At 42.3% G+C, this 144,179-nt stretch overlaps 5 protein-coding genes across 15 annotated transcripts; 2 read left to right on the plus strand and 3 right to left on the minus strand.

Annotated features, from left to right (window-relative positions):
- Positions 1 to 30,085: 30,085 nt before the first annotated feature.
- On the minus strand, positions 30,086 to 38,913 carry LOC306829664 (progesterone receptor-like). Of its 2 annotated transcripts, XM_079352781.1 has the most exons (10): positions 38,235 to 38,913; positions 37,723 to 38,093; positions 36,672 to 36,808; positions 36,336 to 36,452; positions 35,857 to 35,997; positions 35,542 to 35,748; positions 34,801 to 34,945; positions 33,371 to 33,501; positions 33,064 to 33,215; positions 30,086 to 31,288 (listed from the first exon to the last, which is right to left on the minus strand). In XM_079352781.1, exons 1-10 carry the CDS (start codon positions 38,670 to 38,672, stop codon positions 31,124 to 31,126), a joined length of 2,004 nt encoding a protein of 667 aa, XP_079208907.1. In that variant the 5' UTR covers positions 38,673 to 38,913; the 3' UTR covers positions 30,086 to 31,123. The 2 variants fall into 2 exon arrangements, with proteins under 2 accessions (XP_079208907.1, XP_079208906.1); XM_079352780.1 differs by having other exon boundaries at positions 37,723 to 38,913.
- A 741-nt stretch (positions 38,914 to 39,654) lies between these two features.
- LOC306829666 (moesin-like) lies at positions 39,655 to 48,613 on the minus strand. Of its 2 annotated transcripts, XM_079352783.1 has the most exons (15): positions 48,434 to 48,613; positions 47,707 to 47,754; positions 47,435 to 47,518; positions 47,251 to 47,346; positions 46,952 to 47,074; positions 46,265 to 46,416; positions 46,077 to 46,160; positions 45,842 to 45,988; positions 44,394 to 44,490; positions 43,557 to 43,720; positions 43,286 to 43,416; positions 42,947 to 43,107; positions 42,410 to 42,502; positions 41,618 to 41,851; positions 39,655 to 40,223 (listed from the first exon to the last, which is right to left on the minus strand). In XM_079352783.1, exons 1-15 carry the CDS (start codon positions 48,515 to 48,517, stop codon positions 40,059 to 40,061), a joined length of 1,863 nt encoding a protein of 620 aa, XP_079208909.1. In that variant the 5' UTR covers positions 48,518 to 48,613; the 3' UTR covers positions 39,655 to 40,058. The 2 variants fall into 2 exon arrangements, with proteins under 2 accessions (XP_079208909.1, XP_079208910.1); XM_079352784.1 differs by lacking the exon at positions 47,707 to 47,754.
- Positions 48,614 to 49,602: 989 nt separating this feature from the next.
- Positions 49,603 to 59,172, plus strand: zc4h2 (zinc finger, C4H2 domain containing). The gene is made up of 5 exons (XM_079352791.1): positions 49,603 to 49,832; positions 50,477 to 50,648; positions 50,866 to 51,038; positions 55,656 to 55,818; positions 58,436 to 59,172. The coding sequence occupies exons 1-5, from the start codon at positions 49,780 to 49,782 to the stop codon at positions 58,547 to 58,549; spliced, it is 675 nt and encodes a 224-aa protein (XP_079208917.1). The 5' UTR covers positions 49,603 to 49,779; the 3' UTR covers positions 58,550 to 59,172.
- Positions 59,173 to 61,852: 2,680 nt separating this feature from the next.
- Positions 61,853 to 67,962, plus strand: asb12a (ankyrin repeat and SOCS box-containing 12a). Its single transcript, XM_079352789.1, has 4 exons — positions 61,853 to 62,007; positions 62,421 to 62,744; positions 64,948 to 65,476; positions 65,565 to 67,962. The coding sequence occupies exons 2-4, from the start codon at positions 62,460 to 62,462 to the stop codon at positions 65,708 to 65,710; spliced, it is 960 nt and encodes a 319-aa protein (XP_079208915.1). The 5' UTR covers positions 61,853 to 62,007; positions 62,421 to 62,459; the 3' UTR covers positions 65,711 to 67,962.
- A 1,610-nt stretch (positions 67,963 to 69,572) lies between these two features.
- On the minus strand, positions 69,573 to 110,502 carry LOC306829660 (rho guanine nucleotide exchange factor 9). Of its 9 annotated transcripts, XM_079352771.1 has the most exons (15): positions 108,837 to 110,432; positions 107,300 to 107,650; positions 106,355 to 106,481; positions 106,151 to 106,257; positions 85,769 to 85,948; positions 85,035 to 85,124; positions 83,740 to 83,940; positions 81,740 to 81,919; positions 81,401 to 81,633; positions 80,211 to 80,340; positions 78,790 to 78,921; positions 75,526 to 75,769; positions 73,601 to 73,669; positions 72,508 to 72,575; positions 71,500 to 71,589 (listed from the first exon to the last, which is right to left on the minus strand). In XM_079352771.1, the coding sequence occupies exons 1-15, from the start codon at positions 110,412 to 110,414 to the stop codon at positions 71,584 to 71,586; spliced, it is 3,696 nt and encodes a 1,231-aa protein (XP_079208897.1). In that variant the 5' UTR covers positions 110,415 to 110,432; the 3' UTR covers positions 71,500 to 71,583. The 9 variants fall into 9 exon arrangements, with proteins under 9 accessions (XP_079208895.1, XP_079208899.1, XP_079208896.1 ...); XM_079352769.1 differs by lacking the exon at positions 72,508 to 72,575 and having other exon boundaries at positions 69,573 to 71,589; positions 108,837 to 110,502; XM_079352772.1 differs by lacking the exon at positions 72,508 to 72,575 and having other exon boundaries at positions 71,457 to 71,589; positions 73,578 to 73,669.
- Positions 110,503 to 144,179: the final 33,677 nt, after the last annotated feature.

The following is a 144,179-nucleotide window of genomic DNA, read 5'->3' on the forward strand; positions in this document are numbered from 1 at the left end:
AGACCAGGAAAGGACTTAACTCACAGTACTGATGCCCACATGGTCTCTTTAATGTAATTGATTTCCATCCATTTACCTGTCAGCATTTCATCGTCCTCCCTCTTAGAATCCACTTCATTTGCATATTTAAACACCGGTACATTTTTAAACTGCAGCTAAAACACCCTGGTGAGTTTTCACTTGATGTGAGCATGTGTAATTCCCCACATTGTGTTTTTTTTTTTTTTATTGTGTAACATGGTGGCTTGCATGTCTTTATAGATGAAACAAGTCACCTGGGACAGCAACAGCTGCCAGCAGTTTGTGGTGGCTTGGGAACAATTTAACTTACATTCATTTTTATCCATGACCATGAATACTAATCATGCAGCACTTTCAAAGAAGATTTTTTTTTTCTCACCAGCTTAGTTTTCCTAACAGCGTTTAATGTGGAAAAGTAAAGTAAATCACTGGAGATTATAATAAAGTCACTTTTGAGGCACGTACAAGCAGAGCGAACTTGAATTTTTATTAGTGAAAGGATAATGAACTTTTCCTTAGACTCACAAAAAATGGCACAATATAAATTCATAGCGTGTGGAAGCCTCAGTAATTACTTTCAACCTGCTGTAAACTAAATGCGCACAGTGTGTTTTAAGGTAAGGAAGCATAGATGACTGCCTTTCTTTTTAGCTGAGTAATTCATTTCCCATTGCACTGTTAGCATCAGATGATCACCAACCAGTTTTTGCATCAGCATAGTTTACTCATCTTTTTTGTTTGCTCCACCACTGCCTGCAAGGGGAGTCATTTTCAGTTCTGACGGGTGCCACGAGGGCAGCAGGGCTTGTAAAGAAGCCATGAGTGGAAAATAATGTTGTCAGTGGGAGATGTAAAGTGATAGCTAACCAGATGAGGGAAATAACTCAGAAACACTGGTACGAATCCTTTTACAGTGTAAGTTGGCACCACTTCTTAGTTTCCTCTCACGTTATTTCACACACTCCACTCCCACACAAAATCTGCTGCATGTGCACACACTCCCCTTGATCTGTCGAAGCAAGCAAGTTCAAAACTCCGAAACTTCTCGACTGTGACCGAGCATCCGGAGTGGAGGCCGTCAATAAAGCTCTTAAGCGATTTGGTGTGCTATCACCTAATGTTTTTTCTTCTTCTTCTTCATCTGGCTCGTGCAGGAGACTCGTAACTCACACCAGAATCAATATGACATGCTATGGGACATGTTCCTTCTCATGTAATGTACACATACATATTTAATGAGTTAATGCATCACTCCACAGTCATAAATAATGCAAGCTCGCTAATGCTTTTCATCAAATGCTGCTCATCGAATATCAAGCAGATTTTTGGTCAATCTCAAAGCGACACAGGAAACCTGAGCCTGCGCAGAGAAACAGAAACTGGGAGAAGGAAAACCTTGAAAGTAGAGTTCATTTGTCAAGCAGTAACATATGGATTGCTCATGAAAGGGCTAATTAATGGGATTCAAATTCCAATCAATGGGGGGGAACTATATCTAAACAACGTTCCTCTTTTATCCCTCTGAGGGGCAGGAAATGGAAATTCCACCAAAGCATCTTGGCCCTCTTGGGTTGGGCTTCATTTTTATTTTACATTACACACACACTCTCCCTCTCTCTCTCTCTCTCTCACACACACACACACACACACACACACACACACTCACATGCAGCCGTCAGCCACATATTGATGGCATTGTTATGACCAGAACATGCCTGATCAGGCCTGGGCCATGGCAAAGATCCAGGCCTGACCAAGTCATCAATCATACAGAGAGTGCGAGAACCAGAGAGACTTACACACATGAAAAAGAAGCACACACACACACACACACACACACACACACACACACACACACACGCTCACGGGAGGAATAGCTGGGGCGGCTGGCGGCTGGGTCACAGGTGTGGAAGAAAGTGGGAATTATTCCCCTTCTTTCTTGCCTTCCCTCGCTGCTCCCCTTTAAAGAGAAACAGCTCTCTCGCTCTCTCTCTCTCTCTGCCTCCCGTACGCCCATGTCTTTGAAAACATCCTATTTCCATCCACTTTTCCCTTCACCCAATTTAAAATCACACTTCATTCGCCCCCTCAGCATTGCCACCCTTCTCCTCCTCCATCTCTGAGTCTCAATTAGGCCATGCCTCGAATCTCAGGCATTATCTCTGCCGGCCATTTATATAACATGACTCCAAAACGCATTTGCACAATTTTCCAATTACAGTATTATGCCTCGAAGCTTTGGTTCCTTCTGTCTCTCTCATTTCCCCCCTTTCACTCAAACTGCTCTTGATGTTTAACACTACAAAAGAGTTGCCCAAACGCAGACACGCGTCTGTACTTTAAAGTAATGTCTTCGCTTTTTTTAATGCATTGTTAGTGTTTACCAAACTTTATTTTCAACCTGTTTTCAAGCAACATCAATGACTCGTGTCCTAGCCTTGGCTGACTGACAGGTAGGTGAAGGACTAAGAAACCCCCCGGGGGGGGGGGGGGGGGGGTTGTTCTTACAATTCAATAAACTCAAAGGCATTGTGTCAAAGTCATTTCCATTTTTAAGGAAATACTCTCTAGCAGTACTGCGTGTACAACTTCAAATTCACAAGAACATGTGAAATAATTTGATGAAATCTTGAGAATATTAAACAAGAATCTCAGAGAGTCAAAAAAATACCAGAAACAGTTTGTACGCAGTCCTGAAAGTTTAAAAAATGCTAAATTCAACCATTTACCATGTTTTCAAGGTTAGGAATATGTTTTAAGTTGAAAGAAACTTTGCATAAGTTCAACCAGGCACACTGACCATCTTGCACTCATTAATTATTTATATCTTCCGTCTTATTCCTCAGCTAACTGTTGGCACTTTCAGTTAAACCAATCACATTCTGCCACGACCCCCATCAGCCAATCATCTCATGGCTGTCAAAGTTTAAACTGTCTCTCTCGGCAGCGATCAGATGGCATTTGAGTCAAACAGATGCAAACCCCCCCCCCCCCATCAGTCACCTCTATTTCTCGGCACATTCAGCGCCCAAGGGTCCCTTTACTGTGCTCATCAGAAGTTCTGCCCCAGATAACATCCATGCACATCTTCATCAATGCTCTGCAACCCTGACCCCACACAAATAACAAGGTATCAATTCCCTATTAAAATAAAGATGTCATGGGCTCTGACCCATGATACCTCGACTTGTGTAGCATTAAATCAATCAAATGGTTTGAACGCTTTAAAAAATGTAATAATGTCAGTTGTTTTAACTCCACAATCTTTTATGTGTACCTAAATATTTTGATATTTAAAGAATAATTTCATTTAATTTTATTGTCTCTGGTATGAAATACCTACATAATTCCTATAAATGTACTTAAAACACATTTAACAGTAAATGTTAATGTTGTTTATTGAATGTAAACATCATCATCAAACCCTGACCTTGTGTTTCCACAGCCATCCTGTACATTGATGGCAGGCTTTGCATTGAGCTTTTCACATCTCTTGTTCCACAGACATTTCAGTCACTAATGAGACAGTACTGTAACTGAAGCCGCCTGGTTTGAGTTAAAAGTCCTGCCTACACGGTAATGGAAAGCCAACAGTAGGATGGGGAACAAAACAAAAAAGTACAGTGATGGTTAAAGAAAATGTGTTATCATGGTATCTTCAAGGTGGTTTGAAAGTACTTGAAGTTCCTTCTTCAATTACACATTCAAAACCTGCCAAAATAAAGGGATAAAAACTGTAAGTATTTCTTCCTAAAGTTAGGAGACATTACTTCTGTATCTTCTAACAATCTGTATTATCTAACAATTAATTTAAAAACAGAAAAATACTTAACAAAATACCAAGCACAGTAAATAAAACTGATCAAACAAACATGTTTACATTGTGAAAACAAAGTGGGCAGTACATTATGGACAATATTGACTTAGCCAAAACCTGAGTCTTAAAATACAAATGACCTATTGAATGGAGATTATTGAACTGAAACTATAGAATATTTAAGAAGCACTTAAGAGTATTCAATTACAACCCGAGAATATTGTTTTCAGAAACTGAGAATATTGAATGAAAATACAATAATTTGTAGATACACAAGAAAATGATGTAGTCATATAATTCAGTCTTGTAAAGACTAAAGCGTCAAGATTAGTACAAAGTTAAAATACAGAAATTACAAAGTTGGATACGAGGGCAGCGATCGGACAAAGATGTAAACAACCAGAAAAACAAATACCATTAATGTTCACAAACCTTAAAGGTAAAGTGCTAACAAATCAACTGTCCCAGTATAATAGGAGTAGTGTTAGTGCTGTTCCCAGTGTTAGACTGTAAGTAGTGCACAGTCATATGATCTGTCTTATCTCTAAAGCCCCAGCACTCGTCAGTACATCGGATTTTCACAGCAGTTTAAATCTCGCAGCTCCTGTCATTAGGCAGACCTTAATGCTGTTTGGTATCTGTGAGCGAGCTCTGTCCGTTATGATTACAAAGAGTTGCACGTCGGGCCTCGTCGGGGTGGCCACTGAAAGCTGACTGGCCTATTGTATCAGTTCCTGGAAACCCAAGCGAATAGAAGCGTTAGTGACCACCCATCTGCAAACGAACTGACCTAAATACTGAGCAACATCTGTGGGGGCAGAGATGGAGGATGCTGACGGATAGACTCTGTGTGTAGGAGTGTGTGCGCATGCCCGTGTGTGTGTCTCTCTCTCTGCCAGTCTGTTTGACAATGACAGCGTCAGAATAATAACATCTCTCACTCAGCGCGGCGGCGAAGGACCTCTCAATGTCACTCTCCTTGAAGAGAGCAAAACAGACCTTTTATATCTGTGCTTTTCAGCTTAACTGACTTACTCAGAGCAAATACACAGCTGAGAAATTAAAACTGAGAAGAGCAGTCAGGATGCATCATGAGCCGGCGCAGACATGCCTTTGTGTTCCCCGTGCTGCTGTGGCTGCACAGCGGTTGACAGGACGCATTAGAGAATCCCTCAGTGAAGGGTGAATGACCTAAACATGTGACCTAAGTGCTGCCCTACTTTTAGAGGGTGCCACATGAGATCAAGATTTCACTCAGCTGTAGTTTATCACTGGCTCCGGACCAGCTTGCTTTTGCGTTTTAGGGACAAACTACATTACACAACTCGTTTTTTTCTTTTTTCTTTTTTTTGCGGCAATCTAAGCAGCTTTGGGGAAACATAGTTACTGGGGCAACTTGTTTTTCCCACACGCAAGCTGACATCACTGAGACATCAGTGGAAACGCGGGGGGTGACTGAATATTCATGAAGGGCAGGGACCCATTTCAGACCAATGAACACTCTCTCACTCTCTCCCTCATACAGACACACACACATAAACACACATAGAAGCAGTCACAAAATCATACACACACACACACACACACACACATGAAGAGCAAGGACTTGTTCCATACCAGCAGGCACATACTCATCTCACGCCTCACTGCACTCATTCATATCAAAAGCGCATGCTCATTACATACAACAGCAGAACACACACACACTCACACACTCACACACACACACACGCGCGCACACACACGCAGACACACACAGATACAAACACACACATACACGCCTCATCCAACTCATCCAACTTGACTTCTCTCATAAAGATATTATAAACATTTGAACAATATCTCTTAGCAGCAGCTGCTTTTGAATCCATTAGCTCAATAAGTGCGTTTCCTGTTTCATTATAAAACAACTGCTTAAAAAGGGCTCAAGGCGAAATCGGCCATACGCAAAAAAAAAGCAATGAAAAGAGACAGCTCTGCTTCAAGCAGATGGTTCCAAGCTGCAGCTAACAGCTGGATTCATGTTTCCCTGTTCATGCTGACATTGTTTGACATCGTGATTATTAAACAGGCCCATTTCAGTGCTGCTCCTCCTCTGTGTTATCCTGATATTGGTATGCAGAGGCAGTGGCTGAAGGAAGAGGTGGAGGAGAAGGAGGAGTGGACGGTGCGATGAGAGGATAGACTCGGATGTGATGAGTGGCTGAGGGCAGTCAGTCAGTCTGGACGTTTGGCACAGGGACAGCGGATTCCATTTCCATGCCAATCTGCCTTGTCTCTTTCTGAATCAGACTTGACCTTCACAGGCTGATGACTCCAGAGGCCTGGGACCAGGACACACGTTCTGCCTTAAACCAGAAACACTCACTCTAAGATATGTAACAGCATGAAGCGTGCACAATGAGAAAAAACATTCCCGTCTGTTCACTTGCAACTCTATTTGCACTCACACACTCACAGCCATAAGTATGCACACACAGAAAAGCTTAAACCATCAGAAAAAAAATCTCTCCCTTGATTTACTGTAAAGGAGTGATACAAAGGATTGAAACGAGACCAGATCGTCTTCAGAGAGCCAACCCTCAGAGCAGATGGCTCTGTTTTTCATCCTCCCTCTCATGAGAGCTCATTTTCTGCGCTCTGTTCAGCTATTTCACTGTTTTTCACCATTTGAGTTTGTTTCTATAAAACACCAACAGAATCCAGTTCAACAAAACAAATAGCAAACACAACAAATGACTCTCCAGAGGTTCTTTTGTCTTCCTCCTGAAGGTTTTAAACCCCCCCCCCCCCCTTCCTCTCCTGCTGTTACAACTACAACCGCCGGAGATCCAGGTACCCAGCACCCGTCCTGTCTGCCCCACAATCCCCCCTGTGTTCAAAGCCAGGCTAAAATAGACCTTTACAAGTCGCCTAATGAAAGTGACTCCGGGCCCTCTGGTTAATTGACCACCTTTAATGAATGTCAAACTGTGGTGGTCATTAGACTGGGGGTTGCTACGGGTCACTGCTGGAGTGCAACAGAAAGAAAGAAAGGGAGAAAATGAGGGAGAATGAGAGAAAGCAGGTAGGCAGTAAAAAACCCCCACAAATGATTTCCCTTGTCCTGTGTTGCTATGTTTGTGTGCGAACAGTATTTTTCGCAGCATGCATGCATTATGTGCACAGCCTAAGGGCAGCACCTGTCTTGCTAACCATCCCTGACAAAACACAGGGAGCAGCGGCCATATGGGTGGAAATTCTCTCATATCTAATATTTAGCGTCCAGATCTGTCCTTCATCTCTTTGCCGACCTCGTTTGGTTCTCTGCCTTTTCTAGCAGCTGTCCTTTTTCTTGATGAACAAATCTAATAAAGCAATGCAAAATAGAAAAAATATCTCGCTTTTTGCATAAGACCGCTGGGCTGTCTGTCATTTTCTATTCCTTTCTTATGATTTAGGAACCTGGGGTGGTAAAGGACCACTATCATATAGTCTGTCATCGCTGATAGGGGAGATATTTCTGCTTTCATGTGCTGTAGATGATCATGATGCCGCTTTAAAGGCGTGCATTTACTGCTGATGAACTCATTTGAAAATCATATTGCAAACAAACACAATGTCCTTGTCCGTTATTTTCCTCTACTGTCCTCTTCAAGGGTACGCGCAGATATACCCGTACATGTGCAGGCATGTGTGCGCACACAGTTTAAGCCCCCCCCCCTGTGTTATTGGATTGAAATGGAGCCCACCACACATTTCCTTGGAGTATTGATTTAATCAACTGCGTATCATGTTGAGACCCGTATCATCTGATGCAACACACACCACCACCGGCAAAAAGAAGCGATCCATCACCATTTAGCGGGACAGGCCCTTGTAGTCTAAACACGGAACCATTACGCATGGTTTAACATGGACACTTTGACCTCTGAGGGGTGACAAGGTCAATGACATCATTAGAGAGGAGTCAGTCTGTGTGCTGGAGCGGGACTAATTGCTATCAGACCTCAATCACAACTAATAAGTGCTTAGATTTGTTTCGATACTCACATTATCCACTTCTAATATCCTGATAGATTTGTTGTCGTTTCCGTGCCAACACAGAGAGAAGCTGGTCTGCACCTCTTTTGGGCCTGTTGCTACGGTAGGTAGCTCAGCAGATCCCTTTATCCCAAGGCTCTGTTAGTCCATTCAAAGGTAGCTAAGCTTACAAAATAGCTCGAGGGTGATTTCCCACACACAGATAAAGCCCAGACTTGGAAATCACTTTCAAAGCAGGCCCTCCTCTTAAGGTGCTTTGAAGCCCAGGAGAAGAGCTTGAAAAAAAGCCTCGCATGAGAACAAAAATTCTCCTGAGTCTTACAGAAATATTAAACTTTCTTATCCCTCTCTTAGCCTGTAGTCGGGCACGATGCTGAGGGTCAAGTCTGTGGTCCAGGTATTGTCACACCAACCTGGGATCGCCCTGCAGGCGCCACACACAGCCTCACCCTTCACAGCTTTGTCAGCGACCTCACTGGACCATGAACACAGACAGACCACTCTGGAATGTCGGTATCGACCTCGGTGCTCAAATGGACAAGCGCAGAGATGAGCGAACACACACACACACACACACACATACACACACACGTATGTGAGGAGAAGTAATCTGATCCAATGACACAGGAGCTCCCTCAGTGTGCGTCTAACTGCCTTATCTCCCTCTGGCCGCGCTCCTCTTTCCTCTCAACATTCTTTTAGGTATTTGGTGGAGACCTTTTCTCTTTGTCTGCCCTTTTCAAAGACCTGCTTTATGCTGGGAGCCCTCCAGCCGTCGTGCTGCAATCTCCTCTCTCCCTCTTTCTCTCTGCCCACACATCTCCTGAACTTGCTTTCTCGCTTTCTCTTTCTCACTCTCCCCTCTCTCCTGCTCTCTAATTTCTCTCCACTATCCCTGCCCTGAATTTAAGATACAGTGCCACCTGTAGTGTTTCCCCGAGGTGAGTGTGAATAAAGGTGGTGGGGTTCATGCAGTTCCTGGTCTGTGACATTCAGACAGAAGTAGACTAAGGTTAGACTAATGGGACCTGTGGTCTGGACTTTGTAACTGAACATCAGCAGCCTCCTTTGAAGAGACAGGTGGAGTGGCTCTGGATATATATGGGGGAGGATTGCAATCAATGTGTATCTGTGAAGGGCCATCCAGCATCTTCAAAAACCAGCAGTCTCTAATCTGTCATGGGATAACTGACTAATGATCACACTTGAGAAAGCAATTGCACCCTGCTACCTACACAGATGCTCTTTCCTGTGGTGATCTATGAATATTTTTTTTTTCCCGCTTTCCTATATGAATACAATCAACACAATACCTGTGCAGCTTTTGGAGAGCTTTCGGACTAATCAGCTCTGACAAGTGGAACAAAACAATTTAATACAGGGCTGATTTCACATCTGAGCGGCTCGTCATTTACATAAGCTTTTCACAGTCTGCTCACTGAGCTGCGACAGGCATGTGGTGCGCCTGGAGAGACCGGAAGGCTGCTCCAAATATTCTACCCCCTCTCTATCTGACCTCACCAAGGAGAAGGCTACACATGCGCCAGTACATGCAAAGACTCATTAGGGTACACATGTGTGCAGATCCTTGCCCACAGTCACCCTGTCTTCCATCACACAAACACAGAAGCGTGCATGCACATACACACTTTTAGTGTCCTGTGGTTGGTAGGGAGAGGAAGCAGCAGTGCGTCGCAGTGCTGACTTAATGTCTTTTAACAGTTTGGCTCCAGGACCAGGGGTTGGTCAGAGTAAAGCTAAAGCCAAAACTGCGCCTGATCATCTGTGACGGCAAGAAAAACCCCGGGCAGTGTGTGTGTGTGTGTGTGCACGTGTGTTTGCAAGTGAATGTGTATGTCCTCTCTATCTCTATCTCTCCTCTCCTCTCATTTTCTCTCTTTCAGTCTGCCCGTGTCTGCATGTGTGCGCATGAAGTGTGCAGATGTATGTGTGTGTGTGTGTGTGTGTGTGTGTGTGGGATGCTTCGCTGGTGGAGGCTACAGGGGACAGAAACAGCAGTGGACTGAATTACCCAGGACAAAGCCATCGACAGAAGCATTAAAGTGACAATAGAATATTTACAGCACACAGAGCTGATTCACTCTGCCGCCTAATATGCAGCACATCAATATCCTGAAGAATGCTAGTAGCACACTGCTGTGCATCACAGTGGAAATTAGCCTGGCGTACAGTTTCGCAGACACACATTGTCGCACACACACACACACACACAGAAGAAAGTACTAACTGGTGTTGACTTGAAGGCAAACCGGGAGGGATTGGGAGCAGAGCAGAGTAAAGCAGGGAAATAACTGCTTCTCTGCCTGAGTAAGTTTCCTCTCAGCACTGAGGAGAATAGATTGCTGTGTCTCCTCACACAGCTTTACCTCTCAGGTGGCCTACAGGACACCAAGTCACCTTGTCGTTTAATATCAGACACGCCAGAACAGCTGTACCTTAGGAATGTTTATGCTGCTGGGGATGGGTGGCATAATTACACACGGCCCGGTGTGTATATGCGTGCGTGCTCGGGTGTGTTTGGATATGATTGGAAGTTCATAGTTTAAGGGCCTCAGGTTATCCCAGTCCCCCAGAGTGCCTCGGCAAAATCTGCCCCAGATCACACAAACATGTCATTCAGTTTGCTAACTTTTCTCACCGACCACTAACCGCCGGTCCGTTCCTCAGTACTCACAGCCACTTAGATCACGCTCACATGCACAACAGGCCTCTCTTCGCCTGTCTCAGTTTCACAGTCCAGAGCTGCCAAAATAGCCAACATATGTTAGGAAAATGAATGTGCTGCATAGAGGTCAAACAGCTATGCAGCGCACTGCTCCGTGCTCATTTCGTTAAGTACAGACCATCACATACTTAGCTTGATTATTACCAAACTCTCTCTACAGTTTCTCTCTGCTGGTTTTTGAATATTTTATATCGTTCATAATTTACCAGTGCAGGAAAATTAAGGGCACTTAGAACGGTTGTAATTTGAGAGAAGAAATGAGTCGGCCAAGTGCTGCATGTTGACAGTGATGTATTTACGCTGCACTGATTAGAAAAGTACAAATCACTGTGTTACATGCATTGGAGTAGAAATAGAGAATGATATATTGCACGTTGGCATACAACACAGAGCAGTGAAGTGTTGAAATACATGAAACTTTAATCCAGGAGGGCAGCCTTTATTAAATGAGCCCTTTTTTTTTTGCAGAGTTTGGCATTAAACATACCGTGTAAGAAGATAGGGGAACGATCTGCAGTCTTCCTGCGGCCTATACAAAAACAGGCAAGAATTTGCATAATCTGCAAAAGTGCCGGTATAAACCAAAACAAATGAGCCACACAAACTCTTGAACCCATGTGCCTTATTGCACAAAGAAATGAGTCAAACATCATACAGGAGGCCGTCCAACACCAACAGTTGGTGATTTGTCTTTAGTGGGCTTTACTGTGTCTTTGGTATGGCACCGTGGCATCAAGGGTCACTCCTCAGAGATTTCAGGGGGATGTACTGGTGGATTTTCCATTTGTTGAAAAATGGCCTGACAGCCGCTTTCTTGCATGTGAATAAAGACCGCCAAAGCTGGAATAGCGTGACACCGTAAAATCTGACTTTGCACCAGAGGACATTGTTCATTTCCCATTGGTGTCTTTTGACTTTGTGCACCATCTCTCCAACAGAACCTGATTATTTTGTGTATGGAACAGAACCAAATCTCAACCATTAAGGCCACAATCAGAAACAGTCATATGGATCTATTGTGTGACCGGTCTCTCTGACAAACAATGTTGGTGGGAACACAAGATCAGAAAAGACTCAGTAGATCTGTTTGGTCCTCCCTGTTGTAAGTCTTCATGGTAAATACCACACAAATTTGTATAATCCACACCAATAAAAATGAATGTCGTAAACTACAAACACAACACAAAAAAACACAATGTGGTAATGTTAACATATGTTACAAGTTTACTTCAATTGTTTATCTAATTATTATATTGAATACCTCAATGTTCTTTTAAATTCTGGAAACTTTGTTGTCACGGGGTGCAATTACAACAAAACACCCCCCCCCCCACCACACACACACACACACACACACACACACGCATACACAAACTTTACTTAGTTTCAGTTTCAGGCAAGAAAATGAAACACATGAGACCACTAAGGAGTATGATTTATGGAGGTATATTTGTGAGAACAAAACATGGATTAAATAGTGTAAATTAGGCAGAGCCGTCGAGTTTTGTGTTACAGTAACAGATGTTTGGGACACGAGTTTGACAAGCATGCAATAAACTTTTCAGACTTGTCTCTTGTCGGCTCAAACTGAAAAAAAGATTGCATATGCCACCAAGACAAATTAAGACCAGTTGTGTTAATAATTCACTGCAAATGGTGCTTGACAAGATTTGGTATGAAAAGCAAAAAAAGTTTAAAAATACTGCAACTTTCTTAACTTGTACTTTTTATCTGTTTTGTGTTCACGTTTATCATACAAATAAGAACGTTTCGCAGGGTTTATTCACTACCACTCTGAGGAGGTAAACCAGTCTCACTGGGAGATGTTTAACCTTCGCCTCGGTGCAGAATCAGAGCAGAAGCAGAACCCGAGCAGCAGAGCGGAGGTGTGGATGTTGACCAACAACAGGCGACACATGAAAGAGTCCAGCCTGTCTGCTGTCCTTCATTAGGACTTGTTCGGGATGCAGCTGGATGTACTTACCTTTAATAGTGCTGATAATTAGCCCTGCCATTCTACGTTCTCTCTACGTAAACACTCTGCCACTCACACACACTGAACCACACACGCTCTCACACACACACACACACACACAAACACCACAGGGTTTATTACTTGGAAGGGAATCATTATCAGGGATAATTTGAAAGCAATTTTGAGGCTCACCTATTACCTCTGTTTTGGTTCCTCCTGGTCATTAGCAGAGCTGTCAGGAAGATTGAATATTACACATTTAGAGGGGGGTCCCTGACTCCAGGTGTCAAGAGAGGTTAGGTAGAGCAAACGCAATGACAGACAATCACACGAAGAGCCATGGCCTGTCCCCTGAACTGCACCTTCATTTGTGATTCTTGTTGAAAAATGAGTTTGGTTTGCAATTTTGCTCGTTTGTGTATTTATCACCTGGGGGGGGGGGGGGGGGGGGGATCCTGGCTGAGATAATTCTGGGCTCTGATCGGCTAAACTAGTAGTGCCAGAGGTAAAGGAAGAAGTAAATCACGTTTCACTACAGCTTTCCTTTTTTTTTTTTTTGCCCTGAAAGATTAATCACTGTTTCAGGAGTTGTGTTGTAGAATATCAATAAAGGGCCCAATTATGAATTTGAGGTGCGGCCATTGTCTGTGGAAGACTTCCTCTTTGCCGGATTAATTATGAGTCTGCCACTTACCTGCTGATTTTATTAAACCTTTTCATGTCTCGACTTCTATCTTTTCTTGCATTAATATGCAGATCAAAAAAGAGACAGATTTTCTCCGGCAAACAGCGAGGTCATGCTTCAAATTAGCATATTACTAATCTACATAAAATTGCTCAAAGGACACAGTCTTGTTAGAGTCGCAGCTCTGGGTGCAGTTTCACGTCGACTCAACTGTGACAAGGCTGAGTGGGCTTGTTATTCTAAATGTAACATTATTAACTTTACACTGGTACATCCCATGCTGCATGCCCGCATATATTTCATGTAAATGACGCTGTGTTCATGGTGATTTAAAACTCTTTGTATTGGTTATCAGGCCCTTTTAAACTTCACTCACTCAACTGTTTCAGCTTAAAGTATTAAAGAGGGAAATTGAAAAACAGAGAGGGCTGTCTCAGCTCATGTGTGGAGGCTTATGGAGACACAGTATAGTGAAACAGGCAAGACCAGGCCTATGAATAATCTGCCCGAGTGTTGTTGATATTTACAAACTGAATGCAAATGCCATCGTCTCAATAGATCATCTTTTCCCCCTCGTGACCGCTGCTTGGGTCTGTTTTGTATTCTCTCAGCACTTTAAGGTAAAGCCGGAGAAAATTAAATCATGAAATCATTACTGGAAAAGGTCAGGACATAAATATTTCATAATCTCATATTTTCTGTGTGTGATTGAGTTTATGCACGGGGACGTTAAGGCTGTGAGAATACAGAATGATCATGCTACTGTATCTTTATCCTAGCTTAGCAGGTTGACACTGTGATGGCGGGAAAAAGGCCGGCAAATTTTGTGCTGAATGTCCAAATTCAGACCAGAGTTTGGACAATGACGGAGGAAAAAATGGAGCCGCAGCACTTCTTTTTGTAGTCCTTTTTCCAGCTGTCTTGCATAAATTAATCCTTTTTTCACCACTTCAGGCAGATCAATAAGGTCCTATACCTGCTAGTCCAACTCATAAAACGCTCGGATAACCAAAGTCTCCACAGCGTGTCCCGGGGTGCTGAGGCCCACAAGTCTGTGCACTGCGCTCCCCACACCCTTCCCTTTCTTAATGATCAGGATTAGAAAGGCTGGGGCCTCTACTGTAGGAGGAAGCAGCTGCTTCCATGCTCATTATAACCTCACAAGTCCATAGAGTGGTAACAGCTGGAACACACGTTTCAGAGGGAGAAAGTTGGGATACTACGAAGATCTCATGTGGCCATGTGCATTCCACATTGAGCGGTGAGCTGCAGCGCTGAGGCATCGCATGACTAACAGATGACAAAAAGAACAGGCGTGAAGTGATGGATGCATTAACGCAATCATGCAATTGTTTAGATGTTTTTTCTTTTTATTTCATCTTATCAAGAGATTCTAGCTGGTTGGAAATGTAGAAGAACTTTCCATTACTTTGGTGTCAGCTAATAATCACGAGACAAATACAGGATCATCTTACTTTATGTGTAGAAGAAGAGATGGATGGGCAGTGAAATAACAACAGGGTGTCACTTAATTCAGCGCTTTAATCAGGAGCTCTGGTGTAGTGATGACATGTCATATCTTCTTCAGACTATTTCTGCTGCTTCTGATGATGGCAAGATGAGGTGGCATAATGAAACGAATGGTGGAGTGCACTGATAAGGCTGCCACAGTCCAGACTGGAATATTACTTTAATGACTTGATCATCCTTTGCATTTATAATGGCCTGGAGCTTGTCTGCATTGGGTTGATAAAATGGTTACAGTGTGTGACAGTGACAGGCCATTTGGCTATATGAAGTCACACTGCTCTACCTGCCCTGAAACAGACAAGAACTGCAAATGCAAAACCCCTGCTGCGACCAAGCGGAGCACGAAGACATTTAGCAGAAACATTTAGAATTTGAAAGGCTAGAGCTGCCTCACTTGACACCTCCTAAATATGTAGAAAGTTTGCTCCCATTTAAGTTTTCCGAGAGCATCCGTTTTCTTACTACCTGCATCACCCTCCCCCCCTGCTGTGAGAATGAGAAAAATCCCCGCTGGCTTGCAAGGCCAAGGCTGTGGCTGAGGCGAGACGGACTCTTTAAATTACCTGACGCCTCGCCTTCTATAATTCTCCACTAATTGTCTGGAAGGCTCCGCATTCAGGTGTGGAATAATACTGACCGTGTGGCGTATTGAAATTCCACTGCTCTGCTCCCTGGGGTCACATTCACAATATCCAGCTCCACAGAGCTGTGAATTTGGAGTTTAGCCTTCTGCATGAGGTAATGAAGAGCCGCACTCATTCAGAAGAGTTCCTCCTCCTCTGTGATGAGGCAGTGGCACCTTTGGGCCTATTATCGCAGCACTGCTATGACAGGTACAGACACTTCACACCAAGACACCCTGAACTTTCATTACAGAGCCCCTCTAAGGAAGCACAGGAATCATAACAAGGACTTTTATGTTGCTACATCCATCCTATCATGGCTGGGATAGAGCTCCATTAATGGGATGAGACAGTGAGAGAGAGAGAAACAGAGAGAGAGAGAGAGAGAGAGAGAGAGAGAGAGAGAGAGAGAGAGAAAGGAAGAGAAAGGGAGAGAGAAGAGAATAGAGTTAGTAAAACAAATGAACTCAAGCAACAAAAGGAGAAGGTAATTGAAAATAGGCACGACAATAAGAAAGTGGGAGTAAAAGAAAAGATTTTGCATAATAAAGTGGAACATTACAAAAGCTCAACAGCAGGCCTAAAGCAACTCTATAGCAAGCCTCCTTTCCATTGTCACCGTGCTATTGAATGTATGGGCACCATGTGGATATTCATACATCCTGGACCACTAACCCCCCTGTGCTGACTAATGAAGTTGACACAGAGCTTTCAACTATTCATGACTTGAGGCCTGAATTAGTAGTCGGGCTGATGTATGCAGGCAAACTGTTTTTCTTGAAGAAATCTGTCCCTCTCTGTGGGAATCCTCTGACTAGGCGTGCCTTTGATTTCAGAAATGCGGTCTCTGTTTCCTACATCAGTCCCTCGCAGTTAACTGCAACTCCTTGGGGTGGACGCTCGGTGCAGCTGTGGGCATGTGACAGAGAGCGATGGAAAGACAGGGGAAGAGGGAGCGAAGAGGCTAAGCTAAAGCTCATTACGCTCCTTGCTTACAGGCGTTGTGTGGATATTCTATTAGCCATATCTAAAGTGTAATTGTACTATTGAGGGGGGGAGGACACAATGCTGTCGGGATGCCAAGCTTTCTCTCAGCGACTAGCGAAGTGTGGTAATCTCACACACCATCTCATTACAGTTTAAACCCCCAGCAGCTGCTCGCATTAGACTTTTATTACATGCTGCAGCTCACAGCTGTGCTGGCATGGCCCCGGACAGGATGGTGAGAGACGGGAACAAAGACAACCAGACACAGGGATTCCAGCACAACATTTGGCTCCCATCAGAAAAGTGGAAATATTGAAGCAGAGGGTTGTAATGACCCTAACAGCCTCTCAGTGTGATAACTCCGCAGCCCCCTCTGCTCCAGACCCTAAACCAAGGCCAAGGACAGTCGCACAGATGGACCATGTCAAACCCAGTCAGATTGGGATTCGATCAAAACTGCCAGAGCAGTGGTCATGCAAAAGCTTCACGCCGGGACAGCTTTCACAAGCATTTGTCTCGTTCAGAAATCCGCATGTGGCGGTGCTACTCTGTTATCTCAACAGTCACATCTGCTTTAAGAGGCTGTGAGTGTGTGCGTATGTCTGGATCTCTTTGCGTGTGTACAGACCATTAGTTTAGCAACTTGAATACAGATACAGCATGTATATGTCTTACAAACAGAGCTGTAGTCATTATGTTAGCAGTCAGAGGGTAAAGCCGAAGCTCACACTGAAAAACATTTTTTTATTTTTTATGATGACTTTTTTTTTTGTATTTAAGTAGCAGAATATAAAAATACATTAGGTAAAAACCAAATACTGATGCTGGGTTTAAATACATGAATCTGTTCATGATTCATTAAAAATCTGCATCTCCAGGTTCTGTGATGGTACAGATGTTAAGTTCCTGATTTTAGTCAGGTTGTATGAAAACATTAGTGTAACACAGTGCGCATCATTTTGTTAGCTTTTTAACAGTGTCCCAAATTACCTTATAAATACTGTCCCAATATATCAAACCATGTTTGATCATTTGGGACACAAAGAAAAGTCTCTTTCAAGCACCCAAAATGTATAATCTTATAATAACATGAAGCTAAAACACCCCTCTACCCTCTCTACCATTGTTTTTTTTTAATGTTCCTTACTTCTCTACCTCCCAGCACTGTCCCTGACTTCATTCTCTGTTGTCCCTGTCTGTATTGGGATTAAACCCTGGACCCTCCCTCTCTTAGGCAACAATCCTAACCACTATGCTGCCTGCTAATGCTTTTGTTTTTAGGGGACTTGTTTGTTTCACTTCAGAACATTAGGTTAATTTCAAATCATCTCTAATGAGAGAAACCCAGAGCAGTCCATTTTACCACTGGTTGGGCTTAACTAAGATTCAACCTCATGAATGGGACACAACCTAGCCACTACGCCACCGTGCAGCATGTCAGAAAATGCTTTTCAGAGGGTTTGTTCTTTTCATTTCATGACTTGTTGGAAGTTTCATTATTATCTCTAAGAAACCAAGATTCAATCACTAAACCTCTTGGTTGGGAGGCATCAGAATTAGACACTATGCCGCTAATGCTCTTTTAGTGGGTTTGTACTTTCACACCTTTTATTCACTAATGAGGAAAAGCTACCCCCTACCCTCTTCAACCTCATGTCCCAATACACCTGAATTCACCCCAGCAGTCTTTGTGGGAAACCATTTTTGTATTAAAAAAGACACAAATCTGACAAATAGGATATAATCCAGAAAAAAAATGACAGGGTCATACTGATTGAGCTACTTCGAGGTATTACAAATAAGAGGACCAGAAATGTTCAAAGGAAGCCAGACCATTTTTTTTTTTAAAGATGCTGTCAGTTTTTCGAGTGGATTATGGATATTTTGGTTCTGTCTTTCCAGTTTAGAAGTATGACTTTTTTTGGCACAGTAGTTAGTGATGTTAACAAGAAGGGTTTGAGGTGTTTTGAGAGTGATAGTGTAATGATGGGGCATTGGGGGCTCCTGTCCTATCTGTGTAGTTTGTCCCACCTGTCCTGTCTGTGTGGTCTCGTCCTGTCTGTCCTGTGTGTCTGGTTCGTCTTGTCTCTCAGATCACAAAATTCTTGTTTGGCTTGCTTGACAAATGTCTTCATGTTTTACATGTATTCACTCTTTTTAAATATGCAAAAGCAACAAACAAAGACACAAATCTGAAAATAATGAAGTTTTTCACTGTTTGCTCGTGTTGTATGAACACTTCATATTCAAAGAGGAAGAAAATGAGGTTTTCATTGAGGACTAAAAAAAGGGAACCTTGCAAGATGAATCACGTTATGCTGTCCTTCAATAACAGATTAATAACATATTTTATTTCCCTCATTTAATAGATACTGAAAATGAACATAAACGTCTCATTGATAAAGATTCTGCATTTTCTGAATTTCTCTGAAGCATTAAATAAAAAGACAAAAGTAACCGATGACAGATGGGGTAGCAGACGCGAGTGGATGCAGATGTGATTTTTTTTGTATTCATGTATTGTGTCTTGTGCTTAGTGGGCTGTTGTATGTTTGTATACACTCGTACCGTGGGATATATCCTGGAGGGGGAATGTGGGAGGTTTATGTTTATGTATGTGTTGGCTGATGTTTATGTCATGTACGTTTGGATGAGGTTCACTGTGCACTGTGCTGTTAGATGATGGTGGGTTAACAAAACGTTTGGCTTGTTGTTGGTTAATGTGTTTAAATATTCCCGTGAGGGATGAGTTATGTAAATGATCAGACATGAAAATGAATCATTCATTCAGTCATTGCAACGGCTACAAACATTTGGCTGGTTTATATTGTTTATAGGTGCAGTTTTAGTCTACAGAAGGAATTAAAAAAACAATAACTGCACACGCTCTTGGGAAACCTAGGACAAAAAAAGTGATAATTCAATATTTCAGAAATGATGGTGTGTGATGTCTGCTGTCTATCTGTATATTTATTTTACGTATTAAGAGATTACTGACACCTCCCAGTACTTCAGGCTTGTGTGTATCTGTAGAGAGTAAAAAAATAATCCTGGTTTACCAGAAAATAACAGCCTCCCTGATAAAGAGCAGAATACTAAGACACCATTCAGTCTTGATAATTGGCCTGAGTAGCATGGAATGGTTAATATCCTGGAAGGAGTTCAAATTATTTATCCCCCCCTTGAGTATATATGCAGCAGGCAAGAGAAACAAATTAACTTACACAATACAACATAATGAAATCCAATACAGCAGCACCAAATTTAAAGCATAAAAAACAAACACTCAATTAACTGCAGACAGTGGACAGTCACACAAGCTCCCAAACGCTAATATTATTTCTGCAACGCGATCAGATTAAACTGCCGTGTTGTACAGGTGTTCCCATTATTGTGTCCATTGCTGGTATTCATCAACTTTCTCTCTACATGTCAGTCTGTGCAGGCGCAGTGTGTGTGTGCACACCCGCCTGTGTGTCTCACCTTGACTTCAGTGTGAATGCACCGTGCTTGCAGAGGACACTGGGACACAAAGCCCAGCTGGGGAGGGAGATGAAGCACAGCTGGGGATAATTAAACCCAGCACTGTCTCCATGAAGGGGCCGGGCAGCCTGGCCGCCCTGGAGTCCCCCAGACAGAGCAGCTTGGATCTGGACTGACTGCACCACAGTCTCCCTTCCCTGTGTTCCCAGATCAGACGAAGTGGCATGAGTCTGACAGAGACTCAGCCGTTGAAATGTGTCTGGATTAAAACCCAAGTACACAGCTTGTCTTTGTTGTTATTTCCCTAAATGGACAATATAATGTGATGCCACTCATATGCTCTCGTTTGTGCATAGCAATGATCAACAGAGCATGAGTGGAGGAATCTGAGAACACAATTGGCCAGAGAACTGATAACACGGAGGTTAACTGTATCAGACCTGGCCAACTTTATCAGCCCTATATTTGCCTTGGCTCTCTATGAAGCATGGAAGCCAGCCATATCACAGCCAGGGCTTGCCCGCGTCAAGCTGTGGCTGGGGTTTGTCTAATTTGAGGAATGCTTTTTCCTGTTTTTCGTCCACAAGGCTGATTAATTTACAATGGCAGTGCTCTCTGTCTGTGCAGTGCTGGGTCTGTATTATTGGATATGAAAAAGTTTACTTTGGATGTTGTGTTAGAAAAGTGAAACCCTCTGCAGAACACCTAAATATCTTTTTAAAAACCTCTGCGGCATGCCAATTTAAACAGCTTTAGATTGAATGACTTGGCCTGTCCCATATTTTTAAAAGCTTGTCGTTGCTGCGATGATAAAACAGCCCTTTCCAAGAACCATCAAACTCCTTGCTGTTGCCAAAGCTGCAGAGGTGAATGACCTAGCACACAAAAATTGTAACATGATTAATCAGGAAAGGCTTGGGGGGGGGGGGGGCGGGGGGGCTGTGCTATCACTGCTGTTTTCACTTCTCACTGTTTGTTAGAAAAAGTCAGACGGCTGAATGGAACGTTTGATTACAGAGTCATTGAGTTGGTTCATTAATGATGCTGTTAATAGCATCCTCCATCTTTTCGGAAACACTATGTTGTTGCACGAGCAGTCAATACGGCAGACATTTCAGCGCCTTTATTAAGTTACACTTTACTGGTCTGTAAAATTTGACTGCAGACATTTTATTTGCCACTTCTTGATAGCTTTGCTTGAATTACTGGAGGTGTGGAGAAAGTAGGGGCATCTATCTAAACATGAGCTTATCTTGCAACTCACTTGGTTGTAAATAACACTCCCCCTCTCTCCCCTCCTCACACACTATTTACCTTCTTCACTACAACCTTCACCTGTGTGCTAGTTTGTCACTTTTGCCCATCGAATGAATGGAGCAAGGCCAGCCGGAGATCATTAGCCACGGTTAGGTCAGTTATTTTTCTGATCAGAGGCTCAATAGCTGGCCTATGCAATACGTCTTCATTACGGGAATCATTTTAATGTATTCCCCTGTAGTGGAAAGGCCGATCACATCAGTCATAAGTGAGCAGCTACAGGATTTTTGATTAAATCCCAAGGTGCAGACTACGATGAAATGAGCTTCATTGGCAGCGATATTACCGTTTATTGCCTTGGCTTTTCACAAGAAGTGGTGCTTTAACAAAGCAAAGCTCCTTTTCCATCAACTCAATTTGCGTGTTAAGCAACAGATTCTCAGGAAGCTGACACACAAACAGACACACGGTCACGTGTACCGTACACAGCATGATCAGTCAGACATGAGTCGCAAAATAGACAGTGGATGCATTATCAGGCAGATTAGGAGCAGAACTGATAAACCCTGCAAGCAAAGCATCTCACAAACAAGTCATCTGTTTGTTCATTTGGCCTTCATATTTACTCCAGTTCCTGTAACCAACAGAGAATGACACTCATTTCATATCAGGTAACTATAGAGATTAGCAAACATGCTCTCCCGCTTCAGTTGCAAACGCAGCACTGATTACAGCATCCCCCCCCCCCGTTCTGCACAAACAGGGTGCAAAACAAACATTTTAATTCCAGCGCATCTTCATGTCTTTGAAAACATCATTAAACCGAGGCTTAATAAACACAGCTAACAATGATGGATGGCTGAAAGACTCCATAGTCCTCCTCCTGCCTAGATGGAGATAAGTTGTTCCTGCAATGCTTCATGCATTGTGACGTCTCCTCCGGGTTGTTGCAGCGAGGAAACCCACTCCACCCCTCGAATCCATCAGGCTTTAGTGGGGGGCTCTACACAGCTTGTTAGAGTAACACGTATGACCATGTAGGAGCCCTAATGAGCGGTGAGCTAGCCGGGAGAACCGTGTCTGGACGACAGAGAACATAAATCTCCTGTCCTGCTCTGCGCCCCGGGGACCGCACCAACACTAAAAATTGTGTGCGCTTTTATGAATCCACAGAATGTGTGTGTGTGTTTGAGTGTGTAGGATGAGCGTGCATGCAAACACACAGACAATGCAGATGACTATAGCAGTATCCTCGCGGGAGTCTCATCTTGCATAGTTGAAAGAAGCAGGTTGTTTGAATTATGATCTAACAATAGTGTTCCACTCCTGCGCTATAAATGAATCCAATACCGGCATATCTATCATTACCATAGCACTTACACTCAGCTTGCTTCTTTTTATTTGGAATGAGTTTCGGAAATCAATCTACACATACTCTGCAAAAACTGTCCTGCAGCTAATAATAAGGTTATAGTATTTTTTCTTCTTTTAAATCCCTTGCACATAAATTGACGTGCGTAGGATTGATCACATTTAGAGCGTCTTGCTTCCTTCCTGCTTCCGGAGCGAACTCTGTCAGCTATGTTTATCTCCTGCACCTCCTTGATATAGAGTAACATGCAGACTGGTCGACTTTTTCCTCAGACACTTTCCTCCCCCTTACAAGGCAACTGCCTGTAGTGTGAAGTATGTAATGAAGGAGTGAAACTCCATTTAAGTATTGATTTGTGGGGGAAGTTTACCCCTTCTACTGAGGGATATGAGCTGGAGAGCAGCTTTAAATAAAACGGTGTGCTCATGTCTGGGTGTCTGCATTAGAGAAGTACAGAGAGAGGGAGAGTCAGAGGGAGGTATAGACAGTGTGCATGCATGTGGGCCACAGGAATTTGTAACAGAGTGTGTGTGCGTGAGAGAGAGACACTGTATGTGTGAGTTATACAGCCCAAGGGAGCTGCTATGGTCATATTTTAATAACTCACAGTATGTTGGATTATGTACTGTGGGCTTGTAATATCACACCGTCAGGGCAAAGCCCTAACAGATCCTCTGCTAGCTGGCCCTAAGCGGAAAAAAAACACATATCAGGGGACTCGCCAAAACATTGTTTTCAGTTCTGCAGCACTTGTGAAAATGTGAGCTCCCACATGATTCCAGTTCAAAGGTACGCTTTTGCCGTTTTGTCTGCCTCAGCACGCAGCGCGCTCTCTCTCCCGGCTGCAATGAACAGAGCTCCAGGTTTAATAGGTCTTAAGTAGCGAACCCCCTTTGCTGCCTTTGAAGAGCAAACACTCTCTTGCTCTCTTCCTCTTACACTCACACACACACACACACACATATATATATATATATCGACACACATTGCTGTGTGAGCAATAAAAACTAAGGAACAGTGACTAGTTCTCTCTCTGACACATCAAAAGGAGAGCTAAGGGGAGTAATGTGTGGAATGATGTGTGTGTGTGTAGACCAAGGCCGGGATGCCATTCATGGTTGCAGTGTTGTGGTTTTAACTGCCGGAGGAGGCTTTGAGGCTGTGGCTGGCAACTTTTATACTGTAGTTTTAACACATACTGTAGCCCGCTGCAATCTCCAGTGATCTTGGTGTATTAAAAAAGATTTGCTCGAGTGTCTTTTTTTCCCCACCTGGACAAAGTGCAGAATATATGGCTATATGACTGTCATGTGCTTGGTAGAATAGCAGCAATAATAGCTTATATCACGTAGCAATAAACCATAACAAACATTAATCATAAACTAAATGGAAAAAAAAAACAGAAAGAGAAAGTTAACTGGGTGCACACAAACACACCATGGGTGCATCAGTGTGGGTTTGTGCTTTGCATGTAAGCACATATGCATGTTCACGTGTCTGACTGTGAGCTATCGTATAACTCAGGCACTGAAGGAGAAGGAGAAAGTTACAATTAGCCTCCCGCCGAAAGCGTAGCCTCATCCTACAAGGCATGTTTACGCTTTAGTCATGCAGTAATTACATATGTCGTCTTTTGTTTTCTACTCCCCATAAAGAGGGGAACATAATGAGGGAAAAAGCAAATTAGACCGAGAAAAAAAATAAGATACTACACTGTGCTCTTTTTGTCTTCAAGCTCATTTAGGCCTCCGAGGACATCTATGGGGTTTGATATGGAGGGAGAGGAGGGGAAGAGCGGATTGTAAACAGGGACTCTGATTCTCCAGATGGGAAACTTCTGCTAAACCGTAATGAGAATGCATAATGACGCAAACAAGCTTGATGGAGCTAGACATGCAGCGCCTCCATTCAGAAATCTAAAACCTCTCGCAACTTTTTTTTTTTCCCTCCTTGTCTTGTTTTATTCACTATGATATCCATTCCGAGTCATAAGTGGAAGTGAAATGTCTTCATTAAATGTTTAAAGGAACATGTTTCATTTCTCTTTCCTTTTTCCCTTCTTTCCCCAGCCGTTGGCCAATAGGGAGAGAGGATGAAAAGCCAAGGAAAAATGATAGAAAAACAACGAATAGGAGTGACTGCTCCTAATGGGACTCTTTTCAGCAGCTGCATTAACAAGCCTGTTTGATTTGCTTCTCTTAAGTGAAGTTGTCAGCCCATGTGTCCAGCATGCTATGTTTAGAATGTCTAAAAGAGTTGTGTTTTCTGGCATGGGTTGGTAATAAATGCTAAAGGGGTGACCTTACGTCTCCTTCCTCCATGTTGCTCTACGGTCACTCTCAAAACAGAGCCAGAAATCCTTCTGAGCCCAGGTCAAGAATCCATCAGTGGGGTTTTTGCAATAACACTCGTTTCCGAGCACACTCTGTGAGAACCATGCCTAAGGGAACGAGGCCTTCATCTGGTCTCAGTGAACCCCTCTCTTAATATCATAAAGCAGCATATTACGCTCCATTGAATTCACAGAGTCGTAAAATAAGGTTAAAACACTTGTACCTCTCTGAGTGTGGTTCTTTACATATGCAAATGTGAAAACGCTGGATTGTCTGCTTTAATTTCCATAATGTGAATCATGAATGTGCCTTAGATGTGCTTGGATGGTTTTCCAGCTGTGCTTGCGAAGAAAATCCATATTTGGCACTGTCAAAAAGAAATTAAGATTACAGTTCTGTTAAAAAGAGCCAGATTACACACACACACACACACACACACACACACACACGCACACACACAAAAATCGACACATGTATATGCATAAAAACACAGCGTTTACATAGATCAGTGTATTGTGAAAGAGGCCCATGATTGTGAATTACTTGAGCATGACTGTTAGAAGAAAATGCCTTGTCCCTGGAAATGGGGCATAGCAGTCGATACGGTTCTACAGACTGGGTTATACACTCCACTCTGACGGCAACAGACACTCTTTGACTGACTGAAATAATAGAGGGGGGGGGGGGGGGGTTCTTTTGCAGAGTCTGCATTATTGGATTTGGATTGTAACATAGTAGTATCAAGTTAGGCTGAGAGGGCCTGTGAATATCACGTTGGAATCACAATAGACAAGGGCCGATTGTTTTTGCACAGCACTTCCATTAATAATTCAATCATTTGACCCGTGACATGATTTCCCGTAAAACAATCTGATCCACTGAGGGTTGATAGAGATATTTGAAATCTATGAGTTTGTGCAGTATGTGCGCAAGTGCGTGTGTGTGTGTGTGTGTGTGTATCTGTTTCGACCTTCCCTGCATGACACAGAATCGACGCCCGAGGCTACAACTATAAGATTTAGAGAAGAGAGACGAGATATCAGAAAGTGTGTGCTGCAGCATTTCCTGAACTTCAGATGTGCCCGCCCCAAGGGTGCTCCAATAAGCACACAAATGGAAGGACTTACACAGACGATACACTTAAAACCGAGCCGCACTCTGGGAGGATAAGCAGAGAATCTCCACAATGTATGCAGAGTACATTAAATATAACAACAGTGTGTGAGTGAGTGTACACAAAGTGCAGTAATATCAAAATACATTGTTTTAGGGATCAGTACTGACAGGCAAAAACAGCTCAGGCCGGCTCCACACATGCAGACGATTGAATGGAGGGCAGGAATGAACACACATTTGCACGAAAACACACAACGTAACAACGCTGCGTTCACGTGCACGCGCAGAGAAAGCAGGGGTGCCATCTATCAGGCTGCAGACGGGGAGCCTTGGAAGGGGAAATCTGTCCTGTGATGGCTGTAAATGAGGGCTGTGGCGGCGCTGTCACATTGCGTTTGGCTGGGACACAGGAGCTACGAGGGGCGGAGGGCATGGACACTGTGCACTGATATAATGAACTCGGGAGATGGCTGGAGCATAGGCAGCCACTGTGATTCTGTCACAGCTCGTGGTGCTCCATTTCTGCAGGAAAAAAAAGAAAGGAGAAAAAAAAGGGAGAGAATGGAGGAAGGAGAGAAAGTAAATTGAGTGCAGAGAAGAAGAGAGCGAGGAAGAGGCAAAGGCAATGATCAAGACAGAAAAACAGAAGGAGAATGAGAGGCAGAGAAAGGCTGGGAATGCATAAGCAGCCCTGCAGAGAAAAAACAAGGTGCTAATCGCAGTTGGATCGGTGAGGCTATACCAGTATTATACCAGAAGAATATTTACTCTAATTAGAGGCGGCTAATGTGTCTCCAGGTATAAAGGCTGTCAGCACTTTCCTGAGAATAATTAGAAGCACAGAGCATGCATTGTCCAGGAGAGCGCTGCACAGCTCCCTTTGTACATCATTAACAGTTCACTGACAACAAAAGCCGAGTTAATAGAATGTAATGTGGTCTCCTCACCCATCCGTTTGTTCAAATGGTCATTAGGGTAATGCAGAATAATTCTTTCCTTCTGTGCTTCAACCCAAAAAACTCAGTGACTCCTCCTCCTCCCGTGTGCCCGTCTAAATTCTCTTTTTCATAAGTCCTGCCTCCATTTCCCTGTCTTTCCCCGGGACGAAGAAACCTCTCTCTCCAGCCTCCATATCAAGATGATAAACATGATTTCATGGCGCGTTACAATCATCAGTCTTCATAAAACAAACCAAATCCTCTATAAAAGAATTAATTCTGCGTCCGAGAGACAGAGCCAAATGTATAGATTTACAATTCCACACTTGAGTTCCCCACCGTGTTTTAATGCATCATAAACACTTGGTGTTTTTTGGTCTCTGTTCCAATAAAAACAGAGAGCGCGGGGGTGTAATATCTGGAGCTGGGGGAAATTAAAGCTGAAGTTCCTCTCCTCCTCAGTGCACTCCCAGCTCTCTCTCTCTCTCTCTCACTCACACACACACACACACACACACACACACGGTTAATCAGCAGCCCAGAGAGAAATCTAAGACCACATCTACACCCAGTGGAGGGAACCTGATACAACCACATCTTCCCCCCCCTCCTCACATTCCCCTCTTTCTCTTAATCATCAACACACACATGCTCCTGCTGATAAATTGGATGCAAGGTTCAGTATGATTAACTAAAGTTAATGAAGACTGAAAGTGATCTCAAACACGGTAACCATAGAAAGGAAGTATTTGCAAAACCATGAAGGCTGCATTAGAAAACCTGGTGAACATTCTCTTTTTCCCATTTGTGCCTCTGCAGCTATTTCCAAAAGTCCTTCCAGACTGCGGCGACAAACATAACCCTTCTGACTGGAGGAAAAATAAATCATACTTTCAAGTGAAGACAAATGCCTTATCCGTTGGGAGTAGCCTCAGGCTATAGTCATAATGGCCTCTCTCTCTTTATTTCAGCCTTCCTCGCTCCCTTTTCTCCATTTCTTCCTTTTTTGTCTCAAGGCAGGGAGTTTCCCTGAACTAGTTTTAAACATCCACCCAAACCAAGCTTACGCAGCAAAAAAAAACTAGTTCAGAAACGAGTTGGCCTGTCTTGTTTTAAGACTTATTTCATGGTGAGCTCCAGGAGGATAAGGAGGGCTCTTACACCCCGTGGAAAAAAAACTGCTGCCACACGGCAATTTCGAGCATCCTCCACTATCAAAACACAATTACACTCCATGCATGGCACAGGGTCGTTACTCATGTCTGATCTTGTGTCGTAGCTATAAAACCGTGGATTTCCTAACGCTGCAGTCACTGTGTGTGTTTGGAAGGACTCAGGCTTGGCTCAGGCGCGGAGCAGGCCAGCTGCAGAAGTCTGTCTCCTGTCCTCGCTCCCCTCCTCTGCTCTCAGTGATATCAGGTTGCCACTCCTCCTCCTTCAGCCCATTACACAGGCCTCTTTATGCTGTGCTAAAAGCTGCTCATGTTCAAACACTCCTGGGAAAAGCTCCTTAAAACACGTCAGGATGAGAGGCCCTGTCTGGTAAAATATTAATAGGAAGTTAATTGGTTGTTAATGGACTGGTGCTTGGGTAAGAATCGCCCTCCATTAGATAGGCCATCGAAACAACCCATTCAGGGGTGTCTTCTTACCACCTCCACGACCTAATTGTTTCCCGGTCACTGTAGCCATGAGTTGCAGTACCTGGTGTAAAAGACATTATTGATGGAGTTTTATGAAGGTCTAGCAGGAAGAAGTCTCTGTGTGAGCTTGGTATTGTGGGGTTTTTGGTTACTCCAGCAACACGTTTGAACAATCTATTTTCTCTTTTGTGTCATCCTCTGCCATTTAAAGAAAACTGCCATGTCGATACTCATCCCTCCCGTTAATCTGAACCATATCGCCACATAAGGAAACGCTTTAAACTTTTGTTGTTTTGCGGCCGAGTGTGTTTGTGCTTTCCGTGGTTCTTCTTACCCAACAGGAAAAATCCCTCTTCTGCTAGAGTAGGCATGTAATATTGATGCAGAGCAGACTCAGAGAAACACAGAAATCAAATGGAATCCAAACTAAGTTCAAATGCCGACAACAACACATACATTTTTGATCACTGCAAACCTACAAGACGCCATTCCTTTTTGGGGAAGCCACAAGGGCATGTGTAGCTGAGAATATATTTAGAAATAAGTGATATTTCAGCATGTCTTTCAATCCCGACCTCGTTCAGCTCCAATTCATTTATGAGAGGGACAAATACTTGTTGAAAGAGGTGGCTCAGGAAATGGTGCTTAAAATGGTGGTGGAGGTTACCCAGACAGACTGCTTTTTACAGTCCAGGCTTTTAAATGCAGATTGTAAAAATAAACCACGTCTGAAAGATATGTCATTTCTTTTTCGGCCTGTCGACATTAAAGAAAATATTGTTGCACAAAACACATTTAGCCTGAAATCTGTGCTCTTCTACAAATAAACCTTTAAATACAATTCAAGTTTGGCAATGGCAGTTTCTGAGGATAGCTACCAGTTACTTTGCATCATGAGTTACCTCATGATGCGAAGCTTTTACTTCGTTTATGACTTTTTGACATTTAACCCTAAATACAGCTCTCTTTTCTTTGTTTTTGCTTCCCTTTGAATGCTTCGACTTCCTTCGATTCATGACTGTGATAATTAGACGGGAACCTTTTTCAAACACTGACTAAATCCATGTCCAATTACATTACAAAGCAAATGTGAATGGATCCAGCAGACGCTGTCCTACGAACACCACCACCCTGTTGCTGAGTTTCAGATTACTGATGCAGAACCGAAAGCCGCCACTAGGTGGTAATGAAACACAGGTAGCGATTTGTAATGTTAGATGAGCAGCCATGGCTGTTGGAAATAAATCAGCCAGGCCTCCTGCTTTGGCTGTGTGATATGTTCTGGTTTCCTGCTGAGATCTATTACCTGGCTGGGTGGGTAATGCAGTGGCAGAAAAGACTTCAGTCCATCTGCTGTTTTCTAAAGCATGTCCGTCCACTCGACTGCATTGCAGACTGAAATGAATGGAAAAAGACAAAACAGGGACATGACTTTGTCTTCATTAGCATGCACCTAAACGACACCAAACTATTTGTGCGTGCTGTGACGCAACACTGTGAATGCCTTTCACTCGGCCAACATTATCATCGCAGAGATACACACTCATGCGTCACTTTAATCACATGTTAAGCTGACAACATTGACACAACTTGGCAAAACTTGGCTGAACCTTCAGCACCGAGCACATTTGTCAGAAAGCCACAATATAACACATGGTGATACACAACAGCGCACTTTCAAAGAACACTTTAAGAAACAGTAGAAAAAGGTACATAGTATGAAATGTTAGCTCAGGAAACGTACTTTTGAATACGATTTAACACTCAGAAACAAGCAAAGTAAAAAAAAAATTAAAATCATCCCCACGTTGGATTTTTTTCTTCTTTTATCCAAATAGTTTCTTCAGGGTTTTGCGTGCCCTCTTGTCATCACGATATTAACAAACATACAATTTAAATTTGCTTCTGAAGCCACTCGCCGTTTAAAATGTGTTGTTTTTTTTTTTTTGGTTGATGGTTCAAACTACAAACCGAGTGTTATTTTTTGAATGGACTACAGCAGCGTTCACAAATCACTTTAGTCACCTGCAGGCAAGACAACGTCATAGCATGCATGCCATAACCGTATATTAACTGTCAATCAACAACTTTGCTCATCTCAGGTGCACACATTTAAATTCACTGTGGAGAAAAGTAGTCCAAACGTCAAACTACTGCACACGGATGAGCTGTGATGTGATCGGGTGAACTCTGCAAACGTGTTTTTCTCACTGTGTTCCTTCTGTGAAATGAAGAGGTCTACATGCCAGCGCTGGATGGCTCATGTGGAGGAATGCATGCACTTAAGTGTTTTTAATCAGAAGCATTGATGTGCGTGATACAGGTTACAGGTATTACGAAGAACAGATAAGATGCTATTATAATACGGACTGGAAGAATGAGCTATGTGCCCTGCTTAGAATTTCCCCTCGTAGAGCCCTACTTTACCCTGTAGGTAAAACAAAGTGGCTTTTACTTCATTCAACCCATAAAAAGAATTAAGCCTTTGCAGCCATTTTAGCTTAACAGGAAACGGCCAAAGAATCGGGCAAAAGAGCTCAAGTGACAAGAAAGGACAATCACCAAAACTCCTCTCTAGGCTGTATTGTGGAAAAGGATGGGCCTGACCATGCCCGAGAGGATCTTGGGCACGTGAACGCTCACAATCTCAGAGATCATCTCAGGGAAGTTGACGCGTGTCTGCAGGGACTGGGCTTGGATGAACAGATCATACGTGAACTGGTGTAACTTCCTCACAATCTGAGAAGAAAGAGAGAGAGAGAGAGGCAGAGGTCACGCAGAGGTTACAGGTAACAAAGATGACACGCTTAACTGTGTACCGCATCGAAAAAGAGAACAAAGCCTGGAGATAAAAGCAAAGTAACAAATGACATTGAGGCCCGTCTCTTGACACAAGCTTTAAGGGGTGATTTAAAATGATGACACTCATTGTGGCGCTCTAAGCTCCCCAGACAGGATAAAGCCGAAGGGGTCTGAACGACAAAGTCTTGATCAACTCAGGTTTTCTGCCTCGCAGGCCTTGCACACCAATTCCATGCTGCCCTCAAACTCATAAAGTATTTGAAGATCTGAGATGTGAGGGGGAATCAAAGCCAGGCCTTTAGGGTTAAATCCATGGTGCAAGACTCGAGGGGGAATCAGCTGCAGCGATGCCTTCTTCGGGAGGAAACTTTCAAGCTCCACTGGTAACGCCTCAAACACACTCAGGAGTTTTTTTTTTGGACACCTAATTGATTTTTAAAATCAATACAAATTCAAGTTCTACTTGTTTTCAGAAGTAAAAGCAGCTAAACTACCCCCTCTAGTGGTCACATGAATACAGAGAATTATGATTAAAAAAAATAAGTCAAATGTTAAATGTTCTGTTACAGGTAACAGCATCTGACACCTTTAAAAATCTTGATGAGAAAACTCCTGAAGAAAAGGTTCACAGCAGGCATGTCGGTTTGAAATGAAAAGACACTCTCAAAAGGAACTTTGGTTCAGGTTTTGACGAGTTCATTCGTCTCAGCTAAAAGCAAGAGGCTGATTAAATAGGACTGAGCCCATGGATGACATTATACTCTGACTGTAAGCCTTTCATTTGGCATTGCCATGATGTGTACTTTGAAGCTTCTGCTTTAAAACAAAGTTTATGTTTGAGAAGGCAGCTGTTCAAATGATTTGAAGAAAACACTGAAAAATAACATACATTAAGATAAAACATGTGATTAAAGAATTAACTTCAAATAGTAAACATGAACACCTGCATGACTCGAATTGTATTTCTTCTTTAGTTTTGGACACATAAAGCTCTCATGGTATTAGATTTAACACTTAATCACAGTTAAGAACACAATCTTTCAAATGAGGCGTTTTCGAACCTCGCCGTTCTGGGGACATTTTGGAGAGGAACTATCCACCAGGGAGTTCTCTAAGAAGAACTACACATGTTTTAGGAGTTCTAGGGACTCCAAGGCTAGGGGTCCATAAATCTCCACAGAGGGAAAGTCAAACAAAAAGAAGGAGGGATTGTTTTATTCATGTCTGTGGAAGGGGCAAGGACAAAATTAAGTTAGACTGGACACGCAGTCTGCAGATAATGATGCCGACGGAGAATTGGGGGCTTTCTTCAACTCCCTGTGAGCCTTAAATAAATGTTCATGACGCAGGACAGCACGGGAGGATGACTCTATCATTTCTTTTCTCCCTACATACAACGTGCTTAAACTCAGCTGCTGTGTGGGGGTTAAATCCTGGTTATAATTCATGATTATGCTCCGTCTGTGACCTTACTTAAGCAGATTCTAAATGTCAAAACGTAAAGCCTTAATTAAAGGAGTTCATCAAGCAAATTCTGATTACGTCTACTTGTTGAGTGAGTCAACACTTTTGTATGGTAAACACAACGTTTGGTTCCGAGGGAAGTGAACTGGGATCTCTATTATTTGCCGCTCTAGTAGCTTCTGTGACACTTACACATTTCTATAATAAATTGCATGTTTTTATACGGGAGGCAGAACGGTGTCTATTACCGACTGGAGGTAATCCAGCAGCTGCGTGAGCTGAAACAGTCTCTGTGTACGGGTGGTCTCTCCTCTGTGACTAGCCAAGCGGTCCAGCTCCTTGATGTAGGAGGTCCGCAGTTCATCAAAACAACGCTGGCTCTTCAGGCCCTCCACTGGCACTGTGACCACAAAGCCAGAACACAACAATCATTTTTACAACACTTTATCCATCCCATCAATTCTCTGAGGTATGGCCGCACTCTATTGTAGTCATATTTTACTTTCTGAGTTGACATTCAGCCTATTATTTCAAACATGGTCCCAGCTGACTCACGGATGCTGAAGAGGACCAGGGCCTTCATGCAGAGGAACTCTTCCTGGGTGACCTTCAGCATGCAGAACCTCTGGGAGAGCAGCTTCATCCGCACACAGTGTTCATACATACTGGACACTTGCATCCGCTGGCTGTGAGGGGAAAAAGAAACAGCACGAGGTGCCACGAAAGGAGAGGCAGGAAGCCAAGAGAAGGTCAGGACAAGAGATTCACAGACAGATGGAAGACAATTAAATGGAAGCAGAAACGAGGGTGAAGGAAAGAGAGGAAAAAGCAGTTGAGGTGAGGAAATATGAGTATAATGGAAAAAGAGATCGACAGAGAGGCAAAGAAAAATGAGGGTCAGGAACAAGGGCAGGCGTCTCTATTACTATGCAGGTCAGAGCGAGCCCAACAGAATGACAGAGGTCTAATGCAGAGCGAATGAGAGTTTTGCTAATGTTGCTCAAAACGCCGAGTGAGAGCTTCTCTGAGAGAGCCTGAGGCTGGCTTTAGCATTCTGAGTAACACCCGCCTTCAACACGGAAAACTATTTACTGATAAGAGGCTGTGAAACTGTTATTTATGTTCATCATGTACCATGATTTACTTTTCAAAGTCTGCGTTTTTCAAAGTACAAAGTAAAGACAAAAGACCACAGCTGGAACTGTCACTACGCGTTTGACGGAGGCTGGACGAGGTTCACGTGTGGCTTCAAACTTGTAAGAGCGAAGAAGAAGAAATACAATAAAATAGACAACTCAATGTTGAAGCAGTTCTGATGAAGATTTCCTAATGATGAATCAGAATAAATCATCTGATGTCGATCCCTCTGCACGGAAGGAGAAGGAATACAAAGGAAATGTTAAGAACAGAACAGACTTGTTTTCCGTCTCGCCTCAAAAAGCAGACGACATTCATTGTGTGATTCGGAAATTTTTCTCTGAAGCTCATGTTCCCCTGTGTCCTTCCTTCTAATCACGGTGACAGATAAAGTCTCACGATAGTTCAACAAAACCAAATGTCACGATGATTATTACAGATACGAAGGCCCAAAAATACTCTCTTTGTCTGATGAAGAGACGGTGCCACACTCGACAAACTTCTTTAAACTTCATGTGACCCAAACTTGGTTTTTTAAGAACTCTACAGAAATATGCCTTAGGCATTTTTTAAACAGAAGTGTCAAACATTTGCAGGCTCAATCTTCTTTACTTAGCGATGTGTCACTTTCCTTTGTCATATTGACAGTTAATGAGGACTGGACGTTACAAAAATGAGGCAATTTGAAGACTTTGAGGATTAGTTATTAGAAATAGTAATGAGCTACTCCCACTTTTATGATAGATAAAAGATTGATATCGATTAGTGTTTAAAATAATCAGCAGAATAATAAGTCATGAGAAATAGTTAGTTGCAGTTTGAAAAAAGGAGTATTTGTAGCGACTTACTCGTTGAAGACCAGGTCTGGAGCGAAGTAGAGCATGGAGCTGTTGGTCAGTGTGTAAGACCTCCAGCCTAGAGCGAACACCATCACCCCCATCCATGACAACTGAATCAGTGACATCTGGTCATCCACGTGAAGGTCACGGAAACCTCGAAACAAACATTTTTTTTATCAAGCATCACCTCATGCATCCGACACTATGAACACAAAAAGGCTGATCAAATGTTGAGTAAATAGATGTGGAGAGAGTTCAAGCTGATAACAACATGAAACACTGCTGGCCATTTTCAGCCAGAGCAAGGGCTTAAATATGAACACACCCCCCTCTAGTGGTTAATATTTGCACTGACTACTTTTTATAGGCATAGTACAGTATTCGCTGCTCCAATGGGAAGTGTCCCTGGCATACAATTCTTGCAAGTGCTTTTTTCCCCCCTGTGGGCAAAAAACAATGCGGGTCCAATGCGAGCTGCTTAATATAAATTGTAATGGTTTTATAACTCATCTAAATCACTGTGAACTTTGGATTGGCGCAAATGATTTGCCTTCAATGGCGTCATTCACTCTCCTGCTCTACATTAGTTGCTGTCTATGAGATTTGGCCTGACAGGAAGTGCAAACAGTAGTGGAAACACTGCAATTTATCTGAAACCGAAATTATAGATCGGACAAAGCCCCGGCAAAATCCCCCGACATGTAGGTGGGATTAGTTTTCAGACTAAGACCTTGGCCCTGACTAGTTTACCTGGTATTGCCTTGGCCCAGCGCACCACGGTAACCAGCTGTCTTTCCCCCAGCTCGTTGAGGCTGGTGAGCAAGGACGCAGCGCTGTCTGGCAGGGCATGGTCATGTCCTGCATTCACCACAGCTGGCTCTATGGCCTGCAAGATACTCAGCAGGGAAAGACAGGAGCGCAAAGTGGGAGGGATGCTTAGAGCGAAAGACTGGGATGCTGTGCAGAAGAAACGAGACAGAATGGGAAGAGAAGCATAAAAGGAAAATAATATCACATATTTTACGACAAACTGGGTATTTGATCAAAAGTGACAGTAATCCTCACATTGAGCCCTGGCAGCTACACTACCAGGCTCCATGGTGACGTCTTTTCTTCCGCCCCGTTCTCGTTCTCCATGCCCCCAAGAAGTCTGAGCCTGTTCCTCCTCTCCGTTTCTGCTCTGTCCGACTCCCTTTAGCCTGCGACCTAGAATCCATCGCAGACAATACAGACAAATACAAGACCGGCAATAGGGTAACAGGAAGATAAGAAGGTTCCATTTTAAGTTGTTATGTCTGATCATTATACAAGTGACAGCTGGAACAAACTACGATAAAAATGTGTAAATGCGGCTCCTCAAAAATGCCCTTTTGGCCTTTACTAAAATGCTTTTGTCAAACTGTATTTAAGCTGGAACATCTAAATTGTACGTTCTGATCCAATGCATGTGCAGTATCTGACCACCTGACCCCATTTTCCAAAAACACTCTCAACACCCTTTCCTTTTCCATTCTCTCCTTCAGCTCTCTTCTTTAGTTCCTCACCTTTGAGGCTCATCCCTGACATGAAACATCTCTTCAAGCGGCATGAGGCGCAGTTCTTCCGGCGCAGTTTGTCAATGGTGCAGTCGTTCCGGCTGGCACACAGGTGGTTCTGCTTACCTGGTGGAATACAAAAGTCCTGGGGGATGAAGGAGCGTGTTGAACAATGCCTGAGCTTGCACTTCTCGCTACTGCATGTGGGAGTTTGCTGTTAACAAATAAGTTACCCTCATGAAGTCAGGTCACTGTGCTCTGTTTGCATGAGCCAGCATGTGGGTGTGAGAAATTAAATAAGCAGATCAGAAAATGTGTGTTTGTGTGTGTGTGTGTAATACCCACCTGCAGCAGCCCTCTTGAAAAACACTTTGCAGCTGCCACAGGTAACTGCACCATAGTGACAACCTGAGGCATCATCGCCGCACACCTGGCACACTCTTCTGTCGGACAGGTACACACCTGGAAACAAATCCTCATGCCTGCACAAGCACACAAGCACACACGGAAGACACGACTGAGCTGTTTTCAGGACTCACGTGAGGGCACAGCTTGAACATTTTTCAAAAACTGTTTTATATTAGAAAGCTAAAATTAAATTAGAACTACAGTAAGCCAATTTATCCAATTAAACTATTAAAAGAAACCCATCAATGCTTTCATTCATTTCATTTCAAGTCATGCTAAACAGAAATCTGTGATAAAGACCTCTGGACTTAGTATTTCAGGATATTTTCTTCAGCTTCACAAAGTGGAAACATGTTTTTCTTTCAGTCCAAGCACAGGGCAACAGGTGCTGTATCTCTGGGTTTTAAAGCGTCACTGATATTTGTGGAGTTAGTCACAGACACAAATAAGGACAGTGCTTGGAAAGTTAGGGATAAGGTGAACTTTGATTCGGTAAAGCTGCACATAGAAACACATCATGGTCAAGGCCAAGGAGAGCACGTGGTAGGTGCTACAAGAGCAGGGAGCTGAGAATAGTATCAGAGTAAAACCGTAGTACTGAAATAAAAGCAAAAAAAAACCCAATAACAATGTTAAGTACATTTGATTGATTTCTGATGTCTTGGAGCAAATCCAATAAACCTCTGCATGCCCTCTACAAAGATATCTGGTAAGAGATGAAGAAACGCCTCTATACAGCATTATGATGGATTTAATAAAGCATCAAATTCATGACACTTTATCCAGTAACAAAAATCTTACAATGCACAAACAATTGCACAGCTTGGCACATTGGACCACTGAGGCATGGCCACTGGACACTCTGCGGTTCTCTTTTTATTTCTGAATAAAGCCGTGTGGTAGTTCAGAATGTGTTTCTCTTTTTGTGTTAGGACTTCCCTCCCGACAAGCAAGTGCGAACAAATCTTAGGAAAGAGCTTACATTTACCTGAAAGTGCGATCTGTGCAATTCATCCAGACTGCAGGCTCTGTTTTCACCCCGGAAAAGTTGGCATGTCCTTGAGGGATCGCACTTTGGTAACTTTCCACTTGACCGTACCCTTGTGCTGGTACTGCTAGTGTGCCACCTTTACCACCCTGCTCAGCCTTGTTGTACCAAACACAGTGGCATTCATGCCTGGATCCAAAAGAGACCTGCCCACCATTACAGTATTTACACAGCGAATTATGTCCATCAGATTCGCCCCTCTCTGGCTCGGATCGACCGCTATATGCGCACCACATACCCGGGGTCTCTCTGTAGTGGTCCGGATTGGTAGAGTATGCAGGGTAGGATTCCAAAGGTAAGGGAGCCTCCACCTGAGATGGCGCGGACAGCTCATTCAGTGGGTGTATAAAATAGTTTGATTCCTTGCAAACATATCTTGATATAAACGGTCCACGCGTCATGGTGTGCGCGCTGCCCACTTCGCCGGACCCGAGCAGCTCCATGCAGCTCACCTGCTGTATGCCATCCTCGTCCTCTCTTAGGTTTGTTTCATCCAACATGATCCCGTTGCCTTCTAGGTTCATGTTTGGAGCCGCCCCTAACTCCTGGACTCCTCGGGAACTATTTTTCACTGCGGGCTCGAAGTCTGCGAAGGCGCTGCTTGAGCACTGATTCGTGTTGTTGAGAGGTGAAGAGACGCTATCCAAACCCAGTGACACAGACACAGCCTTACACAGCTCAGTACTCGGGCACGCACTGCCGGGGTCCGCATTATCAAACAGATCCCGCTCATTCATAATGAAATAGTTTCCTCTGAAGGAGACAAGCGCAAGAAGGAAAGACAGTATAGTACAGTCGGTACAGTAAAAACGGCGCGCTGGCTGCACGGAGAGCAAATGCAACAATACTTTCGAGGCAAGAAAACACCTACCCTGCGAGACTCCGGTCATATGTCTCCGCGGAGAGGAAACTAAGAGCCCTCTACGTAGGCTGCTACACGGAAGGGACGTCCCGTCGATTTGTTATGTGGGTGAAGGGGCTGTGAACTTTTGATAAAGTAACAGCTCTTTTTTTTTCCACATCAGAGCAACAGTTTGACTGTCTACACTTGATAAGTTCTGTTGGTCAGCCGAAAGAAGGAATTTGAACTCTGACGCGTTGGACGCGTAACATTTGGAAAAAAAAAAAAAAAAGAAATCCTAATTATTAACTTACGGTCTGAAATGAAAACCAACCCAGCGCCGCGCCTTCCGTTATTTCAGTGCAAAACTAACCGGGAGTCTCGCGAGAACAGTCAGGATTTAACAGCGATTAGATAATAAAGCGATACTGTAAAACAAACACTATAAACAATACATATAAAACCACAATATTTACGCTATTTGTGTAAAACAAACACAAAGAAGGCCACAGCTTCCAAGCAACACTTAGTGATAGCAGTCAGGTGCTTTTAGAATAGTTTAATTTAGTTATGTTTGACAAATTCAATATCATGAATGTCACATTTTGTTTTGGTTTCTGGCTAAGGCCGAGATACATACCACTAAGTCTGATGTTTTCCCCACAGGGACTGTTGGAAACAGTCTTAAAGACAAATTATTACAAATAAAATGCAACCTCTTTCTTTATAGGGTTAGCAAATTCATGCTCTATAAGTCAAACTTTATTTTTGTCTGTTTATTTCAAGACTGCACAACAAAAGAATTGTGAATATTTGAAACATCATTAAAACAAATCTAACTCAAAACATTAATACAAGAAAAGTGTTAATTTCCGGGCAGTCTTGGTTGCTGCTGTTAGTGGAAACCCTGCTTTTGGACATTTTTCCTGATAAAGTGATGCTAATTCACATATTTATGCACACATAACACTCTGCAGCAGGTTCTGTGTGTTCATTTAAGTGAACAGACGATTGACCATTTAGCTTGTCATTACTTTTGTAAATCAATAACAAAAGTAGTCTCATCAGTTTGCATTTTAAGATTGCAGATGTTACTGAGGAGCTTTCATAAATTATAGGACCTGTGATATTTCTCCACAACATGGAAGCAAACAATAAATGATTTTTTTTCCCCTCCAAATTGAATAGATAAAGTTTTATTTTAAGGGCAGTTGTCATTTCTGCATTGACAGGTTTCCAAATAAATGGCACTAAAATTAAAATCTTGGAATTAAAGGCATCAAAGCCCAGTTACAAAATCATCTGCTTTCATATTAAACCTGTTACACCGAGTTAATATTCTACCTATGAAGAAATCTTCACCTACAACTTTGAAATCTTTCAATGATCTATCCATATCCTGCTTTCTGTGCGAGTGGAAACGCAGCAGATTGTCTCACATGGACTCAAATTCATCAATGCGTTGTTTGGTGTTGCCCTGACGAATCAGACGTAGGGTCTTGTACTTGTCACGGCCTGCCTTCACATTCTCAGCGTGGATCAGGTCATTGAGGGTCCTTTTGGTCTCGTCTATAGCTCCAGCCAGCTCACTGCTCAGGAACTGAAACAGAACACAAACACGCTGTGAATGAAATCCTCTTTCCTGAGACTCTTTGGGAGACTATTCAGTAGCGCTGACCCTCTCCCCTCACCCCTGTGCACCCCTCAATCCCAATCTTAGGACTCTCTATTGTCCATCATTACCAAGTCCATCACTCTATCTGCCAACATCATATCTTGTTTTGGTTTTGGACGGAGACAACATTTATATAATTTGTTATAAGCCTGGATGTTCTGCATAAAATTTGTGATCAGTATGAAATCAGCAAAATGATAATGTACCTGCAAAAATGTTAATTAAGTAGAGTGCACTTATTCTGGGTAAAACACTGTGTGTTTTTTTGTATGGCAATTAGGCTGCTATCTTTATGACAGAGTCAAAACCTCTACTGTAAGAACACACTGAAAACAATGCACCAAAATTATTTCACAATCCCTAACAACTCTACAGCACAAACATTTTTCAAACACAGAGATGCAACAGAGGATTGGCATCTACCGAGACTGAATGTGCCAAACTGAGACACGTCATTCAAGCACACACTCGGTGACACCTCATCCCTCTTATTGAGCCGTTTTTTCTATTATAAAACTGTTCATTTGTGGAAAAAAGTCAACAGAGTCTCTGTAAGGCTTTACTCAGGCACAGTGGTGCTCGGAGTTAAATGCTAATGTCATAATTTCCACATTCACCTTCTTAATTTAGCATTTAGCATAATTTTGCATTCTGAAATGTAAAGGTTAGAACTATAAAGTACAGATGAGCATGATGGACTTTCTATTTGTAGCATTTCATTTACAAACTAAAGTATTGGGCAAATTACCTTTTCCCCTGGTGGTGGTGCTCGATGGAATATACTGAAGGCAATTGAATTTATCGTCTCGATAAACAATCCATCTCAAAATTCTCAAACATTTTTACTCAAACCCACCAATGTTTGCAACATGGCTTCAGACGGAAGTCATGTAGATCGATCGTCTTTAGATGATGGACATTTCCTCACAGTCCAGAAACATATTTTGAAAAAGGAAAAAAACAGAGAAACGGCCTAATTCTCAGCTATAAATGTAGTTGACTCCTGAGAAAGAAGATAGATGCTTAATCAGTCTTGTTGGAGCTATTGACTAGGAACCATTTCGGTAACTCCAGACTAAGGTAATGACGTACTGGTCTTGGTGTTCAGCTGGGGTTGTGCCACATTTCTAGAGCCCATTATTTACTGAACTTGGAACCTCTAAGTAAGGAAACTGAAGTTATTTTTTGATTCATTTGCACTCTTTAAATCTCCATGAAAAGCCATGGACTGTTAATCTTTCCATGAACCTGACCTCTGATCTGAGAGCCAGTAAGAGAACAGCAAATTGTGAAATTCAATCATTGTCACTTAACCTTACCTTCAGGTTATTTTGCAGTCTCTGGTTCTTCGCAGCCTCTGTTATCCTTTTCTCCTCACTGCGATCGCGGACCGTCCCTGGAGAGGTCAGCTCGGCGCTCGCCTCTGCGCTGCTCTCATCCGTCTCATCGTGCTCGTGCGTATGAGGGTGCGCTGAATCCTGGATGTGGACACCCATGAGTTTAGTCTTCAGCACATCTTTGGTTCGCCTCAAATCAGCTTCTACCACGATCGCCTGTCAAAACACAACTTACTGTGAAGCACTGCTTTGGGATGTTTATAGTGCAAGTAGCCTTTGTTTTCATCACGTGTCACAAGTCAATCTTTAACCCTGTGCTTTGACATAATGAACCGGAGAACAAAGTCACAGAATAGGCGCTCCAAATAACCAGGAATCCAAACTTATTGGATATGTCTTTGTCATTGCACATAAATAAATAGGCTACACAACAAAACCCAGACACATGATGATGCCAAAATGCAAGTTGAGATAAGTATTCCTAATTTAATGCAAAGATTCACAACAATAACCATACATAAAAGTTGCACGTATATATATTGTATTGCTTTAGCCAGCTATGTATCAAAGACTGGTTGAAACAGTGACTTGCTGCAAGTTAAAACGCAGATGCATTTATACAATCATATTTTTAAGCTCTACTTTTATATTTATTTGTGTTTGACGCCTTTCTTCTATTTTCCCAGATCTAACGCTTAGTCGTGTCAGACAGTGCTCTATGCTCATGTTTGATTCATCCTGTATCTCTCTCATGGTTCTCTCATTAATTCTCACCCTTTTCTGCCATCTCTTCGCCTCGTCGTCCTTTTTCTTCCTGGCGTCTTCCAGCAGGGAGATCTTAGAGGTAAGCTCTGCCAGCTCAGTGGCCTATACACACGCGCAACAATGGGAAGAGAGTTAAGAGTGCTCCTCATCTGAGGTCATTGTGCTCCGACTGTGGGTGCACATGTGTGTAAGCCCGAGTACATATGTGTTTAAGGGTGCACAGGTGTTTTTTTCAAATGCTGCATCATGGCTCAGGTTAATAACCATCCTAATCAATCTGTCTGAAATGTTAATGACTTAAATATACTATCATGCTGAATTTGTGAATCCCTCAATGACATCAATACCTCCCCAGCCGTGTGTCTAACATAGAGGTTGGCTTGATAAATATATGTTAATATACTGTAATAAGTCCTTCATCATCATCATATAAACTGGTCTCAGAACAAAGATGACTTCACAGTTTTTTAAGGTATGAGCAAAATCTATGTTCTAATTTAATCTGATTTCATTTGAAATGAAACGTGTTTTGCGTAAGTACTGTACCAGGCTCTCCTGGCTCCTGATTTGGGATTCAGACTGGTATAGCAGGGCTGCTTTGGCTTCCATTGCACCTCTGCGTTCCTTGTCCAGGCGCTCAGCCTCCTCTTGAGCAATTTTCCTCTCTTTCTCTAACTCAAGAGCTCTGCGAGTCTGCTCCTCCAGCTCTGAAACACACATGCATGTGTGAAAAAAACACACAACCGGACATGTCCACGTAGCATACTGTAAGCTTTGCAGAGATTCTAAGAGCACAAATATTGCATGAAGTATTTAAATGTTCTGAAACTGAAAAAAAAAAAAATCTGAAGTTTAGAAACATTTGTATTCAGAAAGTTGCCAGACCATCTTGAGCTCTTTTTGTCTGCTCTTCAATCTGTCTCAATCTCTCCATCAGCTCCATGGTCTCACGAGCAATCTTCTCTGTTTCCTTCTCAGCATTTTCTCGCTTTTTTTTCTCACTCTCGAGCAGAGCCCTGACAGGAGAATTGTGCATAAATACACATCAGAAAAAACTTTATCTCCTGACAGTTCTTTCTTAAAGGAGTTAAAAACACATTGTAAACTGTAAAATAATAATTTAAAAAAAGCCTTCATTATTTTCCTTTATTCTTACCTCTCCTTCTGCCTCTTATTCTTCTCCTCTCTGGCTTGAGCCTTCATCTGCTGCACCTCGATGGTGTCGGGTTTGCGTCTACGCATGTACAGGTCATGATTCCCCATACACAGGGAGAGGATGCGTTTGTTGATGCGAAGACGAGGTACGTAAAAAACAAAGTCCTATAACACAAAAAAACCTAGTCATTGATTACCCAAGGGTTAATTCAGGACAAATCATTAGCATCTCATAACTGTCTCCCAGTTGAGTCTGGGTTTATAAGATCTGAAAAGACAGTTTTGTTTGGGAGAATTTCATAAATTTGTTCTAAGCTCTTGGACGCTCTCCTCTGTGCATGCATTCAGAAGCCAAATTGAAGTGTGAGGCTAAATTCATGTTTGTGTATGAGATCAAGTAGCAGCTGCTCTCATTACACCACTTGCTGTAATTTATGCTTTTTTCAAAGTTGGTAACTACTCCAGTAACAACACAACAGGATTCTCGTTCACCTTCTGTTTCAAACTCACAGTGAATAATTATAAGAAGATCCTGCAAGGATCTTGAATGTAGCAGTAAGAATTCTGTCATCAAAGTTGCTAAGAAGTACTCACACATTGGACCCAAGGAGCAGCTATTTAATCCCATCCACAAACAACCATAAACTGAGTTAAACTTTGATAAGCTCCCAGTTACAACATACCATCAAGCCTCACAAAAGGCTTCCAGTTTGTCTGGCTTATGGGTGTGAAGTATAAATAGCACATTTTCAATAAACTAAACTCCTTCATAACATTTCTGGCTGCAGTAACGACAAGATGTGGATTTAATGTATAGATATGGGTTTTTTTTACATACCGGAGCTTTCCTGTCGATCGGTTTGATAAGGAACTTCTTATCATTGAAGGAAATATTTCTGATCTCACTCCAGGGGAAACCAATCTTTGGGGTCATCCTGAAAGTATTGGCATGGTGCACCATTGAGGTCAATAATAGAGTTACAGTGTCATAGGATGTTAACTTCTACACATAAAAAGAGGAACAGTACAAAGAGAGCAAATCACAAAGGTGTTTTTGAGCTAAACGCTAATGTTCATCTACAAACAGTGACAATGCTAACATGCAGACACACATGTTCACTGTGATCATAGTTTAATTGTTAGGAAGGTGGCTGAGTGGAATTTAAATAGATTTAGGTTTTGGGTTATAAACCAAAGTCCAAAGTACTGAAATAATTATCCTGATTACAGCATGAAAGGAAAAACGTGTTTTTGCTTATTGTTTCTTGCTTTAGATGTTCATGTTTATTGGTCATATGTAAAATCACAACTAGTTCTCAATAGGGTGATAAAAGCTCATTACAAAAGTAGAGTTTTGGAAATGACAGCCCGCTCTTCACATACTCTAGACCTGCTTGATACTTTCAGAATATGCAATGTGGGATAACATTGTTCCCTGTTGGTAATATTGCAATAAATAAATCACAATAAATTGTGCGAGTTAGTTATAACTAAATGTCCCATCTGTTGTTCGTGATGTTTTACTCAATGCCAGTACATGTCCCTACTATTAAAAAAACATAATCTCAAAAAAAAATGTTTTCATAAATTGGAACCATTTAATCCTTGTGTTTCTGATGGCTAGCTTCAACGTCACATGACCACGTCAAAGAAATGTGAAAGCATGGCCATTATAACATGCCTCTATTCAATATGAACAAATACACACATGGGAAGGGACTAAACACTACTAGTTTACAAGAAATAGTTTCTTCTTATTTACTGAGATGAGTTAAGACTTTTGGTATGTGTTTATTACTGTTTCACAACAATAATAAACTCATTGCAGGACTCATTAAGACAGAAGATTTTACATATTGCATACTCAGAGATTTTGATTTTTTGAATGAAGTAAAAACAGAAGTGGTTTGTTTGTTTCATTGGTATTATTATGATTATTTTATAAGGGTCTACTTTTGGTCTTCGGTCTCCCTGTATGAATAATGGTGTCTTGTTAGCCTGTTTTGGGCTGGGAATTGATGATTTAAAGAATGTTAGGCCATTTCATATTATATCACCCTTTCTGCTAGATGAAACATAATAATATCCCTAAATCCACTGAGGACTGGATGTCTGCATAAAGTCCTTTGGTACTTCAGTCTGGACCAAAGTAGCCAACCAACAGACCGGCAAGCAAACTTTGCCATAGAACCATGCTTCTAAGGAGCCGAACATCAGGAGTTAACAGCAATAAGCATACATGAATTCACAATAGGGCTGTAATATATTTTTGAAACAGTGACCTACTTGTCCTTTTTGTCATAGATGTTGAGCCCCAGCGCGTCCACACCCAGCCACAGCTCTGATCCTTTCTTATTCTTGATGTTGAAGTAGTTGACCCCATACATTTCCAGATCCTGGGCTATCTTCAGGTACTCCACCATGGCATCTTCTCTATGATATACAACCATTTTCATTAAGTACAGTACACCTCATAGCAAAATAAAGTGAAGGCTAACATTTTGCAATAAGATTGTAGTACCTTAGAAGTCCCTTATGCTCTTGATGCCACACCTGGATTCTTTCCTCCCACTGATTCTTATTCAGCTTGTGCTGCTCCAAAACCCTGGTGTTATCAGAGAAGAAGAGAGACGCCAGTTAGAATTCAGCCGACTGAACATGGAATTAAGTTTAACTTTCGTTAACACTAGTATCCCTAGGACTGAGTACCTTTGAGGCAGCAGCTTTTCTCTTGCAAGGTATCCCTGAACGTGATAGTCTTTCCTGTAGTCTCCATGTTTGACCTGAACCGCATACGAGGCCAAGAGCACTGCAGTCTCAGGCGGGCAGTAAATGTCATCATTTAAGATGCTCTCCTTAACCTAAGAAACGGGGGGGACATCCTGTAAATCTGCTTTCACACATTCATCGATAATGATTTATGCTGCAGTCTGTGTGAAGGTATCATAACAAATGTTTGTGGTGTAAATGGGAATAAAAAAGGCTGTGTGTGCACCTGGATCCACTTTCTGTGTAAATACTCCCTTATGTAAAAGCCACAAGGGGTTAACAGGACCTGTGTGAGTCATAGTGGAACCCCCACTGTTCATTGAGGCAGGATCAGCATCTTGATTCCTCATTTATTATTGCATCTGCAGGGTACCTTGCACTTGTGAGACCTTTTGATATCTACCTTGTCTAGAGTCTAACACATGTTTCAATGATTCTTCTTGTTGATTAAAATATTATCTGAGGATATAAAGATAGTCATACATTCCTTTGATGGCAGATAACAGACATGCAATCCAAATTGTTATTAGGGAAGCCAATCATTACCATCCATGCCAGGAATGTTAATTTACCACCACAGTCCCCTTAAGACACTTGATTTCCCTTGTAAGTGCACTCATTACCAACCTGCAGAAAAAAGAGGCGCTGTGTTGCCTCCTGTATCAGCTCATCTGCGACATCCTCGGGGTAAAACTTTGCCCTGAACTTAATCAGCAACGGGTTGTCCCTCTTTACGTCTTGAGCTGTCACCTGGGTTTGGCGTCCCATTGAGAGGAATGAAGACATAGGTACTAATTAGCCTCGATGGGGTGACACAATACGACCAAAGCCATAACCATGAGGACATCTTCTTTCTAATTCATCTGTTAGAAAATTTAAAGTTAACTCAAACAGGAATGGTTATTGTTCACAAATGTTCTCCTCACCCGCTTATTTAGCTTGAGCCACGTGGAGAAGCCTTTGCTATCCTGATACTGGAGCCCAAAGAACCAGGTTTCCCTCAGCCCGATCGTCTTCACTATCTAAACATTAAAAAAAACAAAAAAACAAAAAAACAGGATCACACACTTGTCTGTCCAAGCCCCAGTTTGATAGTAATGTACAGGGTACCTGGTCAAACAGCTGTTTGCCAGTTGTGCTGGGCAGGATGGCAAACTCCAGCTCAGCATCCATGGTCGTAACGCGGACATTTATCTGTCAGAGAAAAGACTGAGATTTAGGAAGAAAAAGTCCCGGCCCGTCGTTCATGAGTGTCACTGGTGAAGCATCAAGAGACATGCAACTGGGTGAAAAAAAGCTGAAATAATTGAGTTTGTTCTCTGAAACAATGCTAAATTTCTTGGTTCTTTGACAGCAAAATGACCAAAAAGAGTGTTCCTTACATTCTTCTGTTCAACCAGGAGCATCCAATCACAAGAGGTTGGTGGGGACTACAATCAAAAAATGAAGCCCAAGGTATATTTTAGACTTAATTTATAACATGGGGTTCATTCCACGATGCATGTAAGTGTTAACAACTGAGTTAACAATAAGACCCCATATAGTGGTAATTTTACATACACATTAAACAATACACACACACATCCACAGCTGCTGTATAGCCTGACTTGTACAGTAATAAAAAAAAATGGCAGAACAGAGGAGAAATGTTTTGCTCCATTCCTCATCAAAATTCTAAGAGCAACAAAAAGCAAGACAGACCTTGATGAGAAGACATAATAATAATAGTAGCAGTTATGATAATATTTACAGTAATGCTAGTTGTGTGCTTAAAAAAAGCTTTGCTGAAGAGATGTTTTCGATCAATGTTAAAGAAAACTAGACTGATAAACTTTACTTTGCTACAGTGTTGTTTTTTTTCTAGATAATCTAACAACACACATTACATCCGGAAACACAAACACATTAAAACCATCTGGCATTTAGGTTGGATAATTTGTTATGTTTTACTCTCAAAGTACAAGTTTGCATGAGACGCCTACTCTTGCTGTCTCTAAGAAGTATAGAGCAGGTACACAGAATCTAATCAAACCACTATCGTTGAAAGAGAAATACAAAAAAGACACAGCTATAATGAAGACATTAAACAAAATGAAAGGAGCTACTTACAGTAGACATTTGTATTTTTTTAATCTCTTGTCGTAACACTTCTTCAGAGAGGTGCTTGTAGTAGCCTTTTTGCTGTGGAGTCATATGAAACTGCTTGCAATACCTACAAGGATTATGCTGAATGAGAATGGACCATTGTATTATTCCCAAGTACTTCTCTCTGGTTAATCCAATGGCAGACCGAGGACCAAGAGATTTAAAGAGGCAAGCTTGGTCTTCTCTGAACTTTTTCTTTTTTTGTTGTTGTTGCTTTATTATTTCACACTCATTTAGGATCAAGGCTTTTGTCTCACAAACCACATTATGCAGTGACACAGGTCAACATTAATCGAGCAGCACTTGATGTTCTAGTCACAGTGAAGGAGCAAAGAGCATTGTGGTAAACTAATAATCCTTCCAGTTAATGTTTTAAGCACATGTTGTTATACAGTCATTTTTGGTTTGATGTAGTGCTGTGTTTGGTTTGTTGGCCTGTACCTGCTCACATGTTCATGGTGGGCTAACAGAGCTATGAGGCTATTTGAAGTATAGCATTATTTAATTTATAGCTTAATCAGGCACTCTGCCATATGAGCCCATAATAAAATATAAACCTTGCTTCACACTAGGCCACTCCTTTACCTAAGTAGGCTGATAGACATTTTAATAGCAGTGACTTAACAAATTGTCATTATGCATATAAAGTCATGCATATGGTCCATTACAAACGTTTAAAAGAAAACAATTTAAACTTAATTTTCAAAACTTCAACCTTGTGTCTGATGTTGTCAGGGTCCACAATGACTAGTCGTTTTCACTCTGTAGGATATAGTGTTAACTGCAGGGCCTTTGATTAAATGTTCTTCTTTGGGTATTTCACCTGAAGTGATTTGTGACTTATTTCACATCACCTGATGCCTCGCAGTTCAAGGTCCTTGAAAACCACATGTTTCTGGTTATTATTTAGTTTTTGTTTTTACCCCCCTCTCCTTTCACTACTCAGAGGTCTGTAGTGAAGGCTGTCTCCCTTTGGTGCAACAGAACTGTTTGTGTCGAGCGAAGCAGTCAGCATGCTGTGAAAAAGGGCTGGTTTCAACTTTAATAGGAAGTGGATTTTTTTTTGTTTTGCAGATTAATCCCAGGCTGTGTGCGTGTGTGTGTGTGTGTGTGTGTGCGGCGGCAGACTGCTCGTGGTACCATAAACTCTTCACACGTAGCCACGGGTTCATATTGCGCGCGCGTGCACGTGTGCGCGCTCACATCTGCTATTGTGTGTGTGTTGTTTTTTTTTATCAACAAGGAGACCACCGGGGGCCTTTGGGAGAACTGAGAACCGGCCAGCTGAACGAAAAACGGATTGCTTAACCATGGCGGAGGAACAAGAAATAATGTGCAAATTAGAAAACATCTTGGAAATACGGTAAGAGTGAGCTGTGGTGATAACTGAGTGGCGGTCAGATGTTTGACACACGCTGAGAAAGCTTGCTAGCTAAGGTTAGGATGAGCCTATTGGCTTCGCTTTTGTTACTGAGCTAGCTAAAATTAGCCTGGTCTGCTGCCAGTCCTTTCTCTAAAGGTTGTTTCGGCTGTTCGCGCCTCGGTTTGATAAAGCGAGCACACGGAACAAGACGTGGATACACACATAGTAAAGTAAAGCTACATGTTGTGATCGCTCGTGCAACAATTTTCCAGATGTGTATCAACACGATGCCAGATGTGCTGTCTGTAATTCTGCTGGTAAGCTAGCTACTTTGCTAGCGAGCTTGTCTGGTCTGTTTCATCGCGAAAGGGTTGTTTATGTTCTTGTGACTTCCCTGCTGTGAAGCTCAATAAAAGTGATTTATCTGTGATTCCTTTAATGAGTGTGTGTTCACGGCTGGAGAAAACACTGGCCCCACTGCTAAACGTGATTATAAAAACGCAAATGAAGTTTTTACTTTGATTCTGGTTCAAAACACTGCAACACAGATGGAAATTATGTTTTTGATGTTGTTTCTGTGCGAAAACTTTTGTCATCATGGCAAGAATAAATCTGACTGTGTGTGTGTGTGTGTGTGGCTGCAGGAACAAGACTATCCAGATGCAGAAAATCAAGTCTCGTCTTAAGGTGGAGTTTGAGGCTCTGGAGTCCGAGGAGAAGCATCTGAAAGAGTACAAACAAGAGATGGATCTGCTTCTGCAAGAGAAAATGGCACACGTGGAGGAGCTGCGGCTCATCCACGCTGATATCAATGTGGTGAGTGAGTACGACGTTCAGCGACAAGCACCGGGAAATGTTCCTGAATCTCACACAGACCAACAACAACGAAACACAGATATAAAAAAGTAGTTTCAGTGCCTGTGTTACTTTTCAGAATAAAGATGTTGGCACCTCAAGTTGAGCGAAGTTGGCACCTCAAGTTGAGCGTTTACATGTTTATCATGTTTTGAAGTCCCTCATCGTTTTCCCTCAGATGGAGAGCACCATCAAGCAGTCGGAGAATGACCTGAACAAGCTGCTAGAAACAACCCGCCGCCTGCACGATGAGTACAAACCTCTGAAGGAGCATGTTGATGCCCTCCGGATGACACTCGGTCTACACAGACTCCCCAACCTGAACGAAGAAGAGGAGAAGCTCTCCCTGGAGTCAGTACACGCACACACACACACACACACACACACACACATACACACATACACATACACACACAAACACATACAAATGCATGCAAGACACTGCAAGTTTTAGTCCGTAACTCTTTAGTTATTGTCATTTGTAGGGAACAACACATTTAACTTGTTAGCTTGGTGTTTTTTTACAGCCTGTTTTTTTTTTAAATTTTTTACACAGACTCATGATCAGAAATTATCTTATGAAAGATGATTTTTAGAATTCAAAAAATTGGGGAGCACGATGTTCAATACAAAGTACCGTTTATGTCATATTTGTACACACATGATTATGAATTAGAGCTGAAACGATTCCTCGAATAATTAGATGACAAAAATTCATCGAGGAATTTTTGCTGCCTCGAGGCTTCGTTGAGGTTTTTTTTTTGCGTCATCAAAACTATGCTATGAGTTAAAACACGTTTAATGTAGCTGCAACTATCTGCTCCTCTCTCTGCTGCACGCTCAGTCTGACACACACTTACGCGCTAACGCACACACATACACACACGCGAGCGCGGCGCGCCCCTTTTAACTTTTAGTCAGCACACAGTTGATCCGTGATCCATACGACCGAGTCGGGAACACGTGATCCGGTCAAACGGTCGGCTTTTCTCCGTTCACTCTCTCAGTGTTTGCAGCTAACATAACGATAGCAACGTCCTCTCACAGTCTCTGTCATAGACGTGTCTATGGTCTCTGATGTCTCAGTCTGTGAGCGAGCAGACAGAGATACGCACACTTATTATATTAAATGTCTCATGTTGTTAAAGCTAAATCAAGACAGAACTTGTTTGGTGGAACAGTAATTTATTATCCTCTGATTGATTTTAGTTTTTATTCTGCAATGTTAATGCGGGGGGGGGGGGCAAGCAAATATATATTTAAAGTTTCTCAATTTCCTGATTTGATAAAATGATTAATTCCGTGATTGATTCAACAGAACATAATGCTTTCTCGATTAACTGTACAGTAACATCAATGTAGGCGACACAAAAACACTATTTGTTATTTCAGCCATTAAAACATTTTTGGCCTTTATTTTTCATCTACCTGCCGCCTTGACCAGTGAATCAAAAAGTTGTCAGTAATGAGGTGAATGTCAGCAGCTGTAGAGCAGAGGTGGTGGGTTGTAACAAGCAGGCGTTACCATGGTAGCTGTAGGGACGACCCGAGACGAGTTAAACCTCAATTAAGCAAAAGTATGATTTATTCGATTACTCGATTAATCGATCGGGATATTCGATAGAGTACTCCATTACGAAAACATTCGATAGCTGCAGCTCTATTATGAATCGCTGCGGAAGAACACCGATTTTCAAACATGCATGGGAGAGGAAAATGGAGCAGGAAACTCACAACGGGAAGAAGTGACATCAGCTTGCAGACTCAGTGGTAATATGCAGCAGTCACTATAAAGGTGCATTCGTGCAAGAGCGTGCCTCACAGAATGATGGCACCAGGTGACCTTTTCTCCGACATGGAACTAGAGAGCAGAATGTCACGCATGGTGTCCTATATTTGTACAGGAATTAAAATCCAGAATCCATCGGGGGGGGGAGAAATTGCGTTCTCTGCAGAGATCAAAGTTATGCACGCTTGTAAGGACGTATGAGCTGAGTGGACGAGTCCGTGTATTGTTAGGTCACAACTTCTGTGGTCAAGGATTGACCAATGGCAAAGAGTGGAGCCTCTTGTTCTGCTACATGTAATCAGTTATATAACATCTGATGGGAGAAAAACAAATGTTGCATCGTCACAAGATCCATTTATCCCTGTCTGACTTCAAGCAATGAAAGCAATCAAATAGGTTTTTTTATGTTTTTTTTTATGAAACCATGTTGATCCCTTTTTTATTTTGCCAGGGGTGCATCATGATTAGTTTCACAGCCATGACTAAGGAGGTCTAGAGTTGTCGTTTTTCAGTTCGTGAGAACGGAAAGACGTGAGAGGTGAAATTGGTTCACCGGGCCGTCTCTATGAGAAGAAACCATTTAGGATTTTAGCTTTATTTAGATGTTGTGATTGGTGGCGAGAAAAAAACCCCCAAAACAAACAGAAGACGCATTCATCTTGTTTTTTTTGTTTTGGAGGTTGCCGGGATTAGTGAGGGAACTCTTTGACTCCTCTATGAAAGGGCAAAGAGAAGACATCTAGAGATGGTTTGAAAATCAAAGCCCTCGTGACCGTTTGATTTGGCGTCATTGTCTGAGCAGGAGAATGTGTCATGTTGACGTTCAGCCTTTAGCGAAACATGTTAGCAGTGTTACTACTTAGTGCTATATTTAACGTTCCCTTTGTGATCAGGGAAAGCACTCATTATGGCAGTTTTTTATTTATTTTATTGGCTGGTTAAGGAGCATAAGCGAAGGCTTCTAAAGGTCACATGACTGACAGTTGGAGGTCACGAGTTGCCGCGTCAACAGCTGATTAGTGGAGAGGTTTTTTGGAACAGTAACTCAAAGCAGATTTTGTAGATGTCAAGGACAAGTGGCACTTCCCTGCCCTTCATCGCCGTGGTGTCTGAGCCGTTTCAGTTTTAATGAGAAGTTCAGAAAACCTAGCAGGGCGAGTCAGACACAAAGTGAAGGTAAGATAGCCACACTTCGACCGGACCCTTTTTTTTTTTTTTTTTTTTTGCCTCGGAATGCTGAGCAGGTTTTTTAAATGAGTAAAATGCGTCGTCTTTGTATTATCTCGAGTATACTCAAGCAGAGAGATGTTTTTAATTCTCTATTGACGCGTCGAGAAAAAAAAAGAAGATTCCTGTCTGCTGTGTTAGGATGACAACAAAAGCAGATCCCTGCAGACTGAATGCAGACCTTTTCCCTACGAGAAGTCAGAATAAACAAACGTAAAATGGATTTTGTAATGACAGTGAACGGACCATTTGAAGGCCTTAGAAATACAGCAGTGCTAATGGTTCTGGCATTAAAGACTAAAATTGAATTGGATTCCAAATGACAGTGTTCTCTCTCTTAATCAATACTTAAAGGCTGATTGACATTTGCCACATAAATGCAGCAGCGGTCGAGTATATCCTCTGAAAATAACTCTCTGAGTCATGAGTGTCTACAAGCTCTGACTTCAGAACAATGTGTCAACGGCCCCCCGAGCCCTTGACTTGTTTATTTATGAGCCGGGGTGTTAAATGAAGCCATGGGGAACATTCATGTTTTCATGCGTATATGATGACAGTTGGCCTTTAGAGAGTTTGGAAACTCTAAATGAGTTTCCAGACTCCCTCACTTAAAGGTAGATCAGTCAAGACTTGGTATCCCTGCTCTTCTTCTTCTTTTTTTTTTTTTTTTTTTTAACTCGAGGGATGTTACCGAAAAGAATGTAATGGAAAACTTTGGTGGTCTGGCGATTGATGTCGTGAAAATTGAATTTTTCTTTGCATAAATATCTGGAGTTGTGAGGAAGTGGGCCACTGCTGCTCTGCAGGCTGACATTCTTGTTGGCAGGATGGCTCGTCCATTTGGCCGTGCGCTGTGTGGAAGCTCAGATGATGAGTTCATTTCTGGCCAGATGGTTGCTGTCTCCCCTTTCCTTCTCAGTAGCATGATCCTTGGTGTTCCCTGAGCTACTCAAAACGGTTGAGGCTGATCACTTTTGTTCTTCGCTAGTTTTTTCTTAAATGACGGAACTCATCACGGAGGGAGAGATCTGAGAAGATGCCGAAGTCATGAATGTGCTGGAGATGATCAAACTATCCCTGCACACCCCTGCCGCCAGCAAAGTAATTCTAGGGTAATTTTATCCGGCGATCTTGTGCTCGCTGCGGTTGTTTTACGCCGTGTAATGGAGCAACCGTACAGAACATTAAACCACACCTCACAGGCCCGTGGGTCGCTGAGTTTCTTTTTAAGATGCTTTGCAAGACTGACGTATCGGCATACCAACGAGCCTTCAGCTGTGAAGTAATAGAATCAGTCTGATTCTGATTTTCGAACAGGAAATGAAAATGAAACTGAGCTCTTGTCTTCAAAGGGAAACATTCATGTTCAATCTAAGTCCAGTGAGCCTTTCTAAACTAAACCAACACAATGTGTGTTCATGTCATCAGTAGCCTTTGTATCTGCTGGGTTGTTTTTTTTTTTCGATAGCGGTAACGAGAATTACTGAATCATTGAATTGGTTTTGTCAATCCTCGATCACAAACGTATCAAGAGAGAGAAACCAGAGAGCGTAAAGAAATTGGATCACTTTTTCTACTTTTGAAAATAGGCCAGTGAGGCATAAAGTCCAAGGCCAAATTTCTTTCCCAGCCCTCCACTGCCCACACACACACACACACACACACACACACACACACACACATATGCATGCATGCAGGCAAACACTCTCGCTCTGACTGTACTCCTGCTCAGAGTTTCACATAAAAATAAAAATAAAAAAATGTGTTAGATCGACTACAATGTCCTTCAATTGGAGTCTGCTTTGTATTTGGTTTAGTCGCTCCATGTCTCCTGATTCTGAGTGGAGATAATCTCAAATGTGATGTGATTCATGAGTTCTCAATAAGAATCACAGCCAGCCAGGTTTCACTCTTCTTCTTTTTTTTTTTTTTGTTGTTGTTGCTTTGAACAGCTACTTTGAGAAACAGAAAGCGGAGTGGCAGAAGGAGCCACATGAGCCTGCCATTCCAGAATCCCTTGCTGCCGCCGCCGCCGCAGCGCAACAGCTTCAGGTTTCCAGGAAGCAGGATGCACGCCAGACCGCCACATTCAGACAACAACCCCCACCGATGAAGGTACTGCTCCCAATCACCTGAAATCACTGCCGGGATGTTAAAAGGGATCTTTAAAAAATAAAATAAAAAAGTCAATGGGTTGTAAGATCGAACAGAAGAGCAGCCATTTTCAATCAAGGTGAAAGTTACAGTCAATGAGGCAGTGATCTGAGTTTAGCTGTGTCATCTATTAAAACGTGTACCGTAAATTCCGGACTATAAGCCGCTACTTTTTTCCCACACTTCGAGCACTGCGGCTTCTACTCCGGTGCGGCTAATGCATGGATTTTTTATGGGGGACAATGAGCTTCTGCCGCAAAAACATTTGACTTCGTCACGTCGGATCTTAATATCAGTCATTTTGCGCTTCATGCACGCACCCTCATGATGGAAAACACACGGAGAAATACATATGATGTAGCTTTCAAGTTAAAGGCGATCGACCTGGCTGTCAAAGAAGCTAACAGAGCTGCTGCACGTTAAGATGACACTGACAGCGACAACAGAGACTGAGGAAGTGAGTAATGAAGTCATTCTGAGGCAGTGAATGGATGGACTTTTTCTTGTGAAATATATTACGGTCATCTTTTTCATCAGCCGTGTTACAGACACCGTCGGCTAGGCTTCGTATTGTAACGTTCATGTTGTAAAGTCAGTAGTTGATAATGTGTTCATAATTGCGATTATGTGGAGAGTCAGTGAATGCACCAGCGAGAACGTGTTGAGTGGCTGTATGAGAGAACGCTGGGGGAGAGAGTTGGATTGTTACGGCAAGTTATGTGTTGCTCTCTGCTGTAAACGGCGTGGTCACGGCCGACAGTGATCGGGTTATTAAAAGTTATTATTTGAACGCTCTCGTCGTCCTTTAACGTCCGTACGGACGCTACAGTATTTGCGGATGTTACCGGTAGCCTACGTCTGTGTAAATAGCTCTTGTTATAGCGTGGACACCTGCGGCTTATAATCAAGTGCGGCTTATATATGTACAAATACATTTATTTACTTATTTTTAGCCGGTGTGGCTTATATCCAGGTGCGCTCAATAGTACGGAATTTACGGTATATAGAAGGGGTGTGACGACACTCAGCGTACGAGACGAGAGGATTTTTTAAAATATATATATAACTTTGTTGACAAACTGTGACTGGACAAAAAGTCTTTTATTCAATTGTAAGTCCCAAAATGGGAAACCATGCAGGATCAATTTTGATTTTTTTTTTTTTTTTTTTTTACTGGTAACCATCTTAAATCATAGGCGTGTTCTGTCCGTCACTCACCGGGCGCCCAAAATGTTGCGACGGATCTCAAATCTACAAATCTCCCCGTCAGGAGTGTGTCACCGTTGTTTCGCCTCGGCTCAGACTTTGTGGGTTTTTTTTGTTTGGTTTTCTTGGAGCGGATACTTTTGGACTCTTGAGCTTGCGATGACTCATCCTGTGTATTTTAAAAGTTCTTTGATAGAAAATGAGTCTCCATGCATTTGAATAATGCACAAAACACAAATCTTGCTGTGAATTACGAGTTGTCTGTAAATCTTCAGAAACCTTTATTTTTATTTGTTTTTTTTCTTCTTATGAGTTTAGAACAGGTAACACATACACCCTGGTTATTTAAGGGATGTGTGTGTGTGTGTTTGCACTGGCTGTACATGCAGCGCGTGTGAGTCAGAACAAACAAACGGGGAGCGTTGGTTTCAGGACTGCAGCTTCAGTTTTTTTTTTTTTTTGGAGCCAACACACCGCTCTGTGATGGAATTTGTGTTGCTAACTCTACAGCTGCAGCATTTAACAGGCTCTGACATGACTGACGTTTCCTTTCTGACTGATGTTTAACGCGGCCACCAGCTGATACCGGCGTGACAAATAGAGACACGATGAGAAGAAACGGGGCAGAAAGACGAGGCAGCGCTTGAATCAAAGTCGCCGTGCACTGAAATATCAACACCTTACCAGCCGTCTCTGTGTAAAGCCTGCGATAAAACTAACGTGGGATAATATTTTAGCAGACTGAATCATCGTCCTGTTGTACAGCAGACCTCCGTGGCTCATACACACTCTAATTAAACGCTGTATTCTTTTCACTGTCGCTCTGCACAGAGATTGAGCAGCAGTTCATTTGCTTCATACGGAGATGACACATCTCATGTCGATTCTGTTTACCTGCGTCCCTCACCGTGTGGGATGATAAACATTAGTAAATCTTTATCTGAATAGTGCTAATTCATAACGGCTGTGACCTCGAGACACTTCACAAACAGAGCAGGTCTAGACCTTACTCTTGGTTAGGAAGACGCAACAGTAATCCACCATGACACTGAGCAATTGTCACACTCGCTGTCACAAACCTTTTTAAAAATGCCCGGGGCATCTTCTCTGGTCGTTTCCACTTTAATCAGACTTTAATCAGACTGCTGCGCTGCGTCTAAAGAAGGAAATCGCCAGTTTTCACCTCGACCACAAATATTGTCCTGTCTTCTGAAACACCCATACATGTATTCTTATTACATCACCTTAAATTCAGTCAATAGAAACGTAGCTTCCTACACTCGGGTGCAACCTGACAAAGCCGCTCGCTAATGTCTACAACATTGCCAGAACATAGAAATAGTGATTGCTGAATGTCTCCCCTTCTCTCCAGGCGTGCCTGTCCTGCCACCAGCAGATTCATCGTAATGCTCCCATCTGCCCGTTGTGCAAGGCCAAGAGCCGCTCTCGCAACCCAAAGAAGCCCAAGAGGAAGCCAGATGAGTAGATCCCAGCCTTCCCTCAGCCTGCGTTTGATATAAAGGGACCTGCTCAGATACGCTGATCTCAGATCAGCCGCGTCCATCAGAATAAACGGCTGAAGTAACAGAGAATTGCTTCAGGATCATTTCCACAGTTAGTCCCCGCTGTAACAAACTGTCTTGGTACCTTTTTGCATAAACTGTCGAGCTGATCAAGTGTCTGGTGTTGTTGTTCTGTTGTTTTTATCAGTGCTTTGAACGTGTTTCTATGTCATTGTATGACGCCTGTAGTAGCTAACTAGCCTCTTGACTTTGTAACTGTGCAAAAAGGACATTGATGAAGATGTCCAGTCATTTTTACCCATGATGTTTTTGTTCATTCCCTTTCATATTGTACTGTAATGTGTATATCTTTTATGCAATGCATGCGTGTTTCTGTGGCTGTTGTGTATTTTTTGTGCCAATATTAAAAAAGACAGGTTGAACAGAAAAGTCCATGAAAAAAAGGTTGTTTTAATGTTTACAGTATTCACGTTACCACAAACTGGAAAGAACCCCCCCCCCCCCCCCCCCCCACTTATTTGCCCTGAATAGTGTCGTTCTGTGTAACTTTAATACAGTGTTAAGAAAATAAATGGCTGTTTTATTATGACCTTGTTAGTGTCTCCTTTTTACCTTCAAAACAAAAGCTAGACATCCCTTTATGTTTTTAAGGAGAGTGAACATAAACAGCCGACTCAGAGGAAGTCAGGACACCGGCATCAGTGTATGGATTATCATTTATTGGGTAAATGGTTAGGATGAACCTGTTTCTTCTAAATAAAGAGGCAGGAATATGTTTGACTTCCCCCCAACATTTTCCCTTTCATTGTATTAATAATGTGCCTGTCATGTCTGCAGCTATCTGTCTGAAAAAGGACAGCGAGGGCTTGCTAAATGAGTTCCTGTAGCGTTTTTGTCAGGATAACCCCTCATTTCATCTGTTGCCAGGGCAACTCCACGTTCCGTAGTCGTTGCTAAGGCAACCCCAGGTTGCTGTGACCTGCATATCTACACCAAGTAGTTCCTCCCAAATCCAGTGAGGGGCATCGCAGGGCTTTGGGAGATCTTGCACAAACTCCCCATTGTGCACATTCCTGTAAATAGTCTATTTCATCAGCCGGCTTCACTTGTCTATAGGAGTTATAAAGCTGTCCTCAGATTTACTCTCTCCACAGCTCAAAAGTGTGTTTAGTCTGCCCTTCAGTGTATCAAACTGCAGTTGTGTCTTCTTCCTTCTGATAAAACTTTTCAAGGCCAGAGAAGCCCATGTCTCCTGCTCACACACAGCCGGATGTCAGAGCAACTCCTCTGCCGTCTAGTACCAACAGAAACACCGCGAATGAGTGGAGACAAAAAAAAAAACCCAACAGAAAACAGCCTTTTCTACAATAACGACAAACACATGGCATCACTGAGTCACTTCAGATGGACTTGATGACCTGTCTCAGTTCTCCCTTCAATATTTTGAGCCTTAGCATTGACACTGATGTGAAGAGGAGCGGGCCGGTCTGTGTAGTAGAGAGTCCTCTCTCTCTCTTAACTCGTCCCCGGCTTCAACTTGTCTCTCACTTGCCAAGGGGACAAAATGTGCTTCTGTTTACTCCGGACAACTGGAAAAAACTTATTTACAGAGGCTTATGGCTTCCTTCCTCCTCCATATTGTACGACAATAACACCAAGAAAGGGCATTTAAAAAAAATACAACCGAAATATCATAGCTAAATTTTAATTTAAATAAGTAACGTGACATTTCATCCGAGCAGCACGACAGTTATCTCTTTTCTTTTACTAATAAACAAACATAACGATTTTGAAGAATCCTACAAACTAAAGGGCTTTGTCAAAAATGGCTTTCCCTTTCACACAAGTGTTTTTGCACGCCCTCTTCTTTTCGTGTCCTGAACAATTGCACTTCCTGACATCTGCGTATCATTACCGCCATCTGGTGGTCGACAGGGGCACGTGGATGTCTACGTATGATTTGTTTGCGTGTTTGTGTGTAATTCAACGACTAAATTACTGTTTTCAAACATCACACGAATACCAAAGAAACATCTGTGAAAAGCTAGTAACCCTGACTGACTTTCTCACAAAAATCTCCGACACTAAAGATGTGCAATAATGAGCAAACTAAAATGGTCATTACAGAAAAATGCTTTCTTCTTCGTCATTTTTTTCTCCCTTAAGGCAGAAATGTGCCTAATATATTGTTGTCAATTGTCATCATTTCAGGTAACATATTAGAGTTAAGTGTACTTTTTATAATGTAATAATTATTATAATGAAACAGCACATGCAACATTTAAGAGGCGATGTCATTTGGGGATCATTTCCTTATTCATTACCTCAGCAATCAGAACACTAAAGGTTTTATATTTTTACTGACCTTTTAACTCTTTACTTCCGCAGATCTCTTTTGACCTTTTATTAAAATTATCATTTCATTGTCTGTTTGTTTAACATTGGTATTTTTTTTGGATCCTATTTTTATATTTAAAGCTCTTTTGTATCATTTGTTGTCTGAACATCACTGTGTTTTTATTTAGGATGTTTTGTGGATGGGCTTGCTCCGGACCAGATGCAAGAGGGTCTAATAACGTTGTATGAAATGAATTCAGTTCAGTCAGGGTGTTAACATTTAGAGCAAATCTCAAGTCTTCATCGTCCATGTCCGTGTGCTGAAATAAGTTAATCAATAATGTCTTCATGTAGCTTATTTGTACAATGCCAGGAATCTGGACTTATGTGCCATCTGCTGAGAGAATGTGATGTGTCACAGCCGGGCATGCCTTCTAAACACGGGACAGTATAAAGACATTGGTAGGTTTGGCAGAGAAACAGCTGACTGGCTGCTCCTCTGAAACGTCTGACAGTCACACAGCTGACACTAAAATGGCGGCCTCAGTGTGAATCAGGGAAGCAGGTTCAGAACAGGGAACTAACAGAACACTTCAGCCAATCTCTTCAGCCCTCCAGTATAATGTGGGCTGTTGTGTTTCCAATTCTTGAGGCGATTTATAACGTCCCATGTCGCAGAGAGACACGGATGGCTCCATTTCTTGTTTGTTTTTATTCCTGAGACAGCGGCAGTCACATTGACCAATCAGCGCCTGAGTGTCACACTCCTATCACCTTTCTAATAATAGACCTGTGCTTGGACCCTCCAAGAATGGAAGTTTAGCCAGGCCCATATGTGGCCTAAAATTAGCCCCCCCTACCCCCCACAAGGTAGCCTTTGCCCAATGTCTGTGAACACACACACACACACACACACACACACACACACACAATCCATACTAGTCATTTAGTCCACTAGGAAGCGTCACACACTTTTTGGAGGACCTTTCTTTCCTTCATTACTTCACATGACTCATTCTGGGCTTTAAAATTGTTCCCTTCTTCTCATGTCTCTGGATTAAACATCAGCAAGCAATTAGAGGCGGTAAGTATCTTGTTGCAGTTAGTTCCAGTTGGCTGATTTGGACTCAGACCATTTCACTTTGATTCTGTTTAGTAAATTCTGTGGCTCATTAGTGGGAGAGATTTTTTATTTTTATAAAGAGCGTTAAATAAAAACTGATTCCATGCATGTCATCAAAGTCATTGGCATTATTACATTAGCCTAGTAAGGGTGTATTGTTTGGTTTTGTGTTCCTACAATAGATATGTCATGTCAACAAAGTACATTGTCTTATGGTAGCCATGTGTAGTCATGATAAGTATCATTCAAGAATTTGTTTTTGCTGTGTTGATACAGAAACCATCCCGAGTAAAAAAGAACCTAAAATGCCAAGAAAATGTCAGCGGTGCTTTGGCTGCATTATCATCTTTCTCTGCTCTTTTTGGCCTTTGCAGATGGAATTGCTTTGACTTACACCAGTCTTGGTTAACATTATGGTTCTGGGCCAAGCTGTCAACATGAGTTTGATGGACATTTCAAAGATCTTCTCCCTGCTGCAGCCTAAGGAGGAGGATGAGGACAGTGAACAGTGCCAGGCTTTGAACAATGCCGTGAGCAGCGATGACGTGACTCTGCTCTCTGAGCTGCTCTCTCAGGAGAGTTACAGGAGGTCTATCAACGCTCGAAGTGGGTGGGGGGTCCCGGTAACCCCCTTGCGCACTGCTGCAGCTCTGGGACACCTGAGGTGCTTAGAGTTGCTGTTGGAGCATGGTGCAGAGGTGAGTTATAGACAGCTTTATTAGATTACAGTGAAGTGTGCTGAGGTGGATCTTTAGTGCAGGTGTAGAGGGGACAGGAGGGCTGCTGAAGCTGCCTGTGGGTAATTTAATAACCATAGATACAAACTTTATTTAGCCAACAAACATGACTTAAGAACCAGAAAGAGGTCATTCCATCTTTCTTTGATATATTAGGTGTTCGCTGAAATGAGTAAATGTTTTGTACATAAAGGATACCAAGGAAACACACATTTACCAAAAGTGAGACACTAAGATAGTAAACTCCTGTGAAGGACTTTCAGTTTCTGTTGATTTTGGCGCCCCCTGTATGTTACCTCTTTGCTAAATGTTGATACTGCTGCATGTAACCGGTAGATTTCTGCGTAGTGCAAATGGATGCAGTGACACCGGGCTTGAATAAACAGAATCAACATGAAACATATGTCTCCACAGAACAAAGCATACCTGGCTAAAGGGACGTAGAGACAACACTGAGTTTCAACTTGTCAGTCTGCTCCAGATCCTCCTGCACAGATTAAATAAGTACATTAGTACATTCATGTGTGTGCACGTAAACTAGCTTCAATTGCTGTGCACTGCAAGCTAGGCTCCTTAGCAAATAAAATAACAATATATTCAGGATATTTAAATTAAATCAGTATACCAACAGCTAACAAAAGACTGTAAAACATTCTGAGGAACATAAATGTACACAAAATAACACAAGGAGGGAGGTTGATAAAAACTTAGGCAAAACAATGGACACCCACCTCTCCCAAAGGCAACTATACAAAAGTACAGAGGGGAAGTGGGCAAAAGAACATAATACATCATAATAACCAAAGAAGAAGAAAACAAAAGACTACAAAGGGCTGTGGACTACATAATAAGACTTAAACCATTTCCAGGTAATTTTGTGTCCTTATAAAAACACCAGCATATTTGACCCTGTTACATGTAAGCAATGTTTTCTGAAAGGAAACCTCCACCTGCTTTCTCTTACCACTGAATGTGTTCTTTATTTTGAACCTTTGATGTGCAGAGTGTGAACAAGCAGTAACTCTGACACAAACCCACCGCAGCGTTTCTAGGCATTGAAAAAAAGAAAGAAAAAAAGAGTGGTATAGAAATGATCAATCTTGTCTCGGATGCTCTCAGCCTACTTTAATATTTCATGAAGAGACATCAGCATTCATTTCCGTCTTTTTCGTTTCACAACCGGCTAAATTCTTCCCACAGGAGCTTTAACATGAGCTATGAGGGGAGATAATGTGTGTGATGCTCACACGTATTCAAGAAACATTTACCTCAACAAAGAGAGTCAAAGAGAAGAAAACATGTATCTTTAATAATAAGTTAAAGACAATGAATGAACTCATTTCATGTAATTAAGAGTCCATTGTTCCCACCTCGTTAAACACTATTCTACCCCCTAACGACGATAAAAACGACTTATTTAAAGACCGCCTTTAATCACAAACTCCTTAAGCTTTTATTTTTAACCTCACATTCTTATCTTGTGAGATTTTTCGATAAGACTTGAAATCCTTCTTGTGTTCCACGTCTCAAACATACACGACGCTCCTAAATTATAATGTCTTTCTCTTAATTACTAAAAATGTTGAGGACCAACAGGGAGACTTTTTTTTTTTTCGAAACAGTATTTCTCCTTTGAAATACCCGACATCTAAAAATGTAAGCGTTGACGACCTTATATTCAGTAGATTCAAAGTAACCAGCTTCATTTATCACTCTAACAGCTCTTTTCTCCAGTTGCATTATGGGATCAATGTTATTTCGTGACACAGTATGTCACTGCATAATAAGCAGGCAATATAACATAACAGGCATTTCTTGTTTTCACCATCTTTAACAGTATTAACGCTCCTCCGATCTATACTTTTGAGTCATGGATAGAAGGACGTCTGCATTCTCCTTCACTATGTTTTCATTCTCATATCCTCAAAACTCGGCTTCCATCATTTCAGGCAAGCAGCTTTGATCAGCCGCAGGTACACTTCTATCTGGGAAGAGCCAAACATGTACAAACTGATAATACCAGGCATGGAAGTAATGAAGCATTTAGTTTTTCCGGGTAATTTCATCTGGAGTTTTATGTTTTTGTTTCATCAAACACACATCCTGGCAGGGATGTGTGTTGTTTCCGTTACGTCACGCCGATGTTCTGTTGTGGTTTATCCAGATTGACAGCCTGGATGTGAAGGCCCAGACTCCTCTGTTCACAGCTGTCAGTGGGAAACATTTCGACTGTGTGGTGGCCCTGCTGAAGGCCGGAGCCGATCCCAACGGCAGCCAGTACAACAACTGCTCCCCGGTGTTGACAGCAACCCGTGAGGGAGACCTGGACATTCTCCGAGAGCTGCTGCGGTTTGGAGCTGAGGTGGATGTCAGATCCAAAGTTCCTGAGTGGGCCTCTAATGCTACAGCCTGCAGGGGGCCTCTTTATATAACAGCTGTTTATGGACACCTGGGCTGTTTTAAACTGCTCCTGCTCCATGGGGCCAATCCCAACTACAACTGCACAGATGAGAAGATGCTGGCCAGGATTAAGCAGCCAAAGACGGTTCTGGAAGTGTGTCTGCGGTATGGCTGCGGGGTGGAGTACATCCAGCTTCTCATAGACTTCGGGGCAGATGTGTATCTGCCCACACTGATCATTGACAAGACTACAAAGCAAAATGAAGCTTTGGCACTGCTGCTCAAAGAGAGAGGTGAGACTCTATAGCTGGTTTAATTTGCATTACACTGACTAAAAAGTCCCATGATTATTCATTTGATATTTTTCTGTTCCTGCTCCAGTTTGTCCAAAAACACTGATGTCGCAGACTCGGCTAGCGATACGAAGAGACCTCCCCTTCACCAAAAAGGAGCCTGCCATTGACAGTCTGGATATTCCAGTTATCCTGAGGAACTATCTGAAGCATGACACCTCTGAACTCATATAAGGCTCAAGATAGGATCAGAAAGTAGGGCCGGCTATTTAATATTATTTTTTTTTAACTTCACTGCTGTACACTGAGGAAGAGGAGGACGAGGTAATGGACAATAATACAACCAATCAAACTCGACTGTGAGACTTCCTCTGGCTCCTTTAGAGGTCACTTACCCTGCCAGAGCTGTAAATTCTTGTTTTAATATTTCTCCATGAAGGTTGACGTTTTGTGACTTGAAATATGTATTTTAAAAAAAAAAAAAAAAAAAAAAAAAAACCCTTAGAGGTTCTAATAGATATTTGAGCTCCGACAAGTTCATTGAAGTGTTTTCATTCAGATGGTTGTTCTGAAGGGCTCCATGTTGGAAGAAAATCTGCCGTGTCCTTGGGAAGTGTAACACCGGGGTTGGCCACTAGAGACCACAGTAATACAGCTTATTACCCTTCTCCAAACTGCAGCTTGTTATTTGGAATTTTCAACGTTAATGCCTCTTGCGTCACCTTTGGCTCTGTCTGTCACAGGTGGCATTACACAATCAAATGTGTTCACACTTCAGCCTTTTTAAGACATCCAGACACATCTGAGGACACACACACACACACACACACACACACAGACTGTGCCTTTGCGCTGCACTTTCTTAGATCTCAGCTGAAAAACAGGCTAACGTCTGTGAACTTTAAGAGCATAAACAAGCAGAGTTACCAGGCTACACTTCAGCACAGCCAACTGGGAGTATAAAACGGCACAGGTCATTACTTATTGATAACAGTCTTGGTTTGAGTGTTTGGGCAGGAAGTTTAACAGTATGCCCCGAATCCTCCCTCTGTACTACATCCAATGCGTCAACAGTCAGGAATGGAACATACAAGCAGGAAGTGATGTCACACGACAGACTACCCGGCACAATGCGCTGCACGCTCACACATCGACGCCTCGGCCCACAGTTCTGTAGAGGGTTTATTTTGAACAAAAGTACAGCTATATCAGATATGGATTTATTTTTTACAGCAAAGTACAACATATTCCCAGTGCTTCTGATTACATCAAAACATATAATGTACATACAGTTGACATCTCCACTCTCCCATTCACAGTTTCTGGATTGAATAGGCATTATTTTTCAGGTTTTTAATTTCTACAACAAATAATCGAACTCAAAAGCCAGCAAGAAAGAAAATGACACGTTTTTGCATATGGTGACGAAGGATATGAATACTGTGAGTAAAGTCTTCTGTGTTAGGCAAAAATCCAAACCCTCAAACTAGATGGTTATATACAATGAATAGATTCCAAAAAAAAAGATGAGGATGTCAGTCTTCTGGTAATCATGTTGTCATTGAACACCACATCGGTATATGGCTCGTTGAAGACTCCGTTGTACCCTGACTTTTCTGCAACAGCACATGACATGCATATCCAACTGCAAGGAGTTCTTACTAAAGACGCTGCTATGCTAATTGTAAAGGAGAGCGCGCTGGGCGGCTCCTGGACTCCCTGTGCTCAGAGGAGTTACGTAAATCTGATCAACCTCTGATGCATCCGAGTGACGCTCTGCTCACTTGGCTGTTTTATGACTTGGAGAGAGAGAGAGAGAGAGAGAAACATGTTGTCCCCTCAGCTCTCAGGACAAGGTGGGAAAGATAATTATATGAGAAAATAAACCCAATATATACAACCTCTTAACAATGTGGCAAAAGGAAACTACTTAATACTGTTTTTAATAAATACAAGTGAGGAATTAATTTCTACTGTCACATCATTGTATTTCAAAGAATTATTTCTTAAGTAGAAACAAGAGCATGATATGAATTAAAGTGACGTACTCTCTGTGTGTGTGTGTGTGTGTGTGTGTGTGTGTGTGTGTGTGTGTGTGTGTCTGCAGGATTATGTTTATTTTTAGCTCCTCCCAAGAGGTTCTGCATTTATTCAGCTCTTCTGCTCGACTACAAATCTATACACGAACACCCATGATCAGTGCTAACTCCTATTTGGTTCACCATTGTCATAGAAAAATGATACCCGTTTTTGCCTCGGCGGTTCATGGTTTTCATAAAGAATAACCAGCAGGTTTGACCAAAAACAGCATAAGTTAGAGTCAAAGAAAAAGATTTTAATCAAAGTAACACTTGGAAGAAAACCCATTACATCTGGGCAAGAGAGAGCATCAGTGCCTTTCACGTCACCTCAACAGTTCAGTCTTTGATACAGCATGAGGGGAAGATGTCCCCCCCCTCTTTACTTGACAATAAATAAAAACAGAAGCTACAACCTGCGGTGGTGTCGAGTGAGCAGGAGACAGGTGGACAGAGAAAAAAAAAAGAACTCCCTTATGTGACATGGCAGGGCTTCACAAACCAGTGCTTGTGTGTTCTGGGAAAAGAAAAATCCCCATTGGAGATAAAATGAAACTAAACAATCTGTTAAGAGTTGTCTTAAGTCTCATGCAAAATATTGGATGCCACAAGCATGCATTTACCTGGTACTGAGGTCTACCGCACGCTAGAACTGGAACAACATTCGTCTCCAACGCAAAATACCAATATCCAAATATATGATCTGTCCTTTTTACATTATTTACAGTGTGTAGCCGAGAAAGGTAAAATAGATGAGTCCAGAACTCGTGGTTATTAATATACTTTGAAATGTCAAACCTTCGCTAATGAAGAGCCGTTTTCTACTACATACTCAAATTAAACTTTCAGCATGTTTAATAGATAATAAAGGAAATCTAAGTAAGTCTCTGAACGTTTAAAATCAGAATTCACTTCTTTCTTTTTTTTGTGTGTGTGCAATTAAATGACTGCTATTTAAATGTGATAGTATAGAATAGAATAACAAGGTGTGTGAAAGGGATTCAGTCAGCCAGCACAGTATCTACTCGTATGGAAAAAAAAGGCCTGACCTCTTGAGTTTCTGTCCGAGTGGATCTCATGCACTGGGGGAATGAGGAATTCCCAGTGTGTATGAGAGATAGACAGAGAGAGAGAGAGAGAGAGAGTTAGAGAGAGAGTTAGAGAGAGAGAGAGTTAGAGAGAGAGAGAGAGATGCGAGTCCCATGATGAAGGGAAAATACATGACTAATTCAAATCTGCCTGTGAAACTGAATAGATAATCACTAGTGGAATGCTGGAAGGCACTGTTAGATAGCATCTCTCTTCTACGCAGCAGAACGGGCCAGCAAGTGCGTATGATTATGTGTGTGTGCGTGGGTGTGTTTGCCTGCATGCTTGCGTCTGTGTGTTGGAACTGGTTGCAGCGTTGAATCGGGGAATAGAGGAAAGGGGGGGGGGGGTGTTTGGGAGTGGTTGTGGTGGTGGGTTTTAGCACGGGACCTGAGGTTATCTTGGCCTGGGAACCATTTCTTTTTTGCTGTGCCAGACCAGGGAGTTATCTTCCAAAAACAATTTCACTGGGAGCCATCTCTACAGACACCAGCAACCGACTCACCCGTTTCTCAACTTCCTTTACTGAAACAAAACATAAATTACACGACATACAAAGCAAGTCTAAGGTCTTTTTTTTCCCAATAGGTTATAAGGCCTTTAAGAAGGCAAACAAATGACATAGAACAATATAAGAATTCTTTCAAATCACATTGGAGTGAATAGTGAAGATATATCATAATATTTCACATTGCACAAGTTGTCATACTGTATATGCACGGTCCATCAGGTGATAAAAGTCAACACAAAACGTATTCATCTGTATCTGAGGTCAAAATATGATCACAAACCATAGAGAGATGTGTCACTTACATGCGAACTGTAGAAATCAAATACAAATAAAAACACCTTCATGATGGCATTGTAAATCAGTAGAACTTTTTTCTCGCCCCTCTCTTGTAGTAGCACAGGATCTTGCTCACAGCAGGTTTTGTTGTTTTTTTTGGGGGGGGGGGGGCAGTTTGGATGAAACAATTCTATCTGACCCGGCCTGAGTCTGCCGCAAATTCATTGAACAGTGCCGAGCTTAACGGCCAGAACGTTTAGATCAGATCTGGAAAAAGGACGTGACGGGGACGAGTGCCAAGATTTGAACCTGCAGTCATCGGAGACGCGTGAATCTGTCAGAGGACACCTGCACGCTCCAGATTAAATTCACCTTTCTGCCTCCCTGTGGTATTGGCTCACACTTCTGCAGGGTTCTGTCTTTCACCCAGCTGATACGCCTGTCCTGTTCATTTCAAATATCGGCCTTTTTTTGTCCGACCAGTTCCCCTTGTGCTGGTTACGCTTCCTTCTCATTTGTCATCGGTGACATTGCGTGTTCGGCTCTCTGCAAACCAAGTGTGCGTAAAGTACGCCACAGACTGCTGTGCTTTTTACAGTGTGAGCAAGAGGAAAATAATTAAGTCAACTGACGAAGTCTGTTTTGTTTTTTGTTTTTTTTTGTACAGCCGACGTGAGAAAGAGAAACTATTTCACACATTGGCCAATTCATCAGCTTCACTTTGAGCTCTTTCTGGAGGTAGGCTGTGCTCTTTCCAAACACCCAGTGAGCTGCCAGCACAGTGCTACAGGGGTGGTCTCTGGGGAGAGTGGGGAGGGGGGAAGGGGGGGGGGCTCTGAAACGAGGCAGGTGGGCCGCAGCCTGCATATCTCCCGCTCCCAGCTCGTTCATCTGAGCAGCCATCTCTCCGTAAAATGTAACCCTACAGCCAACCCCCCACCCCCCCACCCCAACCCCCCCTCCGCCACCGTGTGATTGGTTATGAATACCCTGTTAAAAGTGCTCGGTGAAAAAAGGATGTAAATATTCTATTCATGTTGCAACTATTGATTTGTTCCCTGACCCGTCATATCATGGCCAATGGCAGGTTTCCAAAAGAATGAAGCTCTGCCCTCCGAGAGCCACTGACTCATCGAGGCTGAGCAGGAAGGTAGAGAGAGAGAGAGAGAGAGGGAGAGAGGGCGAGAGAGGGAGGGATGCAGAGTGAAAGGGAAACTCTGTGAGCGTCACACTTGGTGATGAGAGGGCTACTTCATGCAAAGAGCGAGAGAGAGAGAGAGAGATAGAGAGAGAGAGAGAGAGAGAGAGAGAGAGAGAGAGAGAGAGAGAGAGAGGAGTGTGAAGCGTTGAGAGAGCGAGATTCCAGACGCAGACATCAGTGAAGCGGAGATTGCCTGAGCAGTGTGTGATCGTTGGCAGAATGGATCTAACTCCGAGGAGATGCTGACAGTGGAGCTCCTCGCCGATCCTTTCAGACGCCCGCAGCTGGTAGCCGAGGCCCGCCGTTATTTGATCTCACATTCAAGAAGAATGCAGCGAGCGATCTCACATAGCAGCACAGCGAGATCCCAACGTTTGGCAGACAATCATACTACGAGGAATGCCCTGGCTTGGCCTTGTGTTTCTTTCCAGAAAATGAAATAATAGAACAATCTCAGTAACTCCAGGACATTCAGATGAAGTGAAAATGTAGAATCCGAGGGAAAGAGTTCATGACAGTCGACTCAGTTGGAGAAGCATGATAACTTAGAGTGTTACTAACATATATGAATTGTAAAGTTTTATTTTTTTCCCCCCGCAACTTCTCAAGTCCTCAGTCCTCCTGCTGCTTCCAGTCCCGCTCTGTATTAAGACTGGTCCTTTGAAGTCTCGAGTGTGTGTGTGTGTGTGTGTGTTATATTTTTCTTCATCAAGGGACTTGATCATCCAGTGTTTAGTGCTTCTAAGAAAAATAGCTGGTCCTTCAGAAGAGTCTTTGAATCTCTATTTCCTAAATGGAGCTAATCTACTAAAATTCTGCCAGAAAGGAGCCTGGCCTCTTTTGGATTGACTGAATTCAAAAACCTCTCCTTGTGCCATGTCCTCCGTTACCTCATAATGCCCCGCACTGAGGGGGTCCTGGGGGGGCGGGTATGAGGGGGGCGTGCACCTGTTTACACCTAGGAAGGCAGGTGCAAAGAGAGCAAGAAGGGGATATGGTGGAGGGGGAGGGGGGGGGGACAAGAAGACGTTTCGGGGCGCGAAGCAAAAGAGGGGAAAAAAAAGGGGAGAGGGAGGTGGATAGCAAATAGGAAACATCGTCAGTAATGGATCAGAACCGCACACAACAACACAACATCAAGTCATGCGTCCAAAGGAAAAACAGGCACGAAGACGGACAAAATGAGCCTTCACTGTGAACATTCCTGCATATTAAACCGGAGATATGATACAGTGTGATCATATGATGACGGCTGAATCCAGAGGAAACGTAAACATTCAGCTCGAGCAATGACACAAGGGAGACTTCAGGTGCTATTCAATCAAACGCTGCGGCGGGCAAACGAGTGAAGCGGACAGATTGTGTGTCTGATACACGGTGATGGAATCAGGCAGCTGGACGAGAGACATTGTCCTTCGGTGTTTGTCGACAGCACGCTTGTTTGGATAGCACCCTCAACACTCGGGAACACAAAAAAATAGAGCCAACTAAAAGCTGTTAATATGCGTCGAAGCTACAGCCTACCATGTCATTACGCTACAGTCTACAAGCATCACAACTACGCTAGTGCAGTTACGAAAAAATTAGATAGAATCAATATTTGGAGATGAGATATTCAAAAGTTGCCATGGCATCTTAGAGAAGACTGTAAAGGATGGGAGACAGTGTCTTTTTTGATCGGGGGTATTTTGGGAAGGGTTCCATGTCTTTGTGTTAGTGGGAGCTGTGTCATCTTGGACGGTCGGGTTAATGCTTGTAAACAGATTGGACAGTGAGTGCATGCTCCACTGTTAATCACAACACCTCCCAATGCTGCTGAGCAGTTGCCATGGCATCTTATTGTTGCTAGCTCTAAGGAGAACTCTAATGCATATACCTTTATCATTCTCAAACCATGTCCATACAACATGGCCCTCTTTCTCAAGATGAAATCTATAAATGAATCTGAAATTCAAGAGAGTACTTCACCTTGTGCCAGCCAATGTACACATACAGCACTTAGAAAACACACAAACATAAAAGGTCTGACAGACATCTACAGGGAACCTAACGTCAGAGAGAACATTCCAGCAGTGGTTAATTCATACTTCAAATGGATGGTCATGCTTATAGTGAGACTGGCAAGAGCAAGAACATCAGTTAGGGTAAACGTACACACATCTAGCCTCACACTAAAACGACTAAATCTTAAAGGAGGATCCCAGCACTTTGGACATGTGGCTCCTCTGACCGAGGCTTCGTCAGGAAGGAGCGTCTTAAAACAACGGGTCAGACGTTTTCTTCTGTCACTGAGATAGTTTGCGAGCTGTTTTGTTGTATCTTGAATTTATGACATCACAAAATAAGACAAAGTCTGTTTTTTTTTTCTTACCCTGAAGTTTCTCCTGACTTCAGGGCGTCATGTCCTTCCGATCAGCTCATAAGGAGTGCTTGTTAACAAAAAAAAGGTTTGTTTCTCTTGATGATAGTCAGGATGTAAGAGTGAGTATTTACAACCAACAACCACTCAAACTCAGCAAATGAAAAAAAATGGCGTCTGATATATTTTTTTCCAGACAAGCGTGACACAGGACCCACATGTCAAGAACACAGGTATCTCCCTTTAAACTCAATACTTCATGCAAACAGCCCTCTGTCTTTTCATTGATGCTTAACAGCTGCCTTAAAACTCCGATCAAGTCGACTTCATGTGCGGACTAACAGACAATTAGCTCAGAGTCTAAATAGTGCAGGTTATAAAGCGTGACAGCATGATTCCACTTGGCTTTTTTCGAGCTCGGTGAGCACACAGGTAGTGGAGGTTCATAAGGAAACAAAGAGGCATGTTTTAGAAAAGGCGTAGAAAGTAAACAAAAAAACAAATAAAAAAAGAGAGCAGGTTAAAGGAAGAGTAAACAGCGATGAGAAGACAGAGCACACCAGCGAGGAAGAGAAAAAGAAAATCACCTGATATCTTCTTGTTGCCTCACCTTTCTGTTTGGTCACCTTTCTCACTGTCATGGCTGCCTGTCGCTTCTGGTACTCAGAGATCTCAAAGCCTGAAGCACAAAGAAGGCGGTGTAAGTACGACTCCAGATGTTTAGACTGCTCTAACTGCGAGCCAGTCACTGCGTCCCTCCAGTGCCTTCATTCATCACCCACACAAAATGGATTTGTTAACCACTCTTATTGGCTGTCGTGACAATGGCGGCCAATGAAGAAGTGATTTCCTCTCAGATGATCATGTCAGGATGGCCAAAAAGAAAAAGACTGTAACTGTAGTCAAAGCGAGTAAACGTGTGTTACACTTTAATTACAGAGCAAAGGTCTCAAACTGGTTCAAAACACAGAATTCAGCAGTTTCATGTAAAAAAAAAAAAAAAAAGTAGGAATGTAAAGATTCACTAAACTCTCATTCATGATTTGTTTGACAAATTCTGAGTGAAACAGATTCTTTTCGGTGCTGCTAACCAGCTTGTCAGTGTCAGTGTGTTTTCTGTCTCTCGACATGGGGAGGCGATTGGAGCTTCTCGTCGTGGTGTCCATTAAATGCTGCGTCACGTCGGTTGTTCTCTTTGTCTCGTTCCCTGTCTTCTTGCAGTATTCGCTCACAGCTTGTGTCTTGCCTGTTGTCTTCTCACTTTTTTTCTTTTCATTTTCCGTCTTGGAGAAGTCAGAATGTTTACACGCCTCCGATTTCAAAGTGGTGCGTCCTAAACGTCAGCCTGCTCTACAGCTGCTGACGCTCACCATATGATTGAGATTCATTTTTCAGGAGACCGATGTGAACCTTGTATTGCTTTCTTTTATTATTATCATTGTTATTATTAGTATTATTATAATTTTTTTTAATTTTTTTTTGCTTTCTCTTATGGTTATCGTTGATTTATTTTCTATATTCCTTTGGAAGGTCCTTTTTTAAGCCCATGTTGGGTTTTTTAACCTCTCCCACACTTCCTGTTCTTGTTTAATGTTTTCTTTTTTTTGTCTAACTGTCTTTTTTTGGTGCAAATAAAATAAAATAAAAAATAAACCTCGACACCTTTGACTCCATTTCTCATGATGACTCTTTCCATCCTTCAGCTGAATCTAAACTGTCGATGTTCGCCCCGCTATGGCTAACATAAGCTTAGCTTGTGTTGACATTATGACAGTGACAGCGATCATATTAAATGGACACAGGGTTAGTCAGACACAGCTGTGAAGAATATATGCACATATTCTTGACAAAGGCAAAGACTAATACATAAGTAGAGAAGGAGGGATCACTAAATCTCCACACGAGGGCTGTAAAGCCCCTCAAAGAATGTTCTTGACTTGAAAACAGCTTTAAAGGAGTGTTATATTTAAACACTCAAGTAAAAAAACATTGTTAAACTACCAGTATACAGTGTCTCCTAGGACAGTGGTTCCAAACCTTTTTTCCTTGGAGCCCCTCGACCCCCCTAAATGTATCAAAAAGCTGAGCCTCCCAAGGACCCACACCCAAAAAGTGACACACAGCTAAATGATCGTCGACTTCAACTGTTTTCAGCCGTCAATGCTGTTATTGTCCTGTATAAATGTAACATTTTGTCTCTTTACATCCAAACACTACACACCTACACATACATGTTCCTACCAAAAACAAAAGAAACCCCTCCATTTTAGTAATATGATCAAATCTGATGTTAATAAACTCAGAGCAGATAAAGGAATAAATGTCCTAATGTATGATTTGATTTTGAGCCGGCCAATCAAAGCTGACGTTTGACTCACATAAACATGATTTTAATCATGTGCGTGCTTGTTGCCGACGTTTTCGTACTTAGAGTCACCTTGTGGTGTGCTACAGCGAGTACAACATGGAACTGAAGCTCCATTGGCCACTGTGAAGGAAACTCATGCTTTCCAAACAGGGAGGTGTGTGACTAACCGATTTTCTCGTCCTCCTGCACCATCTTCCTCTCCTCGTGGAAGGCCCTGAGCCAGCGAATCTTCTCCTCTGGCTTCTTGGCCAGGAAGATGTGGATCTCCTCGCTGTCTTTGTTGCATAACTTGAATGCATTCTTCACACTGACGTTGAAGTCGTCGTCACGGCCGTCTATCGCATCCCGCACCTCATAGCGGTCCATGTCGATGCGTCCCTTATAATACAGGATGTCCCGGCGTATCAGGTCCTGGGGAAGAGCACGGATGATGTTTGTTAATGCGTGCGTGTGTGTGTGAGCTGAACCGTGGAGGTGTCAACGAGCATCCCTCCCTCTGTTATCCTGAGAGTCTGTCTTATGCAACCTCTTCCATCTGCTGCCTAAACATACAAACACCTTCTACACACACAGTAGGAAGCCACATTTCACAGCAAACCTGCTTGGCACTAACACGGAATATATAAAGCACTCTTCCTACAATAGTAAATACACTTACTAGCGTTTCTCAACACAAGTTCAATCAAAAATGCACGAAAAGCTTGTATCCATCAGGTCGTTATGACTTGTGTTTATTCAGATATTCGATTCCCTGTTACTGATCAACAACTAATAACAGACAGTCTATGAAAACACAGTGTCACACGTCCATCCCCGAGCTTCAGGTCTCAGGGTTAGGGGGTCTTCTGTTGTTTATCTAACAGTCACTAAATCAACAGATATCACAGGTAACAAGTCCACAGGCCAATGTCTGCCTACTCATCATCACAGTCAACAGTTTCAGATGACAGCATGTCTGCACTCCGGCTCTTTAAGATAGCACCGCTCTAAATATCAATACTGCTCATTTACAACACTGTTATCACTGTGTTTGCACACGTTCATCGACCTCCAGCAAAGTCTGTTTACATTCAGTTAAACATGACTGACAGAATGTTTATTTTTATTCTTGTATTTTTAGTGCTTATTCACTTTGTATAACACATTTTTTTTGTTACCAAAAATGTTTTGAGAACCTGCTGCTGTAACGCCACAATTTCCCAGTTTGGGATCAATAAAATACATCTATTGTATCCACAGTTCTGTACACATTTTTAAGAGAAATGTAGGGTTGGTAATCTTTGAAAATTAGCATGATTTTGAACATGGCATTCCCTCCATGCTCTGTCTTCACTCAGCCCCTTCAAAAGCCACGCCCCTCACCTACATGCACGAGTGCCATTGGTCCAGAAGTGGATCTCAGCTCATGCTTTGGGTGTGGGCTCGTGCATGGATGGGGTAGAGATCGAGCAGGGAGACAGAGAGGCGTGATTGGTTCGTAAAAATTGAACCGAGTGCAGACATTGGTCGAAGTGATGCATATTTTTACTGGCTCTTTAATTGATGCATACTTTTTACTAGCTCTTTGATTATTGTTTTGATGCATATCTTTTTTTCTACACTTATATTTTTATCTATTTAATATTTTTTTGCACTATGTGAGTTTCTTCTGCTATCCTGCTTTCCTGCTGTAAATTTCTCCGCTAGCGAGATGAATAAAGGATTATCTTATCTTATCTTAAGTTTTTATGCGCTACAGGGGTTTTCTTTGTTCATATTTCAGAGCGCTTGAGTTATTAATTACTGTGAGGACCTAAAGACAATTTCAATCAAACTCTTAAAAAGTGGATCTGGAGAAAATGACCTACCCTACCTTTGAAGGAATAATGAATGAATGGGCCCCGGTAGCATAGTGGTTAGTGTTTGCACCCCACGTACAGAGATAGTCGTCAAAGGGGGGCGGGGTTCAAATCCGATCTGTGGCTCTCTCTCTCTCCCTGATTTCTGACTCTCTCCACTGTCCTATCGCCACAACAAAGGCACGAAAAGCCCCGAACTGAAACCTTAATAAAAAAAAGAGTGATCCAAACATGTTCACCTCATGATCTCTTTGGGACTGTTTTGTTTTTTTATCTTATCCGACCATATTCAAACAGTGTCATGCCTCCAGTGCGTGTGAAATCACTGCGATGTTCACTGAGTCCGTTCTCCTTACATGTGCAATCATTTCTTAAATAGCTGGCTGTAGATAAACATTTTGGAAACTTATTGTCATCATCCTGTCAGAGTCATTTTCTAATTCAATAAAAAGCCTTTTTAAAGTGTGTAAGTCAAACTTCACAGTCATTCAGATCAACTCCACCACACGGCAACACAGAGACCTTTTTTTTTTATTTTTGCTTCCAAATAATGTGCACTCATTCATCATCTAAATATTCAAACACTGGGTGACTGACCATCTCTCTCTGATCTGTCGCTCTTCAACCAAAAATAACTTTCACCTCTGTGACTTCAGCCAGCCATGAAAAAAATACACGTTGTTACATCCTGTCCCCACTTTAAGGTCAAGAAAGGTAAGAAATCAAAGTAAAGAACGGAGTCTTTTAATAAGCATGCATGGGCGAATGTGCATCTGTGTGCTGATAAGGAAGAGATGTAAAGATGGCCGACCATATGAGGCGAGTTACTAACACAGCCCCGGGGGGGGGGGGGGCTGCTGTTACACATGTTGTACTTCGGTTCCTGGAGAACAAAGACTAGATGTGATTATTCAGTGTGTCTCGGAGCAGAATTCGTTTAGTGGGTGAGATCAGCTAACAGACGTAGGTGACCCGCAGAAATACTTGAGTTCATTTTAGGTGTCAAGAGACGATAAGAGGAGCGGGCCGGGGGAAAAGATAGACGTGCAGAAAATGACTCAATCTTCATGTTTTTCTCTGTCGTGCATTAAATCATTGTTGCGCTGTGTGTACACATGTATGCGTGGGATGACGCAGTTATTCAGTCCTGCGTGTGTGTGTGTGTGTGTGTGTGTGTGTGTCTGGCGGTGTCCCTGTATGCATGTGTGATAAAGTCTAGCCGAGCATGAACATCCATCTGACAGGAGAGCACAGCCTTGGTGCATTAGAGCCCAAAGTACCAAAGCTCCATTTTGTAAAAAGGCACAGAAGATTTGAGCGCATCTTCACTGAGGGCTGGTGCGTCTCACTCGCTCTTATATAATCCCTTCGCAGCTCACAAGTAAGGTTGATGAAGTCACATTGTCTCCAAGCACCTCAGTCACCAGCCATGTGATACACAACGCTTAAGAACACAGTCGGAGGATGTGTTTCAGCTTATCAGCTTGTTTTTCAGCCAGCGTTGTCTCTTAGAAAAAAGAAGGGAAAAAAGGGAACACAGAGAGAGAGAGAGAGAGAGAGAGAGAGAGAGAGAGAGAGAGAGAGAGAGCCTACCTTCTTACAGAGGACCAGCTGGTGATCAAAGAGGAAGAAGACTCGCTGCTGGCTGCGTCCATACGGCTGATAGATCCATGACAACTCCCCAGTGTAGATGAGTTCCGAGCTCCTGTCCAAGATATCATCTCCCTGGACACACACACGCACGCACACACACACACACACACACACAAAATTCAGACATGCACTATATAAATATAGGACAGTCTCACAGATAAAACTCAGGTTTCAGCTTAAAAAAAAGATTACAATTCTGGTTCGTCATGAGCAAAGAGTCATAGAGACTTCTGTGACTTTGAAGGAGCTTTGTACGGTGGCTGGGAAGTACAAAACAAGATAACAAAGTATGAAAGACGTCCACATAGGACAACATTTTTTATCAAACAAATTAACAAGAAGAGAAACACTTTTACAAGTGCTGAGACAGATTTACAAACGACAAAACTTACAAATACAACTTTACATATATAAATCTGTGGTCAAAACAAAGTAAACGACGGCCCTTTTAGCCACTTCCGGGTCACTTCCTGCATTTGGTCCGTTCCCTTTTTGTCAAGATTCAGTTGTTTGTAAATGTATTTAAGGATTGGTCAAATCTGTCTCAGCGCTCGTGAGAGTGTTTCTCATCTTGTACATTTGTTTCATAAATTATAAATTCCTTTGTAAAACTGTTTTTCTTTTGCCATTTTGTTTTTGAAATTTAAATTTGTCTTAAGCTTTGCAAAAGCGTTTCACACTTTTTAATTGCATTTTGCACTTCCCAGCCACCGTAGGATTTGCGAGGTCGAAAACATGGTGGTGATGATGTCAGTGTGATGTCATGATACAGCATGGTAACGGTGAGCCGACTTGGACATGTGACTGTTAACATAGCAGACTAATGAAATCAATAAATGTTATTTTGTTGAATTCTACCTTTTTAACGAACTTTAATCACATTTCAGGACACGCCATTTAAGCTTTGTCCATCTTGGCGGCCATTTTTTAAATTTCCTTTTGAAGCCTCTGAACTTAGCTAACATGCAACATTAAACTGCTGGATGTGTTGAAACCCTAAAAGTGACGATAAAACTATGAAAGAAGTTAAAGGAATAACTTCGCTTTTTTACAAAAACTATTAATACAAAGTTTTCCCAAAGCCGGGTGAAATATATTGATATTGATTTTATTGAGTAAAACGTTTGCTTGTCCTTCCTGTGTCGTCGTTTATCAGCAACACATTCAAGGAAAACAAGAAATGTAGCGATATTTCAGCTGGAAGACATTTGAAATGCAACACTCAGATTGCTTTCGTAAAGTCGGTCGTATATAAAGTGTCTACATTTAGTGACAGATAAACAGTGTTAAAATGAAAGTGTTCGCTCTATAGGCTAAATCTGCGGCTATTTACTGATTTGACATTCAGTACAAATCCATACCTCCCAGTCTAGAACGGAGGCCTGCCACTGGGCGATCTTGTCGATGTTTTCCAGCCTCCTCTTCCTCTCGTTGATCTGCTGAGTGACGTTCCGCATTACTGCCAGCGCTGCTGCCACGTATCGATAGTCACTGCGAACACAATGTACACAGAATCAGTGCTGGGTGTTAAAGGGGAAAGTTATAGCTCTTGGAGATGGGCCACGCTTTAAAAAAAAAAAGAAAGAAAGAAAGGCGTGTAATGTTGCAGCAGTGAATGATACAGAGTAGCCTATTAAACAACTTGGGTTATAAACTTAAGTAACGGCACTAAGTCTGCTGGAGCCCAGTGGAAAAAAAACCCAACACACTGCTATTTAATTCTAATCAGCCACTTTCTCAAGCTGCAGTTAACTCTGACTGCGTCTATGCTAACTGAGCTGGATTTATCCCTCTGGCTTAGATGTGCTACAGATCCAATCCTCACTTTGAAAGATAATGTGTGTGTGTGTGTGTGTGTGTGTGTGTGTGACAGAGAGGGGAGCCTATATCTGGCAGATTCTCCACAGCTCCCAACAGTCGAACACTGTGATCTGGCAGGCCTCGCTGGCACCTGTCCCTCTCTGGCTGAGAACGCATCGCTTTGTGAATGACCTGAAGCTGGCTGAGAACCGCTAAATCATTTACTCTGTGTTTTCTGTGGGATCCCACACATGAGTTTGCACATCTGGATGTCGGAGATCATCTGCAAATGTTTAGATTGTGTACTGTGCTTGTGTGCTGTGCTGGCAGTGTGTGAGGAACGCTTGTATATCTGCCAGCGAAAGCCCAAATTCATATTTAATCTGCCACCTTTTTTATAACCACAGTTCTATGCAATGATCCTATGACCAGTAGAGATTAATTGCAACGCTGTTACGTAAATGCTGCTGAGATTCCTCAATCAAATGATGTCCTCTAAAACACTCACGGAAAGCTGTTAAAGCAAAGTGAGCAACGTGTGCGTTCACTTCATGCACGTGTGATCGCCACGTCAGTAGAATAGAGGCAACACCTGCAACAGCTGCATCCAAACAAACAGGGCAAAAACAATGACGCATCAGTAAACGGCTTCTTCTTCTTTTTTTCCCTTTTTTTTTCTTGCAACAAAGCAACAACAAACAGCAACTCGTTCAGCAGATTAAATGCGACCTCTGCAGAAAGTGTACAGTACCTGTGCTCCTGTGCAGTGTATTTGAGAAGCTCGGCCAGCTGGAGTGGATATTTGCAGATTTTCTGGACAGGGGTGAGCAAGAAGCCGTCGATGGCGATGTCAATCATTTGCTGGAGGAGACGACAGGCCTCAAAGAAGTGCTGGTACCTGCCATCCCTCATCAGTTTGCTCAGCTCCATACAGGCATCCAAGTGGTTGTTACAGTATTCAGAATAGATCCAAAAACCATCTTGCTGTAGAGCGCGGGAGTGAAAGGACACATGATTAGAGGACATTATGAAATGAGTGATGGGTAGAGGTGTGCCAGCAGGTCTTAAAAAAAAAAAAAAAAGGACTCACATGTTCTAAAAAGCATGGTCCAATTTCAGAGAGGTGAGGCTCCTCTGTGTTGTACTGTTTCTCCAAGTCTCGAACGAATCCCATCTGGAAGCGATAGATGTCCTCGATGTTGCCAAAGATGACCTTCAGCTGGTCGTCGTTGAACATGTCCACACGCTTCCTGCATTGGCGCAGGTAGCCCTACGAGAAAATGGGTTACAACTATTGTGAGGCTTTTTAAAAAAAAAAAAAAAAAAAAAAAAAAAACAGGATGCAGTTTTGGGTGTCAGCTTCCTACTGGAAACAAGTCTGCAGGGCTGCGAGTCAGAAGATACAACAGAAGCGTCTTTGTTTGTCACATCTCAGCACTACTACTGTCTGAACTCAAAAACTATTTACACATGACTCCAATTCGTCAGTGCCATTCTTGTCTTTGTCATGAACTGCTCTGAAGCTTTGGCGCATCGGGGAAAGATTTGTTAAGAGAGGTCGATTTGGACTATTTCACACCCAACTCCTTCGTACTGCCTTTGTTTGTTTTTTGTGTGAAGCCTTTGTGTTGTTGTCATCGACTGCCCTTGATCTGTGAGAAGTGTGAAATATCTTAGCTAAAGTGAACAACTGCTTTAGCTCAACTGACTTTTTATATGCACCATTTTTTATTTTTTACATTATATAAGGAATGAAGCCTGTTCAATGATAGCATCCTCAGAGACTAGCGCAGCCCTCCGAAGTCATCAAGTATTCAACTACAACAAGAAAACATTGGCTCAGAGGCATTTCGCCTTCATAGGCGGAGGGATTGCGCTGCAATGTTTCCTCTAATTAGCTGTCCTAAGTCATTAAACTCTGTCCCTTTTGACTGCTTACCACACAGTTTGAAACTAGATCAGACAGGGCTGAAGTGATGTTTAAGACATCCTTGCATATTTCTGCAATCGAGTGATCATAGATTTAAAAAAAAAAAAAAAGTATCTGGCATGTTGAAAAGTACAATGGCTGGGTAAGTTCAGATGTGTGAAGGTGAAATTCATGCTTTATTCCAACTATTTTTAAACACAATGCTTGACTGTGTGTGTTAAGGATTAAAGAAAGAATTTGACATTCTTACTAGTTATATTTAATGCAAAGGTATTCTGATCTTTATTGTTATACAGCTATGAAATAAGCACGATGTAGATTTTCCAACCGATAACATCATCACACTAATAATATCTTTGTTTGTATAGCACTTATCTAAACGAGGTAACAGAGGGCGTAGAGTGAAATCGAAGGAGATACTAGAGATCCTTCTTCAAAGCAGTCGATCAAACTGAACATTACAAAGACGTGTTTTATACTTTCAATACAGGAACCATGCAGCTGAGGGGCAGAGCATCCGCTGTCGTCCTCATGAAGATAAAAGAGAGCCATGTAGGATACTACATCTGACAAGTGCATGCGTGTGTGTGTGTGTTACTGGAAGGTGACACAGCATGAGCCATGTGAAAGCTATACAATCAAAATCCATGTTTGTGAATCAGGTCCCACCGTCGGCATGCCACAGTTGAAGTCTTTATTGAAGGCTGACAGAAGGATACAGCCGTTTACAAGGCTTTTTTTTTTTTTTTGATTAGGTGGGAATTCTTGTTTCCCACTTCTGCATGATTCATAATATCTTTTTTTTTTTTTAAATGGAATCTGGACCAAATCAGTCCGAGTACGACAGCTGCCACTACTGTGTGCAAATGACAAATTGTGTTTTCATAGCTCAGGAAAGAGAGAGAGAATTATTTTTGGACAGTTTTGAGATCAAGAGTAAAAAATATGCCGCGTTGAAACGTGTGAATGTGGGAGTGTAAAGAATTGTGTAGCATCAAAACGGCTGCTTCTTCTCCTGGACACATTTCAGTTGAATCATCTTATCACCATTTATCTTCTTAATCATCGTTGTTTTTTATTAACCTGCTGGAACAGCGGCGTGTACGTTACGTGTGTGTGTGTGTGTGTGTGTGTGTGTGTGTTGCGTGCGTGCTCAGTACCTCACAGATGTCCTTGAGGTGTTTGATGTAGTGTCTCTCTGTGCTCATGATCTCGTTGATGACGTTAGCTCTCATCTGGTCTCGGTTCTGAAGGGGCGAGCCCAGACACAGGCAGTCATTGGTCGGGTCCAGGTGCCCGTTCTGCACCTCGCTGGTCCCCTCTGATGGCTCCGCTCCCCCATCCTCCTGGTTTACCCACAGCTGAGAACAAACACACACACGCACGCACGCACACGCACACACACACACACAGAGAAACACACATGTGCACTTGAATAAGACGTGTGCTCAGTTAAGTTTGAAGTGCATGAAAACAAAGTGTTAGTAAACGTACATTTAGAGATCCTCATCACACAACGTTAGCCACAACAGTGGCACAACTCACTCCTGATGAGCACGCTGCACACACACAGACACACACACACACACACACACACACACACACACACACACACAGAGCTTCATTTAGTGGGGACAGTGAGTAAGACTGTTGGTCCAGAAGGTGCAGGTACACGCTGTTAAAAGCTGAGACCAAAAAAACCCAAACCAAAACAAAAAAACACCTTCTTGACGAGTACTCAGAGGATCGTCATTGCCCAATGTCCACGCTCCGTGACTCCCTGCGCACACGCACGCACACACATTTGCACGCCGTTCCTCTGCTCTCACCGACGCACACGTAAAAAAAACACACAAAGACCCACACACAGCACATTGTGTATGGTGCTCTTGTTCATATAGAGAAGGGCCGGGTGAGCGTGGTTTCAGATGTCCAGCAGCCAACACCTGATGACAACACAGTTTGCCAAGAGAAACATCAAAGAAACCGACGGGTAGAATGCCAAAACACAGGATGAGAAATGTAGCGCCACAAACAAGCAGAGTGACGGGTGGTAGAGCACTGACTGCAGACGAGAAGGACGAGCGCAGCGTTAAGACTGAGAAATAGTCAGAGTCAATAGTAAATAAGAGGACTGAAAACATATTCTCACAAGGTTTTGGTAGCGATAGCGATAAATGCTAACAGGAATGGTTCCCAGATTCCATCTACTTTTACATTAGAAAATGTTTATAGAATTTGAGTGCTGGCCTTTAAGAAGACTTTTGACATTATTTTACTTTTGACTCATCAAGTTCTTCCTCTCTGGCGACCCCGCTGAAGATGATGTGATACCGTCATGGTTACGTTAATGTCGGGTGATGTCGAGGGCACGTTGTGTGGACAGACTGGAGCGGGCGGGCGGGTGGGCGGGCGGGCAGGCTGGATGGGTTGGATGAAGCAGGGAAAAACGCACCTTTGACGTGGTGTTTTGGAACCGTGGAGTTGCTATGGGGTTGATATAGAAAACCTGTTTTGTTTGGGGCTGAGGAGGGTGGGGTTCCACCTTGGAGAGAGAGAATGACAGAACAGAAAGATACTTTTTTTTTTTTTTTTTTTTTTTGGTGGACAGTCAGTCAGCCTGTCTGCCCTGCCCTCTCAGAAGTGAACATGGAAGGGTGGACAGGTGGGAATGGACCATGAGGAGTGTCTGTGGGGGTGCTTGGCTGTGTGGAGCATCTACCTACGACAACCATTCTCACTCACTTGTTAACTCGTCTTGTTGTCCTAAAAAAAAAAAGGAATCAGACTTGTGTGGCAGGTTTGTTGAGCTCAGGTGAGATTATACAATCACAAGGTGAAGAAGGGACGTCGATTTTCAAGGCTAGCAGTTGAAAGTAATGCCAAACTGAAAAAGGGGCTCATCAGCATCTCTGTCTCTTTGTCCCTGAACACCCGATAAAGGCACTTCGCTGTTCTCTCATCTCCTCAATGTTATGTATTATTAAAACACAGCCTTATTCAACAGAGTATCTGTGAGCCGAGCAGGCGTATTAAAGAGTGTGTTTGGTGCGTGTGACAGAATTCCTGCGCACCTCCCTGTGTGTATCGGGCAGCTTGTGTGCATATGTTGGTGTGCCTCCATTTCTGCGTGTGTGGGTGTGTGTTGTGTCTATGGTCGCTGGCCAGCCATGGCAGCAGCTAACTCACCCGTACGAAGCTGGCAGGGAACCATCCTTCTTCCTCATCAATCTGGCCCCACCACCAGTCTTTGTTGGAGGCGTCCAGCACCTTGATGACGTCGCCGGCCTTAAACGCCAACTCCCGGTCGGCCATGGTCACATGGTCCCATACCGCCTCAGCGTTGACGATTGAACCTCCACTTATCAACTGGGGAAAGCAGAGGAAAAGAGAAGCGCAATCTCACTATTTATTCTCTGTAGACGAAAAAAAAAAAAATCAGCACGAACTGCACCGAAAGACCCTCGCTGACCAACAACTATGGATCCACCTGATGTTAGACAGCCTTTTAAAGAGCTTTGAAAGGGATTGCGATTTAGTTCTCATCCTTATTTAGGCCTTAATTTGTATGAATCCTTGTTACTAAACCCACTCAGATTACTAATAGATGCAAATACACACCCTCAAAGCCAGGGCCTAGCAGCAGCTTAGGGAGTGCAAATAGAACAACACAATAGCCGACACAGAACACAGCACAACAACCAAATTCAAATTAAAAAAAAAAAAAACACACACAAAAAAGGCAAAGCTAATAGTGGAAAACAACACATCATTCATACACACAGCACCAGTGTGCACACAGGGACCGTAATTGGCCCATTATGACATTAGAATAATTACATGTGTTAATGTAATATAAATGCTGAGGAGCAAACAAATGTGAAGGGATAATCTCCTTTCCTTCGAGCTGTCACCAGAGCTTGTTATTTAATCTGCAGCGCAGTCTTTGACAGAGCAGGGAAGCATGACTCATCAAACAGTTTCAATTCTTTGGAGCATCATGAATACATTATGTTGACATTATGCGAGGCTAAAAATAGAAATGTTCAATTGTGCGCGTTTACGTAAAGAAAGTGCGCGCGCTAGGCGTCACCTGAAGGGGCCACGGAGGCCTTGCCAGACGATCAGTATTCTTTAGCCGAGCCGGAGAGGCTAAAGGTTGTCCCCATTAAAGGACAAGAGACGGCGGACAGCGTTCCTGAGAGGGACCGGGGTCTGGCATTAGCCATCTACCAAAAAGCTCCGCCGTCCGTCACATGGAGGTGCTAGCTTTGTTGCGCTGAGACGCGCACAAACCCACGTAAAGGCACCCAAACCTTGCAGCCACACTTTTGAACTCCTGGTGACACATTAAACCCCCTTGCGTGCGTCTTATGGATGGCACGGCTCCAAATGTTTGTTAGGAGCGCTCTCCCTCCGAGGTAGAGCTCATCAGCAGGAGCTAACCATGCAGTCAGTCCCTGGGGCTGCGGGCAGAGCAGCCTGCACTAACCCAGCCTGACAGGAGCTGCTTAGGCTCAAGGTAAGGAGTTATCGAAGCGGCCTGGAGACTGGGATCTGTCACATGGATGGACATGAAATGACTTCTTGACTTTCATTAAGGCTTTTGCTCAATAGCACGGAGCCACTGTTGTTGTTTTTTTTCTCTAAAGTACGCTCCGTCTCTTAAGGCTGCTTCGCCTTTTATTAAATCAAATCCCTTCGACCATTTTAAGATGCACCTCATCACTCCAGTGCAAAGATGCGCTCCCACCTAATGCTGATGCAGTGTGTATGCAGACTCAGCAACTATGTTGCCCCTTCAACCTGTAGACAAGCCCACCTCCCCCATGGCTCACTGAGACAGCTACAGGGGATTTAAGCAAGGAATTGGGCCTGGAAAAGGAACAAACAGCCGTCGTCATGGCGACAGATGAGGATGCTTCACTGGTATTGACAAGATGACGGAATGAGGCAAGGACACTTCGGGAGGCATGCTGGCACATCGTCCAAATTTAGGCACACGTGTGAGCAGACACGCGCGGAGAGCGAGTGACCGCTGACCAACGTGCAAAGGCCCTTTGTTATTAGATCTGAGAGAAAGAGGGGACCAATCACATTTAGAGGATGCCCTTCACATCATTTCCACGTCAGTGAGGAGTGCAGAGGTACACGGTGTAGGCCCCGGCGTGCAGGTTCCGAGACACCGCTGAGGAGGTTTACTCGGGGAGCCGGGCTGACAAGAGCTCCAGCGTGCATCTCACAGCTCTCCACTACGGGAGGAGGGGACGATTAACGCAGAAACATGTGTCACGCTGCCATGGAAACGGCAACAATGAATACTACCGGGAAGAAAGAAAGAAAAGATGTGAAAATCATTTGTTCATTCAGGGGAAATGATACGATGAAATCATTAGCGACACAGACTAGCAGTTCAAAGACAGGAAGTCAGTTCTCGCCAGGCCCGGACCTCGGCCCGCCACGGCACCCTCAGAACAGATGAGCCGCCGCACTGGGGTCAGTGTTGCCCCTCGCTTCTTCACAGTAATGCCAGTTCTCCCTAATCCACCCCCCCCCCCCTCCTCTTAACTCACACACTCACACCCTCCAGCGCCACTCCATTTTCAGCACCATTCACTCCAAGCACAATCTCTCCAGTCCCCATCAATCTGCTGTAATACAGGCAACAGACAGAGAGAGAGAGATCCATTCACAGCCAGTGTTCCACCCTGCTCACTTTTCTCCCTCCTCCTCATCCTCATCTCTCTGAGGAGATCGGCACTGCCCCTCTCCAATACATTGCATCCTGTTACCCCCTTCTACATGCTGAATACATTTAAAAAAATAAATAAATAAAAAAAACCATTACATAATCAATCTTCCCAATCCCTGCCTCGGCTTACCCTCGCACCTAGCTTGATCAAAAGGCACAAAGTAAACACAGGCAAGTCTTCCCAAAATACTCACCATGGCCTGAGTGTCAACCAGCTGTATCAACCTATGTCATCACTGGCTACACTGCAGTGACAGCGTCAAAGATCACAGGGCCATGCGGTCGCCTTTTAACCGCCAAACCTGTATTTGGGTCAATGCAAATGAATGCAGAGGAATGGCTCCCTGTATGTGAAACGTACAAACAGTGCCCGGTGTTTCACATTCAATCACAGACGCGGTTAGAGATGTATGAAAACGACCGAGAGCCGATTCACTCCCTTTTATCATCTTTGCAGCACAACACATCAGCATTCACTGCACTGGCAGCTCCACTGCATTCCAACATCCTCCTCCATCTCCAGCTAAAGCACATCTGCACCAACGCACCTAGAGCATTCCTGAGCGAGCACACACACACACACACACACACACGCACACGACTTTAGACTGTAGCCTTACCATGTTTGTGGCATGTAACTGCTCAGAGAGTGTATGCATGGAGAAGTCCGGTTCACACACTCATGATAAGTAAATCTCTCAGACGTGGTCGAGGTGATAGTCCTCTGCATGAGCTGAGCCTGTGGTATCGAGTAACAAGGTGCTGTATCCCCAGAAAGAGGCTTTCTCTTTCTGACGCACTGAGTGAGTCTCGCGCTCCGTCCTCCCTGTGTCTGCCAACCCTGTTATGTAATACACTTATACCCCGAGTCTGGGAGCCAATCAAAGATGCTCTGCCTAAAACCAGTGCAAAACACTCACACACACACACACACACATCCTCTCACACGCTGTTTGTCTCGCTCACACACACACACACACACACACACCATCCGCACATTGACACTTCTGGCTGCACAGCATTTAACAGATCTCTATTAGAAGGCACCTGGCCCTGAGGGGGGATTACAAATGTGTGAACGCTCGGGACGTGTGCACGCCAACGAATCAAAGTGGATCTCCAGATAACAGCCATCCAGACTATCTCTCACACACAGGCAACATAACAGGCTCACATGTGAGCGCTCATCTGTCGCTGCTAGCCAACTCAGCGCCGGCCACCGCAGTGAACGCTGTGCTGATGCTCTGCTCAAGAGTCCTGCGAGGGTCCCTGATAGGCACCGTGTTTAAGGCTCTTAACCTCAGCCATGAAAGCAAGCAGACCACATGCCACCGCATGCCATAGATGTGCCTGTGTTCATAAAACATGACTGACAGAAAAAAAAAAAGCATTTACCACTCAACTCGACTCACACAGCACTTAGCCCAGAGTGTGAGAGAGAGAGAGAGCACACACAGTATCTTTAAAAAACCGGCTCATCCTACCGTCCCTATTAATAGGACTGCCATGGCCGGCTCTGGGACAGGCTTTTAGCATATCTATTTCTGACACTCATTCAACATTCATGACACCTGCCTCCAGCCCCTTTATTAGACTCAACTCAAGCATAGGAGAAAAAGGGATATGGAATAGTTCATCTCCATCTTGACATGTCTTTTCACTCAGGAGACATGTCAGCTGTCTCAGATGCAGGCGTGTAGGCCTGTGCACATTTTACCCGCTCATTTTTTTTTTTTTTACATTTTTTTATTCGCACCCATTGAGTTGGCAGGTGGGATAACGTTCAAGCTTCCAGATACAGTCACCACGCTGAAATGTTGCAGGTGGCAGAAAAGTGAATATTGTGGGGCTGTGAAATGGGAGCTGAGTTTAGCTGCATCTAAAATGGGGGAAACCTGGAGTGATGGAGGCCCTCCTTTATTAGGCCGAGCCCTGCTCGCTATTGGTTACTGTTCAGCTGAGATTACAAACGGTCCTCCTGAGTCTGTGATCAGCATCGCAAACCTCTCACTAGCATAGCTATTTGCTCTAAATATCCTTTTTTTTTTCTAAGGAGAGCCCACTGCTCGGCTGTTATAGCTGCCATATTGTGGATGAGGCTACAGTGGATCACATTAGGAAAACAAGTCCTGACGCAGCAGTTAGACGCTGATTTCAAAAGACCATAATCTATTGTTTGTTTCATCTAAAAACCTCATCATCACAGACTTAAATCCATGCGCATAATCAACAATATACAACATGGAGGAGAGACGAAGATCGACGTAGGAGAGGGGGGGGGGGGAGGAGGAGGAGGGGGGACATGTTTATATGCGGGGATATGATTTTCCAGTCAGCACAGAAAAGGTAAGAGCGTCACAGATCTGTATCCGCACAACTATCACCACCACCAGACAACACTAGCTACCACAAACGGTGAGAGGACACAAGACATAACGAAGGATTGGGGGGGGGGGGGGGGGGGGGGGGGGGGGGTAACAGAAATACATTATGTTGTACCAACGTCATTCATTGTAACGCGTAGCCGTGATGGAGCGCCGGGTGTCCCCGCTCTCGACCAACGCGCACTGTCTTTCTCTCCTCTCCTGTGAGGAAGCGTGGTGCGCTGCGAACCGGGCCCCAAGCGCAGATCCATTAACGAGTACCGAGGATGAACATCAACAGCACGTTCACAAGCACCAGAACCGCGATCACCGTGAACACCGCGCAATGCTGGACATCCAAGGCCATGGCGCAGCGCTGCGGGCCGATGCTGAGCTGCGCTCTCACTGACGGCTCCTATTCAGCTCCCCCCGTCAAGACACGTAGCCTCAAAGCCACCGAGCAATCCACCATTACAGTTAGGCAAGAAATGAAGAAAAGATGCCCCTACGCCTCTTCAAACTACGCGATGTAATTCATAAAGGCACGGGAAGAGATGCATCATCCTCACCATCATCATCGTCATCAGTCTGCACCGCGATTTCTCCCCGCTAGTCAACACCTGCCGGTGTTTCTCCTCTTCCCTTAAAAAACCGAGCGACTCTCAGGCCAATAGATCCTGAAAGCAAACAAGAGAGAAGCTGTGCGCAAGCTGTCCGCAGCTGCCGAGCTGCCTTCCGGTGAGTGGGGAGGGCAGAGAGATCGGCTGTGAGGCTGAGAGGCGGTCCTGCATTAATACTGATCAGTGCTCCACTGCCAGACTGCCGGCTTCAGCCATCACCTACAGTCGGGGGAGGGGCTCAGCCAGCCCCCTCGCTGACTACATCGACCACCGTGGCGAGAATCATAACCTCATTCATCTCCAACCCCGGCTAAAAATATCCTCATGCCCTGGTGATTTATCATTTATCATTAACAGTCCGTGATGAGGGAGTATAAATGTCACCATAATGGATGCACGTTTCTCAAAGTGATCACCATCTTATAATTTTATTGGCATAATGTCATCCTCTCCCTGCCACTTTGTCCGTGGCTGGGCATCAATCAGATACAGCATGCCCTGTTGATCTGATAATAAACCACATTTACACTCCTGCTGTAAACAGCAGACAAACAGCACTGCAAGCAGCAGCAACTTTAAGGGGTCATACGGCCTTTCCAAAGTATCTATGATCGCATGGAAGGACAGCACAGTTTGGATATTTGAGGGGTTGGATTCTAAATGATCACATTTTGAACACTCTCGTTTTCACTCCCTGGCAGAGCCTCCATGGGGCCCTAAGCAAAATTTGATTTTGGGTCCCTCCATTTCTGCCAATAATATGCATTGTTGATCATTCACACACCTATTATAAACTCCTTGTGGCTCTGGCAATGTTGTTTACATTGTCCTATTGTCAGCCTGGCATGTCTTTACATATGACATGTCATTTATAAAGACATGGTGGTGGCCCAGTGGAGAACATAAATAGTACCAATGAATGATGTCCAGGGTGTCCATATTGTTCAAAATGTAAAACATTCAGCTACAAGAGAACGTTCCGGGTGATAAAGCTTTGTATTCACTGTAAAAGTCATCTTGTCATATTAGTCTTAAATTACCTGTTTTTATTTTTAGCTAATCGTTATTATTTCATGTTCACTTTGTACAGAGAGAGCACAGTCTACCAAAGTTAAATTCCTTTGGCATGAATATTTTGCTATTTCAACAGCCAGTTATAAAATACATTTTGCTTTTTTAAATTGTTTTATTTATTTAAGATTTATTTTTGAGCGTTTTACAGCCTTTATTGCAGAAAAGGGTAATGGATGGAGTCGGAAGGTGGGGAGAGACATGCGGGAAGGACCACCACGAGCTGGACGTGAGCCCGGGCCGCCCATACGAAGACTCTGCAATAAATTGAGATACGAGCAGATCCTCTCCGCCACCACCAAACCCAATAGATCCCTGCCATTTTCTACATATTTCTCTTTGCACTTTCTTTTTTTTCTGCACCTGAAGGATATGTCCTTTTTTATACGTTTTTTGGCTCTACCTGCGCTTTGGATGTTCAGTGACAGTGCACACTGCACAACAGTGCTCTTGTGGGCCCCCTAGTGGCCGCGGGGCCCTAAGCAAGCGCTTAGTTCGCTTATGCCTCGCTCCCTGGCTAAATATGGCATAGTGTGTGCATCAAATTGATAATCCAACAAAGTATGAATGCTTAAAAGAAAGAGGACGAGATCCATTGAAAACATTAAACTTTAATCAAAGACCCTGTGGAGCAGCTTAGATTGTGTAAGCTAACACTTCTGATGCTAGTTACATTGCATGATGTAACAGTTGTGTTTGAGGACATGTTTTTTTTTTTAATCACAATAATCCCGACTGACACTGCTCTCCCAGAAGAAAGTTTGAGACTTGAATATAAAACAACTGAATCACCAAATCTTTGCCGAAAAACTAGCTTGATTTTGAGAGTTGCATTCCCTCTGAGCTTCCTCAAAAGCCCCGCCCCTCACTCACACGCACGAGTCCCATCCAGCAGAGGACCTCAGCTCGTCGCTTGCATTGAAACTTTGTCTCGTGTCTGTCAGCGGTTCGTAAACTCACAGTATAAACTCCGTCATCTGTTGCGTGCTGCGAGTGTGGGCTCGTGCACAAAAGGGGTAGAGAACGAGTAGGGAGATGTGATTGGTTCATTAGATTGGTACCCCGTGGCAGACATTGGTCAAAGTTATTTCAACTGCTAGATAACGGATTTTCTTAGTTTCTCTTTCAGAGCACATTAATTATTCACGTCTGTTACTTTCTGAAGACACTTTCAAACAAAATCTTAAAAAAAAAAAAAGTGTATCTGGGGAAAATGACCAACCCTGTCTTTGAAGCACTTTATGCTTGCAAACACTTTTTAAAATCAATTTGATTTAAACACGTATGACACATGTACACCTTGATAACCATAAGTAGGGTCATGTTACATTCAGCAGTGAGGCAGGAGTGGCGAGCTGTTCTTTTGCTCAATAGATTCCAGCATGTTTTGGAAGGTTGAGCGATCTTCATATCTGCATTACCACTACCATTGATGTGCCCTTGAGCAAACCGCAAAATGCGCTGTGGGTGCTTCTCTGATCACACTGTGGTTTCAGAACTTACCTCCTGATGCATAGATGTGTGATTGGGGAACAGGAAATCAAGCATAGGGCTGAGAAAACAGAGATGTAATAAAGCAGCAAATAAAGCTCTGTAACCCTGTACAGTCATTCTGGAACAGGAAATCATCTTCTGCAAAATGAGGTTCGCCAAATACAGTACGTCTCATTTCCAGGACATGTGACACCCTGGGCTCAGAGAACTGTGATGAGACACACAAACTCCACTGAAGACACAACTTCAGCACAGAGCAACAACTTCATGACGCTCACCAATATTCACAAATCACGACGGATATCATTCCTGATCAATCTAATTTAGAGATCAAAATAATGGGCTTGAGAACATATAATCCCAGAAGTTGATCAACGACTACGTTTACATGCTCGCCATATACCTGTGTGAATGACAATATTCTGCGCCTCATTTTGTAAATACAACATTCCTCATGTAAATACTTGATGCTGCTGTTTTATCCTGCACTACAACGAGCGAGTGCAACAAAATGTTCTTATCTGTACTGTAAAATTCAAATTTGAATGGCAATAAAGGAAGTCTAAGTCTCAGTGTCATTGTGTGGGAGTCATGTAAACACCTTATTCCAATAGTCATAAACCGATTAAGCTAATTTTCTGATTATTAAAACCCTGGCTTGTATCAGCCAACGGGAATGTTCCAGTAGCTCGACATTCTGTGGAGCATTTAAAAGCCTTTTTTCTGAATATTGCTTGTAAACGTAATCATGGAGTCGCTCTTTGCAGCAGAGACAAGCGCAGGTGCAGGTTGTTGTGAATACTGTGGTGAGTTTGAATGGACAGAGAGCGATAGCTTAAAAACCATTCCGCCGCCTAAGAATTCAAACCAGTAACACTCCGTGGTTTGAAAGTATGAAAATGGCAGCACAAACTTTCAGACGCTCGAAAACGCTCCCATCTACAAAACACACCTGGATCATTATTTAGGAGTATTGGCGCTTGAAAATACTTCTTAGCAAAGAAAACGTCGACGGTAATGCTGTGAAGTTATGCAGGCCACATTCTCCACAAAGAAGCACGCGTCCTTTCAAAGCTACAGGAGGCGACTGTTTGGTATTCATGACGTACGTTTTTTTCCATGAAGTTTCTCCTTTTAGACTAACAGTTCTGCGTTGTGACTGACAACGCACAAACAGCTCCAGTTCCCTTCTGATGCTGGCGCTTGCTATTTGCATGTATAATATCGTTGGTTTTTTTTCGCATGCGTAGCATTATCTGGCCACTGTCTTCAAGCTGATACTAACTGTGAACACTGTATTACACATGAGTGCATTCCGGCCTCGAGCATTAGTGCTGGTGTCCGTGTCTCAGATTTGGAAAAGAAAACGACATCACGAATGAATTTATACAGGAGACTCAGTTCAGCTCAGTCTCAAACCAACCAGCTCCTCACCTATCCAGCACCTGCACACACACACACACACACACACACACACACACACACAACACAACACAAAAGCCCTCTTCAACTCCATCCTGTCTTTACATTCAGCTCAGAGACCCCAGAATAAGTTTCAAAGAACAACACAAGACGAGTGCACTGTATCAGTATTTTTGAAGCCATAAATAATTTCCAGGGCACTTCCTGCACATGCATGCTGATAAAAGCTATAGCTCGTGAAAGCCAGGCTTTCAGTGAGATGCAGAGAGCATCACAGCTGAGATATGACAACTGTCCTAAAACAAGCTTCTTTTCTTTTTTTTTCACTGCTCTGTGCTTGTGTGATTTCATGTGTGTGTGTGTGTGTGTGTGTGTGTGTGTGTGTGTGTGAAATGCAGTGTGAGCAGATTATGTAAGCCTTGCCCTACCTCTGTGGGCTCCCTCTCCAATCTCCCTGACATTTAGACAACAAAGGTCACATCTGAAAGTCTAAATCTGCACAGACACCAATGCTAATGTACTCATACATATACAAAAGAGAGGGGAAGATGGTAAAAATGGAAGAACAATCTCCCACAGCAGAGGATGCTACATGCTTAACAAGCAAAGAGGCAGCTGATCCATACACTAGGATCCCTTTATAGCTCTACCATTGTATTGGAGAAGTGGTGTTTGATAAACGTGATGATTTCTTTCCCGGGCATTTTTTGGTTGACTAACATAACCTTAAATATTCAAAATGACCATTACTAAACCAACACGTTTAAAAAGCTTGTTAAAGTACGCTGGGGGGGGGGAAATGGTAAATTCGAAGCTTGATCCAAAGGCAACTGTACTGGTTGGAGATGTTGAAGAAGTTTGACCGAAGACCTTGAAAAGAAACAGCCTTTGGAAGGGGGAGACTTCTTCTCAATCTTCAACCAAGTCCAGCTGTGTTTGGATCACGCTTCAGAAAGTCAATAATATGTGACAGCACAGGATGCAGACTTCAAAAACTATTGTGGACAAAATGACAAATGTTTGACAAATAGGATTTGCTCAAAGTATACACACTGAAAAGGTATTGGCCCAATCAGTGACAATAAACGACATTTCTGCCCTCATTGCTTTTTTAAGATACGTAGCATGCAGCTTAAAAGCTTCATCTCGGCTGTTTTTTTTTTTTTTTCCTTTTTTAAATGGGACCTCTATTTATACATTTGGTTTGCTCCGGAACTTTGCATGATGAGGTGGCCAAATGAAAATTGAATTAAGGCCATTAACTGAAGTCATCAATTTGAACAGTGTTTGAACCTCTTTTAGTTTTTTAGGTCTCAAAATATGTACAATAAAAGGCTTGGGTTTCAACCTTTTAGCTTGAAACTGTTCATATTTAAAGCAGACCAGAAAATACACAGGTGATGTGCCCATATTACAAAGTCTAGCAGTGGCTAATAGGCCAGGTATGCTAAAGCTGCTGGGAAAATTAGGTTGAACAAGAGTGACTCTTCAAAAGTCTGAAAAAGAATGAAAAGAGTTCTCTGGAGGACAGACACCACTAAACAAGGGAATTTGTTCTTAAAAAGATGGTACATTTGGAAGCACACTGCAGGAGTCTTACATGAACTTCAGCTGTACGTGATGATTCATTGTAATCCTCCATCTTTAGCTTAAAGTAGCTTTAAGAGGGAATGTTGCATCCAGTATGGAATAGAAGAATAATCACAAAGTAAACCTTTAAATCCACTTAGGTATGTCACTACTGAATAAAGATGGGGAGAAATGGAAAGCATATTCCTTAATGATCTAGCAAAGGGAACTCCTTTGAGTCTGTGTGCATTTGGAGTGTAACCCTTTCTGTTACATCTCGAAGCGTGGAGCCAGGCTTGGATGAGAGAAAGGCAACAAGTTCACTTTGCTTCATGTTGGTGTCCTCTCTTCATTCCCAGCATGTGATTTCCTGTCTGGTACAGTGGCCAATGCCTCAAACTGACAGTCCATCTCATGATCTCAGCCTTCACCCTCGCTTGTCAAAATGACCCTGAACCTCTCCAACAGAAGCAGCTGCTCACTTCACACTTGATTGGGACCTTGCTCTCGTGAGAGAAACACTCCAGTCGGATTGCCACGGTCCAATTAAGCCCAAAGGCAGAAGATAATGACATGAGGCTCAATCTAATGTCCTCAAACTGGACTCTTTCCAAAGACTTGGTGTGCCTCAAACATCCTGTCAATGAATATTACAAACAGATGCGAGCACAGAGCACATCCACGACACCTTCCTTTCATAAGGTTGATGCAATGTTGCAGTGAAAAGCACGTTGTAATTGACGTAATAATTCCCTGTATGCCTCGGGGGCAAAATGGACAAATAACAGTTCGTAGTATCCTGGTGGGACGTGGACAGGAAGCTCTGCTGCTTCAGGAAGTGGTCATTACTACAATACTGGTATCAACCATCATTGAGATATGGACATTTGGCACCTCTCACCTTCAGATAAAGGAGGGATAGGGGGTTGAAAGTGTTCGCCTGCCTATTTGTAAGGAGACAGACCCCTGCAACAAATAGAATAATCAAATGCCCTAGATTTAATATGCTCGAGGGAAACTGGTCATGAATCTCGTTTATTTCATCAGATTTTCTTTGAAAAGCTTCAAACGGCTTCTAATTTTGTCCCCGGCAAATGAGTCCGTTTGTGGTCAGTAGGTATTTGGCTAATGGAAGGCAAAACCCACCACGCCCATTTCCCCTCCAGTCTGCTCCAATTCTTTTGTTCCCCTCCCAACCCCGCGACAACCACACTGCCTTCCTGCTTCCTCTCAAGCCTTCCAGCCACAAAGCGCCCTAAAAATAAATTGCTGGACTTTTCCTGCACACAGTTTTGTCACCATTGTTCAAGCATCAGCTGTTTATTCGTTCAGCTCAATTTGGCTTTTAGGCAAGTCAGTGGGTCAGTGCATGGAGCATAGTAAGAACTAGTATGAGATAAAAGAGGATGGTCATGCCTAACAGGGTGGAGAAAACAGGGTTAAAGACAACAGCACAAGTAATATCAAAACATTCCAAGACTCAATGGCTTCAGGATAACATTTCCTGCTCAGTCATGCAATAAGCTGTGGGACCAATAAAATGGATCTTTATTAAATGACAAGTCAATGTAATGTTTTGGAGAGTGTAGACGGAGCTGAATAAAACTGTGTTCTCCAGTCGGCCCCTCCTCAGTCTGTGACGTTCTGGCAGGGAGAGAGGAGACACAGTCTGTGCAGAAACACTGACAGAATTTAGGGAATATAAAGTCGCTTGTGGAACATTTGAACTCAAACCTGCAACAGAAAAACGCACCGAAGAAAATGTGCCCATTTTGATCCTGCTCTGATGAATGCATGACAATGTTTGTCAAGGGAGACTCGCTTCACTGTGGCGTTATTAGTTAAAAATAAGAGAAGTTTCCCCTCAAACTATCCAGGAAAGATTCAAATTAAAACTGTCATCCAGACTGGATGTTTTTTTATTTTTTTTATTTACTGTGTTGATGCCCTAAGGGAGAATTAGGTGTTTACACTCTGGTGAACATGCATTACAGTGCCTTGCTCAAGGGCATCCCAGCAGCGCTCAGGAAGTGTTCTGGCACCTCTCCAGCTATTCATTGTCCTGTTGAGTCCACCACACTGTAGTCCTCTGTATATATCCCCCCCTTACTACCTGGAATTGTATTTATGTTTATGTTATTTTTTTTTTTTGTCTTTTTGTTTTGATTCTGCAGCTGCTGCTGCTGCTGCTGCTGCTGTAGTGCCTGAATTTCCCCATTGGGGATCAATAAAGTTATATCCTATCCTTCCAGAAAGAAATCCAGATATAGTCCACATCGGGATTTGAACCGCCAACCCAAGTCCGTACAGACTGAGCTACTGCCGCCCTTTTTTCTTCTTTTAATTATGCTCACCAGTATATTTTTGCTAAGCTTGGCTCCGCGGCTAGTGGCTGTAGCTACATAAATACCTATAGATATGGAAGTGGATTGATCTCAGCCAATAAGCCTCATTATTTCCCAGATGTCAGATTTAAAGCTACAAAATCAATGATCTTATTGCTTTCTCTTTAAATGTTAAACCCTGGACACCATTATGAACATTCTCCTTTAATTGGACTGATTTACTTCACCCAGCTCACAATTCATTTTGCACACGTTTCCTCCTTTTAACGTGTCTTAGGACACCTCATTGAAGAAACAAGTCAACAAAGAATCCCTGAATCCTCTTCTTTCACTTGTAGTCAATGTGTGGTAAGTTTAAAATGCCAGTAAATTTACCATAGTGTGGAAACAGTGTGTATGCCACTGTAACAAGCTCCCCAAAGACTATAATGTTGCTTTTCACAAAATGCAACAAAAAGAAAGCATCATGGGACTTTTTTTTTGCCAGTGTTTGCCTCAATAGAGCTGAAGGATTGGTCATTAGAGAGCCAGCTGTAGAGTTGGGGATCAAATCAAATGACCAGAGTTAGGATTTAGTTGGCTGCCTAAACCTCCACTGCTGTACTGTACTTCTACTGCACTGCTTGTGAGTGTACTTTGCGTGCTTGCTTGTGTCAGCATTCATCAGAGCACTGTCAGCCACCTGCGGCCCACAACACTGGGAGGTAAAGAGCAGCTTCTTCTCAAGTTATCAGCATGCTCTGTTTGCATGCAATGCTTTTTGGTCAGTGTCTCTTAAGAGGCAGATTACTGAGCAGTGAGGAAGAGGAAAGCTGGGTTTGACTTTATCTACTCCCTTCCTCCGATCAGACATTATGCCCTCTACGTGTAGCTCAATGGGGGGGGGGGGGGGGGGGATGAGTTGGTGCAAGAAAAGCTAAGAGCTCCACCTGTCCTCACAGCGAAAATGATTTGACATTCACACTGCTTCTGTACCACACGAGTTCAAAAGCAGAGCACTGGATTAAAATGCAAAACTCTGCAGTGAAACCATATTTGGGTGCAGAGGGGTTTTGTATTCTTCGTCTCCAGCAGCGCAGATCTCATTGATGAGGTCCGTGTTTTTTCCCCCCATCAAATACTTCTCCGACTCAATATAATGCACTGATCTCGCGCTGTCCTTAAAAACCCAGGTTTATTATCTAATATGTATGATTGTTCACAGGCCTGGATGCACACAACGACATGAATGTACGCGACAGGTCGCAGGAAGCAGGTGTTTTTCACATGCCTGGAGGGAGGAACAGGACGGCGTGAAGAGGAGGGGAGACAAGGTGTGGGAGTGAAGAAAAAAAACCAACATGAAGTCGGAAAATCTTGATGTGAGAGGACGAGGGAGCAGAGACAGAAGTGAAAGAGGGAGGTATGACTCGATCTGAGGTCGGACGTGAAACGTTGCAGATGGAGAAGGGGAATAAGGAAGACGAAGAGCGAAGGGGTTGCATAATACGTGTATGTGATGGAGGGTTTACTATGACGCCACGTGTGGTGAAGCAGGCAGCCGGAGAGGTCAGAGGCAGAAAAGTAAAGCTAAATAATGTACACAGGAAGTGGCATCTGCCAGAAATAATACCGCCCATCTCTCACAAAGGCCTGTGGGAAAGGTTGTAACGAACAGAACACCGTATAGGCAGTTAGCTTCTGTCTCATTGTTTTAGAGCCGGGACTAAATGACCAAGGCCTGGGGCTAAGTATTCTTTTAATATAAATACTCAATTGACCATTGTTTAGGTGCCAGCATTCGTCTAGGTTCGAATGTACAGAAATAAAGCGTTTCTCAAAAACAACATTTGAATTAAAGGGGACATATTATGAAAAAAAATCCACTTTGACAGGGTTTTTATTTATTTGGGTAACCTGAGCGTCTACCGGTCCACGAGATGTGAAATAAATCCATCCAGTCCGTTGTTTGTGGTCCGCGTATGTCGTACAACGCGGAGAATAATGCTCTGTTTCAAAATGTGCTCAGCTCGTGACATCGCATCACATTTTGGTAAAAGAAATGTCCTCCCCCTCCCCTTATCTCCGCCCCCAGCTCATTTTTATTCTGGCTGTACAGAGGAGTGACGCACACACCAAAACGGAGTGTTCAGAGAAGCTCTGGTTTCTACAGGGTCACAAACCTCCTCTGCTGCTTTGATTCATGTCATATAAACACAGATGTTTAATTTAGAGCACAGGGGGACTGTTTGAAAAGGTAAAAAGGGAGATAAAATGTCCTCTTTAATTATTCAAATTGCTGATATGAGGGTCCTTTTCCGACTGAAATGATGTTTTCAAATGTAATGAACCATTCTACAAATAATCCTGGATTAAAAAGGAAATGTTGAATCCACACGTGACGAGCGTTCGTAGCTTGAAGGATGCAGCCCTGGTAGTTTCTGTCCATCTACGTGACTACAATGACAAATGTAAACATTACAAGTTGGACACTTCAAGTAAGGCTTGTTGAGTTACTACAAAAAAAAAAAAAAATCTAACAATAGCTGCAAAAAACTTCCGCAGCCAGTATATATTAGCTTTTATGTTGACAGAGCAGCAAGACGACAACCTCTAATCAGATCTGAGTAATGTATGGTCACCATGGATGAGCGTGTCTAATTGGCTGGTTAGTGTCCTGTGTTGTTGCTCTCAATGTCAGTGCTGGTTACATTTGTTGAATTCAGTTAAGCTAGCATGAGAGTTGACCATGCGTCAAACAGCATGTTGACAGAAAAAGGCTCATTTATGCCTCCGATTACATTCGTTTGATACAGTTATATTGATGTTGTATACACTGCCTATTGTAAGTACAAAGATAAACAGCCAGTCAGAAGGTTGTGACATCACTGAAGGAGGTGTGAGAGGAGCTGTGGTCCAAACACTGATGTGCTTTCTGCTCAAAATGATTCTCTTTCCACGTTCTTCTTTCTTAAGACAATTCAAGTCCAAATCCTTTATTTAGTTCCAGCTATGAGACGAGAACGATGTGCTGTAGTAGTCCTAGTCAGAAAAGTTAAAGTTGTAAAAAGACTGACGGAGAAAGTGATCCGTGAGATTAGCACATGCAGAATCGATTCTACAATCTCTCAGTGAAAGACTGTCACACGTCTGCTCTTAGCTAGTGCTGCCTGCTGATTGAAGACGATCATGTCACCCAACATAAGGAGACATAGTGCTGTGTTCAATTATCACCATACTGAACAGCTTGTCCAGTAGCTATGAAATGAACGCTGCATTACTATAAGAGAGGCTGAAGAAGACAGGGGGTGAAGTTACCTAAGAAGTCTGGGACAACAATCACAAATGGTACAACTGATGCTGCCTAACAAGCACAGCCTTAAGTCTTCAACAGTCTCATTACTAAAATCACTGCATGTTGTGACATAACTGGAATTATCCACCCATATTTCCCACTGACCGCCACTTTACCTAGAGTGAGAACAATGTTGGCAGGAGAAATACTAATACCTAGCCTGGCTGAGGTTTGAAACCAAATATGCTCCAAAACATAAATTCATGCATGCACGGACTCGCATGTACTAACAAGATACAGAGTGTGATGTGAAGATACTGTAAAACAGGATACACCAGTGAGTCTGGAAATTAAGCTACAGCACTTTTCCTCCAGTTCCCTGGAACATGCAAGCCTGTGAAGTGAAAGTGGAAATGTTTTTTTTTTGTTTGCTTGTGTTTTTTTTTTCTAGTAGGGAGCACAGGAAACCCTCATGACAGTTATGTAAGAAAAGGGCCCTGAGCCGAACTGTCTCTACTGCTACCACACACAAAACACTCACTCACACAACGCATAAGCGCAGAGTCGCATGCTTATGCGCACAACAACACCAACACCAACAGCAGACATGCACGCACCTGACAGGCAGAAACCATTCTTTGGAAAAACACAGCCCAGGGACAGTCTGACACAACCACCTGCTCAGATTCAGTCAGCGACGCTGCTGTTTTATCAGAGACGCTGCATTCTTAAAATACAGAATTAGCTCGTGGCTGCAGAAAGTCACAGCGGGGCTGTGCCTGAGCCTAGAGGCGGGGAACAATGCTGAATGAACACTGATAAAAGATTCGAGCTTGCCTTGCTGTGGATTGTAACATACATGCAGTTATTTTAAGACTCATTGTCATGGGGTTTTTTTTTTTTTTTTCAGGAGGCTTTTTGAAAGTTGACCTGGGGTGAAAAGTCTGCCACACATTCAGTGTGTTTGACAGAAATAGCACTTTAGCATGTGCTATTCTTTTCTTACCAAACATAGCTGTTTTCAACGCAGTGACTCATAGATCTTGACAGATAAATACTGAATCCATAAGGTGTTAATATACGTTGTGAAAAGTGTCGAGCAGGCACATTTCAGCAGAGAGTTTGTGCATTTAAATAAACATACGAGAGCTGGTGCTCCAAATAAGTAGCTACTCAACCCAAATGTGTCCCTTTTTATCACTGCCCTTCTATAAGGCCAAATGGCCACTGCCTGCTGACTCATGCGTTAATAATAAATAGATAGCATTGCGTAATATGATTATGACCACACAGACCTAGGTTTGCCCAAACTTAATCATATAAGATGTCTGTGGAAACTCTTAATCTGCACGAAGCCCTTGATAAGATGTTCCCTCTCTTCTGACAAGTTGACAGCAGAGCTTCGGGCACAGCATTAGTAAGACTCAGGAGACTGTCCTCTCATCTGCATAAGAGTTATCAAAGAATGGTATTACTGATTTTGTCGGAGAGGAGAGAGGAGAGGAGAGAGGAGAGAGGAGAGGAGAGGAGAGAGGAGAGAGGAGACGAGAGGAGAGAGGAGAGGGCAGTGACTGGGGGAGAAATCCATTTAAATGAAAGGGAGAAGAGAGGCGTCAGCATTAGCAGCTAATCCACTGCAGTGAGAATGCTTTCTCTCTGCCTGAGGCCTCTGGGCTCCAGCAGTCATTCTATCGGGAAGACTGTAACACTCACTGCACTGTATTTCCAGCAGCAGATCCAATCCTGACATGAGCTCCATGCCACAAAAACATCGGCTGACTTACCAGAAATGAAACCGCTGTCACACTTCCTCTTTGTCGTCTGAACAGCTGTGTTACCACGTGTGCGTTAAATAATGTATAAATAAATGTATGTATATATGCAGACATCAATCTGAGCGTTTTGATTTCTGCTGCAGATGAACTACGACTGAAAGTCCCACAAACACATGCGAGACATTTCCAGAGCTGTGAGTCCACGTTCCCTCAGCCTCAGGAGGGCCAGGACACAAAAGTGCACACACAAAGGGAGCATCTCTCTTCCCCTCTCTGTTTCTCTCCCACCCCTTTTTCTCTCTCTCACCCACACACTGTCTCTATTTAGCTCGCACTTAAAAAGGCGGCCTAAAGATAGAAGCAAGAAGATGAACAGGAGCCAGCGAGTGTCATGGCAACAACGTGCCGCGGCTCACAAACACTATTTAGACCAGCGAGGAGAAGTTATAATAAAAGCCTTTAGGCAGTTGTATCACCCCTTTAAAAGACACCCGTTTACTAAATTTCAATGTGGTGACTTGCCAGGACAAAAAGCTAAGGGCTCACAATTCCACGGTTGAATAGGCAGCCTCTCGTGAAAACGGACTGCATGTTGTACGAGAAACGTTGTACATTTCTCAGGGAGTCCGCGCTAATAGTCTGAATTTGTTTCGCTACGGAAAACGCTACCTCTGTCAACACAGCTACTCAGCTCTGTGCACACTCGTGCATGAGGACCTTCCCTCCGTGAAAACGTGGCATCTCATTCTGTGCAGGGTTATAATAAATCAGATCATCAGGTATGCAGAGTTCATCATCTGTGCATTTACACGCGGTCCTGAAAGGTAGAGATGTCGGACTCGGGCCCCAGAAATCTTCACTCTCTTGTCAGGATGTGTTAAAGGGAACCCTGCATCTCCTTTCACCAAATCCCCCCGAGGCCACTTGCACTTCAAAGCGCAGATTCTGCACTGCTTTGTTTCTCCTCCTGTGTAGTGTAACTCCATCGTATTATGAACCCTATTTTACACAAAGGCACATTATACGCAGACTTCAGTACACGCAGGTCTATGAGACAGATGTAATGTTGGATTTGTCTGAATGTGTGATCTTCAGATGAAAGTTTTGTTTTTGTTTTTAAATGTTAGGAGATGACTAATGGCCTGAGACTAGATGACATCAGTCCACGTGGCCTCCATCCTCCTGGCTCAGTTTCATTGCCGCCTGATGAGACAAGTGACCAGTGCTTTGTAATCTCCACGTTGTCACTGTTAGCGTATCATTCTTCCACCCCTTAACCCTTTATCGGGCAAGTGACCATGTTTGGTAATTCTCCACAAACATTACATATGGCCAGCCTTCTGCACCTCAGTAAGGTTGAGAAGCATGTGATCCTCACTCAGCCAATCAGAAGAGATCATCCCACGTCACTGATTCTGCTATTGTGGCATGAACCAAATATGGTAACTTCGTCAATGTATATTTTTCTAAATGAAATTATTATTATTATTACATACATACATTTTTTTTTTTTTAACAGAAATAGAGTTCTGTTATGTTCCCCAATACCACTCTGAGGTTGAATTTTTGGATTTCAAAGTATTTCAATGAGCGCCCTGTAAAGAGTTAATCTCATCGAACATACAGAATGTGCATCAGCATGATGGATGTGTTTGAGTGTGAATGTGTTTCAAAGCACTTTTACATTTTACAACAGGGTTCATTTTTCTCCAAAAGTCTGAACATATTGTGACACTGACATGCTGAACTGAAGGCCTTGAAATAAAGCCTGACAGAAGGAGTAAGAGCAAAAGGACAGATTAGATTTGTGTTAATGTGTGTGTGTGTGTGTGTGTGTGTGTGTGTGTGTGTGTGTGTGTGTGTATGTGTGTGTGTGTTGGACTCACAATGTTGACCTGCAGTGGTTCTGAACCAGGTCTCAACAGCCTCCTCCTCCTGCAGCTGCCAGAGCCTCCTGATCGCAGACGCACTGACGATGATGACTGACCAATGACTGGGGGGGGGGGGGGGGATGAACAGAAGATCAATTTAACAAACACAATTTAATCAACATTCTGCATAATAATATCAGAAAATATGCAAAGAGGTACCTGACTGGGGCAGAAGCAACGCCAAGGCAGTGAGAGTGCTCGGTTGCAGCGGCAGGGAGCGGCACCGCTGGAGAGACGCCTTGAGTGGGGGCTCTAACGGTGACACACCCGGCGGGCGAGCCAAAGCCTACAGGGTACTGGACAGTTAGGGCATCTCCTATATTCCATGCAGAGTTACTTTGATGCACACATTTACACAAAAAGTATAATTCACACATTCCCCTGTCCTTCGCTTTAACAAAAAAAAAATCCTTATACAACCCTGTCACGCCCCCCCCTCTTTTTTTTTTTTTTTTTTGCTGTGAATTAAAATATTTCACATTCAGCAAGTCTATTCTGGTGCAGCGGTCAGTGTGCATGCCCCGCAGCAAACCATGAGCGACTATACATCATGCCAACCGGGCGGTCTCTCAGGTTAAAATGAACTGACTCGGAGTTAGGGCAATGAGAAGTAGAGCTTATGGAAGCAATGAGGCAGAAAATTGGCCACAGAGAAAGGCTGGGAGGGAAGGAGAGAGAAAGAGAAGCAAGAAAGAAAGAAAAGCAAGCAAGCAAGAAAGAAAGAAAGCAAGAAAGAAAGAAAGAAAGAAAAAGAGAAATGGAGTAAAAAGAAAAGAGAAGGAGAGAGAGGGGGAGGTGAGCCGAGGAAAAAGCAGTATCCAGAAATACAGGCCTCTATAAATGGGGCAGAGCAGGCATGCATTGTTGCAGCTAACAGTGGATGTAGTATAAATACTGGGTTAGCACCGGGCTGCCCATCAAAGCGTGTGGTTAGTGTTGGATTCAGTATGGGTTCAGGCTGTATTTATCAGTGAGTTTGTGAATGCTACTATTCAAGATTCAACATTACAGTTTGACACATCTATGTCAGCTCACACACAGGTGTGATTTGCTCAGGCTGTTGTACTTTTCGACATGTATGTGACTCTCATGCCTGTGTCTTACTCTGTGCTGCAGCTCCATGGACTGCATCTCCCTTGTAACACCGGTCTCTATGACGGAGCACGGCCTGGAGCGAGCCACCGTCCTCCTCTGCCCCGGAGAGTGTTGCATTGTGGGAGCAGGCCTGCGTCTCCGCCGGCACAGCGATCCAACCTCACTGTAATGGTTGTAGAGTTCTCGGTCTGGGTTGGGCCTCCAGAGGTCCAGTACAGCTGAGGCCGGGCGAGGGCGGGGGCCGGGGCGAGGGCGCTGTGGCCTTTGAGGTACAGAGGTCTTCTCTGTGCTAGAGTGGGGCCCTGCTGGGCACGGCTGTCTCACACTGGAGCCTGTCTTGCTGGCAATCTGCTCGCACAGCTGTGATTGGCACAGATACTCAGCAGTTTGGCCCACATAAAAGTGCAACAATGCATTTCTTGTGTTGGGAATTGGGAGGAATGTCTCGATAGACTCTACGAATACACACCCAAATGCTTTTTAAGAGATTCTACCTGCCAAGAGCTCCTCTTCCAAATTGCAATGCATCAGCGATTAGACCCAAGAGCCAAGACTGCCCCCTTAATGGCAGATTAATTTAAGAGAGGCAAAACAATAAACAGGTAGATTTAATGTGTAAACAGTTGGCGATAAGGGAGAAGGGTATTCCTAGAATCATCCCATCTGTTATATTATATTATTATAGGACTGCACTTTAAACACCCTTCCCACAGCACAGATTCCCACAGCTCGTGGCCTTGCATAATAAAGCCCCATGAAAACTGTGCTGAGTATTGAGATGTCACATCTCATTTTGTCATTAGGGGTTTGGGCTAACGTGTCCTGACTCGTCGGTGTGACTTGAAGGGAGATGACTAATGTTTCCACTGGAGTGATGAGGGGAAGGGTGCTGTCATGAAGTGCGCACGTCACCCGAGCTCTGGGGCTGCCGAACCCGCACACGCACACACACGCACACACACACACACACACACACACACAAAGACGGCTTCATGGGAAGTAGCGTTTTCCTTGCATGATACACAAGGTCGGCGAGCAGGAAAAGGACCAACTCCTGAAATGTATTGTTACACAGCTCTGTTAACTACCGGCTGTTCCCTCTTCTCTCCAACAGATGGGGCAAAAGGACAGCTTGTAGTATAGGTGCCCAAATTCATGTCCTCACAGGCTGCTCGGTGTCTCGAATGTTTTTGTTTCTCCCTGACAGTTAACGCACCACACCTAGAGCTTCTATTATGAGGGAAAGAAGGAAACGCTCTGGCACCGTTCACATTCTGGTGGACTGTTGATGGTTTTTAAGAAGCAAAAGCATGACCACGGTTAAAACGTGTTACATAAATGATGTTCGGAGCGTTTATGCAGTAATTACATGATGCATGCCTTTGGCAATGTTAATGGTGTGGAAAAAAAAAAAAGTCTGCAATGGAATGTAGTTATGGCGTTAATGTGGGACACATTATACATTTAAAAAAAAGATGATCTCCAAATATAATTCAGTGGTTGTTTTTTCATCATAGCTTTTTTTTTTGTATTTAAAGTCACATACCTTAAATATTTCCTCTGTGGAATCTGATGCAGGTATGCTATTGGTTGTGCTCTCTTTATCACCTTGTTGTGATTGGACGTTCACTTCCTGTCTCTGGTGGGAGTCAGGTGGAGCATCCCTGGAATCTTGCTCATTTCCTGGCTGTCTCTCTATTTTTTCCTCCTTACAGACACAGTTTAATGTTGCACTTTCAACCTCTGCTTCCTTTTCAGTCTCCGCGTTCGCACCCGACTGGGAGATGTGATTCTCTGCTAACGTTGTGGATGTATTATTTGTGTCAGTATGTCGGTCCGCGCACTCAGAACTCTGAAGGCCATTGACAACTTGTGATCCTGGGCCTGCTTTAAAGGCTTTTTCTTCCCCTGCCGCAGGTGCTGGAGTCTTGTTGTCCAAGCTACTGGAGTGTGAGGATTTGGCAGTCACTGGCGATGATGGGTTAGGTTGGGATTTTGGAAATCCTTCACTGTGCAGTGTCAGGGACACGCTATGAATATTTTCCGCTGTGCGTTGTGCAGCCAGAGGGGAACTCATCTGACTCCTCTCTCCCTCGGGAGGAGAGAAGGAGTGTGACGTTGTCCGCCACTTTCTGGCTGTCTCTGCTACACTGTTAAAAAACTTGAACAGACCCCCAAAGTGTCCCTTAGTGTCAGAGTGTTTCGGGCGTTGAGGCTGGAAGTCTCTGACACTCTCGAAGTCCACAGAGCCATAGTCCGAGTCCAAGGTTTTATCCAAAGATGGAAGCTCGGAGTCAAAACTCCTCTCTGAGTAGGCTGAATTGGTCTTCCCTAAAAGGGAAATCCTCCTCAGGTAACTCCACACATCCTTGTTCCTCCTTCCTCTGCCCTGCCGGATGCTCGCGCTACACTGAGCACTAGGTTCTTCGCATACTGCAGTTATTTTGTTACAGTTTGTTGAATTGTTCTGGCTTCTTTTGGTATAGCAACCCCGCTCTGATGGTTTAAAACCATTCTGAGTCGCAGCCTCTCCCACTCCAGCGGGCTGGTGGCTGTCTAATGGAGTGAGGTCAAGGTCCTCGAATGAGCAGTCAAATTCTGCAGTGTAGCCGGCATAAGAGTGTCTCTTGCCACGGTGTTTAAGGGTGCCCCTGCTGGACTGCTGAGGGGTGCCAAAGTCTCGGCAGAAAGATTCCTCGTCCACCAAGGAGCTGCTGAACTTGGTGGACAGTTTCCCTGTCTTTCCTCTGAACACAGAAGGAGATTTAAGCTTCTTGAAGGAACGGACTTTGTCAGCAAACGAGAGTTTAGGGAGGGAAGCTTCCCCAGGCAGGATCATGGAGTGGGGTCTTCGCTCCAGCTCTGAGACAGCTCTTTTTCGATTCAAGATCTTCCAGATGCCCCCTGTGGCACGGGGCCTCCGGTTGACCTCCTGTCTTTCCTTGACAGGGGTCTGAGAAGAGGCAGCTTGGGTGTCTCCCTGCCCCTCTTCAGGCCCTTGCCCAGTCTCCTGAATATAAACACTGCTGGTCTTATTCTCCACATCCAGAGAAACATTAAACACTCGGTTGACAAACCCATTAGGGTTGTTGCTCTCAAGGGCAGGGTTGTCTGTCTGCTCCATCCTCTCTCATTCTACAGTGTCAGCTATCGGCTGCAGTGGACATCATGTCTCCAGCTCTCCTTTCTCCTCTCTAAAATACCTGGAAAAACAAAACATGTCAGAAGTTAAACATTAAACCGACTGCTTATCTTATAGTGCCATATTTATTCTGCCTTAAACTGCTGAGCATGTCTGTAAATATTGTCCATGAATGCCAAACTATCATCAAACATTCTGAAGAGACGGTCAGATTGACTTAACCTACACATGGGCTCAAATAAACACAAAATAATAAAGTATTTCAGTCACTTGAAAAAGAAAATATAAAAGGTGTTAGAGGTACTCAGATGATTCTTAAACTTGGGCTTTTTATATAATGAGTCAACAGTCACCCAACGCCCCCTCCCCCCATATTTGGTCCACATTATCCAAAGTAATTATTTGAGACACAGTCCCTCATCCACCATTTAAACCGGGAGGCTGTGTTACTATGGAAACACTCACTACAGGAGATGTCAGGTTATTTCAGGCCCGTGACATCATCATCACAGCTCTGATAAATGTCTCAGGAAGAGGCAGAGCCTGATGGGAGGATGCTCGACTAGCGCTCCGTTACTAGCCTACATGTTAATGGCCTCCTTAATATAATCCCTTTAATATATGGAAACCCTGAATTTAACTGGGCCTCCACAGGACCACACGTCTTTGTTGTTATACGTGAGGCCATCACAGAGGAGCCTAAGCTTTTTATAGCGTTTTATAAAGCTTTAAGATGTTATATTTAAGACAATTAAAACAGGCTACATTGTCATTCTTAAATCTAAAAAAAAAAATTTACCTAGCAGGTAGCCTTCTTCTTTTGACATTCAAACATAGACTTTATCGTGTAGCCTGTTTTGAACTGTTTATTCTTATCAAGGAGTTCTGACAACGCTAATGTCATTAAAGGCTGTCTAATCTGTGAAGCCTGCTCGGAAGTAAAGAAATAAAGTGGGCACTAACATTAACATTGAAACGTGTTCATTTAGTTTCCATAATTGACATTTGCCTAAACCTTCAGCTTATCTTGTGTAGCTCTCGATGTATCTACTTCCCATAAAAGCTAACTGTGACAGGCTGCAGGCTTCTCTGTGTCGGGCTGCTTCCCCAAAGTGGCGTCAATTGTTTTAAAGGTGAACTATGGCGACATGAATGTGACATTAAGGGTACAGCTGTTTCATTTACTAAACTGCTTTAAGAGTTCACCTGGTTGACTTAAAACGCCTTTTAACAGATTGTTCCGTCCATAGGAAGTGTCGGCTACTCTTATTATTCACACCATTAAACTTTCATATGAAGTTATAGTACCCCGCGAAAAAAAAAGAAACTTCACTTAACTTACCTCTAGAAGACTTTCCCCGGTCGAACTCATCGTCGCTGCTGTTCTTTAAGTCAACACAAAACACCGCCTGGACTTATCCACCGGACTTCACGGGCTTAACTTCTGTCCACGAGCAAGGCAGAGGCAGAGTTGCGGACAGCGGACTTCTTTGACAGCGACTTCTGGTGTGTTCGGCTTGTGCTTCTAAACTTCGTCATCTATCATCAAACTGAGAGAAACTCCCCGAGTTAGCGACACGCCGATGAACTCTTGCCCTGCAAGCTCCATGCAGACGCCGACACTCTGATTTGTGATAAAGCTCTCACGCAGACAGAGTAGCACACACACACACACCCACACCCTCTGTGTACACACACACACACACACACACACACACACACACACACACACACACACACACACACACACACACACTACCCTAGTCTACTTGCATTGACTCAGTGAGGAATATCAGGTTTAGATTATTTTTTTCATTGTGTTCATAACTCATCAGGATTTACTTGATAGGCTACGAGGCTACTTTTAATCCTGTTTTTATCATGTGGCTCCGTCATTCAAAATATATTTTTTCCTGTCCAATATTGCCATTTGTTGATGTTTTAATAGTTTTTATGAGTGCAATTTTAAGAGGCACTTGTGATTTCTGAGAGAACATCAGGGAAAATAAGTGATTGACTGAACTCTGGTCTCATAGCTGATCCTCCTTTGGGGATTGTGTTGAATGTGAAAATCCTTCCATTGAAATGACACAATGGGGAGAGGGAGCTCAGGGGGGAAAACTGGAGGAATTCACAAAAACTAAACAGCTACAGAGCTCCAGAGCCGTGAAAGAGGAGATGGTGGAAGAAGGGGCCTAAATTTAAACATTTCCTCTTTGTCCTGTTTTGAGCCCATTGTCATCGCATGGCGTTCTCCCTTCTGCACAGGAAGGAGTGGATCTGACATCAACGCTCTCAGGCTGACAATGCCAGGAAGTCTGTCTGACCGTATGTAAATATCTCTATGCATCCATGCTTCCCTTGCTTGCCCGAGGAGCCGCTCTCCTCTGTGCGGCCCTTTCCCTGAGGTGGCTTCAAGTACTTGAGGGTGTAGTAGCAGTAGTAGCAACATGGTGATTTACATGCTACACTTCCTCCATAAGTCATCCACAGCTGTCACTGCGATTTACAGCAACCTCATCTTCAAATGACCTTTCCTCTGTTGAAGCATCTTTACAGCATTTCTTCATATAGGGATTTTCACCTCATGGACCCTTTCATTTATATACAAATGTATGTCTATTACAGATTGCTGTTTCTTGGTAATACTGTTTTTTCCTTCTTCATAGTTTTAAGTTGACTGTTTGTTGTTTTACTTCACTCCTGTTCCCTCACTTCTTCCCTCCCTCCCCCTAACTTACTCACTTCCTCACAACCCCAAGCAGTTTTCCTGTTGTCCCCTCTGGTCACAAAAGACATCCTGGCTCGAACAGGCCAACTGTTTTGACTCAGAATTGACTTGTACAGAAAAATAACTAAGCTTGTATGAAAATAAAGTCATCCTTACAGTAGCCTATTTTGTATGGACCACAGAAAGCATGAGGGGGGGGAAAAAGAAACAGAGCGATGAATGGAGGCAGACAGGAGTTCATTTCTGTTGACGCTTGGATGGCTGTGTACATTACAGCCAGTTTACTTTGTTGCGCATTTATCTTGAGTGTTGAGCACTCTTTGAAATGATGTCATTGGCCTCTCATTTCCAGAACAATCGACCTCTTCCTCCTCTTCCTATGACACGGTCCCCGCTGGTTGGTTTTGGTGGAGATTACACGAGACAAACACTTGCTGCGTTTTAGGCCCAGCTGTAATTATTTCACCAGTCTTTGTCAAAGCTGCTGAGTGAAAACAGGCTGCCGTGAAAAAGCGGGCCAGACAGGGAGGGCGAGGAGGAGGAGGAGGGGTGTTGTAGATATGTTGTGATATCAAATGAAAGGCTTACTGAAGCCTGGGAACAGGATCCAGGAGGTGTTGCTCGTGTGTGTACAGCTGGGAGTTCAGACACATTTTGTTTTCAGGGCAGGTGTTTAGTAAAATGTTGTAGTTGTGTGATACTACTGTACATTTCCCTAGATTGACAGACATATGCAAATGACGCTGCGAGCGTGGTTTGCACTATCCATACGTCTGATACATATACTGGCACACACACACAGATTAACACTCAGGCCAACTTTTGGTGTAAAATATGCCCAGGTAGATGTGCCTTCAGTGGTAGAGGAGAGTTTGAATTACACTGGCATTCCTGACATTCCCTTTGCACTGACCTGCATACTTCCCTGGCCTGGCTGCACATGGCATCAAAGACACACACAGACACACAGAGACACACACAGACACACACAGACACACACAGACACACAGACACACACACACACACACACAGACACACACACACACACAAGCCCATCCTACCAACACTTTCATCTTAACTGCATTCACTTTGGGATAATCAATCACTGTGGCTTCTCACACTCACGGACACACAACACAGGCATGTATCAGCTCACATGGCACACACATGGACCTCGAACTGGAATGTTAATGTGCGGAAAGGTCGGACTGTTGTTGGTGATGGGAAGATCTCATAAACAGCTTGTCTTGCAGCCATCTTAGACACAGTTAGAAGTAGAGAGGGACATAGAGAGAAAGAGAAAAAAAAAAGAGATGGACCGGACGGGGGGAGTGAGTGTGTTAGCGTTTGTGTGTGTGTGTGTGTGTGTGTGTGTGTGTATTTGGAGTTTTCAACAGGGGACTTTCAGCCATTATCAGGATGAATCTGAAAACAGGAAGGGGGGTTCCATTAAACAAGACGAGCGGAAGACGACCACGGTTCTACTTCCTGTTTGAGAGCAAGGGAGGAAACAGCAGATTTTTTAGGAATTCAAATCAGAATCAACACTCCGGAAAGAACATCTTTGTATCAGAGAGAAAGAGTCCTGTTCTGACAGAGTTACAATCCGTTTTGTTTCACTTTTGTACAGTTGTTGTCAGTCAAACATTTCCATATGTGATTAAAGTAAAGCAGTTCTCTGTTCAAAAGTGTGATGAGGCAGATGCTTATCCCAGTTCTGTATCTGTGTGATTCTTTATCTGGCTCTGTGTCTTGCTGCACAGGCCTTGGGCTGAACTGGACTTGGCAAGTGTTTTTTGGGTCAGCAGCAGTGAGAGAAAAGCAGTCTGGCACATAAAACGACATCATTTGTGCTCATCTGGCTGCTTCAGGGAACACAGTTTGTGATTGGTAAAAACACAGGGGACGGAGTGATAAAGTGAGAGCTGGTGTTCAGCGGAGGAGAGATATTTAACGGAGGAGAGATATTTAACGGAGGAGAGAAAACCATGCAGATCATGCTGCGTCCTCTGAGCACAGTATGTCAGTGTTGTTGAACAAAGGGGACGGTTGACATTTAATACAAGATATTACACATTTTTGTGACGAGACTGACAATAATCCTCACACTCATTACATGATTAATCATTGATACAGTTCTTTTAGCACTCTCCGCTTTATCTCCTTGATGAATGCTTGTTGACCTCTGACCACATCATTGTCTCTGGTCAGTGTCCTCTACATTAGCAAGGCTGTGAAAAGTCACAGCCTGGATTGAACAAGAGATGGAGCAATAACAGCATTATCAAGCCTCTCAACTATCACTGGATATAATCCCTTCGTCTACCCCTCACTATCTCTCTGTCCTTGCTACAGCCTCTTAAACATGTCCTACTTAGAGGCGGAGGGATACGCATGGCGAGTGTGCATCCCTCTTCCAAATCCTTCCCTGCACATCCTCATTTTGTAAACGTATCACACTTGTTTATTTTTTCAAAACTTTCTTTATTGCTTTTCCAAATTGACAATATTTCCATTTAGAAATACCCGTACAAAATGTATTTTATATTTCATTTTTTCAAACTGAACAAAAACTAGACAAACACATAAAAGACAAACAGATTGTGCCACACTTGCTTTCTCCAAACACCTATTCGTGGGGAGTTCTGATAAATGGTTCAAAAGAGTATCCTACAGCAAAATGCCAACATGTCTGATTTAAGAAATGTGGAAATGCAAAAGAATGATTCACGAAATTGCTGTGAGTGCTTGTGAAACGATTTAAGAAACATGGTCTCCTAACAAACCATTTGCCTATGTTCAATAATTGGTTACTCTGCACGTGATGATAATTTAGGAAACACCTAAAACACAGATTATTTTAAATCATTGTAATGTTCAAACATTGCTAAAAAGGGTTCAGTGGCAGGTCATATGTAATTATCCTGACTCTGAATCATCAATGACTGATTATGCAAACAACATATAGTTTATGTAAACCTCTGTTGGAGATATAATCAAACTGCGGAGGATACAATTTGGATTAGTTACCGGATGATTTGAGAGACATAAACCTTTTATCAAAGTTTTCTTGTGAGAAAGAGAAAGAGAGGACAAACGGACAAATAAGCAAAAATAAATCTTACAGGGAAATCTGCACTGTAGGATATTTAAGTGTTGGTTTTTAAAAAAAATAAATATTGATGTTTTGGCCTTATGCCTTTATTCAGATAGGACAGTGGACATAGTTGGAAATCGGAGGATAGAGAGGGGAATGACATGCGGGAAAGGAGCAACAGGCCCAAACCGAGAGGCTGTCAGTACCACTTTGACCACTAAATTATAATGTGTTTAATTACCTTTAAGTTTGTTTACCCTCTGTCATGCACTTCACACAGTTTGGTATGTATCATGTTTATTTCTCCAGTATGTATTGGTGTATGCATGTCCTTATTTTACTCTGCATTGGGACCCCCCAAGCAATCCACACAAGCCAGCGCTCCTCAATCACATACGTACACCCTTAGATCCTCTCTGTACGGGTGATGTAACAACAGCGTAGAAGTTGTTAGACCTGTCTTCAATCCATAAAGCGGAAATCTACTTGAAGTGACGAGAGACATCTAGTGGAACCAACTGAACATGTCTCTTACTTTTTTTTAAAACAGGAAATGGCTTTATTTTCACATGTAAAACTGAATGCTTTAAATAAAAAAATATATTCAAAGGATAAATTAGAGCGACGGGCCACATCCTACTGAAGCAAGCTGTCCCTCTTTATATGAATACTTTTAAATGATGTTTGTAACGTACTCTGTGTCATTCGCAGTTGAGGGCTTCTACCACATGAGGGCACTCTGGCTCTTTCAGAGGACATACTGTACAAGCATCTTACCAGTGAAACAGGGGATTACAACACAATCTTTTATTATTAAAAATCAGATAGAGCGTACATTTGAGAATATTTTCTATTTCAGGGGTAATACCACACTGGCAAATCCATGTTTCAGGGGAATCAAACTGATAGAGTGAAACCGGAGGAATTGATCTAAAGTGATGAAATGAAATTGACCAAATTTGCTGTGAGATTTTTAATTAACTGCTAGAGTTCCAGAGTTCAGTTCATTCCCTCAATGAATTATTGGATGCTGTTAGATAGGTTCAATAAAAAACTGCTACTTAAACTGATTAAGGGCTGTGATTGTGCGCTGCACCTGAATTTAGGCCCAGTATTAAGGAGTGAGGCTCCCTTAGGCTTCAGATTCATTCCTCTGTAACGAATGTGTAGTTACATGTGCAGTAATCCCAAAGAAACAGCAAGTCATATGTGTCACCAGTAGCCCCTCTCCATTGGGATTCAGCCTTAAGCCATGTGTCAATCAATGGATCACGGTCATACTGCTGGAGCTGTGACCGCAGATACATTTTAGGAGAAGATGCGCCTTAGGCTTAAAAGTAATTTGGTGTGAAAGTAAAGAATTACACCTCGGAGATGTGGCTAGCATTAAAGTTAGATGTGATTAAAGCTACAGGCATCGATTGGATCTCTGTTACAAGGTAGCAGGCCTCAGGATGTTCTGCAGAAAAGGGGGAATCACTGTGTTCAATTCCATGATTTTCCACTTTAACACTGTGAGATGTTTTCATTTGCTTTACACATTTGCAAAGGCTTGGCCCATGATGAATGGAAGAATGAATAAATGAATGAATAAATAAATGACAGCATGATTGCACACAGTTGCTTGCCAATTTCATAAAATCCAAGGATGCTTAATTGATACGAAAAAAGTAATGGCTTAGTTTAAATTAAAAGCTACAAGTCAGGTGGAACTTTCTCATTTATTATTCAGCGAAGCACATCGTCCTTGCTTAAAGGCCTTAAGAGGAAAGATAAGAGGCTTTTTAATCTGTGTATGGGAGACATACGTCCGTCTCTGCTCTCACTTCCAATCAGTCAAGAACGACAGGGTGAATTCCGTAGAGACAATGTGAATTAGTGTTTATGTGTCCCATATGTTTTTATCCACCTCATCCAGGCATACAATCATTTATTAATGCGTGACCGTGTAGAGTACAGAGTATGTGCGGGGAGAAAAGAAAAAGGTATACGCTGTTTATTAAGGGGGAAAACCACTGAAGAGGTGAGAGCCCAGCACTCAGAGCTGAAGCCACTTTTGCTTTCATGTTAGCAGCTGTCCAAGCCCAAAATGGCCAATTACCATCATTTCTCTGCTGGTGGTGGTAATGTTAAGGAGATAGTCAGATGGAGAGAGAGAGGGAGAGGGAGAGAGGTGGGAGAGAGAAAGAGAGACAGAGAGAGAGAGAAATGCAGAGAGAACTGGGAACAGATGAGGTATAGCCAGCTGAGATAAGCCGGGAAATAAAACCATATTTCCACAGCATGAAAATCAGACAACATCCACCATGACAGAAGGTGAATCCATCATCTGCAAAGGAAATAGATTCAATTAGATGGCTTCTTCTGGTGTGTGAATATACACAGAGATTGTTTTTATGGTAATAATGATAGTAATTGCAACATCTCTGACTCCTTTCACATTGATTATGCAGTGCAAATAAGCAGAGAAACTCATACTGACGTTGGATATACACAAATATATATATGGGATCAGGAAGAAAGACATTAAAAAAAAGCAAGATGAGAAAAGAGAAAAACGATTGTGTGGTATCTGTGCATATTCAAGCCTGCATGTGTTATTATTATTGAGAGCGAGATGAAGACCAAGTTTTCTCCAGAGACTCCTCAACTGATCTGTGCCTGAGCGTCTCGGCCTGAGCTTTGCCAGGAGGTAAATGCTGTTAGAGCTTGAAAGATAGCACGCACACTATTTCTTATGGGAAACATATGATATTCACTTAGAAGCAGCATGAGGTTTTTATAACGCCTAATCACAGTCCAAAAAAGCTAATCAATGTGTGTCAATCAAAGACACAAACGATGAATGCTTAAAAAGTAAACATGCCCAGAGTTATTTTGATTTTTGATATGAGCTCGTCACCTCACAGCGGCTCACGGATTCCAGGACGCAACAAACAGTTTGTGAAAGAGATGACATTTCTCAGTTAGGTCAGATGAAAGATTGCCTCATGTCTTTTCATCAGGATTAATAATGCTGCGCAGTGTATTGGTGGGTGACTTTGGTTGCTACTGAAAAGGAATATAGAGTCTGTTTTCTGACCTTTCATTCGACCGACTAGACCTCACCAGCAGATCGACATCAATATCAGACAGTCCTGTCGGACGGGGAAAAAAAAGAAGCACACCATTTTGTTGACAGAGTACGATCAGGGAGTGAACGCAAACAATGACAGAGGGGTTTAAAAACACCTGTACAAGAGAGTGAGGTTGTCGAGTGTAAAGGGAAAGGCAATGCAGATCTGAATGTTCATAAAAAAAAAAAGGAAAATTATACAAGTTCAAATATATATTTTGCCGGTGATTTCAAAGAGCTGAAGTTGAAAGAAGCTCATGGCCCCCCATGGTCTGGCCTCAAGCTGAGACCTTGTTCATTTTAATTTTTAGCTCTCCTCTCACTCAGTTTATTTTTCATTTGATTAATTCTGATGAGTCTCTGCCCAGCCTGTGCCGAAACAATGAGGGTTGCATGTCTCACTGCCTCCATCTGTCCTCCCAGAACATGTCTGGGAACACAACATCACCCGAACACCAGAACGGTTAATCTGCCTTATTTACTTCTCCCAATATGGCTGCTTTGTCACACACATCGTTTGTCCTCCAGGATAAATATTTCCCCAGCATCGGTGCACACTAAATGTTGATTTATCCTCAGCCTGTTAAACTGGCCGATCTGCATATGGCGTGTTTGTGTTTTGTCAGGAAGCATCCACTGTGACAATATATACTATAATTATCATCTAAGTGTGACAGCAGAGCTGGAATCCATTCATCGGTCTGCAGAGACCCGAGTGAGTGTGTGTGTGAGTGTGTGTGTGTGTGTGCGTGTTTGAACTGAGATGTCATGTTGTCGCTGTGTATTGAAGATGTCTCGTCTAACAAAGCGCTGATTTAATAGGAGAACAATTTAATGTTGTCTGGGTTTATTGTAATGAACAAGATCTCCACTCATTTTGCTCTCCTCAAAGGAGAGGAAAAAGCGACGAGTCAAAAGAAGAGAGAATAAGTGAGACAAACATCTGAATTGCCGTCTTGCTATTTGTGTTGCTGGAAAATAGAGAATTGGGATCAGGCCATTTAACTTAATGCCGTCTCTTCTTTGCTAACGGTCTGAGCATAATTAGTATTACTAATCAAAACACTTGTGTGTCCCCCCCCCCCCCCCCCCCCCCCCCCCCGCCCCGATGTGTCATATCCCCCAGGGCCTTTGTTAAAGGTCTATTGCTGTGAAGGCCACTCAATTGTACCCTTTTTGTTTGCTCTGACTGTACATGAGCACAATCTAATGTATTTCCCATCTGCACTGTGTCTGTTGCTGTCTTTATGCATTCAGCTAATTAATATTGTATGAGTCACCAAACAGCATGTACCTATATCAAACTTTATTTAACACCTGGATGGATGCAAATAAATTAACCAATCCCAAATACATTGGATGAATCAAGAACCTAGCATCTGCTGAAGAGCTAAACACTAGTGACCAGTTGTGACTAGCTCAGTAATTTAATTCATTGGATACAATTTGATTAAAATGTCTTTACCCCTTTGATATTAATAAAGCTACTTTCATTTATTTGTTTGTTTGTATTTCCAATTTTGTTCAAAACATGCTTCATCCACTCTTTATTTTCATCACGTTTAAAAATGCTCAAAGGCTTTTTTGATTCTATAGTTTTCACTCAGGATGTCTGGGGGAAAACAACTTCAGCGTGTTCCTGATTATGACATGTCCATGATGATGTCCAACCAACAGTCTGAATCACAATTATATAAATGTATTATAACTTCATCATTTCAAACTCTTACTCTTTTATGAATCTAAAGGTCATCATAATTTTGCAAATTCATTTACCTGCAACTGCCTTGTAAAGCTTTCAAAATGAGATTTGTAATTGTTATTCAGACAATTGAAAAACTCTCAGCTCGGGGGTCTCTGTATTACTGTTAGAAATTAAACAGACTCCTGTTTTGTTTTTTGTTTTAATTGTGAGACTAAGAGAAGTGACATCTTGAATTAATTGCTCATGTTGACATGCTAAGGTCCTCAGGCTGACAATACTAACATGTTAATGTTAAACGGTTAAAACTTTGATTTAGTTCATCATCTTATTTATCATGACAGCATGCTTGCCTTGGTAGATTTCCATGTTGCAAGTTATGACAATCCATTCAGTTGCTGTTGAGATATTCCATTATTATACTACACATACTTTTATCATAATTACAAACATCGTGGCTTTAAATCTATCGTCTAGATCGTTCTTGTTTTTGCTTTGTTTGTCCCTGTCCTTCTTCCTCTATCTCGCTGTCCGAGCACGGCACAGTTTCAGCAGATGGCTGTTCAACATGAGTCTGGTTCTGCTCCAGGTTTCTGCCTCTTACAGAAAGTTTTTCCTCTCCACTGTAACTTTGCTAAAGAAAGCTTATTGCTCATTATGGATTAATATTGCGTCTTTGTCGATAATATAGCAATGAGCATGGCCTTTTACCTGCTATTTCATGAAGTGTCTTGAGATAAAATTGGATGTGAATTTAAATGAATTTTGATGAATTGATATTTCACTCTGAAGGCTGAATGCCATTTGTCATGGTGCTGCAGAAAATATGAAAATATAAAGATGTTGACTGACCAACATGATTATTCCTTCAAATTAACCAAACTGTAGTGTGGTTAAAAATGAATCCCCCAAATCGTTTGGCATGCCTGAGTCTTTATGACACTGATAATATTACAATTACACTTAAGTTTACTGCTTGAATCCAAGGTGTTCTCGTTGTGGGGAGAAATTGGTTATCTCACAGCCAACAAAACTTAACAAAGCATCAATATGAATGTGCAGAAAGGCAGAGTACAATTAAACCAGGTCATTTGAATTCTGAATATGATTAATTACAAACGATTTATTTGGTCATTGAGGGAGAAACGGACGTATATGACTTGTTGTTTTTGTTGTTTTTCTTTCTGCACCATTCAGTCTCAGTGGCTGACACTTGACTCTAAATGTTGGATATTGGCAGAAAAGGAGGGCAATGGTTGTGTGTGCCTTCCCTCAATAAATTACAGTCTGTCATGGATTATAGATTAATTAGTCTGTCTGTACCTGAGAGCAAAGAGTGAAATCCAGTGGTGAAAAGAGCAGTTTTACACATCTCTGATTAAATACTGTCAAATTACTTTTAGAAATCAGAGCCTGGAAGAAAATTGTAGAATTAGGCTTTTGTTTTTACACTGGGAGACTTAATGGAGTCAGAGAAGGGCACAAGGTGTACTGAGATTGTGCTTCATAAAATAAGAGCAAAGACATTTCTGTTTAATTTGAATGGTGATGGAATTTTGAAAACTTGAAATGGGAACTAAAAAAAAAAAAGCCTCATATTTGGAAAATATTTTTCATACGTGCAGTGATGTCAGATTTGGCTTATGTCAAGTGTACGATATACAAGTATGAATTAGTCTTCAGCAGTGATTCTCAAATTGGGGTACCAGGACCCCCAGGGGTCAGTGAACTATAGCTGAGGGTCCGAGGAATAATTTACCAAAAATTATGAAGTGTGCTGTGTCATTAAAAAAGCACATCTACAAACTGGGACTTGCACCAATAAAATCTGCTATTTCGTCCAATACTCCCACCCACTTTAGTTTGGTGCCAATAGATTAACTCTGATATGAGCGTGACATGTCTGTCACTTCATGGTGTGCAACGATTAAAAAAAAAAAAAAAAAGCAACCACAAAATAAAAACACCTTGGAGCCAACATTTTCTCAAAGTTTAAAAAATTAGTTATTTGGAAAATGGAAAACATTCAGCTCTGCAATGTATAGCCTCATTCTACTCCATAGTACATTAATATATTGTATTATATGCTTATCCACGTTACAATAATGACGGGGTCCTCAGAAAATTTTCTCACCTGAGAGGTGTCCAAGGTCTAAAAAAGTCTGAGAGCCCCTGGTCTATAGAAACTATATAAGGCATTTTCTGCACTCCAACAGAATGGGATGTTGCATGGTTACCAAGGTTTCCTTTACTGGGCCTCTGAGTGTGATTCAGTTTCATCTCCAACACAATGCAATAAAGATGATGTTCTCTGATCAAAAGGCAGATATAAGGCCTTAGTTATATTGTATGTCCTTGTGAAGATTCTTGTTTGTCAGAATAAAAAAAAAAAGAGAAGAACGTTCTGTCCATTTCAATCTTACAATGAGCATTTGTGTCCTTGTATAGTAGGCCTACAACAGCTGTGCTCAGTGATGTCATATGGAGAGGTTTATCTGATGGGTTCTCTTAAAAAAAAAAAAAAAAAGCAAAAGCAAAAGCAAGGATAGCCATCCTTCACCTGAGAGTATGGGGATAGGAATAATATACATCTACATCCCTGGCAGCTAAACCACCAACAATGAAAAGTATTGTTACAATTAAAGTATTAGGCTACCATATTTTATACAAGCCTCTCATTTCCAACAGAATAGAGCTATTTCTATGAGACAAGCTCAAATAAAACTAGTGTACACCTAGTACATGACAACTAATGGCAAGAGATGTAAAAAGGTCATATAGCATAAAACAACTTTTAATGTGGGTTAATGGCGGGAATATCTGTATCGCTACTTATATCAATTTTGCGACAATAATCCGTTTTTTTTTGTTTGTTTTACCACATTATTTCCTAAAAGCCTAACCAAGGACAAATTAGCCGTGGCTAGAAGTCTGATCTACAATGCATCTGCATATTGCACTTTAATTAGATGTATTGTCCCTGACAAATAAACTGATAAATGAAATAATGAAACATTAGCTGTATAGATGATACAAAATGTCAGGCAACATGTGTAACCTTATCTAAGCATTTATAAACTCCCCAAAATATGACTGTACCAGATTTAAAGGAGGATAGACAAGTCATTGTTGTGTTCCAGGAGCCTGTACTGCCATGATGCCAAAGAAGGAATTTATCTCACTTTGAAAAACATTATAATACATGAGTCACCCTTTACATCAGGATCACTGATCATCCAAATAGCTGGTGAGGGCTGTAAGCCTGGATCAAAACCATACAAGACAGAGAGAGTGGTGTGACTAACAGTCTCTGGAGAGATAGGAACCTTGATGGCTCTCAGACACTGCTGCTGTCTGAAAAGGTTGTTCGGTCTCTCCCTTGTGCCACTATTCATGAAATCCTCAGGAATAAAAACTGCAGATCACACTAACCTTGGTGCACCTGCTGGTTTGATGATAGAAAATTACATCTAAATAAAAAATGTGAAAACCGAGTGCTTGAAATTTTTGTCAGCTGTTTATTGTCAGATATGTGCAAAGTATATGACAACTGAAGAGGCAGCATGCGTGCATTTGAAATGCAAAAAAAAAAATTGGCTAATTTGAAATCTCATGAATATTCAGATGTAAAGGTAGGGCAGCCTCAGTCTTGAAGATGTTTCAGAGTGTTCCAGCTCAACTCATCTGTCACACACTTTGTACTCTGCAAGAACTCCTCTGGGAGAGGGTTCATATGTATTGCAAAAGGCTCCTTTCAACATGAGCTTTTGGCAAGTGATCAGCCCGTTAGCCATCTCAGCTGTGTGTTGGAGCTGCTGCCTAATAAAAAAAAAAAAAAAAAAAAAAACGGTATAAAGGGTTGCAAAATACCAGTATTCCTATTTTGTCAGTCATCTAAACTCATCAGCACAAGTCCTACCGTAGAGAATAGGATGCTCCCAGAGCTGCGCTATGATTATGCGCAATATACACTCATTCTGCATGTATGCATAATTCAGCTGCACATGTGTTTGCGTGCTTACATTTGTATGTGCATGCGTAGGTGTGTGTCCCAGTGAGAGCGGATTAAGTGAAGATAGAGTTTTCAGAGTAGAACCGATCTCTTGGAGAGACGGGGGTCTCTGGGCTCTTAGTTCTGAGCCCCACTTCTCTTCCTCAGCATTTCCCTCCCACTCCTCTCAGCACAGTGCTTAAATACTGAGGGCCTTGGGATGAAACCTGGATACAACGCAGAGGTCTCAGGGTTGTGGTTCCCATTTAAAATCAGCAGGAATCCACTTTCTCTACAAGCACTGAAAAGAGTGCAAAATCTTCTAGTGGATATATAAAAGATACCGGGTATCTAGCTTGGAGTCTGGTGGGTGTCAGACTTGTAAGAAAAAAAACAAAACAAAGAAAAACTTTTGAGCCCAGCAGACTAGTATTTGAAGGATGAACTGAGACAGCTTGGAGAAAGTCCCTGTCATATTCGAGGCCAGTAAACAACACCGAATACCTGTTATGTTTATGTTTTTCATCACCCAATGTCCGTGGGAGAGTGGAGGAACTGTTTTCTCCCCCTTGTTTTGCGCACAGAGCAAAATTGCAAAGACAAGCAGACATTACCTTGCAAAGTCAAGACCCAACATTTGCGATGTGTATTGACATATCGATTTTCCTTGGCAGCTATTGGCAGACGGAGTAAGGAGGATGGGGCCGTGTGTGCGGGTCCGCGGGAGCTCGCTGAGATCCAGGCAGCATTATGCACACCAAGAGAATGAGGCTTAGCATATATTGAGTGTTTATGCTGCGGAATAGAAAGTGTGGAGCACCTTTGCTTAAACTCACTGACTGTTAAATTGGGCTTAACTAAAAATCCCTCTTACACAAACAGAAACCGATCCAGGCTTTCTCTCCCGCTCTCTCTTTCTTTTCTGCATAAATCTTTTTTTCATGTGGGTGTTTTTTTTATTCTATTTACTTCGTTGATGTGCCTCTTTGCTTTACACGGAAACATACAAATAAATGAGTGTAAAAAATAGATGAAGAAAGACGGAGCCTGGGCGATGGATGAAGGATAATGTGTTGAAAGAGGTGATCTAGAGGAGAGTGAAGGATATCCATTGTTTGCCTTCTTAAGGGCAGGGCACACATGGGGACAGAGCTGGAGTGTATGTGGATTAGACTGAGGCTCTGAGCTGAATATATAACCAACACAACGACTCCTTTCTCCTCACCTCCCGAACAAGGGCCATTACAGCGAAGTGGGACTGTAAAATATTAACATTCTTAAAGTATTCTTACTGGACACCTCTTTGATGTGAGCAGATAACAAGAAGAACAGATAGCAAGTTTCAAGCTTTAGCAGTTGGCTCACGTTTCTCGCCTGATGTAAAATGGGTCAAAAGTAGAAATCTTACTTTGGGATGCATTTTTTATGGGCTGGTTATGAGCAGCGATGGGAAAAGTAGTGCATGTCAGAGAATATTTGGATTTGAGATGAAATACGATCCAAATCCTAAGGTATGAAACAGACTACAACAAAGCGTACCCTTAACTTGAATCAAAACAAAATGCAGCATTTTATACGTAAAAGATTCAATAAAGAACCTCTCCCTTTAGGGGAATGGTTCAGAGTTTCACTGCACTAGATTCTATATGAATGACATATCAAACAGAATAGATGATCAAACAGCAACAAAATACTTATTGCTAAAGAAATCATTCATGAAGCTATACAGAACACAGCTCCCTCAGCTGATAGATTAGTTATTGTAAAGCTTATAGTTGCATGTCTCATGTTTGCAGAATTGACACAGTAGACACATATACTGTCTCTTTAAAGCTCACGTCTTTCTGTGCCATGCATTTCAATTTGCTCTGTGCTCTTGTTTGCTGGCAATTAAGAGCTTAACCCAGTAAATCATCGCTTCAGCTGCATGGAGCACGCAGATGGCATGAGTAATAAGGAACACGACCAATTATTTCAAATTGTTACTATTGTTTGTTTTGTAAAATGTCCAATGTCCAACCTGCATAAATAAATGCAGAAATCTCGCAGTATAACAAGGGGCAAATAGCACATTTCCACGAAACCCACCCCCTCAATGACCTCTTGGTTATAACAGACTGAGCAGGTTATTGTGTTTGATTTGTTTATTATGCTCTGAGTTTGCCGCTCAGGAGTGATTTAACCTCGATGACAAATGTACTGCACACATACAATTCATTTTCCCAGATTGGTGTATGTGGTTATACTCGGTTCAAATACACACAAACAAAGGTGTAAGAGAGGGTTTTTTTCCACAACACCATAAAACAAGTCATGCATTCTACAATGTATGTTTTAAGGACACATTCAACGCTTTGGAAAAATACGGCTACCTTTTTTTCTTGAGGACGAGAGGAGAAGCTGAGCTGAGCCCAAAGATAACCCACAGTTTATATTTCTGTGTTAGGACTTGCATGTTTTTCTAGCTCCGTCCCGATGCTGGTACACATACAGTATGTCTGCATAAGCTTTGACCCCTCCACTCACCCAAACACACTCCTCTTTTGTTAAGCCCCGACATTTCACCAGCAAAGGTTAGGGTGTTCGTTAAAGGTTGCTTAAACACAGAAACGGTAGAAACAATGGCAACAGATAAACGTTTTTAACAACCTCATTTAGACATATGAGTTGGGCCACACAACATATTGTTTTTGAATGGCTTTGGTTTTAGGGCTGGATCTTTAGTGATAAGTTAGTGTTGTGTTTAGTGTTGTGACGAGTGTTAATGAGAATTTAAATGAGGTTTTCTGGCTTCTCAAAAAGAACCAGGAAGTACACGTTTAACTTAAGCCTTGTAAAAGGCTGCATCAAGCAGTCAGTTAGTTTGGCTTGGACTTAAATTCTTCAACATGCGGGGGAAACTTGGCCAAGAATTGGGCTTGCACGTCACACTGCGAAAACAACAACTTTCTGTTTATGCACAGTTCTTTGTACGGATTAAACCAACAACATTGAACTTGTTAATTAGTGAGATTTAGATGTGCTGATAAACAGACAAGACCAAGCTCGTTCCTTTGCCACTCTCCTCTCCAAACTTCAGCTTTCCTACACAATAAAGGTGACCAAACATAAATATTATTATTATTATTATATTAAATGTTATTATTTCCCAGTTCCCCATTTGCAAACTGTAATATTCATTACTTTTTAGAGACCATCCAAAAGACACTTGATCATTACTTGACAATTTTATTTAATTTCTAAGTTGCTCATGTTTTTTTCTCATGGTGCAATGTTACGTGCATCATGTGACAACAAAAAAAACTAAAGTTCAGAATTCCGAATGAAAAGTACTATCACTGTCATCATGAAGCACAATATAAGGCAGCGAACAGTCTTCATGAGTTGACCCTTCCCGACCCTTTTTTTATGGCTTTCTCACCTAGCCCATTATAGTCTCACCATTACATGAGTTGGGTATTTATTTCCACATTTATTTGCCTTCTGTAGCTCTATATAAACCATACAGATACTTAAGCAGTACTGATGTTTTCAAGAGAACAATTGTTTGCTGAACTGCAGAAACAGTTCAACATTGCTTTTACAATTCAGATGCACATTGATAAGAGTAACTGCCTTACTACGACTTACAACCACAGTACATCATGTGCCTTCATTTGAATCCCTCTCTACGTGTGTATTTGTCACAGAAGACGCCACGTATTGAAGCAGTGATGTGGCAGGTGAAGCATTCGCAGCCGCTCCTCTTATCTCAGTGCCTTCCATATCCCCTTCTGTAAAAAATACATGTGTTTTTTGGATTCACACAATGACAGAAGCTTAGAAGCCCACACTAACACGTGCTTGTGGAGCACATTGCAGTTGTCTTTCAGTTGATGCTGGAGGGCTGCCGGTAAGACACAGCTTACCCCCAACCGAGCAGGCATGACTTAGCCTGAGTTTTACAACCAGCCTTATTGATTTACTCATTATCTTCTTCACAGGCGATCCCTCTGTAGGGGATCAAAGGCCATCACACTCTTCTTTCTATTCTGTTTATATTCTATCCTGCATAGATAAGGCTTAAAGGGTCAACACAATTCTATACTTACCTGCAGTGAAACCCACGTTATTTAGGTTTAGCCTATGATGTTTTGAAACCTCTTTTTTATGTAAGAAATATTTATTATAAAAACTGGTAACAGTAATGCTTTTTTCGGATTAGCCCTATAATCCACAAACCCCAGAGAAGTGTTCCAGGTCATATCTTAGAAAAAGAAAGTTTTATTGCAGTGAAGACTCAACAGGGTACAGGAAACATTTCAGCTGATATTTTGAATTCTTGAAATATCAAATCCAAACTGACTGTTTAGAAAAAATTTAAAATGGATGACTTTTTATACTGGCTTGTGATAAAAAAAATAAAAAAAATACAAATCCAACAAGTCATCAAAAGGGTTTATATTCTTTCTTTGGAGAGCAAGAAAAGATAAGGACTTTTGTTTTGTAATTTCACGATACATTAAATCTAGGGATGAAAAAAAATGTCTTCATTAAAACGTTTGTTTATATTTTAAACGTTACATAATATGAAACCTAATATTGTTATGCTAAATTGACTTCCCCATGTTTTTCTAAAATGTGTCCCTTGCCTGTCTAAAGAAACAACCATTTATGGGAAAAGCCCATCCTCTATATCTGTTGCCTGCTCCACTTTACAGAAAATGTGTTTTGAGATTTTCCCTTTATGACATCACAAAGGGCAGTAACCTCTCCCCCAGGTGGGAGACACTCCAGCAGCTGGGTGTTTGTTCTGCCCTCCGAGTCTGCCACTCTGTCACTGTAAACCAAAGGACATTGAGCAAGAAAGCAAACACCACATACCCTTCCAGAGAGGGACGAGATCAAACACAGCTTATTTACATTTAAAGCAACAGACACAGGAACAGCCTGTTCTTAAGATCAAATACAGGATCAGAGTGGATTTTTAGCAAGAAACTTTACACAAATTTGTTGGGGAGCTCTGAGACCTTAAACTTGTTGAACATGAGTGAAGTAGTATAATAGGCGACTTTCAAGGCATGACCTTTGAAGTGGGCCGACACATTTGGTCTCATTTTCTTAAATCTGATTCAACATCAGACCAAAACCCTTCTGCTGCAACATCAGCATCAACATAACATGATGATGAACATAGTTTCAATTAAAGTGAGTTAAATTACTTCATATGAACATTAAAAGAACATTTTCTTTTCAGCAGTAGGAATAACCCCATGAAAAGGCTAAACTGACTTTTATAAGAGGAAAAGAAACTTGTGTTTTGTGTACTGTAGGTTGCACAATGGTTTTAGCTACTTTAGATAAGCTTGTCTCTCTCAGCGCAAGACTTTTGAAGTCAAAGTTGCAGAATTTCCACCGATGGTAACTAAGATAATACCACTTAAGCTGAATCCCCTCCAGCCTTAGTAATGCTTTTCAAAACAACTAGCCATCTGAAAATATGCTGTAGACAATGTTTCACTATTTCTTCATCATCTGAAAGCTCAAAATGAGTCTCCATCCACAATGTTTTCTGCTTCAGTCTAATTCTTATCCTCAGTGAGATCAGGATTGTCATTCAAATATAAACCCTGAGTATGTCAATGTTCATCATGGAGGACATAATACAATCTAAAGGCCAATCAGACAAAGACACTTTATGATCAGCACAGCTGCTCAAATACCACCTGAGTGTATCTGGGGAAAAAAGATCTGGGAGCGCCTGTGGAGCCAGGCTTTGTGCATTACGGGTGACTAAATACAATAAGTGTACAGTTACCATTGCTTTGCTCCTACACAAGAAGGGGGCTGTAAAAAAACACTCATAAAACTCTGAGGTTTTGGGTACATGACATTTAAAACGAGGAAACAGTATGGAAAATCTCATCAATCGATCAATAATCATGCTTTATTTTAAAGTGCCAATTCATAACAGACTGGCCAAGCGTGACATTGACGAGCGCTGCAACTTGAACTGAAATTGTGCACGTTTGTTGCACAGTGTTTTCCTATAGTACAGCACATTTGAACACTGCGTGTTGGGCAGAAACAAAGAACAGCATCCATCAAGCGTGCTGTAGGAAAACACTGGTTATGCTTTTCAAGCTTTTGGAGCAACACAACTGTGCTATGGGCCCTTAGGTAGTTTAAAGTTTGTGCATCAAATAGCATCAGCTCAGATATCTTAGGAAGTCCTCTATATGGCACTAAATGTTTCTGCTTGATAGGTTTGAGAAATATCTTTGTTATCTTAAGTTTTAATTATATATTGTGTTTCTAATTTGTTTCATTAGAGTCTACTCTAATTCTGTTTCCAATTGTTGTTCTATTTTTCTGTCCTAAGTTTCAAACTTGATACATGACCTTCACATCAGTTGAAAGAACCATGTAGCAATCCCAGGGCAGAAAATGTCAGTACAGCGTGCCAAAACGTTTCATTGACTGGCCACTTGAGGCTAGTTCCAAAAGTGAGTCTGTCTTTAGAGACCCCTGCAATAAAATGCCAAACATTACAGCGACATAAACATGTTGACAGCTTGGCACATAAAACAGTATCAGTCTCTATAACTAATGTCCTTAATCATGTCCAAAGGCCTTGATACATTTCCACATGGGTAATGACCTTTTCATTATTTTATGAAAAGCTGAGTTGACCTTGGAAACTGCAGCTGAGATAAAGAGATTTTTCTGGCTTATTCATACTAATGTTATGATGACTGAATGACTTAAAACACTGTTTTCTTTTTAAAGTAAAAGCACTGTCTCTATTAAGCCTGGCTCACACTGTAAGATAATTAGGTCGATTTGAGGTCCGATTCCTCCTTCCCAACAATCCTTACTCAAGGCTGCTTGGAACCGATTATTTGCTCTGATTGTCTTGTAGTGTGAGCGGTACAAAGTTACAGTCTTAATGTCCACAATCTTCTCGGCAATCGTTGGGGGCGCCCTGATTTATTTCAAACATGTTTGATATTTAGGGTCTAAAATCTTGACAATTACATCCTAAACATGGCAAAAGTTGCACACACTTACAATATGATCATGTTATATAAACTCTAACTCTCTCTGCAAAACACACACACCTACAGTCCTCATCTCAGTGCTCATTATCAGTGCAGCACTTTTCTGAAACATTGTCGACTTCACCATATCCTACAACAACTTCCACTTACCAAACACCATCAGCCGTCCCTTACATTCTTTTGTAGGTTTCAAATTTTCATAAAGTTTTCAAACTTTATTGTCAACGCTCCGTCCTGATTTGGACTTTTACAGTGTGAGCTCTCAGGTTGTGCCTGTTGTACAACCAGGTCATACAGTGTGAGAACATAAATCTTAAGGTCTGGTCAACGTTTCAGTCGTACAGTGTACCCAACTTTAATACAATTGGGGATAAATCATACAGTGTGAGCCAGGTTTTAAAGTAGATCTATTTAGCTCCCTTCCCACCGAGCAGTACAGTTAGGTTCATCTCGGTACGGCATGCATTTTGTGGCATTTCCATTGACTAAAGCTGGGAAAGCTTTCTAAATGACCGACCCATACCGTCCCACTTTTTGGGACCCTTCTGTTGAAGTGCCAAGTATATCGATCCGACCCTAAAAGGTGAAGCTAAACACTGCAGTCCGTTGATTGGTCGAAAGAATCGTCACTGTGACAACGGCACAGTGTCTTTTATTTTTCTGTTTTCTTCCTCACGGCACACAGCCTTCTCTGAAACAAAGCTGGATTGTGTTTTGTAATAAAGAGTCACATGCCAGTGACAAAGTAGATGAGCTGCTAGCATTGGTTTGGTTTGTGTCGCGTTTTTCTCCTTCATTTAGATTGTTAGCAGGGTAGCCTTTAACGATTAGCTGCGATCATGTGACGCTATTATGCAGCGGCAGTGGCTATCGGCATCCGGCTTACACGCCTTTGTCTCAGCACTCCAGCTGTCTGGCTGCCTACCAAATATGGCACGGCTGGCTGTGGAAACGCAAACAAGATCAGGCTTTACCGAACCAAACTGTACTGATCCGTACCGGACCGCTGTGTGGAAATGGAATGAATTCTGTCAGTCTGGGACATCTGTTGAGTTGCATTGTGAGATGTAGTGTCAGTAAAATCGCTAATTTCAGCTGTGGTCTTTTTAAAGACACGCTCCTAACATTTACAGTTTCCTACAATTCCTGGACAGTTCTGTCCGGAGTCGCGGGGAAATTTGAGAAAACTTTCGAAATTTCCCTCGGGATCAATAAAGTGTCTGTCTGTCCGTCCTTAGAACATCTGCCGGAGTGGACATGTCCTACAGCGTTCCATGCTTTGCTCTATCCCAGAACTTCTGCCAGATATGTGCGCATTGCATGTCCACTCCGCTCCGTTATGGAGCAGCACAGCCAGACAGCTGGAGTGCTGAGACAAAGGAGATCCCACGGTTATAGATGTACACAGATAAAAGCGTTTAGAAACACTTGTAATATATTGCAAACACACATAAGGTTGTTGTTCTGAACTGTCAAAATGGAGTGTTTTATCATAAAATAAACGGGGTGCTTTAATGTTTTTCCAGTGTCTGACTTCCCAGCTCGATCTGCTCTGCGGTAAATTGATGCGTCGTGCTCCGGCACCTGGCAAAAATAGAAGTAGCCTTTGCATGTCTGCTAGAGGGGGCTCCGGACAGCCGCAGCTGGGACAGAATACAATAAAAACGCATCGGCTCCAATGCTCTTACGGTACAGAGATGGACCCAACACGCGAGTGGTGGAATTTTAGGGTTCTCTTTCGTCTCGAGACTATCTCTCCACCCCGTTACATTCTATGTACGGGCTGGAGAGATAGTCTCTTCACTCAGAGAACCAAGGTTACAACGTAACCCTACGTTCTACATGGGCAGAACCTGACGTCAGGTCGCGGACAGGTATTGCGTTGTTTTCTCAACAATTTAATCTTAAATTTTCAAAACATTTGCAACTGTCTTTGAACATCCTGTTTTCTTCATTATATGGATGCTGATGCAAACAGTGACAGACTCAGCTTGAGAATCAATGTGATATTCCTTTGTTTATGCTGATGGTATTAACAGTCAGCACAAATCACATCAGGAAGGAACTGTGTCATTGTGCAATAATTGGAATTATGCAAATAGTCACAAGGCAGCACTGGGTAATAAGCACCCTTATTCATAAATTTCCTTTTTTATTATTAGTTCACTCTGAGCCATGGACGGCTTTTTATCATTTACGTTGTATTCATTATTTTCTGTCACCACCTTATGTTGCTTTTTATTGTGCCGACTTGTAAACAGAAGGACAAGGGGGGGAAAAAGCAAGTGCATCCTATTGAACAATGAGCAGGGAAACAAAGTTAACAGTCAAAGAAGCTTTTCATGCATAAGTGTTGATTTCTCAGGGGAGGATCAGCAGGCACTTTTTCTCTCCCTCCCTATTCGATCCACTCCTGCGCTGCTGTAAAGTTAGGCTCTGAAGAGACGGAAGAGAAATCCATACGTGTCTCTGTCTAGCCATTGATATTCTCCTTACTCCCTTCTTTTCCTCCACACCTCCATCACCCCATCTCTCCCTCTCCCTTGTTCTTGCTCTCTCTGTTGGTCCGTGGTGGCCAATCCATCCTCACGCCCTCCACCGGCCGGGTCAGGACATCTAATATCCCATGGATTCACACTTCCTCTCCCTCCCCAGCCGCATGCACCCAAGGTACAGCCCCCACCAACCCACCCACTCCTCTGCTCTTCCCTTCCTCTCCTCCAATCTCACATCAATCTCACAATCCACAGCTTTTCTCCTTTCACCTTTACCAACCTCTTTCTCAGCTCTTTTAAGTTTTTTTTTTTTTATCTAGTGTTTTAGTCCCATTTCCCCTTTACAGTGAGCGCATGAAGCACATTCACCTGCTGCCAGAAGAGCGCACGTAACAGTTCTCTCGCCCACCAGTTCTTTTGACCTTCAATTAGTCTGAGTGAGCAGATGAGCTTTATTCTATATAACAATGTTGTTACATAAATTGGAGAGACAGACAGACAGACAGACAGACAGACAGACAGACAGACAGACAGACAGACAGACAGACAGACAGATGAGCAGAGAGGATAACAAAAACAATCCTCTAGTATTTCTTGCTAGAAAAGTTGAAATAAAGCCTGAACACACAGTACAATTTTGAAGTACTGAAAAATGTTTCCAATCCATTTGAGGAGGAAACTAGGTTTTATTATACTCAAGGGAGGCACTGCATACCCGTGTGCAAACTTAGCCCAAACCTTTTTAATTTATCATGAGGCTGATTGGCACTGAACAACTTATCATTGATTTGATTCAATATTACATGCTTTCCTTTATTCCTGGTCTAAATTAAAAATAAAGATCCCATTTTCATATCTTTTAAACTTCACTTCTAAAGGTTTACATTTCAGCTCATGGTTGATAGGGCTGCCTTTCCAAACTTAAACGAAGACATCTAACACATATTATTACATTTAACTGATGTTTAAAAAAATACTAAAATACATTTGATTGAGTTTACATCGATCATAAGATAAGAAAGGATTGAACACAACCCTTAGGTCAAAACTAAGGTCAGCATGTGTCTCTCCTGTTTTCCACCTGCTGCAGAGACATTTTAACACTCACATTTTTTAAATGGCAAATGAACTTGTGTTATTGAGCACCCAGGGGTGTGGTCGTTGAGGTGTGGTCAGGCGAAAAGCTGGCTTGTTCCTATCTTGAGGAAGTGGAAAACAGCCACCTCAAACCTACGACCTGGTCTACATTGAACCTGGATGAACAACAGAACATCTACTCCACAGTTTAATATCAGTACATTTACTGATACATTCAAAATGAGTCTTTAACAAGTAAGAGGGCTGAGATGCGGTAAGTTTTTGTTTCCGTTTGTTCCCACGCATGTGCATTCGCTCAGATACACGTTCTAATGACTACACGCAGAAACACAGGCAGAAGCACATACACTATGCAACGAAGTTGGACTTACAATAAATCGTTTACTGTTGGTGCAATTAACCATCACACTCAAAGATATCAAAACAGCGCAGTGTACATTACGTACGCATTGCAGAATGCAGCAGAGATCTCCAGCTGTGATGCAGAAGCATGGCATAGCGGGAGCGCTACATGGACACACACACCACTTACTCACGACTCTGACCCTTCAAACTGTTCGATGAACACAACATTTGTAGCTAGCAAAAGGCCAAACACCTATTAAAATCCAATCTGTGCAATATCAACTTTTACAATTTGTGACCTCATGATGAATACTAGCAAACGCTTGATAACAGCTTCCTCACCTCATGAGTTACAAAGTCAACTGAAAATAATTTTATATGGCAGTCTAAATGCAATTTTGTATTTAGTATAACAGTATGTTATAGCAGAAATATAATATTTTTTCTTTGAAGAAAAAAAAAAGAAGAAAGAAACTATCTGTATCCAACAAGCAGTTTGATTGCATTGACAGTCAGCAAAGCTGAAACATGAAAACTACGTCAGCTTGAGAAAGATGCATACTGATCTTAACCGACTTAGTCTAGCTTATACATTTACATTTCTAATTCATGATGAGGACAGCATGTCTTGGAGTTTCATGCGCATGAGCTGGAACATGTTAAAAGCAATAGAATTAGCAAGTCCAATGACAGCTTTTTACATGTTCTATGCTTTCTCCAACACCATTGATGCACGAGGAAAATGTCATTCTAAACATTAATTTTGGTCTGGTAAGCAAATCACAGCAGGTCCAAATTTGTATTTGTCTGCCAAATCTCAGAAAACTCTCAGCAACATTCATGTTTTCATTACATTTGAAGTGAGGGAAAGATTGGAGAGGAGCAGTTGTTGTTTGAAAGGAGAGCATGTCAGATGTAAACAAACAAAAAAAACCTCATTTTCTTTGACAGCATCTGATGTTTGGCTCTATCTGCATTGCATTAAAATGAAGCTTTCTTTTTGGTCATGCTGCGCCCAGCGCGAGCAGTGGAAGGTGATAAAATCTAGATTAATGTGCATTTCAATGTATACATAAACTCACACCTGGACTCAATGGTTTGCATTAATGCTGCTACTTTGTCTTTGCCTGACATGCAGAGGAAATTAAAGCGTTACACATTGCCACACACAATCTCAGGCCATTTCCAGTGAAAGAATGAGGAAATTAGAAAAAAGAAGAACGTGTTAAGCACAATTAAAAAAAAAGCCAGACCTGACTTGTAAAGTTCATTTCTCGTCTTGGTTGGCCTTTTAGAGTTATAATGATTGAAAATGGGCTGCAGAATTTCCCTTTTACTTTTTCTTACTTGTTATTAGTCACTCTGAAAGGTGCTAACATTCAATTGTAAAACCTTTTGAGAGAAGGGGTCAAATTATCCCCCAAAGGTTGCATATTAAAATTCTGCACAGCATTCCGAAGGCTTTTTATTTTAAAAGCAGCATGAAAACTTCACTCAGCCCCCTCCAAAAAAGGGTGCATCTCTTAATTACTGACATAGAGCCAATTTGCGTCGAGCGTGTCTCTCAGCAGATAATGATAATCATTATAATTGCTTGAAGCGTTTGTTTCATGCAGCAAAAGCAATAATGTTCACTCAGATCTTCTATAATAAAGGCTCAGCACTTGGCTTCCTCCGAGCTGTTATACAGTGACTGGACGTGAATAATCATTAGTGGAATTGAAATGCAGGGGTAAATACATGGCGGTGTCTGTCCTCTGCTCTGTACTGCCTGTCTCTTTTTGTCGGTCCCTGGGTACAGCGCCAGAGACTGATCAAAGGCGGACTCTGATTCAGTCTGAATGATCAAGGAGAAGAGACAGGGAGCTCTGTGATTTCCCAGCATTGACGCTATATCAATTTCAATCATTTCACAATCCACCGCTGTCACACACAGGGTATATTAAGCACTCTTTCTGATCACCTAGGATCCATTCGCACAGGCTTTATTGATCATGAGGGATATTCCTGCATTTTTCATAAGGGGGGAATACATTTTGTGATCAAAAGTGCCATTCGCTCAAATCCACTTATTGCCATGGAAAATCAGGGTTGGAAAAAAGAAAGAGGCATTCTCTTTTCTTTGCAACTACAGATACACTTTAAAATGGTTCAACATTTTCACAAATAGGCCCGAACTTACCCTGCTGATATTTGTAAAAATTAAAATAAAAACAATTAAAGGAGTCAACACAGTATGTTGTGGTTTAAGGGATATGAACGATCCTTGTATCTATTATCTATCTTATTTTCTATTTATTTTTTGGTCAGGTACAACCACTTTTTACAGTCTTTATGCTATGCTAAGCTAACCAGCTACTGAACGAACCCTTAGATTTACAGATTTCAGTAATGTATAGTCCTCTCATCTAACTCTCAGTATGTAGGAAATATAATGGATGTTTTTACCTCAAATGGTTGACCGCCTGCTGTAAATGTATCACTGACCACTTATCACATGTTGATTGGAAATATATAAAAAGTAGGGCTGTCCAACGATAACAATTTGTAATGAATTGCCAAACTCCAATAGTTAATAAAGATTACAATCCAAGACACATTTTGGATTGGATCTTTGAAATTCCATTATTTCCCACTTAAAAATATAAACTGTTATGCTTTTATTTTGAAATGTTGTAATGTCTATAAGACACAATAAGTAGATTCCGAAGCCAAGGGGCTCTCAAACTCGACTACATTAGCAAAAGATGATGTCAATGCCAGCAGGGAATCATGGGAGTTCTCTCTGCTTCTTTTCAAAGTAAGATATTTAATTTTTTAATTTTTTTTTATTTTATTCATCTCGCAAACAGAGAAATTTACATTACTTTCTATTTAAAATTAAGTCCTGCTTTTATTTTCTAAATAAAGCAGGACCTTCTGCTTGATCAACGGTTACGATAGTCACTTTACCAGGGAAACAATAACTTATGTATCAAGAACTAAATGAAAAGAGCTCAAAGGAACAGTTTGATATCATAAGGTGGATATTAAGACTTGTTAGCTGAGCTGTCTGAGAGTTTTTCAAGTGAAATGAGACGTTCAAAGAGGCTGTGTCTTTCTTTTTCATCACTGTACAGGCAGACATCGAGGAGGGATATCTGCTGTAGGCCTGAATGGATAGCATGATTAATCATGATGAAAAATGTATGCATTATTTATATCAACTTTATTGTTGAAAGCCCTCCTCAAAACAACAGCCAGCCTTGCTCTCTGTCAGAAGGAATATTAATAAATATCTATGTGCGTTCAATTCACTAATAAACACGTCTAAACATTTTAATCTTTTAAATAACAGAGAAACAATCATTTTATGGTTTATAGTGTGTTATTTGCCAAACAGTTTCTCGTCAATGATGCTGCGAAATAGAAATGTGCATGCATTAAAGACATTAAACCATATTGATATCCCCTGCCGGGCTGCGTCAGATGAGATGTTGGACACCACTTAGTTTTGAGACTTTTATTTGAAGTAATGATACAGTGGTAGTGAGACCAGAACCTCCAGGTTCCCTGCAGAGGTTAGAACCCTGCACTGTCTGGACTTCTCTTGACTACGTTGTGTTTAACATCATGTGTCTTTGTCATGTTTTGAAACAACAAATGCAATTCCATATTTGTTCTTTTCCTGTGTTTTAGTGGTTTTTAACAAACATCATTTCCCATGAGTCCTCAGCGCAGGCCTTTTGTGTGTGTATTCAAAGGTGGGTATGGAAATAATCTACCCATGACAATATCCACAAAATAAGAATATGTTCAAAGTGAAATCATGTGGTTAGGAAATGCACAAGAGAGTTTATATTTACAACCATCCAGTGTCATACATTTCGTTGTCACAGGGTGGTTGTTCAGGATCTCAGAGCTGCAGAAACACATATGCGACGTCTTATTAGAAGAGGGAAAGTTTTCTCCTGAGGTGACTGAGCTGCTTTGTTTTGGTTGTGGTCTAGTGGTTTACTTTGGTCTAAAGGTGCCATGAATAAAACATCCAGACCTGTTAGAAGAGGCACCTTGACTGGAGGGTCAGCTGTCCAACTGCATCTGGAGGGTAGAGGAGCACCCCATCAGGAGCACTGCGCCGAATTGCTGCCGTTTGATGGAAAAAGCTGCAGGGGTGAGATAGTGGGAGATTGGGTGCAGATTTAAAGCCCTGTGTTGCATATCCACAGGTAGGCTTCTACAGGGTAATACCCTTTGAGGATTACATCAATATTGGAGCTAAACATGTAATCATACACTAAGGCCATGCTCCGGATCCCTCAGGATAACCTTCAGTCCCATCAGAGTGAATTGCCTTTGCCTGAATGTTGCTTCCTGGAATTATTCATAGGGGAAGCTGATGAACATCACGAAACATTTCAAATTTAATCTCAGTATGCATGACAGAGGATGGATTTACAAAACAAAACAGTGTTTTTGTAGCTCAAAGCTTTCCCCGGAACGGCGTACAAATTCACAAGAACACGAAAATGCAGTGTAAAAACGCGGCTCTGTTGTGTTCTTATGTGCCATGACCAGTTTAATCACTGAACCTGAGAATCAACCGTCTATTTAAGGCGCTCGTCTCAGGCATGAAGTAAGCCGAATGGATTTGAGATACAATCCTGTAACTTTCACTGTCACTTAATTGCAAGACTACTCCTTTGATTAACTCTGCGCCTTCCTCCCTCTCTCTCCGTCCCTCTGGGAAAGGAGCAGGGAGGAGGGAGGTAAGGGGCATATCACAAATGACTGACAGCTCATAGTTTATCAACAGCTGCCGAAGCTCTACTCAACTACAGCAGATGTTCTTTTAAGGATTAGATCTGCCTAAATAACATGATAGCTAACTAAATGCCTCTGAATGTTATGAGGGAAATTTTCCCTGTTAAAACTTGAGTAACTAATTAAAAAGTTCTTCCATGTCCACTGTCAGCCTTGGGTTGTTTTTTTTACTATTTGTACATGGTCAGGCCTGAGATGACATACAGGACAAAGCAGAAAATGATTTTGATTTGGAAAGAAAGTCAGGTTGTGTCTCCCTCTGCTAGGGGCAAGAGGTCAGCTAGCTTATGCAGAATCTCTGCAGTAGGTACAGATATTTTTATACCACAGCCACACTTTAAATTCCCCTTTATGATCTAAGGTAGCGAAAGAGGAACTCCGACCTGAACCACAGCATTCCACCTCTGTTTGGATCAGAGTTGGGTTTTTTATCAGATGAATCAATCAATCTTTATTTTCCAATTCATAGTAAATGTTAGACACTTTGTAAACAGAGCAGGTCTAGACTCTAATCTTTGTTTGAACAAAGACCCAACATGAATCCACCATGAGCAAAGCTCTAAGCAACATTTAGCAAAGTAAAGGGAGATGCAGATAGAGAGAGATGGAGTTTTGTAGCTATATTGTAGCAGCTATATTGATAAACAGAGGTGTTGGATTAGCAGTCACAGCTGTTCTAAAAGACTGATCAGTCTATGATGAACTTGAGCAGCTGGAATGGTGATGAAATAGGATACATTGGTATTGTTACAATAATATCTATTATCTCATCTATTTATCTACTATCTATTAGAATGATAATATATATACTGATAGAAATAGATGTATCAGTTGGAGCCACTGATAGATACATTGATTTTGGATATTGTCCTTCACAGAATTCACAACAACGTATGTTCTTTTTTTGTTTTGTTTTAGAATAACAGCAAAGACAAGGAACCTACGACTTAAAACACTTCAATTCAGGTCCTCACAGATCCTAGGATTACATCCAAATATTTCAATCCCAATGCTATGGCTATGGTGTTTTTGATTACTGCACCATAGGTCAACTATCTTCCACAGTGCTATCACAATTTTGCAGCCATATCGATAATATCTGCATTACATATTTTTCCACAAAGGACATGACAACATGTTGCTGTATCAACTTTATGAGCACAACCCAACACAGTTGCTATTGCACAGTTAATTTTCACAACTAAAATACTGTTTTGTATTAGCAATGCATTGTGGGATGCTCGCCTTTAAGCAACAGGCCCTAAACAGAATTATGCCATTTTAAATTACCAGACTCTGTGTTGCCTGGAGAACTTGGATTGCAGTCAGTGGCATGGTCCGTTCAGGTGTTAATCTCTTTTTTTTCTTCATAAAATACCTACAGCCATCAACTCCAGAATGGAGAATCATTGGAGGATTGTTTGAGTAGCAGTTTTCAGAGAAGGACACAATATGGTGCTACACACCAACAAGACCTGCTTATTCAACAGGTTTGAAACTACAAATAAGTCGGTAAGTCTAATTGAAATCTTATTTTATTATCTAACATCTAATTTATGTTACAAAGGATGTTTGATACAAACAGATCCTAAGTAGCATTAGCTTGTCTAGCTAAGGATTTTACATGTAATTAAAGAATCAGAATTACTTTATTAATCCCAAGAGGAAATTCTGTGAATTTATGAATGAGGCTTAGATTTAAAATTGTGTAAAAATATTACGTCTGGGCATTTCTTTGTTTTTGTATTTAGGTTAAAATTAATACAAAATTAATACATCCTAATGGTCAGAGGACCAACACTATAACCCAGTATTTTAGCACAAAGACTACGAGGCAGAGGGAGGAAGACATACAGGCCCCACCTGGCTCTGGGCTTCATCAACATAGCATCCTTAAATAGGTACAGTTTAAACATTGAGACTCAAAGAGTGAAAGACTGTCTAAGCTTGGCGCAATGACTATGACTATAGTTTATTATTATAAATCAATACGTGCTTAAGTGGAAAACTGAATTTTAAGTATGTAACAGTCCTGCCTAAGTGTTTAATGTATGTAATTAACAGTCAGCCAAACTCCATACAATGATGAGTGAGTCAGGTAGTTACAGGTAGATAACGTTTTTTAAATTGAATTGCTCTTTGGTGATATGCAGATCATATATATATATAAATCATGCTCTCTTTGCTCTCTCCCCTCAAACCTTTTCCTCCATGCCCAAAAAGCTGACAGACAGCTACAATCAAAACCACTCGCAATGTAAAAAAAAAAAAACTGTCATTAAACAAAAAACTGTCATTGAAAAATAAAAGACATGTAGAATTCCTCTGAAGATTGTCACTGAAAGACATAAAAGAATGCAAAAGCTATGAAAATAAAATACAATATTTTTTAAAGCATTTTTGTTCTTTCTTCGTTGAAACTTTTTTTCAGGGCCAATATCTGTTTCTCTGCCAATCTTTCTTTTTGTAAGTTCAGGTGTGTTTTCATTGTCTAATGTTATTTTCAATGCCAACATTGAACCCTGACATCTTCAAATGTCAGGGTTCAATATTGGCATTGAAAATAACATTTAACAGTAAAATAATGTGAAAAATATTTTAACTACAATACCTTAAAACCTTGCATCGTGTTTAAGTATTTCTCCATAACTTCAAACCTCTACCAATGAAATTCAATCAATGTTTCATTACAATTGTGTTGTTTGCAAGCTGAACTTTATCATAAGGATTTCCTCAGGAGCTGCAGAAGACGTTATTCAACGATTCTAAAGGGCGATTGGTCCACTTCATCAATGGAAACCTGACCTTTAGATCAGTTTGGTTGAGGGCCTCTTTTAATGAAGAAGCTGGTGTAAATTAAGCTCATTAAACTCGGTTTAGGACTAAAAGTGAAACAACTGATTATCATTTTTATTTTGTATGTAAATTCTTTATAACTGGTGGCTCAAGCTTTCAAGTAGCATCACTGTAATGGAGGAGACTTGTAAAGGAAGACAATCAGTCTGCTTACAGTATGAGTTGGCTGCCATAGTCCCTCAGAATTGTTGATATTTTACCAAAACAACAGAATTTCTTTGTCTCGCTCTCTCAGCCTGTCTCTGTTTGCTATAATTTTGTTTCTGTAAATTCTGGTTAATTTAGTTAACCATGCCCCCTGATGGGGAGAAACTCTGCAGGAGGTACAGAGCGTCCCAGACGGTGTGAAGGTGTGAGGAACATGATGTCCACTGTTGTTCGTGTAGGTCATTCCAGATGTGTTTGTTCACCGCCTTATTTGCCTCTATGAAGGTTTATTCTCTGATGGGCCCACTGCCCAACAGAACTGCAGTA

Source organism: Symphodus melops (genome assembly GCF_947650265.1).
Source record: "Symphodus melops genome assembly, chromosome: 9".
NCBI classification, from domain to species: domain Eukaryota; kingdom Metazoa; phylum Chordata; class Actinopteri; order Labriformes; family Labridae; genus Symphodus; species Symphodus melops.

Coding starts and splice junctions, on each gene's coding strand:
- LOC306829664 (XM_079352780.1), bottom strand. CDS start 38,672: ATGACCGGAGTCTCGCAGGGTAGGTGTTTTCTTGCCTCGAAAGTATTG. Junction 35,749..35,856: donor TGTAGCTGCCAGGGCTCAAT/GTGAGGATTACT, acceptor TCTTCTGCACAG/CATCCCAGTCTTTCGCTCTA. Junction 31,289..33,063: donor TGCTGGATTACCTCCAGTCG/GTAATAGACACC, acceptor CTTTCTTCTCAG/ATTGTGAGGAAGTTACACCA.
- LOC306829666 (XM_079352783.1), bottom strand. CDS start 48,517: ATGACTCCACAGCAAAAAGGCTACTACAAGCACCTCTCTGAAGAAGTG. Junction 43,417..43,556: donor AATAAGAGGCAGAAGGAGAG/GTAAGAATAAAG, acceptor TTCTCCTGTCAG/GGCTCTGCTCGAGAGTGAGA. Junction 43,108..43,285: donor GACAAAAAGAGCTCAAGATG/GTCTGGCAACTT, acceptor TGTGTGTTTCAG/AGCTGGAGGAGCAGACTCGC.
- zc4h2 (XM_079352791.1), top strand. CDS start 49,780: ATGGCGGAGGAACAAGAAATAATGTGCAAATTAGAAAACATCTTGGAA. Junction 50,649..50,865: donor TCCACGCTGATATCAATGTG/GTGAGTGAGTAC, acceptor GTTTTCCCTCAG/ATGGAGAGCACCATCAAGCA. Junction 51,039..55,655: donor GAGGAGAAGCTCTCCCTGGA/GTCAGTACACGC, acceptor TGCTTTGAACAG/CTACTTTGAGAAACAGAAAG.
- asb12a (XM_079352789.1), top strand. CDS start 62,460: ATGGTTCTGGGCCAAGCTGTCAACATGAGTTTGATGGACATTTCAAAG. Junction 62,745..64,947: donor TGTTGGAGCATGGTGCAGAG/GTGAGTTATAGA, acceptor TGGTTTATCCAG/ATTGACAGCCTGGATGTGAA. Junction 65,477..65,564: donor ACTGCTGCTCAAAGAGAGAG/GTGAGACTCTAT, acceptor TTCCTGCTCCAG/TTTGTCCAAAAACACTGATG.
- LOC306829660 (XM_079352769.1), bottom strand. CDS start 110,414: ATGGAGCAGACAGACAACCCTGCCCTTGAGAGCAACAACCCTAATGGG. Junction 106,482..107,299: donor CCATGGAGCTGCAGCACAGA/GTAAGACACAGG, acceptor AGTACCCTGTAG/GCTTTGGCTCGCCCGCCGGG. Junction 75,770..78,789: donor AGCTGGTCCTCTGTAAGAAG/GTAGGCTCTCTC, acceptor GCTCTTCCCCAG/GACCTGATACGCCGGGACAT.